General features: G+C 42.1%; 6 protein-coding genes and 1 long non-coding RNA gene across 11 annotated transcripts in view; 4 read left to right on the top strand and 3 right to left on the bottom strand.

The window, feature by feature from the left end:
- Positions 1-1,308, bottom strand: part of LOC135507679 (hypermethylated in cancer 1 protein-like) — a 16,053-nt gene extending 14,745 nt beyond the window's left edge. Inside the window, exons 1-3 of one of the 2 annotated variants that reach the window (XM_064927278.1) lie at positions 842-1,308; positions 510-640; positions 186-359 (exon numbers count right to left, since the gene is read on the bottom strand). In XM_064927278.1, the coding sequence (XP_064783350.1) occupies positions 186-359; positions 510-640; positions 842-1,100 (564 nt within the window). In that variant the 5' untranslated portion in view covers positions 1,101-1,308. Of the gene's footprint in view, positions 360-509; positions 641-841 lie in introns of both variants that reach the window. The other variant, XM_064927277.1, reaches the window with a different exon arrangement.
- A 5,858-nt stretch (positions 1,309-7,166) lies between these two features.
- LOC135508565 (zinc finger protein 347-like) lies at positions 7,167-25,463 on the top strand. Its single transcript, XM_064928842.1, has 5 exons — positions 7,167-7,633; positions 7,991-8,115; positions 10,905-12,113; positions 20,411-20,522; positions 22,618-25,463. Exons 1-5 carry the CDS (start codon positions 7,351-7,353, stop codon positions 23,481-23,483), a joined length of 2,595 nt encoding a protein of 864 aa, XP_064784914.1. The 5' UTR covers positions 7,167-7,350; the 3' UTR covers positions 23,484-25,463.
- Positions 25,464-27,311: 1,848 nt separating this feature from the next.
- Positions 27,312-32,543, bottom strand: LOC135507713 (uncharacterized). The gene is made up of 3 exons (XR_010450702.1): positions 32,495-32,543; positions 31,842-31,965; positions 27,312-27,452 (listed from the first exon to the last, which is right to left on the bottom strand). It is a non-coding gene; the product is annotated as an uncharacterized LOC135507713 (long non-coding RNA).
- Positions 32,544-32,570: 27 nt separating this feature from the next.
- LOC135507661 (uncharacterized) lies at positions 32,571-37,663 on the top strand. The gene is made up of 6 exons (XM_064927252.1): positions 32,571-32,829; positions 33,188-33,318; positions 33,532-33,723; positions 35,566-35,718; positions 36,054-36,165; positions 36,296-37,663. Exons 1-6 carry the CDS (start codon positions 32,571-32,573, stop codon positions 37,261-37,263), a joined length of 1,815 nt encoding a protein of 604 aa, XP_064783324.1. The 3' UTR covers positions 37,264-37,663.
- Positions 37,664-38,243: 580 nt separating this feature from the next.
- LOC135507648 (uncharacterized) lies at positions 38,244-50,306 on the top strand. 2 transcript variants are annotated; one of them, XM_064927232.1, is made up of 7 exons: positions 38,244-39,554; positions 40,779-40,909; positions 41,107-41,271; positions 44,239-44,400; positions 44,776-44,887; positions 45,165-45,286; positions 48,691-50,305. In XM_064927232.1, exons 2-7 carry the CDS (start codon positions 40,898-40,900, stop codon positions 49,612-49,614), a joined length of 1,497 nt encoding a protein of 498 aa, XP_064783304.1. In that variant the 5' UTR covers positions 38,244-39,554; positions 40,779-40,897; the 3' UTR covers positions 49,615-50,305. The 2 variants fall into 2 exon arrangements, with proteins under 2 accessions (XP_064783304.1, XP_064783303.1); XM_064927231.1 differs by lacking the exon at positions 38,244-39,554 and adding an exon at positions 39,575-40,440 and having other exon boundaries at positions 48,691-50,306.
- A 15,839-nt stretch (positions 50,307-66,145) lies between these two features.
- Positions 66,146-82,320, top strand: LOC135507636 (zinc finger protein 143-like). 3 transcript variants are annotated; one of them, XM_064927208.1, is made up of 8 exons: positions 66,146-66,608; positions 67,195-67,319; positions 67,482-67,655; positions 74,221-74,382; positions 74,757-74,868; positions 75,086-75,213; positions 80,754-80,865; positions 81,092-82,320. In XM_064927208.1, the coding sequence occupies exons 1-8, from the start codon at positions 66,350-66,352 to the stop codon at positions 81,979-81,981; spliced, it is 1,962 nt and encodes a 653-aa protein (XP_064783280.1). In that variant the 5' UTR covers positions 66,146-66,349; the 3' UTR covers positions 81,982-82,320. The 3 variants fall into 3 exon arrangements, with proteins under 3 accessions (XP_064783280.1, XP_064783281.1, XP_064783282.1); XM_064927210.1 differs by having other exon boundaries at positions 66,529-66,608; positions 67,200-67,319; positions 67,489-67,655; XM_064927209.1 differs by lacking the exons at positions 75,086-75,213; positions 80,754-80,865.
- Positions 82,321-91,043: 8,723 nt separating this feature from the next.
- LOC135507652 (sal-like protein 4) lies at positions 91,044-104,027 on the bottom strand. Its single transcript, XM_064927241.1, has 6 exons — positions 103,544-104,027; positions 103,049-103,179; positions 102,695-102,853; positions 100,280-100,426; positions 99,797-99,908; positions 91,044-92,364 (listed from the first exon to the last, which is right to left on the bottom strand). Exons 1-6 carry the CDS (start codon positions 103,806-103,808, stop codon positions 91,319-91,321), a joined length of 1,860 nt encoding a protein of 619 aa, XP_064783313.1. The 5' UTR covers positions 103,809-104,027; the 3' UTR covers positions 91,044-91,318.
- Positions 104,028-110,367: the final 6,340 nt, after the last annotated feature.

The following is a 110,367-nucleotide window of genomic DNA, read 5'->3' on the forward strand; positions in this document are numbered from 1 at the left end:
CTCTGGCTCTGGTTAAATACCGGTAAATACTCTGAGCTGGGAGCAGGAGGACAGTTCAGTGGCCTCAGCCCCAGTCTCTCTGGATCTGATAATTGGTCAGATCCTGTGTGTAAGAGCCTTTGTGTTACAATTAAATTCTTAGTGTCTGTCTCTGACTTGAGTACGGTGTCCAGCCTTCCACTGACCTCCGTGATGCTGCACCGGTTCCTTGGCTCGTGAGCAGCGACAGCGGGGTCCTCTGTAGCTTCATAGGGCACTCCAGCTGCTCCAGTCTGGATGTCTCTGCGGTGCCGTGGGTTCTCCTCTCCTTCAGATCTCTCCTGCTCGGCCTCAGAACCTGCAGCCTCTGCATCTCCAGACTGACACAAGAAGGAATTTGATAACAATGTCATAGGGAAGTCTCCCCTATGGCAGATACATTAGGATGTACATGTAAGCAAGTGAATAGCGAAGGGGGGCCTTTCTGAAACTGGTCACATTTGATGTACGGTAATTTTAATTACACATACCTCTATTACGATAACGTGCTGGGTTGATGTTCCACTCCCTTCATCTACAGCTACGGGTTGGTCATTTCTCCATGTATTGTGGCCCACTGGCTTCACAATGTTCCTGTGACCTCCAGTGAGATGTCCTTCACCTGAGAGAGTGATTGGGTATAAAGAGGTGGTTAGCTTGGGTGCTCAACGCTATATTGACTATTGTACACTATTGACACAGTCTAGAATTGGCAAGGATGTAAGCAACACTTCTCATAACTTCTTGCAAGATAACTAAGCAATTATTGGAATTATTGCATACTATCCAAACACATGTGGGAAGGGAACGTGGCAAAATGTACCTCTTGCCATTTCTCTGTATCGGTCGAGGACCTTTACACTACTGGGACGACTGGGGAGGGCGCGCTCCCGTGCCACCTTCAGTTCCAGTAGCTGTAGTTTCCTCCGCAATGTCCTGTTTTCTTTCTGACTTTGAGAAATTTCCAAACGAAACACTGCATAGTCGTCGTCTACGAGTTTACAGATCTCTGACACGGCTGCATTCGCTAGCACCTCCATGATGGAGGCAATTTGAGTGTGAAAAACCATACAGTTAGCCATTGTTAGCAGCTTGCTAGCGTCAGCTAGATAACGTCTATCAACCAAGTCCTGTCTCCAACGCGAACTAAAGACTACATGGGGAAAGTATCTGATGCTTAGGAGTTCAATTAGTCATATCTGTAGTTCCATTATATTAATAAATGTCTAAATAAAAACACTAACGTGAAAGTTGTTCTCGGTCACTGTTTACTTCCCTTTTACAGTGTAGAGAAAGGATTTCATTGGTTGGCGTCATGGGGCGTGATTAAATGAAAAAATGAGTGCGCTGAGCTGCACGCTTTGAAATATGCTATTGCTCGCTACGTTACAAATTAATTTAAAAAAAATCACAGCCATATTGTATTCCCCACTGAAATATACATAAATACAAATTAAACACAAATCACGACGTTTCATGATCAGTATCCGTTACACTCAGAACAGACTTGTTTAGAAAGAACAGTGTGTAAGCTATAATATCTATCTATATATATATAGTACAAGTCAAATGTGGGTTTGTGCCCATAGGTTCACACGTAGTCATTCCAGGTTCTTTATTTTTTTCTAGTTCTACATTGTAGAATATTAGTGAACACTTAAAAACTATGAAATAACACATATGGAATCATTTAGTAACCAAAGAAGTGTTGAACAAATCAAAATATATTTTACATTTGAGATTCTTCAAAGTTGCCATGCTTTGCATTGATGACAGCTTTGTTCACTATTATTCTACAATGGTAGAAAATTACAAAAAATTAAGAAAAACCCTTGAATGAGTAGGTGTGTCCAAACTTTTGACCGGTACAAATCTTAGAAAAAAAAAAACGTCCTCTCACTGCCAACTGTGTTTATTTTCAGCAAACATCAAATCAAATCAAATTTTATTTGTCACATACACATGGTTAGCAGATGTTAATGCGAGTGTAGCGAAATGCTTGTGCTTCTAGTTCCGACAATGGAGTAACCAACAAGTAATCTAACTAACAATTCCAAAACTAATTTCTTATACACAGTGTAAGGGGATAAAGAATATGTACATAAAGATATATGAATGAGTGATGGTACAGAGCAGCATAGGCAAGATACAGTAGATGGTATCGAGTACAGTATATACATATGAGATGAGTATGTAAACAAAGTGGCATAGTTAAAGTGGCTAGTGATACATGTATTACATAAGGATGCAATAGATGATATAGAGTACAGTATATACGTATACATATGAGATGAATAATGTAGGGTATGTAAACATTATATTAGGTAGCATTGTTTAAAGTGGCTCGTGATATATTTTACATCATTTCCCATCAATTCCCATTATTAAAGTGGCTGGAGTTGAGTCAGTGTGTTGGCAGCAGCCACTCAATGTTAGTGGTTGCTGTTTAACAGTCTGATGGCCTTGAGATAGAAGCTGTTTTTCAGTCTCTCGGTCCCAGCTTTGATGCACCTGTACTGACCTCGCCTTCTGGATGATAGCGGGGTGAACTGGCAGTGGCTCGGGTGGGTGTTGTTCTTGATGATCTTTATTGCCTTCCTGTAACATCGGGTGGTGTAGGTGTCCTGGAGGGCAGGTAGTTTGCCCCCTGTGATGCGTTGTGCAGACCTCACTACCCTCTGGAGAGCCTTACGGTTGTGGGCGGAGCAGTTGCCGTACCAGGAGGTGATACAGCCCGCCAAGATGCTCTCGATTGTGCATCTGTAGAAGTTTGTGAGTGCTTTTGGTGACAAGCTGAATTTCTTCAGCCTCCTGAGGTTGAAGAGGCGCTGCTGCGCCTTCTTCACGATGCTGTCTGTGTGAGTGGACCAATTCAGTTTGTCTGTGATGTGTATGCCGAGGAACTTAAAACTTACTACCCTCTCCACTACTGTTCCATCGATGTGGATAAGGGGGTGTTCCCTCTGCTGTTTCCTGAAGTCCACAATCATCTCCTTAGTTTTGTTGACGTTGAGTGTGAGGTTATTTTCCTGACACCACACTCCGAGGGCCCTCACTTCCTCCCTGTAGGCCGTCTCGTCGTTGTTGGTGATCAAGCCTACCACTGTTGTGTCGTCCGCAAACTTGATGATTGAGTTGGAGGTGTGCGTGGCCACGCAGTCGTGGGTGAACAGGGAGTACAGGAGAGGGCTCAGAACGTACCCTTGTGGGGCCCCAGTGTTGAGGATCAGCGGGGTGGAGATGTTGTTGCCTACCCTCACCACCTGGGGGCGGCCCGTCAGGAAGTCCAGTACCCAGTTGCATAGGGCGGGGTCGAGACCCAGGGTCTCGAGCTTGATGACGAGCTTGGAGGGTACTATGGTGTTAAATGCCGAGCTGTAGTCGATGAACAGCATTCTCACATAGGTATTCCTCTTGTCCAGATGGGTTAGGGCAGTGTGCAGTGTGGTTGAGATTGCATCGTCTGTGGACCTATTTGGGCGGTAAGCAAATTGGAGTGGGTCTAGGGTGTCAGGTAGGGTGGAGGTGATATGGTCCTTGACTAGTCTCTTAAAGCACTTCATGATGACGGAAGTGAGTGCTACGGGGCGGTAGTCGTTTAGCTCAGTTACCTTAGCTTTCTTGGGAACAGGAACAATGGTGGCCCTCTTGAAGCATGTGGGAACAGCAGACTGAGATAGGGATTGATTGAATATGTCCGTAAACACACCAGCCAGTTGGTCTGCGCATGCTCTGAGGGCGCGGCTGGGGATGCCGTCTGGGCCTGCAGCCTTGCGAGTGTTAACACGTTTAAATGTTTTACTCACCTCGGCTGCAGTGAAGGAGAGACCGCATTTTTCCGTTGCAGGCAGTGTCAGTGGCACTGTATTGTCCTCAAAGCGGGCAAAAAAGTTATTTAGTCTGCCTGGGAGCAAGACATCCTGGTCCGTGACTGGGCTGGTTTTCTTTTTGTAGTCCGTGATTGACTGTAGACCCTGCCACATACCTCTTGTGTCTGAGCCGTTGAATTGAGATTCTACTTTGTCTCTATACTGACGCTTAGCTTGTTTGATAGCCTTGCGGAGGGAATAGCTGCACTGTTTGTATTCGGTCATGTTACCAGTCACCTTGCCCTGATTAAAAGCAGTGGTTCGTGCTTTCAGTTTCACGCGAATGCTGCCATCAATCCACGGTTTCTGGTTTGGGAATGTTTTAATCGTTGCTATGGGAACGACATCTTCAACGCACGTTCTAATGAACTCGCACACCGAATCAGTGTATTCGTCAATGTTGTTGTCTGACGCAATACGAAACATATCCCAGTCCAGATGATGGAAGCAGTCTTGTGTGTGGAATCCGCTTGGTCGGACCAGCGTTGGACAGACCTCAGCGTGGGAGCTTCTTGTTTTAGTTTCTGTCTGTAGGCAGGGATCAACAAAATGGAGTCGTGGTCAGCTTTTCCGAAAGGAGGGCGGGGCAGGGCCTTATATGCGTCGCGGAAGTTAGAATAACAATGATCCAAGGTTTTGCCAGCCCTGGTTGCGCAATCGAAATGCTGATACAATTTAGGGAGTCTTGTTTTCAGATTAGCCTTGTTAAAATCCCCAGCTACAATGAATGCAGCCTCAGGATGTATGGATTCCAGTTTGTAAAGAGTCAAATAAAGGTCGTTCAGAGCCATCGATCTGTCTGCTTGGGGGGGAATATATACGGCTGTGATTATAATCGAAGAGAATTCTATTGGTAGATAATGCGGTCGACATTTGATTGTGAGGAATTATAAATCAGGTGAACAGAAGGATTTGAGTTCCTGTATGTTTCTGTGATCACACGACGTCTCGTTAGCCATAAGGCATACGCCCCCACCCCTCTTCTTACCAGAAAGATGTTTGTTTCTGTCGGCGCGATGCGTGTAGAAACCCGCTGGCTGCACCGACTCCGATAGCGTCTCTCCAGTGAGCCATGTTTCCGTGAAGCAAAGAACGTTACAGTCTCTGATGTCCTTCTGGAATGCTACCCTTGCTCGGATTTCATCAACCTTGTTGTCAAGAGACTGGACATTGGCGAGAAGAATGCTAGGGAGTGGTGCACGATGTGCCCGTCTCCGGAGTTTGACCAGAAGACCGCCTCGTTTCCCTCTTTTACAGAGTTGTTTTTTTGGGTCGCCGGCTGGTATCCATTCCGTTGCCCTTGGTGAAAGGCAGAACACAGGATCCGCTTCGCGAAAGTCATATTCTTGGTCGTTCTGATGGTGAGTTGACGCTGCTCTTATATTCAGTAGTTCTTCTCGACTGTATGTAATGAAACCTAAGATGACCTTGGGTATTAATGTAAGAAATAACACGTAAAAAAACAAAAAACTGCATAGTTTTCTAGGAACGCGAAGTGAGGCGGCCATCTCTGTCGGCGCCGGCAGCAACACATTTGGTTGGGGAACGCTGTCAGCATGGCAGTATGTCACTTATTGTTTCAAGCCACACCCACCAAATGGGAGCAAACGTACCTCAAAGTCTATTCAAGAACTTACAAGAATGTTTTGAGGAAATGTGTTGTTCAGTACAAACTGTTCTGCAACGTAGTAAATGTTCAAGCGAACTGAACGCACCTCAGGAGTTGCTGGAGGGAGAGACTGAACCTCTGAAACAGCTGGCCACAAATCATGGCCCCGGATCAGGACCCTGAATCAGGAGCCGTCGCTGTTCCTTCCCAAGTCGGAACCAGGAATGATCCACTAGGGACAGAGACTCCACCACAACCACCAAACAGAACACAACCAGTGGACAGGTGGACTGAACAACAGTCCTGGTGGTCATCAGAGAGACAGAGGCTCCAGTCAGGGATCCAGTCGGCAGCCCAGACCCTTCTCTTCACAGTCTCAGTGCAGGGATGGAGCAGGGCCTGGGATGATAGAGATAGACCCTGCTGTTCTTATGATACAACCACCACAGTATCCATGATCACCCTGGGCTTCAGCCTTCACAGGGAGTGACAGAAGACAACCCTGGTGGTAATATGTCTTCTCCTTCATGGCCTCATCTAGTGCCTGGTGACTGGGGTCATAGAAGGCCTGGACCCGGGTGTAGCCTTCCTCAGTTACCTCATGGTTACCCCACGAATACAGACATGGTCACAATAGGGGTTCACCATGAGAGGTACTTAGCCTATAAAAAAATAAAGGAGAGCCGCACACTCTAGTAGCTCAGATGCAAAAATATTTGTGTCCAATGTTTCGACAGGCAAGCTGTCTTCATCAGGGTATCTAGCCTTTAACACAGCACACAATCCCAACAACACCCAAACAATGGCTATAGGTCAAAGAGGGAGCTCAAAGACTAACCACCTGAGAGTTGTGGCTCCTGCTTCTACCGCCTCTGTCATTGGGTCACAATGTGGGAGGCTGAGCATTAGGGCTGACGCTGACAAGCCGTACGCCTGCCCTACATGTGGGAAGTGTTTCGCTGAAAATAACTATGTGAAGGAGCACCAGACCGTTCACACCAAGGAGAGGCCCTTCAAGTGTAAACTATGTTACAAGAGCCATTCTGCAACGTAGAACGACTCTTGTAACAAGCGGTAGATGCAGGAGCCACAACCCTCAGGTGGTTGGTCTTTGATCTCCATCCTGGACCTCTAGCCATTGTTTGGGTGTTGTTGGGATTGTGTGCTGTGTTATGGGCTTTAAAGGGTTATTTAAAAAGATATTTAATTCATATTCATGCTCCACGAGGTGAGGCCAAATGTAAGATTAGAGCAATTATGATAGATGTGCGGCAGAAGAGGTGGGACTCAGAACCCAAAGGCCAGCATTTACATGCCCGCCAAAGAAAGGTGGTGGACCAAGATTCAAGGGTCTGATTATGAAGGAAGAGGTGGTGGTTGCGTTTAGGACATTGTACGTCGAACTCGTCATTATGTCTGGTTGGCAAGTATGCAAATGGTTTGTGTACAGAGTGTATGGTTGATGAAACAGTGATGCATGTGGGCTCTTTTTATTTTCTTAGTAATACAGGATTCGATAGGAAGGTTTAGTTTCTCTTAATGTTTGTTTCTTTATTCGTTTAGTCTATTCATTTAGCTGTGCTTGACTACACACTCCAGTACAGTAGAGGCGGCATGCACCTCTAACGTTTGAGGACCGACATAATATTATAGAAGAAGAGGTAAACGGAAGTCAAGCGACCAAATACAAATTCCACGTTAGCGTTATTGTTTAGACGTGTAACAACACCATAGACTGAAAAAAAACCTAATTGAACTACACCGCATTACATACTTAGTGTTTAATTCGCGTTGGAGACGGGACTTGGTTGATGGATGTTATCTAGGTAACGCTAGCTAGCTGCTTAGCTAACAATGGCAAACTGTATGGTTTTTCACACTCAAATAGCCTCCGTCATGGAGGTGCTAGCGAATGCAGCCGTGGCAGAGATCTGTAAACTCGTAGACGACGACTATGCAGTGTTTCGTTTGGAAATAACTCAAAGCCAGAAAGAAAACGGGGCCTTGCGGAGGAAACTACAGCTATTGGAACTAAAGGTGGCACGGGAGCGCGCAGAGAGGACAATACGAGAGCGCGTCCTCGCCAGTCGTCCCAGTAGTGTCAAGGTCCTCGACCGATACAAAGGAATGACAAGAGGTATATTTTGCATAAGGCTGAGGATGCGCGGCCTGTCGACGTTTATATCTCAGTGCCTGTCGCCCTGTTCCCTTCTGCAAGTGTGTTAGAATTGGGTCTTGTTAAACAGGATAGTAACACTTGCGAAGACACTATCATATTCTAACAAGATTCTTGATTTACTGCATTTCCTATTATCTACTCAATGAAAGCAATGTGATGCATGTTACGTAATACTACATCGATCAGTAAATAGTATATCAAGAATTTGATGAGTTATCTTACATCCTTGTAAATTCTAGACCGTGTTTGATAAATATACCGTTGAGCATTGACAGTAGCTAACCTACGCCTATTTTCTCCCAATCTCACACTTAGGTGGACATCTCACTGGAGGCCACAGGAGCTTTGTGAAGCCAGCGGGTCACAATACATGGAGCGATGACCAACCAATCACTGACGAGGGCACTCGAACCTCAATTCAGAACATTATTGTGATAGAGGTTAGTGTAATAGAGAGCAATATTAAAGGCGTCTTTTTGTAGGCACTAACGGAGGCTTTCAACGCCATGGCTCGTTGGCCAAAGCTTATGGGGAATTTTTTTTTTTTTATATAAATGCCGAAAATAAGGTCTGGTAAACACAGGCTTAGATCTTATGCGTTGTGTAATATGAAAATCATTAGATAACATAACTGTGAATTTTGAAGCATTTGTGTAATCAAAACAAGTGAAAAGATGTGCTAACACAAAAAATAAAACTACATCTGCCATTGAAGTCTCGCTAACAGATTTAGCTTACCTTATCAAACGGACCCAAAGTTTCTTGATTACAACGTCGTTCTCAAAACGATAACCTTCCCGCTGTAGATATATGGTTGCAGCCGGAAGCAAAACAATATACCATCCTTGAGTTTTCGTTCGATCTGGTAAAGGCCTCCACAGACTGTATGATTTTAGCCGTCTTATGTGGGCAAATTCTTAGGTCGTAAACGATTTATAGGTAGCCTTGGCTTGTTCAGTGTGACCGCCTAGGTCGGCCGATTAAGTACCACTACGTGCGTTCGTAGACTGACTTTGTCAGGTTTAGAAATGTTTAGCCTTTATCGTAGACAGTGGCTGGTGTTAGGAGCTGATCCGGGGGACTGGCCCATAAGAACACCAATATAATAGTTTGATTTAAACGGTTACATGCTTTGCAAGAATAACTATTTCCCTAATAACCTTTTTCATGACACATCTGAAAGCAGGCGATAATGTGCATTTATCAAAATCCCCAATCAAAATAAACATTCTACCACAGCATCCATGTTATTTTGGGTAAGCCTATTTGATTCTGAGTTCAGACATATAAAGTTTGTATGTGAAAACTATTTCTAAGATACATAGTTTTCAGTTTTTCCGAACTCACTTCACTTGTACGTAAGCAAAGCGTGGGACTTGCGCTGCTGGTGCTGGCACATGCGCAGATCAGATACACCGCTGCAGTCGCAGAATGTGACGACAGAAATGATCCCTATTAGACAATCTGGCCAGGTTGATAAAGATTTTTGTAACATGTAGGTCCGTTTTTGAGTTACATTCCAAAAATTCAGCCGCACAAATGTACGTAGAGCTACGTAGAAAGCTAAAAAAAAAAAGCTAACTAGAATGTTGGCGGACTGTAGTTTAGACTAGATTACGTAGTCGGCGTAGAGATGTAAAGAAAAAAAAGTCGGATTTATGTTGTAGTTAAATTTGTACGACCGTTTGGGACTCGTTAGGAACTTACATATTTTGAGCACATAAATGCTTCATAATATCAGTCAGTTAACATTACATTTATCTCATAGAACAAAACCTATAAGATCTCCGAAGCCTTGTGTGTTAACCTCGGGACTTACTTTTGGTTTATACCCCTACCTGATGATTTCCCCCCAGAGGAATGCCCAACGAACCAGAGGTAAAAACTCATTTCATATTTTTTTTGGACTACAAGCTGGCGAGCTCAATAGTATTGCATAAAAAACAGTCTCTTCAGTCACTCTTTAAACAATAATGTTTACTCTCTTTCCCTTACTTTCATGTAGGCTATTTTTGCTTTGATTTCATCAGCAGCTCTATTTTCCCATGTGTGCTGTTATTCATTAATCTGTGTTGGATGCAGTCTCTCACTATCTGCAAATGTGAGTTGCGGTTTGTTGATTATTGTGAGTTGCTATTTGTTGATTATTAGGAGTACAGTAATACTTCTGGCATTTCTGGAAAGCTCATTCTCCCATTTTTAAGGAAAACATGTATTTATCCTCTTGACAATTATGATGGGGAGAAAAATGAGAGCTATAAATTGTTTAACCTGTAACCAAGGCTTTATAGTATATGGTTAAGTATGGCTGGCATTGGTTACAATCTGCCACAATATCAATGTTGCCAGCTAAGGTATAAGAGGGGATAGTAGAACTAGATGTACAAGGCTATCTGAATGGGCACACGATGGAAGTTAGACGTCGCCGAAATATTTTATTATTTAATAGAAAATAATGCACTGACTGACGTGACTAAAATAGCTGTGAATAAGGAAGTGGAAGCTATTATGTGCATGATGGAAGTTAAGTTGGAGGTTTGTATGAACTCTTCAGTAAAACAAAAATAACTACAATGATTAAAATGATTGTGACTATAACTAGACAAAAATTGTCCAGAGTTGTAGTCAACTGATAATAACTAAAACTAAGAAGGATGAAGTTTCTAAAATTGGTATTTTAGTCATAAAAACTCAATCTAAAATAGGTGAGAAAATGAACACTGCAGCCATCGATCTCTGTGTTCCCCAAAGAGTCACCCTCCAGGCATGTAGGTTAGCCGAGATGTTTGACGAAATCACCATTTCAGTCGTTCATCAAAGTAGATAAGCCATACTTTTAAGACTGCTAAATAAAAACATTAAATCAATTAATGTATTGTCATGTAGAGATACCTAAGCAACTGCATCTCTCTATCGCTCTTCCTCTCCATGTCTGTCTGCCAGCCCCACTGGCAAGAACCAATGAGAACAGGCAGATGAAGATGCAATTGATTCTGGTCATTGTAGTTAATAATTACCACATGTTCTGTGCTTAACTATGATGAGTTGGGCAACATATCCCAGAGAGAGATCTCTCTAGAAAAACGGTGCAAACAACGCGTTGAGAGCAACAACAAACCACAACAAACTAAATGGAATTCAAATAATTGAGGAGCTTGTGAGACTTCTCCACGGCGTTGTTATCCAATTCAAGTCATGTACCAATAATAAGCTCCTCTCTTCTTGTCAGTCTGTAGATGCAGATGCTGCAGGGCCCGGAGGATCGCCTTTGGTCAAGCAGGAGAAGTCTGAAGGAGAGGAGGACCCACGGAACAACAGAGACATCCAAACTGGAGCAGCGGCTGGTGTGCCCCCTATAGCCACGGAGGACAACACCACAGCTCCAGCGCAGCCCAGGACCCAACGCAGCATCACGGAGGTCAGTGGAACGCCGAACGCCGTCCTCAAGTCCGAGACAGACACAAAGACTTTAACTGTAACACGCAGGCTCTTACACACAGGATTTGACCACAGATCAGACCCAGAGAGACTGGGACTGGGGAGATTGGGCTGTCCTCCTGCTCCCAGCTCAGAGTACTTACCAGTATTTCACCAGACCCAGAGGACGGTTCATTCCTGTGGAGATGGTGAAGGTGACACATTAGACACTGGCAGTGATGATCTGTCTTCCTCTTACGCTACAGAGATGGAACCTGGCAACATATCCTTGGGTTTAGAGACACAGACGGATCTTTCTAGAGGGTACTGGAACCAGTACAGTAGTAGTGTATACTCTGAAGGGTGCCTAGATAAGAAAAGGGAGGGTCTGGTCGGAAATGTGAAAGTGGAGGGCGACACTCCTCCCACATGGAATGCAGATAGTCACCTAAGAGACCGACACTCACAGGGCAGAGAATTCTTAGAATACAGAGGAAGCTTAGAGACTAATCCAAATGTCGCAACCCACTCCCCTTTACACGCGTTCAGGGATCGCGACCCAGTGTCCGCGTCGATGGGGCTTTCTGATTCACAGGGCCCCGTCCTTTTCGATCAGGTCTTGAACTCAAACGACCAAAGGGCAAAGGCTCGGGGAGGTGGAGAAACATCAGGCAATACAAAAGAGAAACGGTTCCTCTGCATGTTCTGTAACAAAGGCTTCAGCTGCCCCCAGAAGGTGGAGAGGCACCAGAGGATCCACACAGGTGAGAAACCCTACAGCTGCCCCCAGTGTGAGAAAAGGTTCTCCCGCCAGGACCACTTGAAGTTGCACCAGAAGGTCCACACAGGGGAGAAACCCTACAGCTGCCCCCAGTGTCACATGCGCTTTACCCAGGCTGGCAACCTGAAGATGCACCTGAAGGTCCACACGGGAGAGAGGCCATTCGCCTGTACGCACTGCGGGAAGAAGTTCTCAGAGAGGAGATACCTCAGGATACACCAGCAGAAAAACCATTCCACTCTAACATAGAAAGTAACCATTCCACTCAATAGCTTCTGGAGTTTAGATCAAACCCTGCATTAAAGACAAAGACTAATTTACATTGTTGTCAACAGAAATTATGCATTTGGAATAACCAGAGTAGCAGATTTCAGTGTTGAATATTCCTGGGCAGAATATTGCATCCAGACATTGTGATATACACTGAATGTATAAAACATTAGGAACACCTTCTCTTTCTATGACAGACTGACCAGGTGAATCCAGGTGAAAGCTATGATCCCTTATTGATGTCACCTGTTAAACCAACTTCAGTCTGTAAATGAAGTGGAGGAGGCAGGTTAAAGAAGGATTTTAAAGCCTTGAGACATGGATAGTGTGTGTGTGCCATTTAGAGGGTGACTGGGCAAGACAGACTAAAGTGCCTTTGAATGGGGTATGATAGTAGGTGCCAGGCTTACTGGTTTGAGTGTGTCAAGAACCGCAATGCTGCTGGGTGTTTCACTCAACATTTTCCTGTGTGTATCAAGAATGGTCCACCACCCAAAGGACATCCAGCCAACTTAACACAACTTTGGAAGCATTGGAGTCAACATGGGCCAGCATCTCTGTGGAATACTTTCAACATCTTGTTGAGTCCATGTCCTGACGAATTTAGGCTGTTCTGAGGGCAAAAGGGGGTGCAACTCAGTATTCGGAAGGTGTTCCTTATGTTTTGTACACTCAGTGTATAAGGCACATTCACACCTGAGAAATCTGTTTCATATTGTGTTTGTGCTGTGTAGGATATATGATGTTCACAAATGAACCCAAAATACTTTTAATGAGAAAATTAATAGTTTATGAAGATCATGCAGATTTCTTTGATGTGTATGTGTGGTTTTCATATGGTATATTTAACACTTGTTTATGTTTAGCCCCTTCCACTTGTGGAAATTGGTCAATATGGATTGGGCCAAATTGAAATTTCTAACAGATTAACTATTAAAAGCATAAGCATTACCATGGTAGAAATTGAAGGAGAACACTTTAGAGTTGATGGGGAAATGATTTGACCAAAGGTGAAGACAACAGTTCACCTGACACAAGACTGAATCCAAACATTACACGGTTGATTTTATGTGCATTGGACATTTACTGTACTTTTCATGGCATTTGTCAATAACAAAATTTGAAAATACTCTGGAAACATTCAGTAACAAAATATGAATATTCATTGTAATTTTGGAGTGGGAGCAAGATAAGTAAAAAATGTTTTGAGTCAAATGTATTTATATAGCCCTTCTTACATCAGCTAATATATCAAAGTGCTGTACAGAAACCCAGCCTAAAACCCCAAACAGCAAGCAATGCAGGTGTAGAAGCACGGTGCCTAGGAAAAACTCGCTAGAAAGGCCAAAACCTAGGAAGAAACCTAGAGAGGAACCAGGCTATGAGGGGTGGCCAGTCCTCTTCTGGCTGTGCCGGGTGGAGATTATAACAGAACATGGCCAAGATGTTCAAATGTTCATAAATTACCAGCATGGTCAAATAATAATAATCACAGTAGTTGTTGAGGGTGCAACAAGTCAGCACCTCAGGAGTGAATGTCATTTGGCTTTTCATAGCCGATCATTAAGAGTATCTCTACCGCTCCTGCTGTCTCTAGAGAGTTGAAAACAGCAGGTCTGGGACAGGTAGCACGTCCGGTGAACAGCTCAGGGTTCCATAGCCGCAGGCAGAACAGTTGAAACTGGAGCAGCAGCACGGCCAGCTGGACTGGGGACAGCAAGGAGTCATCATTTCAGGTAGTCCTGAGGCATGGTCCTAGGGCTCAGGTCCTCGGAGAGAGAGAAAGCGGGATTTAGAGAGAGCACACTTAAATTCACACAGGACATCGAATAGGACAGGAGAAGTACTCCAGATATAACAAACTGACCCTAGCCCCCCGACACATAAACTACTGCAGCATAAATACTGGAGGCTGAGACAGGAGGGGTCAGGAGAAACTGTGGCCCCATCAACTTACCATCCTACAAGGTTGAGTATAGCCCACAAAGATCTCCGCCACGGCACAGCCCAAGGGGGGGTGCCAACCCAGTGAGAGGTCTAACTGGTTAAAGAAGTGTGCATTGTTCCAAAGTAATTTCAGTGCACTTTTATGACTTTATGGCTTATTTGAGCTCTGCTTGCATTGCCATTGAGGAACTGAAGCAGGCACACTTGCAGTTTTTTGTTTGGAACACAACCCTGCGTCCCCACCATCACACAATTCGAGATCTTGGGACTACAAGGGTTCTCACATTTTGGTCAAAAATGTGTTATTCACATAGTTGGTCCTTCACATGTGTGATGTCAGATTTGTGATATAGACAACTTACGATGATAAAAGAAAAACTGATATCGTCGCAAACATCTTTGAAACCCAGATTGACATTTCAGAGCCATAAGGTTCTATCTGTGAATGACCCCCCCCCCCCCCCCAAAAAAAACAAAAAAACAAACAACTGATTTGCAAATGTCTCAAGATTTTTATACCCTGCACTTCAGGTACCTTTTAAAGTGAGGACTTTATTGGGTTATGAAAGAAGAATTCATTACAAAACAATTCTGAGATCTGGGATGAGAACTTTGATGCTCAATATCTCAGAACTATGCTTTGCGCAGATAGAACTTTAAACTCCCAAGGTCACGAATTACTGTTGCTGTTTACGTAATCTCACATTTTTCTATTAGAAATCGCAATCTGGGTCAGGTGGGCATCATTTGACAGCGTATCCTATTGTCAACATGACTAGCTAATACAGTGGTAGGCTTTCAAAAGGTACTTCAGACGAACAGACTGTAATTTTGGTGCACATAGAGTGGAGTCATGAGTGTATTCAAGTGCGTGTTCCGCGGCTAAGGTTCTACACAATACGACAAACACAGTCTCATTGTGTTCAGGACAACCCAGGGTTCAACGCATGTCATCCTTGTAACTGAGGATCAAACATAGCGATCATAAACATTGATACTCTAAATTACATGTTTTCCAATATGGAAATGTGAAGTGCACTTTTGGACTCACAGGTGTGTGGTTTGCTTGTATGACATCAGTGGTAGTTATTATAATCCTCAACGTCTCATCTTTCAGAACGCATTGACTCAATTTCCAGCATTCCCCTCACTCAGACAACAACAAATGTGCTAAAGTAACCCAATTAACAGGTGGGATGGGGACATCTTGTTGCGCTCAAGTTTATAACGGCTGTCAGTCAAATCTCATACAGTGATGTACAGCCACTGCATTCCAATTTAGGCGCTTATCAATGACAAAATCTTGTATTTTCAACCCGTACACGGAATGACGGGGTGTGAGTGGAAAGGGTTAATATACACAAAATGGGACTTTTCATTCTAAGATGTTCATTGAGACTCTCTTTAGTATACATCACATCTGATCTCACCCTATTCTGCATACATACAACAGCACTTTATAACCAATATACACTTACTAAATATACCTACACATACCCACACACTAACAAACACCTACTGTACATGTCATTATAGTTTAGTCAGGTATGTCTGATTTAAAACATTTTTTTTTTTTTTACTTATCATAGCTGACTTGTTTTACCCACATATTTATGTCCACCATGATGGGTTAACAACAATGAAGTCATTCTGTAACTACAGTGGGGATGGGTAAACGCACCACATTGAAAGTCCATGCCTTTCAATCATCAAACCATCAATGCTGCATTATGTACCTTTTTGGGCGACCCCACCAAATTCACATAGAAATGACAGTTGAAGGTCTGTCATTCTTATTGAAAGCAAGTCCAATAAGCGGTAGATCTGTTCTATGTGCACTATTTTTATGCTTCGCGTTCGTAATTTTAATTTTTGCGTCTTTAACTTCCGGGTTTTGTACACCAGCTGGAAATACTTTTTGGTTATTGACAAGATATTTCACAGCGGTTTAGATGTACAACGATTCTCTACACTTAGGGTTGGGCGGTATCCAGATTGTCATACTGTCCTCTATAAAAGCCCATTGGGTGTCTGTTACCAGAATTCTCACAAAATTGTCACAATTAATAGCGAATTTCCATGGAGGCCGATAGCTAAATATGTTAACAAGCGCAAACGAAAATAAACAAATTGCAAAGACAGGCAATCCAGCTCATGAAGTTAAACATACAGTGGGGCAAAAAAGTATTTAGTCAGCCACCAATTGTGCAAGTTCTCCCACTTAAAAAGATGAGAGGCCTGTAATTTTCATCATAGGTACACTTCAACTATGACAGACAAAATGAGGAAAAAACATCCAGAAAATCACATTGTAGGATTTTTAATGAATTTATTTGCAAATTATGGTGGAAAATAAGTATTTGGTCACCTACAAAGAAGCAAGTTTTCTGGCTCTCACAGACCTGTAACTTCTTCTTTAAGAGGCTCCTCTGTCCTCCACTCGTTACCTGTATTAATGGCACCTGTTTGAACTTGTTATCAGTATAAAAGACACCTGTCCACAACCTCAAACAGTCACACTCCAAACTCCACTATGGCCAAGACCAAAGAGCTGTCAAAGGACACCAGAAACAAAATTGTAGACCTGCACCAGGCTGGGAAGACTGAATCTGCAATAGGTAAGCAGCTTGGTTTGAAGAAATCAACTGTGGGAGCAATTATTAGGAAATGGAAGACATACAAGACCACTGATAATCTCCCTCGATCTGGGGCTCCACGCAAGATCTCACCCCGTGGGGTCAAAATGATCACAAGAACGGTGAGCAAAAATCCCAGAACCACACGGGGGGGATCTAGTGAATGACCAGCAGAGAGCTGGGACCAAAGTAACAAAGCCTACCATCAGTAAAACACTACGCCGCCAGGGACTCAAATCCTGCAGTGCAAGACGTGTCCCCCTGCTTAAGCCAGTACATGTCCAGGCCCGTCTGATGTTTGCTCGAGAGCATTTGGATGATCCAGAAGAAGATTGGGAGAATGTCATATGGTCAGATGAAACCAAAATATAACTTTTTGGTAAAAACTCAACTCGTCGTGATTGGAGGACAAAGAATGCTGAGTTGCATCCAAAGAACACCATACCTACTGTGAAGCATGGGGTGGAAACATCATGCTTTGGGGCTTATTTTTTGCAAAGGGACCAGGACGACTGATCCGTGTAAAGGAAAGAATGGGGCCATGTCGTGAGATTTTGAGTGAAAACCTCCTTCCATCAGCAAGGGCATTGCAGATTAAACGTGGCTGGGTCTTTCAGCATGACAATGATCCCAAACACACTGACCAGGCAACGAAGGAGTGGCTTCGTCAGAAGCATTTCAAGGTCCTGGAGTGGCCTAGCCAGTCTCCAGATCTCAACCCCATAGAAAATATTTGGAGGGAGTTGAAAGTCCGTGTTGCCCAGCAACAGCCCCAAAACATCACTGCTTTAGAGGAGATCTGCATGGAGGAATGGGCCAAAATACCAGCAATAGTGTGTGAAAAGCTTGTGAAGACTTACAGAAAACGTTTGACCTCTGTCATTGCCAACAAAGGTTATATAACAAAGTATTGAAATAAACTTTTGTTATTGACCAAATACTTATTTTCCACCATAATTTGCAAATAAATTCATTAAAAATCCTACAATGTGATTTTCTGGAATTATTTCATTCTCATTTTGTCTGTCATAGTTGAAGTGTACCTATGATAATTTTCAGGCCTCTCATATTTTTAAGTGGGAGAACTTGCACAATTGGTGGCTGACTAAATACTTTTTTGCCCCACTGTATATATAGGTAGGAGCTACCGAATGTAATTTTTTTGGCGAGTTTGGACATTTACAAACAAATGTGAATGACAGACATTGTGCAAATGAACAAAGTTTTGATACATACAGTACTGGCTCTCAAGCAGCATGTCTACAACTGTGTATGTGTGGAGTCTGTAGTCGCTTGTGCAATGGGCCTGCCTGCTACGAGAAGAGAGAAAAGCAAGGAAATCAAGATAAGTGCCAGCTGTTCAAATAACTCATCCAAATGGCGTTGACTTCTCAAACACGACAGAAAGCTGACACAATATGATGCCCCACCACCTTATTAAAACAGACACTGACTTAGCAAGTTCAACTAGGGTTCGTGTTAACGCATAATTCAGTGTTTTTTTACGCAGGAAAAAAATAAATATCTTGCTGCGTTTTGTAAATGCAGATCTAAAAAGCTTCTTATTGTAAATTCTGCTCGGCATCAGAGCAATTTTGTACTTCAGTTGCAACTCATCTTGAATGAGAATTCACGAACAGGCAGACAGTACTCGTGAGTGATGTGTTGCTTTTTTTTCTCCGGTACATTTCTTGGTGTAGCCAGCCTATTTTCGATGGTAAAGTGCTAGATTCACTTTAAGCATTATATTAGGACAAGTAAGCTAGCTTCCTTCTTTCTATAATAGGTCTAAACATTAGAAAGATATTGGCCATCCATTGTTTTTGATCAAAAAAAAGACAGCTTTTTCATTGTAAGTTAATTTACTTGTGTGGCTGCCAGCCAAATTGCGTTGCACTTCTGTCATCTTATATGAAAATTAAGCTATTTTCTGCCTGTGTTGCACTAATGTATTTTCTGTGAAGAAAAACTGTAGTTGCACGTCCTTGATCACTCTATTGTTGAAAAAAAACTCCCAGTTGACTTTAAATATAAAACGCGACCCCTGTCAATACACAGCTGGATTTAACTGCTCCCGCTTTCCCCTGTAGTGCTATTTACAAACAAACACGTGACTGGCTCAACTGTGCTGGGGACCTAAGTAAGCTTTGTGTTGATGCCATGTTTCATGAGTTGAAATAAAAGATCCCTGAAATGTTCCATATGCACAACAAAACGTAATTCTCTCAAATGTTGTCCATACATTTATTTACATCCCTGTTAGTGAGCATTTCTCCTTTGCCAAGATAATCCATCCACCTAACAGTTGTGGCATATCAAGCAAATGATTAAACAGCATGCTCATTACACAGGTGCACCTTGTGCTGGGGACAAAAGGCCACTCTTAAATGTGATTGCAGGATAGTCCATTCGAGCTGTTGCCAGAGAATTTAATGTTCATTCATTTACTATCAGCCACCTCCATTTTAGAAAATGTGGCATTATTTCCAACTGGCCTCACAACCGCAGACCATGTGTAACCATGCCAGCCAAGGACCTCCACATCTGGCTTCTTCACCTGAGGGATTGTCTGAGACCAGCCACTTGGACAATTGATGAAACTGGGTTTGCATCAGTGTTTCTGCAAAAACTGTCAAACTGTTTTAGGGAAGCTCATCTGCATGCTCATCGTCCTCACCAGGGTCTTGACCTGACTGCAGTTCGGCATCATAACCAACTTCAGTGGGCAAATGCTCACCTTTGATGGCCACTGGCACGCTGGAGAAGTTTGCTCTTCATGCATGAATCCCGGTTTCCACTGTACTGGGCAGATGGCGTCGTGTGGGCGAGCAGTTTGCAGATGTCAACGTTCTGAATGGAGTGCCTCATGATGGCGATGGGGTTATGGTATGGGCAGGCATAAGCTACATACAATGAACACAATTGCATTTTATCAATGGCAATTTGAATGCACAGAGTTGCCGTGACGAGATCCTGAGGCCCATTGTCATGCCATTCATCCGCCTCCACCACCTCATGTTTCAGCATGATAATGCACAGCCCCATGTCTCAAGGATCTGTACACAGTTCCTGTTTTTTCCCAGTTCTTCCATGGCCTGCATACTTACCAGACATGTCACCCATAGAGCATGTTTGTGATGCTCTGGATCGTCGTGTACGAAAGTGTTCCAGTTCCCGCCAATATCCAACAACTTTGCACAGCCATTGAAGAAGAGTGGGACAACATTCAACAGGCCAGTCAACAGCCTGATCAACTCTATGTGAAGGAGATGTGTCGCGCTGCACGAGGCAAATGGTGGTTACCAGATACTGACTGGCTTTCTGATCCACGCCCCTACTTGTTTTTAAGGTATCTGTGACCAACAGATGCATATCTGTATTCCCAGTCATGTGAAATCCATAGATTAGGGCCAAATTTATTTATTTCAATTGACTAATTTCCTTATATGAACTGTAACAATGTAAAATCTTTGAAATTGCTCCATGTAGCGTTTTTATGTTTTTGTTCAGTGTACATTTGTTATAGTATCAAATCAACTAACATGTTTGCATAGTGTCATATCAACTAGCATGTTTGTATAGTACTCATAGCAATCCCTCATTGCCCAATCAGAAGATGCTCATAGCAGGGTGCTCATATAAGATTTCTTGATCCCACATCCTCTCCCTCTTTATTTCTTTCAGCCAGTAGACATGGAGGATGGGAAGCCTGATCTGCTGCTGGTCAAAGAGGAGACAATAGAAGATGGACCAGAGAGCATTGACCTGCTGAGTGGAGTAAAGATGGGGGAGCAAGGTAAGAGAGAAATACATATAGCCTTCATACAGTAATACATCTTCAATGGGAATAGTGATGAAGCGCCTGGCTATTATAATTTTGAAAAAACATTTTTTTCCATAAAATTAAGTTAATAGAACATGTTTACATACAAAAACACACATCATAACGTATGAACATGACCAGGGCCTGATTTCCCTATAGCGATGGAACTTAGGCATACAAGTTTTTTTTACAGATGTGTCTTTCTTACAACGTCCTAAAATGTAACATGCGTTTCCCAAAACACCAAGCAGAGAGAATGTTCGCTAAGTGCGTTGTTGAGGCATGTGTCGATACTGATAGGATCGAAAGAACGGCAGCCCTGCTCTCAGATCAGCGTTCTCCCTTTCCAATCTTACCTTTAACATTTGAATTATTCCACGATACTGACGACGGATCAGCTCCTAGAGATAGTACCTATGGCTACAAATATTGAGGTGGCTTATTCTAATGCTTACCCTATAATAATGCACTAGATCAAGGTTTGGAACATCGTTGCGCACATGTTACACATCATGACATATATTGAGGCCAAAATTACAGACAGTGGCATACAAAGAGCTAAATAAAGCTCCATTGAATGAACATTCAAAATACAGGTCTCTGTAGCCTATAGGCCTACTATATTTATTTTAAATACAGTCATCTAGGTTTTCATTTGAAGCATCTTTATATCCTTTGCTTGTTATGCAAAGAAATGAGCAACTTTGTATTTGTAGTTTTGTAGTCACTGTCACATTCGTTCTGAAGTTGTCGGCTGTCACAGAAAGACCGGTAAACATCTTGATTTTGTGTTTAGTGGACATCTTGATTGTGTGTATAAAGTGATGCGGATGGGCAAAAAAGCATCTAACGACGTACTTAGCTGTTCTACATGTGGTCTGAGGGATCAACATCAGGGGAAATTTCAGAGTGACAAGTAATGGTACTCGATAAAACTCAAACTTTCATTAAAACACACATGCAGGGTACTCAATTAAAGCTACACTCGTTGTGAATCTAGCCAACATGTCAGATTTTTAAAATGCTTTTCGGCGAAAGCATGAGAAGCTATTATCTGATAGCATGCAACCCCCCGAAATACACGAAGGGGACGTAAACAAAATAATTAGCGTAGCCGGCGCTACACAAAACGCAGAAATAAAATATAAAACATTCATTACCTTTGACGAGCTTCTTTGTTGGCACTCCTATATGTCACATAAACATCACAATTGGGTCTTTTTTTTCGATTAAATCGGTCCATGTATTCCCAAAATGTCCATTTATGAAGACCGTCTGATCCAAGAAAAAACACAGTTTCACAACGCAATGTCATTTTTTTTAATTAAAAAAGTTGCCTAAAAACTTTGACAAAACGCTTCAAACTACTTTTATAATCCAACTTTAGGTATTAGTAAACATTAATAATCGATCAAATTGATCACGGAGCGATCTGTATTCAATAGCAGCAAGTCTTGAAATCATGGTCCACATTCTCTCTTCCATAACTTCCTCCTGTGTACTCGATGACAGGAAGTGCCTATTTCTCATTTCACCAAGGATAAACTTCAACCCAATTCCCAACACTGGCGACATCGTGTGGAAGCTGTAGGAACTGTAAACTGGGCCCTATCTATTTTCTCTTGCCATAGACAATACAGAGACTGGCGGAGTGATATTTTTTGTGTTTTTTGTGAACAGTTTTCTTGGGGTTTTGCCTGCGGCAGATGTTATGTTATAGTCACAGACATGATTTAACCAGTTTTAGAAACTTCAGAGTGTTTTATATCCACACATACTAATCATATGCATATACTATATTCCTGGCATGAGTAGCAGGACGTTGAAATTTTGCAAGATTTTTAACAAAAAGCTGAAAAAATTCACAGCCTCTTTAAGAGTTAAACAACAAGCGTTTTCAAGAGCAACTTTAGTAATGATGGTTTTGGGAAACTGATTAACGATGCTCATACGAAGGTTCTAACGATGAACATAGCCTTAAGATGCTTTTGGGAAACCGGACCCAGGTAACTAACTAAAAAGTTCTCTGCCATGTTTTTAAAGTCTGTTTTCTAAACGCATCCTGCAGGTGGTTGGCTGGAGGATAACAGAGAAGACTGGTCGGCCATCTTGGATTCCCAGACCCAGACGGGTGCCAAGGGCCCAGTGGATAACATCACTGAGCAGGCCAGGACCAGAGGCGACATAGTGGAGGTCAGTGGATGGGACAGCATCTTCAACTCTGGACTGGGGAACAACACTGTTTACCACAACCAGAAACAGACAGTCGAACACAAAACAACAACTGAACATAGTCTCCATGACAACAGACTGGCTGAGACTAGGGCGAGGCGTAGATTTTGTCTGCGGGGACGGGGAGGTGTCGGTATGCAGCGGGAGAGAACAGACACAGACTCCTCAAGTGATGCTCCGGCCTGCTCCTATAGTTGTGATTCAGAGAGACTGACGGCGCCTCAGGTTAACCCCCTAACAGGTGCTGCCTTCAGCCTGCCTTCTATAGGATCTATCAACTGGAACATGGACCCTGCGACAACACAGACACTCCCTGGCCTTCATCCTCCTCACACTCTCCTAATGTTAAACCAGACCTCGGACAATGGCAAAACACTAAATGGCTACACAAGCCCATTGACAAATGATGGTAATAGAGATGGAATCAGTAAAGGTGTCAGCACCAAAGAAAAGCGCTTCCCATCTTCATTCTGTGGGAAAGTCTTCAGTTTCCCCGAACAGGTTGAGCTCCAAAAGAGGATGCACACAGGGGGGAAACCTTTCGGCTGCCACCTGTGCCGGGTCAGTTTTTCAGACTCGTCCAACCTGAAGAGGCACCTGAGGGTCCACACAGGGGAGAAACCGTACAGCTGCCCCCAGTGTGAGAAGAGGTTCTCCCGCCAGCACAATATGAAGATGCACCTGAAGGTCCACACGGGATAGATGTCGTTCTCCTGTACGCACCGCAGGAAGGGGTTCTCAGAGAGGAGCTTCCTGAGGACACAACAGAAAATGCACACAGCCCATGTATAGTAATATGTACAATGCCTTCACAAGGTTTTCACACCCCTTGATTTTTCCACATTTTGTTGTTACAGCCTGAATTTAAAATGGATTACAATTTCAAAGTGTAATTATGTTTTTAGAAATGTTTACAAATTAATAAAAAATGAAAAGCTGAAACCCCTTTGTTATGGCAAGCCTAAATAAGGTCAGGAGTAAACATGTGCTTAACAAGTCTCATAATAAGTTTCATGGACTCACTCTGTGTGCAATGGTAGTGTTTAACATATATTTTTTTATGACTACCTCATCTCTGTACCCCACACATACAATTATCTTTAAAGTCCTTCAATCGAGCGGTGAATTTCAAACAGATTCAACCACAAAGACCAGGGAGGTTTTCCAATGCTCCGCAAAGAAGGGCACCTATTTGTAGATGGGTACAAATAAAAAAAAAGCAGACATTGAATATCCTTCTGAGAATTGTGAAGTTATGAATTACACTTTGAATGAAGTATCAATACACCCAGTCACTACAAAGATACAGGTGTCCTTCCTAACTCAGTTTTCGGAGAGGAAGGAAACCACTCGGGGATTTCACCATGAGGACAATGGTGACTTGAAAATAGTTTGAGTTTAATGGTTGTGATGTGAGAACTGAGGATGGATCAACAACATTGTAGTTACTCCACAATACTAACCTAATTGACAGAGTGAAAAGAAGGAAGCCTAAACATACCAAAACATACATCCTGTTTTCCCAAAAAATTGACAAAACAATTCACTTTTTTGTCTAAACGAAGTGTTATGTTTGGGGCAAATCCAATAAAACACATTACTGAGTACCACTCTCTATATTTTCCCAGCATAGTGCTGGCTACATCATGTTATGGGTATGCTTGGAATTGTTAAGGAATGGGACGTTTTTCAGGAGCTAAGCACAGGCAAAATCCTAGAGGAAAACCTGGTTCAGTCTGCTTTCCACCAGACACTGGGAGATTAATTCACCTTTCACTAGGACAATAACCTAAAACACAAGGCCAAATCTACACTGGAGTTGCTTACCAAGAAGAAAATAAATGTACTTGAGTGGCCGAGTTACAGTTTTGACTTAAATCTGCTTAAATCTATGGCAAGACCTGAAAACGGTTGTCTAGCAATGGTCAACAATCAATTTGACAGAGCTTGAAGAATTTTGATTTAAGAATAATGGACAAATGTTGAACAATCCAGGTGTGGAAAGCTCTTAGAGACTTACCCAGAAAAACTCACTGCTGTAATCGCTGCCAAAAGTGATTCTAACATGTATTGACTCGGGGGGTTGAATACTTATATGATGTAGAAACAGTATATTAGTGTTTTCTAATTATTTACTTTTTTACTGATGTTTAGTATTTTTAGTAAGATCATTGACAAAAAAAATACAAATCCATTTTTATCCCACTTTGTAACACAACAATGTGGAAAAATTCAAGGTATGTGAATACTTTCTGAAAGCACTGTAGTACTATTTAGTTTGTTTGTAGTTAATTCTGCTGGTTTGGGTTGTAGTATGGAACTGGATGAGGTGAACTGAGGAAAGAATGAGTAGATGATATGGTGGTGATGATGTCTTTAAAAATGCTTCACTGATGAAAAGTGACAACCTGTCATGTTGTTTGACGTTGGTGTTTTATGAGGAAATTATAGTGCCTTAATTCATGTTTACTTGACATAAAGTAGTGAAGATGTGTGTAATGTTGAATCTTTTCAAAAACTATTTTAAAATGTTTTTCATCAAAGCGAGATTTACTTAAAAGGTCAAGTGTTACCATATTGAGAAAAGTTACTACTTGTTATGTATTGTTTTGTACAATAAAAGTACTGTACACCAGGTTATGTGAATGTATGACCATTTTGTTCAAATGAAATACATAATTGACTGTGCTGTCTGACTTGGTTATTTTTGTATCATTGCAGATACTGAATTTCCCTTCTCTCAGTCGAACCAAAACATTATACTTAATTCCTGAATCAACACATATGGACATTTTTTATAATAAACTCCAATGACTCCATATTGCTAGGTACTTTAATCACATTGTTAGAGATGGGCTTGACATTTTATAATATGTCATGTTCAGCAAAGACTTAGAAACCTTTATATGCTCTTCAGTACAATTAGTTTTTAGGGCAGTGACAGGATCTCTGAAGTGGCTGGTGACAAACAATGGCCCCGGATCAGGACCATGGATCAGGAGTCGTCGCTGTTCCTTCCGGAGTCGGAACCAGGACCGAACTACGAGATACAGAGACTCTCCATCACCACCACACAGAACACAACCAATGGACAGGTAGACTGAACATCTTCAGTCTTGGTCGTCATCAGAGAGACAGAGGTTCCAGTCAGGGATCCAGTCTGCAGAACAGACCCTTCTCTTCACAGTCTCAGTGCAGGGATGGAGCAGGTCCTGGAGCTGATAGTGATAGACCCTCCTGTTTCTATGATACAAACACCACCATATCCATGATGATTAGAGCAGGTCATCCTGGGAACCAGTGACGAACCTTGAAGGCCTTCTAAGTCTTCAGAGAGGATATATAGATTGATTTGAATGTTTTTGTGAATGGCCTGCTATTTCTTTGACACTATGTGATGCTGTCTATCTGCCGTGTCTGTGTTTGACCAAAACCGCTCTCTCTTTTAGCCATGGAGTGCTATGTATTACGGTCGCTGTCCTTTCAGCACCACGAGCCTCACCTTTGATGTGTCACTGTTGTCACTTTTGGTGATAGTGTGATAGTGGTGTTAGGTTACAGTAGGCTGTGTAAACAGTGGGTTTTGCTTTGCTGGTTGTATTATTTTATGCTGTGTGTTACATTTGTGTCTGTGCTGGTTCTGTCTCTGTGTAAGCGGCAGCCCGAAGCGCGGCCAGGGCTGTTTGATTCATTCATAATGTCACCAAAATGTATTGTTCCTCCTTCGCTATAACTTGAATGGTCCGGCTCCATTAGATACAATGTAGGCTTTTGGAAGATTTTTGGTTCCTCTGAAGGCTTAGGTCCTACAGTAACAGTTCGCTAGAAATAGTCCCTCCCGTTCCTATGATACGAACAAACAAACACCACAGTATCCATGACGAACAGAGCAGATCACCCTGGGCTTCAGCCTTCAGATCGTGGTGGGAGATCCCCCTGGTGGTAGTCTATCAGGGAGTCTATCTTCTCCTTCAGGGTCTTGTCTAATGCCTGGTGACTGGGTTCATAGAAGGCCTGGACCTGGGGTCTAGCCTTCCTCAGTTACCTCAGGGTTACCCCACCAATACAGATGGGTCAGGATGGGTGTCACCATAAGAAGTGGTGAACACAGTACACAATCCAAACAATGGCTAGAGGACGTAGCTCAAAGACTAACCACCTTAGTTAGGGTGTTGGCTCCTGTTTCTACCTCCTCTAGTGTCATTGGGTCACAAGTGGGAGGGTGAGCGTTAGGACGGACGCAGGCAAGCCGTACGACTGCCCCACGTGTGGAAAGCACTTTTCCCAGGTGAACTATGTGACGAAGCACCAGACCATTCACATCAAGGAGAGGCCCTTCAAGTGTAAGCTGTGTTACAAGAGCTTCTCTTTCCTGAGTAACCTTATCAGACATGTGAGTGTCCACAACAGTGAGAAATTGTGGGTTGAGATGTATGCAGGGGAACAAATCTTTAGCTGATTATTTTATTATCATCCTGTGAAGTGTCCTGGGGTAAGAGGTTTTTTTCAATGTATTACTAAGTCCCTCAGTTGTGCATCTAGGTATGCGGTATGCTCACATTCTCACATGATACAGACTTGTATTTTGGTTCCTGGGACTGGAAGACTTCTCAGCGGAGGAGTTGCAGCAAGTATTGTCACGAGCCGTACCACCCTCTCAGGCCCCAGAGCCTAAGAAGGAAGATATGGAGCTTTGAAGGACAGAAGAATTGGGAGTATTGTAAATGTATTCTTTTTAGTTGTGTGGATTACGTTTGTCGACACCACATATGAATTTACTATATAAATTGTTTCTTCAACCGTGTCCAGTTGGTGGCGGCAATACACCTTTTTGGGATGTAATCTGCCATAAAACCCACAGTAGAAGAAGAAGTTAAGATGGATGAGGAGGAGGAAACCTGACTGACAACTGTGGCAAGTTTTGGGAGTATGGAGAGGCCAGAGATAAATTGGGATAAGGAACAGAAGGTGGGTATTGGACAAAGGCCATCAGTATGTCTGCTGCAAGCAGTACAGCAGATTTAGGCGTGGCATGAGCATGGTAAACGGAAAGACTTGGTCATGGATAGCAAGGGAGAAGTAGAAGAGAGAAGTGCAATGGGAAGATGTGTATTCAAGAAGAAAAGATCTGTGAAAGGAGTGATTACTGGGTTGCTGTTAAGTGTTGAGGTTGTGATAGGTGAGATATGTCTGTTAATTGAATGATTTGAATATTCCGCCCTGGAACATATAATTGTATGGAATTGATTAGAATGTATAAAATAATAATCAATAAATGTGTAGTCCTAGTCAGAATTAGGGTAAAACAATATGTCTTGATGGTATTTTAAACACAAACTGTCTGAGCTTGGTGCCAACCTGACTAGAGCTTTGGGAGAGAACGGGGGGTACGTCTCAAGGACAAGGTCACTATCTCTGTCGGTTGGGTAGTGAGACAGACAGTGTGTACGTAGCAGGACATGTGTGTGCGTCTGTTTGTTTGTGTGTGTGTGTGCGCACGCGCGTATGCCTGTGTGAATGTGTGGGCGTGAGAAGTCAGTATAAAATGAATTGATTTGTATTCTTGACTTTAGAACGTTCCCGTGAATAAACCTTTTTGACTATTTAGCTGGGCCTCCGTCTGTTTCATTCGACCAAAATCTTACAAATTCTGGTTGGCAGACTGAGAATAATATAATTAAATTGGGTGATGTACCTGGAGAACATAATTATCTTATCAGGTTGAGAAACTAAAATAGAATATTCCCTGTGTCTGTGACGCCCGCTCTTTTGGATTCGAAGCAGACCCCGTGGCGAGCGTGGTGAAACTGATTAGAAACGGTCTGTCCTTTTTGAGATTTGAAGTAGTCTTTTCCTGATAGTGAGGTTGGGATATGTCAGTTATCCCGTGAGAGATTTTGTGCCGAACCCACTAAGGTGTTTCAGAAGCCAAGCTTATGGTCATGTTGTAGGAGGGAGAGTTCAAAATGTGAAAAGTGTGCAGGAGGGCATGGGACAAAGGAATGTGTAGTATAGGTGGAAAAAAACATTGTGTAAATTGTGGGGGTGCCCATGTTGCTGGGGATCAGAAATGCCCGGTGCAAGAGACAGGTTGAGGTTGCCAGGGAGAGCAGAGGATGATTGGTCAAGGGCCTTGGCCAATAGAGTGATACGAATGTTATATTCAGTAAGATTGGCTTCTTAGCATTCATTCCCATGGTTATCAACTGTACCGCAGAAATAGAATGTAAATCACAGAAAATATATGTTGTGGTGGCAGCTGCTACGGTAAGTACTTGGATTTACCAGGTTTTACTGGAGAGTTTAATTTTTATTTTTTTATTTCACCTTTATTTAACCAGGTAGGCAAGTTGAGAACAAGTTCTCATTTACAATTGCGACCTGGTCAAGATAAAGCAAAGCAGTTCAACACATACAACAACACAGAATTACACATGGAGTAAAACAAACATACAGTCAATAATACAGTAGAAACAAGTCTACATACGATGTGAGCAAATGAGGTGAGATAAGGGAGGTAAAGGCAAAAAAAGGCCACGGTGGCAAAGTAAATACAATATAGCAAGTAAAACACTGGAATGGTAGATTTGCAGTGGAAGAATGTGCAAAGGAAATAATGGGGTGCAAAGGAGCAAAATAAAATAAATAAATAAAATAAATACAGTAGGGAAAGAGGTAGTTGTTTGGTCTAAATTATAGATGGGCTATGTACAGGTGCAGTAATCTGTGAGCTGCTCTGACAGCTGGTGCTTAAAGCTAGTGAGGGAGATGTGTTTCCAGTTTCAGAGATTTTTGTAGTACGTTCCAGTCATTGGCAGCAGAGAACTGGAAGGAGAGGCGGCCAAAGAAAGAATTGGTTTTGGGGGTGACCAGAGAGATATACCTGCTGGAGCGCGTGCTACAGGTGGGTGATGCTATGTTGACCAGCGAGCTGAGATAAGGGGGGACTTTACCTAGCAGGGTCTTGTAGATGACCTGGAGCCAGTTGGTTTGGCGACGAGTATGAAGCGAGGGCCAGCCAACGAGAGCGTACAGGTCGCAATGGTGTGTAGTATATGGGGCTTTGGTGACAAAACGGATGGCACTGTGATAGACTGCATCCAATTTGTTGAGTAGGATATTGGAGGCTATTTTGTAAATTACATCGCCGAAGTCGCGGATTGGTAGGATAGTCAGTTTTACAAGGGTATGTTTGGCAGCATGAGTGAAGGATGCTTTGTTGCGAAATAGGAAGCCAATTCTAGATTTAACTTTGGATTGGAGATGTTTGATGTTGGTCTGGAAGGAGAGTTTACAGTCTAACCAGACACCTAGGTATTTGTAGTTGTCCACGTATTCTAAGTCAGAGCCGTCCAGAGTAGTGATGTTGGACAGGCGGGCAGGTGCAGGCAGTGATCGGTTGAAGAGCATGCATTTAGTTGTACTTGTATTTAAGAGCAATTGGAGGCCACGGAAGGAGAGTTGTATGGCATTGAAGCTTGCCTGGAGGGTTGTTAGCAGTGTCCAAAGAAGGACCAGAAGTATACAGAATGGTGTCATCTGCGTAGAGATGGATCAGAGACTCACCAGCAGCAAGAGCGACATCATTGATGTATACAGAGAAGAGTCGGTCCAAGAATTGAACCCTGTGGCACCCCCATAGAGACTGCCAGAGGTCCGGACAACAGACCCTCCGATTTGACACACTGATCTCTATCAGAGAAGTAGTTGGTGAACCAGGCGAGGCAATCATTTGAGAAACCAAGGCTGTCAAGTCTGCCGATGAGGATGTGGTGATTGACAGAGTCGAAAGCCTTGGCCAGATCAATGAATACGGCTGCACAGTAATGTTTCTTATCGATGGCGGTTAAGATATCGTTTAGGACTTTGAGCGTGGCTGAGGTGCACCAATGACCAGCTCTGAAACCAGATTGCATAGCAGAGAGGGTATGGTGAGATTCGAAATGGTCGGTAATCTGTTTGTTGACTTGGCTTTCGAAGACCTTAGAAAGGCAGGGTAGGATAGATATAGGTCTGTAGCAGTTTGGGTCAAGAGTGTCCCCACCTTTGAAGAGGGGGATGACCGCAGCTGCTTTCCAATCTTTGGGAATCTCAGACGACAAGAAAGGGAGGTTGAACAGGCTAGTAATAGGGGTGGCAACCATTTCGGCAGATAATTTTAGAAAGAAAGGGTCCAGATTTTCTAGCCCGGCTGATTTGTAGGGGTCCAGATTTTGCAGCTTTTTCAGAACATCAGCTAACTGGATTTGGGAGAAGGAGAAATGGGGAAGGCTTGGGCGAGTTCCTGGTTCAACATTTCTTGAATGAGGCATGCTTATTTAAGATGGTTAGGAAGGCAATTAAAAAAAATAACCAGGCATCCTCTACTGACGGGATGAAATCAATATCCTTCCAGGATACCCCGGCCAGGTCGATTAGAAAGGCCTGCTCGCTGAAGTGTTTCAGGGAGTGTTTGACAGTGATGAGTGGAGGTCGTTTGACCGCTGACCCATTACGGATGCAGGCAATGAGGCAGTGATCGCTGAGATCTTGGTTGAAGACAGCAGAAGTGTATTTAGAGGGCAAGTTGGTTAGGATGATATCTATGAGGATGCCCGTGTTTACGGCTTTGGGGAGGTACCTGGTAGGTTCATTGATAATTTGTGTGAGATTGAGTTCACATATGGTGTCCAGAGCATAGCTGGGGGCAGAGGGTGGTCTATAGCAGGCGACAACGGTGAGAGACTTGTTTTTAGAGAGGTGGATTTTTAAATGTAGAAGTACAAATTGTTTGGGTACAGACCTGGATAGTAGGACAGAACTCTGCAGGCTATCTTTGCAGTAGATTGCAACACCGACCCTTTTGGCAGTTCTATCTTGTCTGAAAATCTTGTAGTTAGGGATGAAAATTTCTGAATTTTTGGTGGTCTTCCTAAGCTAGGATTCAGACACAGCTAGAACATCCGGGTTGGCAGAGTGTGATAAAGCAATGAATAAAACAAATTTAGGGAGGAGGCTTCTAATGTTAACATGCATGAAACCAAGGCTATTACGGTTACAGAAGTAATCAAAAGAGAGCACCTGGGGAATAGGAGTGGAGCTCGGCACTGCAGGGCCTGGATTCACCTCTACATCACCAGAGGAAACGAGGAGGAGTAGGATAAGGGTACGGCTAAAAGCAATGAGAATTGGTCGTCTAGAGCATCTGGAACATAGAGTAAAAGGAGGTTTCTGGGGGCGATGAAATAGCTTCAAGGTATAATGTACAGACAAAGGCATGGTAGGATGTAAATACAGTGGAGGTAAACCTAGGTATTGAGTGATGATGAGGGATATATTGTTATATAGAGATATGGAAGAGTTACAAGGTCTGGTGAACGAAAGAGCCCCATCAACCCAAACAGTTAGTAGTGGAATTGGGTGGTGATTTTTATTTGTGTTATGAAATCGTGTTCTATAGGTGTTGGGTTAGTTGGTGGTGTTTTTTTCTCCCTTTTGCCCGTTTTTTATTTTTGTAAATGTAACGTGGCCGATCACACAGTAGGTGGCGGCATGCACGAACAAAATGTACGTACACCATGATACCAGAGAAGAAGTAGAAAACGGAAGTGAACAGGAATCGTGCATTTTTTTCAATTTCAACGTTAGCGGTTTTATTGTTGTAATTTAGACGTTTATTAACACCATGGAACTCAAAATATGACGAATTTAACTGTACATCATCACATACTTACCGCAGGTGGTCTTTAATTCACGTTGGAGAAAGGACTTGGTTGATAGAGCTACGTAAACGCTAGCTAATTGCTAACAATGACTAACTGTATGGTTTTCCACACACAAATAGCCTCCATTATGGAGGTGCTAGCGAATGCAGCCGTGGCAGAGATTTGTAAAGTCGTCGACAACGACTATGCAGTGTTTCGTTTGGAAATGTCTCAAAGCCAGAAAGAAAACAGGGGGTTGCGAAGGAAACTACAACTAATGGACTTGAAGGTGGCACGGGAGCGCGTCCCCGCCAGTCGTCCCAGTAGTGTCAAGATCCTCGACCGATACAGAGGAATGGCAAGAGGTACATTTTGCAGAAGGCTGAGGCTGCACGAACTGTCGCGGTTAATTCAATAGCTCCGTTACCTTCTGCACATGTCTTCAGATGTGTTAACCAGAATTGGGTCTTGATCAATTTTAGGATAGCAAGCACTTGTGCAAAGACACTATCATATTCTAACCAGATTCTTTATTAACTGAATTTCCTATTATCTACTCAATGAAAACAATGTGAATACAAGACATTGATCAATAAATGGTATATCTAGAATTTAATAAGTGTTACCTTACATCTTGCCAATTGTAGACAGTGTCAATAGTGTACAATATAGCATTGATCATAACTTACTTAACCACCACTTTTTCCCCAATCACTCTCTCAGGTGAAGGACATTTCACTGGAGGCCACAGGAACTTTGTGAAGCCAGCGGGACACAATGCGTGGAGAGATGACCAACCCATAGCTGTAGATGAGGGGAGTGGAACCTCAACCCAGCATGTTATTGTGATAGAGGTTAGTGTCATAGTGTAACATTCAAAATGAAAGTATGTAGAATGTGGCTCATTTATTTCAGAAAGGCTCCCCTTAGCCATTAATTTGCTTACATGGTCATCCTTAATTATCTGCCATATGAGAGCTCGTGAGACTTCACTACGACATTGTTATTATATTCCCTGATTGTTATCCAATTAAACTAATGATAATAACCTAGTGTCTTCTTGTCAGTCTGCAGATGCAGAGGGAGCAGGTCCTGGAGGATCGTCTCTGGTCAAGCAGGAGAGGACTGAAGGAGACGACCCACAACACAGCAGAAACATCCAGACTGGAGCAGCGGCTGGAGTGGCACTCCCTGTAGCCACAGCAGACCTCGTCAACGCCACGGCGCCCCAGCACAGGACCCGACGCAGCATCACGGAGGTCAGTGGAATGTCGAACGCCGTCCTCAAGTCAGAGACTTTAACTGTAACACAAAGGCTCTTACACACAGGATCTGACCATAGGTCAGACCCAGAGAGACTGGGCTGTCCTCCTGCTCCCGGCTCAGAGTATTTTCTTTATGGTAGCCCGAGGACGGTTCATTCCCATCGGGACTCAGGTGACGTGTTAGAGACAGTCAATTTTCCGTCTTGTTCTTACACTACAGAGATGGACCCTGGCAACATTCCATTGGATTTAGAGACGCAGACTGATCTGTCTAGAGGGGACTGGAACCAGTACAGTAGTAGTCTATACGCTGAAGGGTGCCTAGATAAGAAAGGAGAGGTTATTGTCGTAGATGAGGTGACTGTGAAAATAGAGGGCGATGCTCCTCTGATATGGAATGAAACTCACTTAGGAGAAGGACACTCACAAGGGGGAGATTTCTTAGATTACAGGGAAAGCTTAGAGACTAATCCAGATGTCATGACCCACTCCCCTTTTCACACGCTCAGGGATCACGAACCAGTGAACACGTCGATTGGGCCTACCGATCAGGTATTGAACTCAAACGACCAAAGGACAAAGGATCAGGGAGGGGGACCAAAATCAGGCGGTAGTAAAGTGAAACGGTTCCTCTGCATGTTCTGTAACAAAGGCTTCAGCTGCATCCAGAAGGTGGAGATCCACCAGAGGGTCCACACAGGGGAGAAACCATTCAGCTGCTCCCAGTGTCACATGCGATTCGCTGAGGCTGGCAACCTGAAGAGGCACCAGAGGGTCCACACAGGTGAGAAACCCTACAGCTGCCCACAGTGTCACATGCGTTTCGCCCAGTCTGGCAACCTGAAGATGCACATGAAGGTCCACACAGGAGAGAGGCCGTTCACCTGTACACACTGCAGGAAGAAGTTCTCAGAAAGGAGCTACCTCAGGATACACCTTCAGAAAAACCATTCCACTCTATAACAAAGGAAGTAAACATTCCACTCAATCGCTTCTGACGTTTAGTCAAATCCTGCATTAAAGACAAAGATTCATTTTCATTGTTGTCAGTAGAAAATATCCACAGATGAATTTGGAATAATGAGAGTAACAGATTTCTGTGTTGAATATTCCTGGGTAAAAGAAATTCCATCCAGAAGTGTGATATATAAGGCATATATAAGCCTAAAGTCTGTTACATATTGTGTTTGTACTGTGTAGGATATATGATGTTCACAAATTCCTATTTCATTACTTCCATTAAACTACTTAATTTTTTTCCCCCCCAAGACATTTTTCCAGAGAATATTATTGCAGTTTATCAAGTTTATGCTGATTTTTAGTTGACGTGGATGTGTGGTTTTCATATGGAGTATTTAAAACTTGTTTATGTTCAATAAACACCACCATTTTACTTTTCATTCTAAGACTTTGACTTTTCATTCTAAGACTTTCATTGAGACTCTCTTTAGTATACAGCATCTGATTTCACCCTATTCTGCATACACCTTACAGCACGTTATAACCATTATACACTTACTATATATACGTACACAAACCCGCACACTAACAAACACCTACTGTACACGTCATTATAGTTTACGTCAAACTAATTTAGTCAGGTTTGTCTGATGACTTGATTTTTCATAGCTGACACATATTTTACCCACAAGTTTTATGTCCGCCATGATGGGTTTAACAACAATGAAGTCATTCTGTAACTACAGTATAGGACTCAAACGGAATGGGGATGGGTAAAGACTCACTTCGTTTGAAGACTTTGAAAGTGTGTTTATCTGTGTGTACATACCTGAGGGAGTATATGTCTGTGGAATCTGTAACATCTCTCTTTTCAAGGAGGAGGAGGGTCTGGAGGTGCTGCTGGTGAAGGAGGAGGAGGGTCTGGGGAACCGTAAGGGGACCATGGTCATGGAGAACAACCAGACTACACCTCCTGAACCCACAGAGGGACCATCTGAGCAGCACAGGACGATACACAGTCTCACTGAGGTGAGCCCACTGTAAACTATTGGTTGAATGGTATTCGGTCAGAGCCCCTATCCACAAAGTCTCTCCTAAGTAGGAGTGCTGATCTAAGATTTATATAATAATGAGACCATGTAGATGGGTGGGGACCTGATCCTCTATCAGCACTTCTACTCTTTGTGGATACGGGCCCAGGTCTTGATGAAATTTGTCACAAGTGTGGGACCATGCCTATCAATTATCACACCATTAAATAGTGTATAGTACTCATAGCAATCTCTCATTGCCCAATCAGAAGATTCTCCATAGAAGGGTGCTCATATCAGATCCAACATCCTCTCACTCTGTATCTCTTACAGTCAGTAGACATGGAGGATGGGAAGCCTGATCTGCTGCTAGTCAAAGAGGAGACAATAGAAGATGGACCAGAGAGCATTGATCTGCTGAGTGGACTAAAGATGGGGGAGCAAGGTAAGGGAGCAATACATATAGCCTACAGCAACTTATGTTTACATACAAAAACTTCAGCAGGTAATGGACAACAGAAACTCCATATGTAGAGTTTTCTGTCGTGTTTTAAAATTCTAAAGTCTTTCTGCAGGTTGTTGGCTGGAGGCTAACAGTGGAGACTGGGTGGCCATCTTGGATTCCCAATCCCAGATGGGTGCAGACAAGGGCCCAGGGGACAACATCACTGAGCAGGTCAGGACCAGAGGTGACAGAGTGGAGGTCAGTGGATGGGACAGCGTCCTCAACTCTGGGCTGGGGAACAACAATGTTAACCACAACCAGAAACAGACAGTGGAACACAAAACAACAACTGAATTTAGTCTCCAAGACAACAGAATGGCTGAGACCAGGGTGAGGTGTAGATTTGGTCTGCGGGGACGGGGAGGCCAGGTTCGTATGCAGCAGGAACGAACAGGCATAGTCTCGGCTAGCGAGGCTCCATCCTGCTCCTATAGTTGTGATTCAGAGAGACTGATGGCGCCTCAGGTTAACCCCCTAACAGATGCTTCCTTCAGCCTGCCTTCTATTGGATCTATCAACTGGAACATGGACCCTGCGACAACACAGACTCTCCCTGGCCTTCATCCCCCTCACACTCTCTTAATGTTAAACCAGACATCAGACAATGCCAGTGCCTCAACACTAAATGGCTACACAAGCCCATTGACAAATGACAGTAGTAGTAATGCTGTCAGTAGCTCCGGTGGCAAAGAGAAGCACTTCCTGTGTTCATTCTGTGGGAAAGCCTTCAGTTTCCCCAAACAGGTGGAGATCCACCAGAGGATACACACAGAGGAGAAACTATTCGGCTGCCACCTGTGCCGGGCCAGTTTCTCACACTCGTCCAAGCTGAAGAGGCACCAGAGGGTCCACACAGGAGAGAAACCCTACAACTGCCCCCAGTGTGAGAAGAGGTTCTCCCACAAGCACCAGCTGAAGATGCACCTGAAGATGCACACGGGAGAGAGGCCATTCGCCTGTACACACTGTGGGAAGAGGTTCTCAGAGAGGAGCTACCTCAGGATACACCTGCAGAAAATGCACACTGCCCATGCATAGAGTATAGTGACGTGTAATGTAGTACTAGTTAGTTTGTAGTTAATTCTGTTGGTTTTGGGTGTAAAGGAAACTGACAAAAGAATAAGTATGATGTGGCAGAGTAGATGATATGGTGATGGTTGGTGTGACGGTGTCTGTAAACATGCTTCACTGATGAAGAGTGACCAACTTAGTCCCTTTAGGTTGATGCTGGTGTTTTATAGTGAGGTAAGGATAGTGCCTTGATTCATGTTTACTTGATATAAAACAGTGAAGCTGTTTTAATGTAATTAACCTTTTCCAAAGTATTCTAAAATAATTTATAAAAGTAAGGGTGTCAGATGTACAGAAAAGGTCAAGTGTTACCAAAGTTATTCTACTTGTCATGTATCATTTTGTGCAATAAAAGTTCAGTACTTCACTATGAGTGTTTGACCATTTTATTAAAATTAAATATAAAATTGAGTCTGTGCTGACTGACTTGGTTATTGTTGTTGCAAGGGACTGAGTTTACCTTATCTCAGTCAAACCAAAACATTATACTTAATTCTTGAATCAACCAACATGGATTTTTTTAAATAATAAACTCCAATGGCTCCATATTGTTAGGTACTTGCATCACAGTGTTAGAGATGGTCTTGACTGGTTAACATTTTATAAAGTCATGTTTTTGTGTGAACAGCAAAGCGTTTCTTAAATAAACCTTTATGCTTTTCTGTACAATCTTTGTTTGCAGTCTGCAGTCCATCAAGGCCTGCTGATATCCAGTGTTACTGGTGGGAGAGACGACCTCTGAGATGGCTGGTCACATATCCTGTCCCGGATCAGGACCATGGATCAGTAGCCATCACTTTTCCTTCCCGAATCGGAACCTGGACTCCACCACCACACAGAACACAACCAGTGGACTGAAAAACCTCAGTCCTGGTGGTCATCAGAGAGACAGAGGCTCCAGTCAGTGATCCAGTCTGCAGCCCAGACCCTTCTCTTCACAGTCTCAGTGCAGGGATGAAGCAGGGCCTGGAGCTAATAGAGATAGACCCTCCTATTCCTATGATACAAACACCACAGTATCCATGATGAACAGTGCAGGTCACACTGGGCTTCAACCTTCACAGAGAGTAGTGGGAGACCCCCCTGGTGGGAGTCTAACAGGACGTCTGTCTTCTCCCTCAGGGTCTCGTCTAATGCCTGGTGACTGGGTTCATAGAAGGCCTGGACCTGGTTCTAGCCTTCCTCAGTTACCTCATGGTTACCCCACCAATACAGATGGGTCAGGATGGGCTTTCACCACGGGAGGTGCCTAGCCTATAACACAGCACACAATCCCAACAACGGCTATAGGTCAAGGAGGGAGCTCAAAGACTAACCACCTGAGGCTGGTGGCTGCTGCTTCTACCTCCTCTAGTGTCATTCGGTCACAACGTGGGAGGGCGAGTGTTAGGACGGATGGCGACAAGTCTTACTCTTGCCCTACGTGTGGGAACCGGTTCGCCAACACAAACAATTTGAAGGAACACCAGACCGTTCATACCAAGGAAAGGCCATTTAAGTCCAAACTATGTTACAAGCTTTTCCTTCCTGAGTAGCCTTAGACATAGGAGTGTCCACAACAGGGAGATATACAAGTTGTCTGTTTCTCTCTTTTAAAAGGTTTGTAATCAGGTCACTTTTCCGCCAATCAGGTTTGGCGGCGCTTCCGTGAGCGTTCTGACAAGTTGGCACAGTCACCCATCTAGGCTTCAAGAGAGGCTGCTGGGCGGCCGGCGGCACTGTTGCGGCGACCGGGGCTTCCACAGGGGAGCTAGGAGCTTCTTGGACCTGCTCGCCACGCTTTCGGCCACGAGCTGCTGCTCCCAGCCGGCATGAAGAAGGCGGAGGTCGGCTGTTTGGGAGCCGACGCTACACAGGAAAGAGGCAGCTGCTTCTTTTCCTCCCCTAACTTCACGAGATGCCCCGCTGTCTTTCTCATGGTGTCTCCGAATAGAGGCCCTTTTCAGAGATGGGTGCATTGAGCAAAGGTGTCTTGTTTGTCTCCTTGATGGAAGTCATGGAGAGCCAGAGGTGTGTCTGCGTCATGACCAACACAGCCATCACTTGGCCGGTGCAGACTGACAACACTTGAGTGATGTGGAGAGCAGCGCTGGTGAAACATGCCTCCTCTTCAATGCCAGTTATCCAAGCAGGCCCAGTTATTCAAACTTAATGGGCGCTCTGCCTTCTCTCTGATCTGAGCGGCTAATCGTTGCGCACCTAGAACCCAAGACGCTTCAATAGCCCGCGGGTGAGGGATTCGACTGGGAGCCCCTCAAGTGAGTAGGCCTGAAGAGAGAGATCCAGAGAGGATGAGTTTTAATAAGGTTGGATTTCTTGCGTTTATGGCCATGGTGTTCAACTGCACCGATGGAGCAGAAATCACATTAGATAGATGTGATAGTCGCAGCAGCAGATAAATATTTGTGTGTGAGAGATTTTAGTGCTGTAGATCTCTGGGGAGTTTTGAGAGAAGGGGTTCAAGCCTCCCAGGCCTGGTGTAGGATCGTTCAGGGCCAAAGTAGTGGGATGGGGTGGTGGTTTTGGGGGATAGTATATAGGTCCCGGGGTTGGTCCATTACTATTTCTCTTTTTTTTAAACAAAATGTGCAATCCGCATTCCGACCTGTGAAAGGCAGCAATGGGCAACACATCGTCTCGTCTGCCGGAAATTCACAAAGTAGTAAACGGAAGTGAACCGTGACCAATAACAGTTACAACGTTTGCGTTTTTTATTTAGACGTAAATTAAAACCCCGGAACTCACATACTTCCTCCATGTAGTGTTTAATTCGCGTTGGAGACAAAACTTAGTTGGTGGATGTTATCTAGGTAATGCTAACTCGCGTTGGAGACAAGACTTGGTTGATAGATGTTATCTAGGTAATGCTAACTAGCTAGCCGCTAAGAATGGCTAACTGTAACGTAATGGTTTCTCACACTCAAATAGCCTCCATAATGGAGGTGCTAGCGAATACAGCCGTGGAAGAGATCTGTAAACTCGTAGACGACGACTATGCAGTGTTTCGTTTGGAAATTTCTCAAAGACAGAAAGAAAACAGGGGATTGCGAAGGAAACTACAGCTACTGGAACTGAAGGTATCACGGGAGCGCGCACTCGCCAGTAGTGTCAAGATCCTCGACCGATACAGAGGAATGGCAAGAGGTACATTTTGCAGAAGGCCCGTTCCCCTCTGCGCATGTGTTAAGCACATATTGTATGGTTAACCAGAGTTGGGTCTTGGTCAGTTTTTGGATTGTATGCAATAATTCCCCTGATTACTTAGCAGTCTTGCACAAAGACACTATCATATTCTTGACTCACTACATTTCCTATTACTTACTCATTGAAAACAATCTATTCATGAATATTTGTGTGATATGTTACCTTATATCCTTGCCAATTGAAGACAGTGTCAAATACTTTACTTGCCAATATAGTGTTGAGCATTGACAACACAGTACCTAACCTAACCACCTATTTTCCCCCAACCACTCTCTCAGGTGAAGGACATCTCACTGGAGGCCACAGAGGTTTTGTGAAGCCAGTGGGACACAATACATGGAGAGATGACCAACCAATCACGGTTGTTGAGGGAAGTGGAACCTCATCCCAGCATGTTATGGTGATAGAGGTTAGTGTCATAGTGTAACATATGAATTACAGTACATCTAATGTGGCTTGTTTATAACAGGAAGTCTCCCCTCAGCTATTTACTTGCTTACTTGTACATCCTTGTGTATCTGCCATAGTGGAACTTGTGAGACTTCCATACAACATTGTTATCCAATTCAACTCATGTACTGATAATAACCTCTCTTCTTGTGTCAGTCTGCAGATGCAGAGGCTGCAGGTCCTGGGGTCAAGCAGGAGAAGTCTGCTGGAGAGGAGGACCCAAGGTACTGCAGAGATATCCAGACTGGAGTGCCCCTTGTATCCACAGAAGACACTGTCACCATCCCAGCACTGCCCAGAACTCGACACAGCATCACGGAGGTCAGTGGAACGCTGAACGCCGTCCTCAAGACAGAGACTATAACGGGGCTGAGGCAACTGGGCTATCCTCCCTTCTCAGAGTATTTACTTTACAGTAGCCCGAGCGCGGTTCTGTCCCATTGGGATTTAGGTGACTCATTACTGATTGTAAATGATCCGTCCTGTTGATGTGCTACAAAGACCGAGATGATACATGGTGACCTACCTGTGGGTTTAGATACACAGACTAATCCAATGAGAGGGGACTGGAACCGGTACAGTACTAGTGTATATTCTGAATGGTGCCTAGATAAGAAAGGAGAGGGCCTGGTTGTCGATAAGGTGACTGTGAAAGTGGAGGGCCACGCTCCTCGGACATGGAATGCAGAGTTTAATTTAGGACACTCGCAGGTCAACACCAGGGACTTCTGGGATTACAGTGAAAGCTTAGAGACAAATACAAATGTCGCTTTACACATGCTTAGGGATCGCGACACAGTGTCCATGACTATGGCACCTTCCGATTCACACGGCTATATGATGTTCAGAAATGCCTATTTCATTACTTCCATTCGACTACTTAATTTTGTTCCTCAAAACACTTTTTATGAGAAAAGCATTGTACACTGAATAAAAATATAAACGCAACATGCAGTCAGGTCCAGACCCTGGTGAGGACGACGAGCACGCAGATGAGCTTCCCGGAGACAGTTTGTGCAGAAATTCTTCAGTTGTGCAAACCCAATGTTTCATTAGCTGTCCGGTTGGCTGGTCTTAGATGGTGCTGAAGGTGAAGAAGCCGGATGTGGAGGTCCTGGGCTGGCATGGTTACATGTGGTCTGCGGTTATGATGCCGGTTGGACGTACTTCCAAATTCTCTAAAGCGACGTTGAAGGCGGCTTATGGTAGAGAAATTAACATTAAATTATCTGGCAACAGCTCTGGTGGACATGCTTGCAGTCAGCATGCCAATTGCATGCTCCCACAAAACGTGTGGCATTGTGTTGTCTGACAACTGCACATTTTAGAGTGGCCTTTTATTGTCACCAGCACAAGGTGCACTTATACGATATGCCACACCTGTCAGTTGGATGGATTATCTTGGCAATGGAGAAATGCTCACTAACAGGGAAGAAAACAAATTTGTGCTCAAAATATTTGGGAAATAAGCTGTTTGTGCGTATGGGGGATCCTTTATTTCAGCTGATGAAAAATGGGACCAACACGTTACATGTTGCTTTTATATTTTTGTACAGTGTAGTTTATCATGCAGATATTTAGTTGAGACTTACTTTTGGCCATGCAGTGTATGTGGACACCTGCTCATCGAACATCTCATTCCACAATCATGGGCATTAATATGGAGTTAGTCCCCACTTTGCGGCTATTCATCTTCCGCTATTCTGGGAATGCTTTCCACTAGATGTTAGAACATTGCTGCAGGGACTTGCTTCCATTCAGCCACGAGCGTTAGTGAGGTCTTGCACTGATGTTGGTGCGATTCGGCTTGGCTTGCATTGGGCATTCCTATTAATCCCACAGGTGTTCAGTGAGGTTGAGGTCAGGGCTCTGTGCAGGCCAGTCAAGTTCTTCCACACCAATCTCGACAAACCATTTCTGTATGGACCTCGCTTTGTGCACTGGGGCATTGTCATGCTGAAACAGGAAAAGTCCTTCGTCAAACTGTTGCCACAAAGTTGGAAGCAAAGAATGTCTATGCTGTAGGGTTTAGATTTCCCTTCACTGGAACTAAGGGGCCTAGCCAAAACCATGAAAAACTGCCCTAGACCATTTCCGCTGCTCCAGAGTCCAATGGCTGCAAGCTTTACACCACTCCAGCTGACGCTTGGCATTGCACATAGTGATCTTTTTATTTATTTTTTATTTTACCTTTATTTTACTAGGCAAGTCAGTTAAGAACAAATTCTTATTTTCAATGACGGCCTAGGAACAGTGGGTTAACTGCCTGTTCAGGGGCAGAACGACAGATTTGTACCTTGTCAGCTCGGGGATTTGAACTTGCAACCTTTCGGTTACTAGTCCAACGCTCTAACCACTAGGCTACCCTGCTCTAACCACTAGGCTTGTGTGCGGCTGCTCAGCCATGGAACCCAACCATTGAAGGTCCCCAAGAACAGGCCTGAATGCCAAGCGTTACGTCTGGAGGAAACTTGGCTCCGTCCCTACGGTGAAGCATGGTGGTGGCAACATGCTGTGAAGATGTTGTTCAGCGGCAAGGATTGGGAAACTTGTCAGGATCGAGGGAAAGATGAACGGAGCAAAGTACAGAGAGATCCTTGATGAAAACCTCCAGATGGCTCAGGACCTCAGACTGGGGTTCACCTTCTAACAGGACAATGGTCAAAAGCACAGAGCCAAGACAACGCAGGAGTGGCTTTGGGACAGGTCTCTGAATGTCCTTGGGTGGCCCAGCCAGAGCCCGGACTTGAACCTGATCGGACATGAAAATAGCTGTGCAGCGATGCTCCCCATCCAACCTGACAGAGCTTGAGAGGATCTGCAGAGAAAATAGGAGAAACTCCCCACATACAGGTGTGCCAAGCTTGTAGCGCCAAGAAGACTCCAGGCTGTAATCGCTGCCAAAGGTGCTTTGACTGCGTAAAGGGTCTGAATACTGAAGTAAATGTGATATTTCCGAGAAAAAAAATAATAAACCAAAATCTGTTTAATTTCTATTTTTATTTATACATATACAGTGGGGAGAACAAGTATTTGATACACTGCCGATTTTGCAGGTTTTCCTACTCACAAAGCATGTAGAGGTCTGTCATTTTTATCATAGGTACACTTTAACTGTGAGAGACGGAATCTAAAACGAAAATCACATTGTATGATTTTTAAGTAATTAATTTGCATTTGCAACGATTAAATCATTCTGTAACTACAGTATAGGACTCAAATGTAGTGAGGATGGGTAAACACTGAGTGTATGTCTGTGTGATCTGTATCACCTGTCTCTTCCAAGAGGAGGAGGGTCCAGAGGTGCTGCTGGTGAAGGAGGAGGGGTGTGAGGAGAGTCTGGGAAACCCTGAGGGGCCCATGGACATGGAGGACAACCAGACTACACCTCCTCCTGAACTCACAGAAGAACCAGCTGAGCAGCACAGGACCACACACAGTCTCAATGAGGTGAGCCCAATGTAAACTACTGTGGTATTAGGGGCCGTATCCACAAAGCCTCTCTGAGTAGGAGTGCTGATCTAGGATTAGTTTTGCCTTTTAGATCATAATGAATAAGACTATATAGCGATCAGCACTTTTACTCGGAGACTCTTCATGGATACGGGCCCAGGTCTTGGTACATTTTGTATTAAGTGTGGGACCATGCCTTTAAATTATCAAACCATTAAAGTGTCAAGTGTCAATCAAATCAACTAACGTGTGCATAGTATCAAATAACATGTTTGCATAGTACTTATAGCAATACATCAGAAGGTGCGCCATTGCAGGGTGCTCATATCAGATTTCTTGATCCAACATCCTCTCACTGTGTATCTCTTACAGTCAGTAGACATGGAGGATGGGAAGCCTGATCTGCTGCTGGTCAAAGAGGAGACGATAGAAGACAAACCAGAGAGCATTGACCTGCTGAGTGGTCTAAAGATGGGGGAGCAAGGTAAGAGAGAAATACATATAGCCTACATACAGTAATACATCTTCAATGGGAATAGTAATACATATAGCCTCCATACAGTAATACATCTTTAGTGGTAATAGTGATATTCCTGGCTTTTGTTTTTTCTTCATTCATAAAATTAAAACATTACTACTTGTGTTTACATACAAAAACACACAATGTATGAACTTCACCAGGTAAATAGACAAAAAAATAACTCAGTATGGAGAGTTCTCTGCCATGTTTGGAAAGTCTATTTTGTAACCTCTTCCTGCAGGTGGTTGGCTAGAGGCTAATAGAGGAGACTGGGCGACCATCTTGGATTCCCAGACGGATGCAGCCAAGGCACCAGGGGACATCATCACTGAGCAGGCCACAACCAGAGGTGACTTGGTGGAGGTCAGTGGATGGGAAAGTGTCCTCAACTCTGGGGGGGAGGCTCTAGTTAGTCGCTCTAGCGACTCCTGTGGCGGGCTGGGAGCAATGCACGTTGATATGGTCGCCAGGTGTATGGTGTTTCCTCCAATACATTGGTGCTTCTGGGTTAAGCAAGCATTGTGTCAAGAAGCAGTGCAGCTTGGTGGGGTCGTGTTTTGGAGGACGCACGGCTCTCGACCTTCGCCAGATATGGAACAAGACTGTAACTACCAATTTGGATATCACAAAGAAGGGAAAAAAAAAAATATATATATATATATAAAAAAAAGGTAAAACTCTGGGCTGGGGAACAACACTGTTAACCACAACCAGAAACAGACAGTCAAAACAACATCTCCATGACAACAGACTGGCTGAGACCAGGGCGAGGTGTAGATTTGGTCTACGGGGATGGAAAGAATAGACACAGACTTTTGGCTAGTGATGCTCCTATAGTTGTGATTCACAGAGACTGATGGCGCATCAGGTTAACCCCCTAACAGGTGCTGCCTTTAGCCTGCGTTCTATTAGCCTGATGATTAGCCTGATCTATTGGCCTGATGATTTTGATTCTTTGTCATTCGCTACATACTTTAGTCTGAGACTGCTATAGTTGAAGTCGTGTGTGGTGACGAGGGGCATTGTACAACACAAAGTCATCGGCGATTGTATCGACTCTAACCAATCAAAGTATTTTGTATTTGTATTTATGAAGGAAATCGTTGTGGAAATCTGTTGCCGCTCAAGTCGGCTACGCAATGCAATGCTCTTTCTATTGGCTGGCTGGCTAGCTTGCAAACATAGCTGCACACAATAATACCAAATACAATATCAGTATGTAAAGTAGCTAGTTAGCTGTAAAATCACCGAAACAAACTGCAATATCAATCTCACCATGTTCAACCTGCAGATTAATGTGCCTCATAGTGGATTACTGTGCGCCTCCCATAGTCTGTTCTTGATTTGGGGATTGTGATGAGACCTGGTGGCATGTCTTGTGGGGTATGAATGGGTGTCCGAGCTGTTTGCTATTGGTTGAAACAGACAGCTCGGTGCGTTCCACATGTCAACACTTCTTACAAAAACAAGTAGTGATGAAGTCAATCCCTGCTCTACTTTGAGCCATGAGAGATTGACATGCATATTATTAATGTTAGCTCTCCATGTACATTTAAGGGCCAGCCGTGCTACCCTGTTGTGAGCCAATTGCAGTTTTCCTATTTGTGGCACCTGGAACGTAGTCCAGGTGTGACAAAACTATGGCCTGTAGGACCTGCCTTGTTGATAGTGTTGTTAAGAAGGCAGAGCAGCGTTTTATTATGGACAGACTTCTCCCCATCTTAGCTACTGTTGCATCAACATGTTTTGACCATGGCAGTATACAATCCAGTGTTACTCCAAGCAGTTTATTCACCTCAACTTTCCACATTATTTATTACAATATTTAGTTGAAGTTTAGGGTTGAGAGTATCAAAGCTAATGAATAATTGTCAAACCTCTGCTTTACCCACGTGTGTTCTGGCTCTGGATTACTTAATTGGCAAAGTGGTCTAACAACGAACAAACAGTGAGCCATTGTTTTCATGCATCAAATCAAAAAACGAATAATAAAAAAAGCATTGCAAGTTTGAATGTTGTATAGATAGTGTGGGAGAGGTGGAAAAAATATTGTTATCGATCACTAATGACAAACCTCCTGGGATTGACAACTTAGATGTAAAGCTACTGAGGATGGTAGGAGTGGCTATTGAGTCAGTTATCTGTCATATCTTTAAGCGTAGAGGAAAGTCTTTGTCCTCAGGCCTGGAGGGAAGCCAAAGTAATTCCGCTACCCAAGAGTGGTAAAGCGGCCTTTACTGGTTCTAACAGCAGACCTATAAGCTTTCTGCCAGCTCTTAGAAAACTGTTGGATGACATGTTTGACCAAATACAATGCTATTTATCTTTAAACAAATTAAAAACAGACTTTCAGCATGCTTATAGAGGAGGGAACTCAACATGTCCTGCACTGACACAAATGACTGATGATTGGTTAAAAGAAATTAATTAGAAGAAGATTGTGGGAACTGTACTGTTAGATTTCAGTGCAGCCTTTGATATTATTGACCAAAAGCTATTGTTAAAAAATGTATGTGTTATGGCTTTTCAACCGCTGCCATATTGTGGATTCAAAGCTATCTATCTAATAGAAATCGAAGGTTTTTCTTTAATGAAAGCTTCTCTAATGTCAAACATGTAAAGTGTGGTGTACCGCAGGTCAGCTCTCTAGGCCCTCTACTCTTTTTTATTTTCACCAATGATCTGCCACTGGCATTAAACAAAGCATGTGTGTCCATGTATTCTGATGATTCAACCATATACGGATCAGCAACCACAGCTAATGAAACCCATAACAAAGAGATGCAGTCTGTTTTGGATGGGTGGTCAGTAATAAACTGGTCCTGAACATCTCTAAAACTAAGAGCATTGTATTTGGTACACATTCCATAAGTTATGGTCCTCAGCTGAATCTGGTAATGAATGGTATGACTGTTAAACAAGTTCAGGAGACTAAATTACTTGGCGCCACCTTAGATTTGTAAACTGTCATGATTCAATTGTTGTAAAGATGGGGAGAGGTCTGTCTGTAATAAAGAGATGCTCTGCTTTTTTGACACAATTCAAAAGCAAGTCCTGCAGGCTCGAGTTATGTCTTATCTTGATTATTGTCCATTTGTGTGGTCGTGTACTGCAAGGAAAGACCACGTTAAGCTGCAGCTGACCCAGAACAGAGTGGCACTTCTTGCTCTTCATTGTAATCAGAGGACTGATATAACTACTATGCATGTCAGTGGTTAAGAGTTGAGGAGAGACTGACTGCATCAATTTTTTTTAATAAGAAACAATGTGTTAAATCCCAAATAGTTTGCATAGTCAACTTACACACAACTCTGACACACACCCATACCACACATGCCAAAAGGGGCTTTTCACAGTCCCCAAATCCAGAACAAATTCCAGAAAGTGTACAGTATTATATAGAGCCATTATTTCATGGAACTCCGTTCCATCTCATATTGCTCAAGTGAACAGCAAACCTGGTTTCAAAAAACAGATAAAGCAACACCTCGTGGCACAACGCCTCTCCTGTAATGATATGTAGGCTTATATGTGCCTTTTGTAAAAAAAAAAGAGTAGCTGCTGCTTTTGCAACAGCTAATGGGGATCCTAATAAAATACCAAATACCAAATCAACACATAATAAACTCCATTTTGTTAGGTACTTCAATCACAGTGTTAAAGATGGGCTTGACTGTGGTTAGCATATTATAGATGTCATGTTTCTGTGTGTACAGCAAGGAGTTTATTTATCTTTATATGCTATTCTGTTCAATTTGTGTTTACAGTCTGCAGTCCATGAGGACCTGCTGATGTCTGGTGTTGCTGGAAGGAGAGACTGGATCTCTGAGGTGGCTGGTCACAAACCCTGGCCGCGGATCAGGCCACTGGATCAGGAGCCGTCACGGTTTCTTCTTGAATCGAAACCAGGTCCCAACCGCGAGGGACAGAGACTCCACCATCACACAGAACACAACCAGTGGACAGGTGGACTGAACAGCCTCAATCCTGGTGGTCATCAGAGAGATAGAGGCTCCAGTCAGCAGCCCAGACCCTTCCCTTCACAGTCTCAGTGCAGGGATGGAGCAGGACCTGGGCCTGATAGAGATGGACCCTCCTGTTCCTATGAAACAAACACCACTGTATCCATGATGAACAGAGCAGGCTACCCTGGGCTTCAGCCTTCACAGAGAGTGGTGGGAGACCCCCCTGGTGGTAGTCTATCAGCAAGTCTGTCTTCTCCTTCAGGGTCTCGACTAATGCCTGGTGACTGGGTTCATAGACAGCCTGGACCTGGGTCTAGCCTTCCTGGTGATGGTTACCCCACAAATACAGACAGGGTCAGGATGGGCGTACCTCACAAGAGGTACCTAGCCTATAACATGGCAAACAATCCCAACAACACCCAAACAATGGCTAGAGGTCAAGGAGGGCGCTCAAAGACTAACCACCTGAGGACGGTGGCTCCTGCTTCTATCTCCTCTGGTGTCATTGGGTCACAAAGTGAGAGGCCGAGCATTAGTACCGACGCCGACAAGCCCTACTCTTGCCCCACGTGTGGGAAGTGCTTCGCTAGGGCAAACTATTTGAAGGAGCACCAGACCGTTCACACCAAGGAGAAGCCCTTCAAGTGCAAACTCTGTTACAAGAGCTTCTCCTTCCTGACTAACCTTACCAGACATAAGAGTGTCCACAACGGGAAAAATTTGTAGCAGTGTGGTTTGAAATGTACACAGGGGATGTCTGGGAATTATTCTTCACATGACATATTATAGTTATCATGTGAAGTGTCTTGGGATAAGAAGGTAATTAACCACATACCCCTCATTAACCCTTTATTAACATGTCATGTTCTGGAGCAACGTGTTGAAGGTGCCTGAAGTCAACTCTGAAAGACTAGCAGGAAGTGTTAGTTGCATGCATGAGAGGACCAATGGGCAGGCTCGGGAGGAGATCGTTGATGTCACTCGCTCTCGGAGCTGGAGCTGCGGGGTCTTTTCCTCTGCCGAGGGGGAGACGGGGGCCAGCTGAGGGGGACCTATTGGATTGGTGCTCACCCCTGCCCCTCCGTGTCCAGCGTCTCTGTTCTTAGGGGGACGGTCCAGCCTCTTGGGGTTCTTCTTGGAACATAGGACATATCCAGGCTGTTTCACATCCGTCTGTGATTGGGAGTCCCATAGGGCGGTGCACAATTGGCCCAGCGTTGGCTGGGGTAGGCCGTCATTGTAAATAATAATTTGTTCTTAACTGACTTGCCGAGTTCAATAAATTATAATTTTAAAAATATGAAACGTGCTTGTGTAAATACCTGTTTTTAGTGACTGTAAACCTGTAAATAAATAGAACAAAATAGAACAAGGACAGTTACATATTTACCTTAGTGAAGTGATGTAGATGGAATAGTCATTCTACTCTATTCTTGCTAACACACTTTGTTCTAAACAAATCTGCTCTCAGCTTCAAAGATACTGATCATAGGAGATTTTGTGTGTAATCAGTGGTGGAAAAAGTACCCAAAAATCATACTTGAGTAAAAGTAAAGATACCTTAATAGAAAATGACTCAAGTAAAAGGCACACAGTAAAATCCTACTTGAGTTAAAGTATAAAGGTATTTGGTTTAAAATATACTTAAGTATAAATCATTTAAAATTCCTTATATTAAGCTAAACAGATGGCACAATTTTCTTGCTTTTTTAATTTACAAAAGCCACGGGAACACTAGTTTACAAACGAACCATGTGTGTTTAGTGAGTTCGCCATATCAGAGGCAGTAGGGATGTTCAGTTGATAAGTGCGTGAATTTGACCGACTGTTCCTGTCCTGCAAAGCATTCAAAAGGTAACGAGTACTTTTGGGTGTCAAGGAAAATGTATGGAGTAAAAAGTGCCTTTGTTGCATTTAATCACAATTTTATTTCAGTGGGCTATCTCTTTGAAGTAACTTCTCAGCCTATTCACAATAATATTGGGCTGAATGCTGATAGGGGAAACTTGCTGAATGATCAGAGAAAGGATAGTCAAAGCTTTTCTTTTAAGACTATTTACAGAAAAATAAGTCCTGGATGCTTTGCTGGCAATTGACAACAAGAAATCCACAGGGGCCAACCAATTGGATCCAGGTCTACTTAGGTTTGCAGCACCCATCCTTGTTGGCTCAATAACCCACCGTTTTTATTTATCGTTTATCAGGAAATATTACACAATTATGGAAATCAGCTCTTGTGCTGCCTCTCCATAAGGCCAGGATAGTAGTTATCTTAATATCACCCCATTTCAAGCTTCTTGAATTGTTGGTAAATGTACAACTTTGCTATTTTCTATCTGAGAAATGTATTTTGAATGTAAACCAATCAGGTTTTAGGCCTGGGCAGAGCACTATTACAGCAACCACTTTAGTTATGGATCTTGTCAATGCTTTAGACACTAAAATGAATGTGCTGCTTTGTGGGCCTGTCAAACGCTTTTGATACTGTTGATTGTTGATCATGTCATTTTACTGAATAAGTTGTCATCGATAGGCCTGATTTCTGACGCCTGGTTATCTTGGTGACAGAACTCAGGCCATCGTGATTGATGGGGTTAAGTCTGAATTTCTTGAGGTACATAAGGTGTACCACAGGAGTTGATTTTGGGACCTGTATTCTTCACTATTTATATAAACGCCATTGGTTAATCTGTTAAAAATGGTCAACTTCATCTACATGCAGATGATACTGTTTATGCTATTGCCCAAACTGTCGATCTGGCCGTGTCAAAACTACGGTCAAACTTTATAGCTATGCAGGAATCCCTTGCTGATTTTAAAATATGTGCTTAAAATGGGCAAATTCAGTGCATTTGGAAAGTATTCAGACCCTTGGACTTTTTCCACATTTTGTTACGTTACAGCCTTATTCTAAAATGGATTAAATAAAACAAATTCCTTAGCAATCTACACACAATACCCAATAATGACGAAGCGAAAACAGGTATTTGGACATTTTTGCTAATTTATTACAAATAAAAACCAACTTATTTACATAATTATTCAGACCCTTTCCTATGGGACTAGAAATTGAGCTCAGATAAATCCTGTTTCAATTGATCATCCTTGATGTTTCTACAAAGGCACCTAAAGACTCTCAGACCATGAGAAACAAGATGGTCTCTGGTCTGATGAAACCAAGATTGAACTCTTTAGCCTGAATACCACGTTGCACATCTGGATGAAACTTCACCGACAGTGAAGCATGGTGGCAGCAGCATGCTGCTGCTGTTTTTCAGTGGCAGGGACTGGGAGACTCGTCAGGATCGAGGTAAAGATGAACGAAGCAAAGTACGGTGAGATCCTTGATGAAATCCTGCTCCAGATGGCTCAGGACCTCAGACTGGGGTGAAGATTCACCTTCCAACAGGACAATGACCCTAAGCACGGAGCCAATACAACGTCGGAGTGGCTCGGGACAAGTCTCCGAATGTCCTTGAGTGGTCCAGCCAAAGCCCAGACTTGAACCCGATCAAACATCTCTGGAGAGACCTAAAAATAGCTGTGCAGTGACGCTCCCGATCCAACCTGACAGTGCTTGAGAAGAATGGGAGAAATCTCCCAAATACAGGTGTGCCAAGCTTGTAGCGTTACAGTATACCCAATAAGACTCAAGGCTGTAATTGCTGCCAAAGGTGCTTCAACAAAGTACTGAGTTAAGGGTCTGAATACTTATGTAAATGTGATATTTTATTTTTTTATTTTTAAGAAATTAGCAAACTTTTCAAATACATTTTAGAATCATGCTGTAACCTAACAAAATGTGGAAAAAGGCATATCCTCAGATATATACCTCAGACAAACTTCCTTTTTATTTATTTTTTCACAGCTTTTATGCATGAACCAGCTTAGACTCTTAAGGATTTTAGAACCTCATCCGTAGACCCTGTTTGACCTTGAGACGTGGTATGTAGGTGTCTTTCCTGATGCTGAACAAATTTGCCTCAAGGATCCATAAGATCTGTCAGGATAGATTTTCCTCCATCTTGGACATTTTGGAAAACGTCTTCTCATGAACCATAACAACACATTTCATATGTAGGGCCCATCCCTTGACTTAGTTTAAGAAAAGCTAAAAGATATGTTAAAAAATGGCAGAATTATTAATAAATCAGGAAATCAGATTTTACATGTCTCTTTTTAAATTATTTGTAAATCTACTACACAATAGCTTATTAACTTTCAACTTTTTACCATGATGAACCATGTTAAGTTTGGCATTGATATTTTTTTTTCTCATGGACTTTTTTTTTCTCATGGACGAGAAGCCAGATTCATTCCAAATTTGGTTCCTATAGAGTTTGAGAAAATGTTGGCGCATTCAAAGATGGCCACACTATACCAGTAGATGCACATATGCTAATCTGATTTTACGTGTCTATTTAAACAACTGTAAATCCACTCCACAATGGCCTAATAACTTGAATTGTAATCACTATCATGGACGTCCCTAAGATAAACCATACTGAACTTAGTATTGATGAAAACATTTAAACTAGGAAAATATTACCTAATCTTTGCATACAGTGGGGCAAAAAAGTATTTAGTCAGCCACCAATTGTGCAAGTTCTCCCACTTAAAAGGATGAGAGGCCTGTAATTTTCATCATAGGTACACTTCAACTAAGACAGACACAATGAGAAATCACATTGTAGGATTTTTATTGAATTTATTTGCAAATTATGGTGGAAAATAAGTATTTGGTCAATAACAAAAGTTTATCTCAATACTTTGTTATATACCCTTTGTTGACAATGACAGAGGTCAAACGTTTTCTGTAAGTCTTCACAAGGTTTTCACACACTGTTGATGGTATTTTGGCCCATTCCTCCATGCAGATCTCCTCTAGAGCAGTGATGTTTTGGGGCTGTTGCTGGGCAACACAGACTTTCAACTCCCTCCAAAGATTTTCTATGGGGTTGAGATCTGGAGACTTGCTAGGCCACTCCAGGACCTTGAAATGCTTCTTACGAAGCCACTCCTTCGTTGCCCGGGCGGTGTGTTTGGGATCATTGTCATGCTGAAAGACCCAGCCATGTTTCATCTTCAATGCCCTTGCTGATGGTAGGCTTTGTTACTTTGGTCCCAGCTCTCTGCAGGTTATTCAGTAGGTCCCCCCGTGTGGTTCTGGGATTTTTGCTCACCGTTCTTGTGATCATTTTGACCCCACGGGGTGAGATCTTGCGTGGAGCCCCAGATCATCAGTGGTCTTGTATGTCTTCCATTTCCTAATAATTTCTCCCACAGTTGATTTCTTCAAACCAAGCTGCTTACCTATTGCAGATTCAGACTTCCCAGCCTGGTGCAGGTCTATAATTTTGTTTCTGGTGTCCTTTGACAGCTCTTTGGTCTTGGCCATAGTGGAGTTTGGAGTGTAACTGTTTGAGGTTGTGGACAGGTGTCTTTTATACTGATAACAAGTTCAAACAGGTGCCATTAATGCAGGTAACGAGTGGAGGACAGAGGAGCCTCTTTAAGAAGTTGTTACAGGTCTGTGAGAGACAGAAATCTTGCTTGTTTGTAGGTGACCAAATAATTATTTTCCACCATAATTTGCAAATAAATTCATTAAAATTCCTACAATGTGATTTTCTGGATGTTTTTTCCTCATTTTGTCTGTCATAGTTGAAGTGTACCTATGATGAAAATTACAGGCCTCTCATCTTTTTAAGTGGGATTACTTGCACAATTGGTGGCTGACTAAATACTTTTTTTGCCCCACTGTATGTAATGCTAATGCTCAATATCCCTCCCATTACCTTATATCAACATAGGATTGCAGCCTACAAAATAAATAACCAATACTGATAACCATCTAGATGTCACCGTGATACATACATACGTACAGTCCAGTGGGGGCTCCTCAGGGGAGGACCATCCTACTCAGTCAATTTCATAAAAAAATAGGGAAACAATTCAAAAGTTGTCCTTTTTAGATAAAACTATGCTAAATATATTAACGTCACCAAATAACTGATTAAAACACTTTTGTAGTGAAGGTCTACGGTAACCTCAACAGCACACTCTGGGGTAGCACCATGGTGTAGCCGGAGGACAACTATTTTTCGCCCTCCTCTGGGTGCATTGACTTCAATATAAAACCTTGGAGCCTCATGGTTCTCACCCCTTTCCATAGACTTACACAGTAATTATGACTACCTCTGGAGGACGTCCTCCAATCAGAGATTTTGCATGTTGTCGACCCAATCAAAGGATCAGAGAATTAATCTAGTGCTGCACTGCATAAAATGTGGTGAGTAGTTGAACAGTTTTGAACAAATACATTAAATTAAATTAAGGAGAAGCAGCAGAGCGAGAGCTGGCTATAATTCGTTTTTTTTTCACTTTCACTAACTTAGCCTGCTAATGCAGCTAGCTAATTTAGCCTACTCAAACACCTGACTCAAACAGAGAAGAATGCTATTATGTTAGCTAGCTGGCTAAGGCTATCCAACAGAACTCTTCCAAGTCAAGGTAAGCTTCGGTTTAAGTAATTTATTGCCACGCGGCCCGCCTGTGAAACTGCTAAACTGCTTGCTGTACACTGTACTGCGGGATTGTTGCGGGTTTACATACGCGTTAGTTCTAGTAGCTATGTTGACTATGACGTTAACTAATATTGTGACATTGACAACGATGTGGGCTGTGTGTAGCGGTTATGGTATGATTGTTTGGCTTGGAAAGGTTTTTTAATCTGGTCACAGACAGCTGTTGTGTTGTGCACTGAAGTCCACAAGTGAAGGGAAAAGGTGAGAGGAGGAGAGCATGTTTGTATGTGGCTGCTATGAAGGTGAACTGTGTGCAAGTGATCAGGGGTGTATTCATTCTGTCGATTTTGTTAACATTTCTTAAACAGAACGAAACAGGGATAAACCTACCTGAATTTGTCCAATAGAAACTCTTGTTTGCAACTGTTTGGACTAATGAAGAAAAGAAGAAAAAAATGGTTGGACTACCTAGATCAGCTAGATGCAGGCAAGAGTGTGCAAGGTGGTATTGAATGTGGCACTGTGTCACCTTGATTACTCCAATTTGTCTCTCGACCTGTGCAACTACGTTATCAACTTTTATTTGTAGGCTAGGTTGTAGCAACCTCCATGATGGGTATAGGGAATATTTCTAGTTTCATGTAGTAGCCTAAACCTATCGATGTTGGATTGAGCTGGGTGAATGGAAGATGAATGACAGTCATCCAATATGCTGTAATAGAAATAAGGCCACGGTCATAAAAGAAAATTGTCCTCCCTAATCTTGAACTTCAACAACACCGGGACACAATGCCCTTCTCTCCTGCTTGACAAGCACTACTGTCCGGAAACAGTGTGGGAAGTAGCTACCTAGTAGTACACGCGTACAACGCATGAAGCAACAGTACACCCATCAATCGTCAGTTTTATAACTTAACATTTAAAAATTATTTATGTAAAACAGTGAAATACAACTCATTCCCTGGCTTCAAAACAGAAGACCAAACTCTTGTGGTACAGTAGCTCATTGTACGGTCGTTGCATGGTAAGAAACAGAAGGAGAAAAAAACACTGCTCAATCAAAGCTCAGGCTTTGCTGAGATAGAATTCACTTGGCTATCTTTGTGTGTTCCGTACTGATAGTATAAATATGCTGAGTGGAAAGAACCCCCTCAGAGCTTCTGACAAACTTGTACTGTGAAGTGCTGTTAGTCTGTAATTGCTTCGCTGGCGTGAATAAACAAATTAATTTAAGCTTGACTTTGTCGTGGAAATTACCACTAAGGACCCCAATCTCAACACACCCACTCGCCCATACCCCAGTCGCCATATTGGGATGCAGCTACCCCCTTCTTCATCCATCTACACACAATAACCCATAACGACAGTGAAAACATGTTTTTAGAAATGTTTGCAAATTTATTGAAAATTAAATACACAAAATCTAAATAACGTCAATACTTAGTAGCAGCACCTTTGGCAGCAATTACAGCTGTGAGTCTTTCTGGGTAAGCCTGTAAGAGCTTTTCACACCTGTATTGTTCAACATTTGTCCATTGTTATTTTCAAAATTCTTCAAGTTCTGTCAAATTGGTTGTTGATCATTGCTAGACAACCATTTTCAGGTCTTGCCGTAGATTTAAGTCAAAACTGAAACTCGGGCACTCAGAAGCATTCACTGTTATCTTATTCAACAACTCCGGTGTAGATTTGGCCTTGTTTTTCAGGTTATTGACCTGCTGAAAGGTGAATTAATCTCCCAGTGTCTGGTGAAAAGCAGTCTAAACCAGGTTTTCATCTAGGATTTTGCTTGTGCTTAGCTCCATTCCATTTCTTTTTTATTCTGAAAAACTCCACAGTCCTTAGCAAATACAAGCATACCTATAATATGATGCAGCCACCACTATGTTTTAAAATGTGGAGAGTGGTACTCAGTGACGTTTTGTGTTGGGTTTTCAGGACAAAACTGTACTCAAGTTTGCCAAAAAGCTCCTGAATAATCATCAAGACTTTTGGAAGAATGTTTAATAGACAGATGATTCAAAATTATTATTTTTTGGACTAAATAGGTCCCATTATGCCTTGCAAAAACCAAACACTGCATTCCACAGTAAGAACCTCATACCAACGGTCAAGCATGGTGGTGGGGATGGGGATGCTTTGCTGCCTCAGGAACTGGACGACTTGCCATAATAGAAGGAACCATGAATTCTGCTCTGTATCAGATAATTCTACAGAAGAATGTCAGGGCATCTGTCTGTGAGCTGAAGCGTAGCAGAGACATGCAGCAAGACAATGATCCCAAAACACCCAATCAAGTCTATATGAAAATGGTTAAAAAGCAACAAATGTGAAGTTTTGGAATGGCCAAGTCAATGTCCTGACCTAATCCCAACTGAGATGTTGAGGCAGGACTTGAAACGAGCAGTTCATGCTTGAAAACCCACAAATGTTGCTGAGGTACAGTAGTTCTGCATGCAAGAATGAGACAACATTCCTCTACAGCGACATGAGAGACGGATCAACAACTACACGAAGCGTTTGGTTGGAGTCTTTGCAGCTAAAGGTGCCACAACCAGTTATTGAGTGTATGGGGGCAATGACGTTTTTACACAGAAGCATTGTATGTTGCATAACTTTGTTTATGAAATACAGTTGAAGTCAGAAGTTTACATACATCTTAGCCAAATACATTTAAACTCAGTTTTTCCACAAATCTTGACATTTAATCCTAGTAAAAATGTCCTGTTTTAGGTCAGTTAGGATCACCACTTTATTTTAAGAATGTGAAATGTCAGAATAGTAGTAGAGGGAATTATTTATTTCAGCTTTTATGTCTTTCATCACATTCCCAGTGGGTCAAAAGTTTACATACACTCAATTAGTATTTGGTAGCATTGCCTTTAAATTGTTTAATCTGGGTCAAATGTTTTGGGTAGCCTTCCACAAGCTTCCCACAATAAGTTGGGTGAATTTTGGCCCATTCCCTCTGTCAGAGCTGGTGTAACTGAGTCAGGTTTGTAGGCCTCCCTACTCGCACACGCTTTTTCAGTTCTGTCCACAAATCTCTATAGGCTTGAGGTCAGGGCTTTGTGATGGCCATTCCAATACCTTGACTTTGTTGTCCTTAAGCTATTTTGCCACAACTTTGGAAGTATGCTTGGGGTCATTGTCCATTTGGGAGACCCATTTGCGCCCAGACTGATGTCTATCCACATAATTTTCCTTCTTCATCTCCATCTATATTGTGAAGTGCACCAATTCCTCCGGCAGCAAAGCACCCCCACAACATGATGCTGCCACCCCCGTGCTTCACTGTTGGGATGTTATTCTTTGGCTTGCAAGCCTCCCCCTTTTTCCTCCAAACATAACGATGGTCATTATGGCCAAACAGTTCTATTTTTGTTTCATCAGACCAGAGGACATTTCTCCAAAAAGTACAATCTTTGTCCCCGTGTGCAGTTGCAAACCGTAGTCTGACTTTGTTATAGAGGTTTTGGAGCAGTAGCTTCTTCCTTGCTGAGCATCCTTTCAGGTTATGTCAATATAGAACTAGTTTTACTGTGGATATAGATACTTTTGCACCTGTTTCCTCCAGCATTGTCACAAGGCCCTTTGCTGTTGTTCTGGGATTGATTTTCACTTTTCGCACCAAAGTAGGTTCATCTCTAGGAGTCAGAACGCGTCTCCTTCCTGAGCAGTATGACGGCTGTGTGGTCCCATGGTGTTTATACTTGCGGACTATTGTTTGTATAGATGAACGTGGTACCTTCAGGCGTTTGGAAATTGCTCCCAAGGATGAACCAGACTTGTGGAGGTCTTGGCTGATTTCTTTTGACTTTCCCATGATGTCAAGCAAAGAGGCACTGAGTTTGAAGGTAGGCCTTGAAATACATCCACAAGTATACCTCCAATTGACTCATGATGTCAATTAGCCTATCAGAAGCTTCTAAAGCCATGACTGTTTAAAGGCACAGTCAACTTAGTGTATGTAAACTTCTGACCCACTGGAATTCTGATACAGTAAAATAGAAAAAAGTGAAATAATCTGAAAACAATTGTTGGAAAAATGACTTGTCATGCACAAAGTAGATGTCCTAACCGACTTGCCAAAATTGTAGTTTGTTAACAAGAAATTTGTGGAGTGGATGAAAAACAAGTTTTAATGACTCCAACCTAAGTGTATGTAAACCTCCGACTTCAACTGTACCCCTCATTGACCCTTTAACATGTAATTTGAAAAAGTCTTGTAATTACCTTTTTAGAGAGACAGTAAACCTAGGGTAGGACCAGGGGTGCAACTTTCACTGGGGACCCCCCACATTCTGACATTGCATTTTTGTCCCGTCCCCCCCCAGTTTTATAATCGCACTGTTATACAAAACGCAGCACCAGTATGTTTTAGGACCATGTGGACACCTCAGAGCGGTCGTGCAGGATGTTTTTCAGTTTCAGCTGGCTGGATTTAGGGAGCACGGACACCTCAGAGCATGAGAACTGGACCAGGATGGGAGAGATGATCAGAGGCAGCTGCTGTCTGTTGTAAAAGCAAGCAGAGCAAAAACTGGTTACTCTTTAGTTGACGGACCTAGCTGGCAAGGTATGCTGTTTGACAGGGGGAAAGTATTTACTCAGTGCTGAGCTAGTAATGTAACTGACATGTTACACTTTCCATCCCCACTCGACTGAAATAAATGAACTTCTAGCACCTAGTTAGCTAGCTAATAGCCAGTTCAGCTCTAGCTAGCCTCTACAGTAGCTATCTGTCAGGTAGCAATATTTAATGGCTGTTGTGTGTATGGAAATGTTTTCAAGCTGTTGTTTTGTCCCATTTCAAAATAAGTACATTTGATGTACCACTGTACCATAAGCTAGAGCTAGCCAAAAGTTGGCTAACGTTAACTATTATTTTTGCCTCAATCACACTAGACCTGAATCAAATGATTAAAGACCGATATATTCTGACGTTTCTCAAGTGTAATGGGTTTTTATTAGTCAGTATTGCAATGTAACATTATTGATCTGTCAGTTTCCCTAACTAATTCCATACTTTTCACACGGACACAGTATAAACAGCTCTACAGGCTTCACTGTCATAGTGCACAGTCAGTACACAATACTATGCTCATCATGTCTCTTAGCAGGATAAGTTGGTGACAGGCATCCCAGCAGGGTCAGAGAGCCAGTGAAGAACAGTCTGTGATGGTACTAAGGTGAACTTTTGCTGATGCAAAACTATTCTCTCTGTGCAGCAAACACTAGACAAGCCAGAAGCTTCAAAGATTGAAACTATACTGAACAAAAATATAAACACAACATGTACAGTGTTGGCTTCATGAGCTGAAATAAAATATCCCAGAAATGTTCCATATGCACAAAAATCCCTATTAGTGAGCATTTCTCCTTTGGCAATAATCCATCCACCTGACAGGTGTGGCATATCAAGAAGCTGATTAAACAGCATGATCATTACACAGGTAAACCTTGTGCTGGTGGCAATAAACAGCCACTCTAAAATGTGCTGTTTTGTCACAACACAATGCCACAGATGTCTCAAGTTTTTATTTTTTAGGGAGCGTGCAAGTGGCATGCTGACTGCAGGAATGCCTACCAGACCTGTTCAAATCAAATCAAATGTTATTTGTCACATGCGCCAAATACAACAACCTTTCCTTGAAATACTTACATACAAACCCTTAACCAACAATGCAGTTCAGGAAATAGAGCTAAGAAAAGGCTACTGAGGCTATATATGGGGGGTAACGGTACCGTGTCAATGTGCGGGGGTACAGGTTAGTCGAGGTAATTTGTACATGTAGGTGGGGGTAAAGTGACTATGCACTATGCCAGGTCTCTGACCTCCTACCTACAGCGGTCTCATTCTTGTCGGTGATCAGGCCTACTGTTGTGTCGTCAGAAAACTTAACAAGGGTGTTGGAGTCGTGCTTGGCGACGCAGTTATGGGTGAACAGGGAGTACAGGAGGGGACTAAGCACAAACCCCTGTGGGGCCCCCATGTTGAGGATCAGCGTGGCAGATATGTTGTTGCCTACCCTTACCACCCGGGGGCGGCCTGTCAGGAAGTCCAGGATCCAGTTGCAGAGGGAGGTGTTTAGTCTCATGGTCCTTAGCTTAGTGATGAGCTTTGTGGGTGCTATGGTGTTGAACGCTAAGATATAGTCAATGAACAGCATTCTTACATAGGGGATCCTTATTTTCAGGTGGAAGGCAGTGTGGAATGCGATTGAGATTGCTTCATCTGTGGGTGGCTGGAGTCCGCCTGGTATAGAGGTCCTGGATGTACTGGGCCATTTGCACTACCCTCTGTAGTGCCTTGCGGTCGGAGGCTGAGTAGTTGCCATTCCAGACAATGATGCAATCAGTTAGGATGCTCTCAATGGTGCAGCTGTAGAACCTTTTGAGGATCTGAGGACCCATGCCAAATATTTTCAGTCTCCTGAGGGGGAATAGGTTTCGTCGTGCCCTCTTCACAACTGTCTTGGTGTGCTTGGACCATGTTAGTTTGTTGGTGATGTGGATACCAAGGAACTTGAAGCTCTCAACCTGCTCCACTGCAGTAGAGGTCGACCAATTAATCGGCATGTTTTCATAACAATTGGTAATTGGACGCCGCTTATGGCCGATTACATTGAAATCCACGAGGAGACTGCGTTGCAAGCTTGACCACCTGTTACGCGAGTGCAGCATCAAAAGGACCTGTGGCTGCAAGGAGCCAAGGTTAGTTGCTAGCTAGCATTAAACTTATAAAAAACAAATCTTAACATAATCACTAGTTAACTACACATGGTTGATGATATTACTAGGTAAACTAGCTTGTCCTGCATTGCATATAGTCAATGCGGTGCCTGTTAATTTATCAACAAATCACAGCTTACTTCAACTTTGCCATGATGATTTAACAAAAGCGCAAAAATTTGCAAAAAAAGAACAATCGTTGCACAAATGTAGCTAACCTTAAAAATCATTACACAGAAGTATATATATTTTTTTTACCTCCCTATTTAGTTAAAAGAAATGCATGTTAGCAGGCTATATTAACTCGAGAAATTGTCACTTCTCTTGCATTAAATGCAAACAGAGTCAGGATATATACAGCAGTTTGGCCAACTGGGTTGTTGCGAACTGTGTGAAGACCATTTCTTCTTAACAAAGACTGTAATTAATTTTCCAGAATTTCACATAATTATGACATAACATTGAAGGTTGTGCAATGTAACAGCAATATTTAGACTTTGGGTTGCCACCCGTTAGGTAAAATACGGAACGGTTCGTTTCCGGAATGCTAGTTTCCGGATTTGACCAGTGGGGAGAACAAGTATTTGATACACTGATGATTTTGCAAATCATGCAAAGCATGTAGAGGTCTGTCATTTTTATCATAGGTACACTTCAACTGTGAGAGACGGAATCTGAAACAAAAATCCAGAAAATCACATTGTATGATTTTTAAGTAATTAATTTGCATTTTATTGCATGACATAAGTATTTGATCACCTAACAACCAGTAAGAATTCTGTCTCTCACAGACCTGTTAGTTTTTCTTTAAGAAGCCCTCCTGTTCTCCACTCATTACCTGTATTAACTGCACCTGTTTTGAACTCGTTACCTGTATAAAAGACACCTGTCCACACACTCAATCAAACAGACTCCAACCTCTCCACAATGGCCAAGACCAGAGAGCTGTGTAAGGACATCAGGGATAACATTGTAGACCTGCACAAGGCTGGGATGGGCTACAGAACAATAGGCAAGCAGCTTGGTGAGAAGGCAACAACTGTTGGCACAATTATTAGAAAATGGAAGAAGTTCAAGATGTCAGTCAATCACCCTCGGTCTGGGGCTCCATGCAAGATCTCACCTCGTGGGGCATCAATGATCATGAGGAAGGTGAGGGATCAGCCCAGAACTACACGGCAGGACCTGGTCAATGACCTGAAGAGAGCTGGGACCACAGTCTCAAAGAAAACCATTAGTAACACACTACGCCGTCATGGATTAAAATCCTGCAGCGCACGCAAGGTTTCAATGCTAAAGCCAGCGCATGTCCAGGCCCGTCTGAAGTTTGCCAATGACCATCTGGATAATCCAGAGGAATGGGAGAAGGTCATGTGGTCTGATAAGACAAAAATAAAGCTTTTGGTCTAAACTCCACTCGCCATGTTTGGAGGAAGAAGAAGGATGAGTACAACCCCAAGAACACCATCCCAACCGTGAAGCATGGAGGTGGAAACATCATTCTTTGGGGATACTTTTCTGCAAAGGGGACAGGACGACTGCACCGTATTGAGGGGAGGATGGGTGGGGCCATGTATCGCGGGATCTTGGCCAACAAACTCCTTCCCTCAGTAAGCGCATTGAAGATGGGTCGTGGCTGGGTCTTCCAGCATGACAACGACCCAAAACACACAGCCAGGGCAACTAAGGACCGGCTCTGTAAGAAGCATCTCAAGGTCCTAGCCAGTCTCCAGACCTGAACTCAATGGAAATCTTTGGAGGGAGCTGAAAGTCCATATTGCCCAGCGACAGCCCTGAAACCTGAAGGCTCTGGAGAAGGTCTGTATGGAGGAGTGGGCCAAAATCCCTGCTGCAGTGTGTGCAAACCTGGTCAAGAACTCCAGAAAACGTATGATCTCTGTAACTGCAAACAAAGGTTTCTGTACCAAATATTAAGTTCTGCTTTTCTGATGTATCAAATACTTATGTCATGCAATAAAATGCAAATTAATTACTTAAAAATCATACAATGTGATTTTCTGGAGTTTTGTTTTAGATTCTGTCTCTCACAGTTGAAGTGTACCTATGATAAAAATGACAGACCTCTACATGCTTTGTAAGTAGGAAAACCTGCATAATCGGCAGTGTATTAAATACTTGTTCTCCCCACGGTAAATGACCAAAGGCTCGTATTTCTGTGTGTTTATTATAATTAAGTCTATGATTTAATATTTGATAGAGCAGTCTGACTGAGCAGTGGTAGGCTGTTTGCCAACAGCTCTTAGCAATGCTTGAAGCACAGCGCTGTTTATGACTTCAAGCCTATCAACTCCCGAGATTAGGCTGGCAATACTAAAGTGCCTATAAGAACACCCATTCATATCCAAGGTATGTGAAATACAAATAGTATAGAGCAAAATAGTTGACGCGTCATAATGCCGATAATAATGACAACCTAAAACTTGTTAACTGGGAATATTGAAGACTCATGTTAAAAGGAACCAGCAGCTTTCATATGTTCTCTTGTTCTGAGCAAGGAACTTAAACGTTAGCTTTTTTACATGGCACATATTGCACTTTTACTTTTGTTCACTATATTTTAAGGCAGACTGACAAACCTTAGTTGATTTCCATACTGTATCAAGGGTTGATATTGGCTTTTCCCGATGACACAAAACATGTAAACAACAATGTGAGGAAGACCTGGGAGACTATTGAGGATGAGTGGATACAGATACGTTAGAATGCCCAGTCATGTTCAGATAATCCCAGACAAACTTCTGCAGTTTAAGACCTTCCATAGAATGTTCTATATGCCAGAGAAACTGAATATCATGCACTCAGACATGTACAACACAAAAGGGGACATATTTGCATATGTTATGATCTTGTGAAGGCCGGCTGAATTCTGGCAAGGAGTATGTTCTTTTATCTCAGCATGCCTACAGATTCTCCCTTTTCCCTGTTTTGTAGATACTAGAGACTTATCATAAGAAACTGTGGAACCTAGCATTTATGGCGGCTAAGAAATCCATTGCCATTATTTGGAAGGTTGGTTATCCTCACACAATGTCACAATGATGGCAGAAATGTCAAGTTATGCATCACTTGATTTGATTTATTAGAAGTTTAATGGTATACTGCAACTTGTATAATGTCTGGATGCCTTATATGGAATACTGCACGATAAAAGGAGTCTGTTTTGAAAACATGCACAAGTCAGGGGAGATACATATTTATGCAATCCCTAGATGCTGGGCTGCTCAGTCCTGGCCCTGGGGGTCTGCCTTACTGTTGTTAGTCACTCTGGCGTTTGCCTAACACACCTGAAACCAATAATGAATGTTTCACTAAGATCCTAAAGCTGAGTGGGGTGTGTTTGGTTCTGGACCCTTAGGGGCAGGATGGGGAGATCCAGCCTTATTGCGTGCAAGTAAAGAGAGGTCTACAGTACTATTATGCCTATGATATGAATTACAGTGACCTCCATAATTATTTGGACAGTGAAGCATTTTTTCTTCTTTTGGCTCTGTACTCAGTGTGGATTTGAAATCAAACAATGATTGATAAAGTCAAAGTGCAGACTGTCAGCTTTAATTTGAGTGTATTTTCATTCATACTGGGTAAACCATTTAGAAATGACAGCACTTTTTGTACATAGTCGATTCATTCAGGATTATCCGTAATCATGGTAGCATCCACATTCATATAGAAGTGTTTAGAAACAGTCTTCTTATTTACAATAAGTGGCACCAAAAGGGTCATATTAGATTGTGTAGGAATGTAGCAATTTTGGGGTAATCTAAAGCTAAGACCGTTGACTATTTACCTTACTGAGGTGATGTAGATGGAATTGTATTGTATTTGATTCTACTCTGTTCTTGCTCATTTCTAAACAATTCTGCTATCAGATTTTAAAAATACTGACTGATAGTACCGTATTTAAAAAAAACAGCGCACATACAGTTTTTTTATTTAGCCACAACCTATGACTCCACCCAATAACATCCTTTCTCTTCAGTGTTAACGGAAATGAAAAGTGACCAAGAACAATTACCACGTTAGCGTTGTTATTTAGACGTTTATTAAAACCCTGAAACTCAAACTATGACTAATTTAACTGCACAGCATCACATACTTACAAGGTAGTGTTTAATTCGCGTTGATGACAGGGCATGTTTGATAGATGTTATCTAGGTAGCGCTAGCTAGTTGCTAACAATGGCTAACTGTATGGTTTTTCACACTCAAATAGCCTCCATTATGGAGGTGCTAGCGAATGCAGCCGTGGCAGACATCTGTAAACTCGTAGACGACGACTATGCAGTGTTTCGTTTGGAAATTTCTCAAAGCCAGAAAGAAAACAGGGCATTGCGAAGGAAACTACAGCTATTCGAACTGAAGATGGCACGGGAGCGCGTCCTCACCAGTCGTCCCAGTAGTGTCAAGATCCTCGACCGATACAGAGGAATGGCAAGAGGTACATTTAGCCGAGGCTGAGCGGCCTGTGGCTGTTCATATATAGCTAAGTGCCTGTCACCCCTTCTGCACATGTGTTCTGATGTATTACCCAGAATTGGGTCATGGTCAGTTTTTGGATAATATTCAAAATTTCCCCTAATTACTTAGCTATATTGCACAATGACACTATCATATTCTAGGTTTACTGCATGATCTATTATTTACTCAGTAGAAACAACGTGATGCCCGGAACATAATCAATCAGTAAATAGTATACCTTTATTTAACTAGGCAAGTCATTTAAGAACAAATTCTTATTTTCAATGACAGCCTAGGAACAGTGGGTTAACTGCCTGTTCAGGGGCAGAACGACAGATTTGTACCTTGTCAGGTCAGGGGTTTGAACTTGCAACCTTCCGGTTACTAGTCCAACACTCTAACCACTAGGCTACCCTGCTGCCCCAAGAAGTTATGCAAATTTTTACCTTACATCCTTGTCAATTCTATACTTTTTTCCAACTGTCAATTGTGTACAGTATAGCTTTGAGCATTCGCAATAGCTAACATAAACACCTCTTTTACCCCAATTACTCTCTCGGGTGAAGGACAGCTCACTGGAGGCAATAGGAGCTTTGTGAAGCCAGTGGGACACAATACATGGAGAGATGACCAACCAGATACTGTTGATGAGGGGAGTGGAACCTCAACCCAGCCCGTTATCGTGATAGAGGTTTGTGTAATAGTGTTACGTTAAAATTACAGTACATCAAATGTGACCAGTTTATTTCAGAAAGGCTCCCCTCCGCTATTAATTTGCTTAAATCCTAATTGATCTGCCGTAGGGGAGCTTGTGAGACTTCCCTACAACATTGTTATCCAATGCTTGTGTCAGTCTGCAGATGCAGAGGCTGCAGGTCTTGGGGTCAAGCAGCACAGGTCTGAAGGAGAGGAGGGCCCGAGGCAAAGCGGAGACATCCAGACTGGAGTGGCTGGAGCGCCCTATGAAGCCATGGAGGACCCCACCACCCCTGCGCCCCAGCCAAGGACCCGACGTAGCATCACGGAGGTCAGTGGAAGGCCCGACTCCGTCCTCAAGTCAGAGACAGACACCAAGATTTTAACTTTAACACACAGGCTCTTACACACAGGATCAGACCCCAGATCAGATCCAGAGAGACTAGTGCTGGGAAGACTGGTCTGTTCTCCTGCTCCTGGCTCAGAGTATTTACCGGTTTTTCACCAGAGCCAGAGGATGGTTCATTCCGGTGGGGATTGCTATGGTGACGCGTTAGACGCTGGCGGTGATGAGCCGTCTTGCTCTTACACTACAGAGATGGACCCTGGCGACATGCCCTTGGGTTTAGAGACACAGACTGATCTGTCTAAAGGGGATTGGAACCAGTACAGTAGTAGTCTATACGCTGAAGGGTCCCTAGATAAGAAAGGGGAGGTTATAGTCGTAGATGAGGTGACTGTGAAAGTGGAGAGCGACGATCCTCTGACATGGGATGCAGACGAGACTCACGTAGGGGAAGGACACTCTCAGGGCAACACCAGTGACTTTTTAGACTACAGGGAAAGCATAGAGACAAATGTAAATGTTGCGACCCACTCCCCTTTGCACGTGTTCAGGGATCTTGACCCAGTGTCCAAATCTATGGCACCTTCCGATTCACACGGCCACGTCCTTTTCAGTCAGGTATTGAATTCAAACGACAGGGCTAGAGCCCAGTCTCAGGGAGGGGGAGCCACATCAGGTGGTAGTAAAGATAAATGGTTCTTCTGCATGTTCTGTAACAAAGGCTTCAGCTGCCCACAGAAGGTGGAGATCCACCAGAGGGTCCACACAGGGGGAAAACCCTTCAGCTGTACCCAGTGTCATATGCGCTTTGCTCAGGCTCGTGACCTGAAGAGGCACCAGAGGGTCCACACAGGGGTGAAACCCTACAGCTGCCCCCAGTGTGAGAAGAGGTTCTCCCGCCAGGACCATCTGAAAATGCACCTGAAGGTCCACACAGGAGAGAGGCCGTTCGCCTGTACGCACTGCGGGAAGAGGTTCTCAGAGAGGAGATACCTCAGGATACACCAGCAGAAAAACCATTCCACTCTATAACATAGAAATGAACCATTCCACTCGATAGCTTATAGAACAAAACCCTGCATTAAAGACAAAGATTGTTTTTGTATTGTTGTTAGCAGAAAAGATCCACAGATGCATTTGGAATAACGAGAGTTAAGCCCAATTCAGATACAACAGCCGACATGAGACAAGATAAAACTCTAGTTTTAGAATGTTATGTTGTACAACAGCTGACCAAAGACAGGGTATTCAGATCAAGAAGACGAGACGTGCAGTTGAGACCATTTCCACGTGGCAGCATCATTTTGTGGGGGTGCTTTGCTGCAGGAGGGACTGGTGCACTTCACAAAATAGATGGCATCATGAGGCTGGAAAATTGTGGATATATTGAAGCAACATCTCAAGACATCAGTCAGGAAGTTAATGCTTGATTGCAAATGGGTCTTCCAAATGGACAATGACCCCAAGCATACTTCCAAAGCTGTGGCAAAATGGCTTAAGGACAACAGAGTCAAGGTATTGGAGTGGTCATCACAAAGCCCTGACCTCAATCCTATCGAACATTTGTGGGCAGAACTGAAAGTGTGTGTGAGCAAGGAGGCCTACAAACCTGACTCAGTTACACCAGCTCTGTCAGGAGGAATGGACCAAAAATCACCCAACTTATTGTGGGAAGCTTGTGGAAGGCAACCTGAAATGTTTGACCCAGGTTAAACAATTTAAAGGCAATGCTACCAAATACTAATTGAGTGTATGTAAAAATCTGACCCACTGGGAATGTGATGAAAGAAATAAAAGCTGAAATAAATAATTCCCTCTACTATTATTCTGACATTTCACATTCTTAAAATAAAGTGGTGATCCTAACTGACCTCCTTTTTACTAGGATTAAATGGCAGGAATTGTGAAAAACTGAGTTTAAATGTATTTGGATAAGGTGCATGTAAACTTCAGACTTCAACTGTACATGCACCAGAAACAGGGTACACTTTGGGCCTGATGCCGACTTAGGAATTTATGCCTTTCCTATGCACTTCTCAGTATTTGGTATTCAGACGTACCTTATTCAGTCGCATAATGCTCTCTGCAGGCATGGCTACCTTGCACGCTCTGAATAAATTTAATTCAACTGCTTCAACCTTCCCACTTGCTGCCCAACAAATTTTCTCGTGGAGTTTTCATTCAATGGTGTTTTCAGCACATTCATCTTACATGTCATTTAGCAGACACTCTTACCCAGAGTAGTGAGTGCATACATTTTGATACTTTTTCTTACTGGTCCCCCACGGGAATCGAATTCACAACCCTGGCGTTGCAAGTGCTATGCTCTACCAACTGAGCCACACAGGACTTTATTCAGCGTAAACCATCCATTTAAATACGGTGCACCTTTTGAATTATTATTACGTCGACAGCCTCAATAGAATACACGAGAGAACGGGGTCAGAATATAGGGATCATTGAAAGAGAGCCATCTATGCCTATTAGTTTCTGTTTGAGCAACAACTGGCAGATTTAAAAATACTCTTGTAGATTATTTAGGCACATTTTTGGGTTAGGAAAGTATGTATAAATAAAATATAAAAAAACGTTTTGGACAGCCTTTACGCACAAAATATATTGATAAATATAAAATGGTGGTTCGATTCATCCTGAAAGTTGTCATATTCAGGTTCAATCTATAAAATATTGGAAGGTGGGGTAAAAAGTGTACAATAGGGATTGAACAGTAATCCTATAAATGTACCCACATGTCTTACTAATCGTGGAGCTGTATGACAACAGTCCAGTCATCGTGAACCCTGCTCCAAGTTTAAACTGCTACGTGGGGCCTGAGTTCCATAATGATTCAATTAGGCTACATGTCCCAAATTATTGCACCACCTTAGGCTGTTATGAGCCACTAATGCTAGCGACCCTCAGGAACAATTTACAAATCAAATCAACATTTATTTGTCACATGCGCCGAATACAACAAGTGTGTGACAGATCTGAGAGGAAAGAAAGGTAAACAGAATGGAATGATGCAAAATAAATGTATGTGGGTATTACTGACGTTGGCTCTCGATATTGATTAATATTTAACATTATAAAAATCGTAAAATAAAATGTAGAAAAGCCCGGGCATATAATAAAAACATTCTAAAGTACATACATCAACTCGGCAGGTTCAGCCCCACAGAAGCCTATAGTTTGGGTCTCCAAATTTCATCCACGCAAATTACGAGGGCACACAAAATTCGGAATAACGGCAGAGCTATTTACATCTTATTTCACTGTGGAAAAGGGGCCGCAATACGACATGTATTGCGGCCCCTTTTCCACAGTGAAATAAGATGTTGATATAATTTTCAGTTTGCTTCCATATGGCTGGTTTCACATTCGCCTCCAGGTATCCTAAGGGAAAAATAATCTAAAACAATTGCCATGTGTATTTACAATCCTCTTTTCCAAACGGATGACTAATTTACATAGCTCTTATCAATTTATAAATCACAGTGCAGGGAGAATGCTGTGATTTCGATCAGTAAAAATAAAGTAGATCCTTTTTCCACTTGGAATATGGCAGGTTGGCTCGACCTTGTGCATGGTTTCCTCGACCTTGTGCATGGTTTCCTCGCGCGTAATGGTGTTGGAATTATGATGGGAATTAAGTCCAGGTTAGATTACGGCGTGTCTGGACACCGCTCCGCCACACCTTCATTTATTCTAGTTCAACCTCAAACAAATAGTGGGTGAATAGTATGCTATTCAAATGCTTAAGTTCAAGGTCAGAATACGAATAGAGAGAAAATCGCATCAAAAGTGAATTACGTTCCATTTACGCACGCTTAAATCGCGGCCTTAGAAACTTGTCAGATAAATATCAGCAAAATAGCTGATATGGCCGTCATGTCTCATTTTATGTATCTGAACTGAGTTTAACAGATTTCATTGTTGAATATTCCTGGGTGGAATATTGCATCCAGACATTGTGAGATATGCAGTCTCTAATGAAAGTCTACACACCCCTTGCACAGTCTTCACATTTTGCTGCCTTCAAATTAAATCTAAAAAGGGATTAAATTCGTTTATTTCCTACCAATCTACACAACCTACTCCACAGTGAAAGGAAAATTATAGATCAAAAAATGTCTTGATTGCCTATGTCTTCACAAACCAGAGTTAATTTTTATTTATTTAACTAGGCAAGTCAGATAAGAACAAACTCTTATTTTCAATCATGGCCTAGGAACAGTGGGTTAACTGTCTGTTCAGGGGCAGAACGACAGATTTGTAACTTGTCAGCTGGGGGGTCTGAACTTGCAAACTTCCAGTTACTAGTCCAACACTCTAACCACTAGGCCACACCATACTTGGCAGCAGCACTTTTGGCAGCCAGTAACTCTGTGAATAATTTTGAATAAGATTCTACCAACTTTGTACAACTCTTAGGGCAACATATATCCATTGTTTTTGTCAAAATTGCTCTAGCTCAGTAAATTTGGTTGGGAATCATTGATGGTGAGCAATATTCAAACCTTGTCTCTGATTTTCAAGACTGGACTACTCAAATACTCAACACCTCTTGGAAACCTATTCTGGTGTGTCTTTGGCATTACATGTGTTTAATTGTAATGCTGAAAAATAAAACACTATCCCAGCATTTTTAGAAGACTGAGGGGAGATTTCCTTTAACTTTTTAGCTGGGCTTTACTCCTTTCATATCTATTTTGATCCTGACAAAGTCCCTGCCAGTGACAAGCATACCCATAACATAACGCTGTCACACTATGATCTATAATCTTTCATTCACTTTGAAAATGTGAAGTAGCTTGTGTAGATCGCTAGGGAAAACGTTCAATTTAATACTGTGTGTATACACTGTGCAAGAGGTGTGGAGACTTTCAGCAGGCACTTTATATAGAAGCCTAATAATACTGTTGCCTATTGTGTTTGTACTGTGTAAGCTATATGATGTTCCCAAATGCCTATTTTCATTACTTCCGTTCAACTGCTTAACATTTTTTTAAGACACTTTTAAAAATAAAGTTCATGCAGTTGATCAAGTTCATGCAGATTTTTGTATGTGTGGTTTTCATATGGTGTATTTTAAAGATGCAATATGCAGAAATCACTGCCATTTCCTGTTTGCTAAAATTATATTTTAAAAGCCTATTTTCAGTTTGTGACAAAACAAGCAGTCATTGTGTAGAGAATCATTGTACCATCTAAACCGCTGTGAAATATGTTTTACAAATGTTGTATTTTCAGCTGTTTAAAGCTAGTGTACAAAACCGAAAGTAAAAGATGCAAAAATTAAACTTAAGAAGGAAGCATGGAACAGATCTAACACACATAGAACAGATCTACCACTTTTTAGACTTATAGACAGACCTATAACTCACATTTCTATGGGTATTTGGTCAGGTTGCCCAAAAAGTTACATATTGCAGCTTTAAAACTTGTTTATGTTTAATAGAACAAAAAGTCCCCTTTTTGTTTTTAAGACTTTCATTGAGACTTTCTTTAGTTCACATCACATCTGATCTCACCCTGTTCTGCAGACAAACAACAGTGCTTTATAACCATTATAGACTTACTAAATATACCTACACAAACCCACACACTTATAAACACCTACTGTACAAGTCAAAACAAACTGAACAAAAATATAATATAAAGTGTTGGTCCCATGTTTCATGAGCTGAAAAAAAATCCCAGATGTTTTCCATATGCACAAATTTGTTTACATCCCTGTGTGTGAACATTTCTCATTTGCCAAGATAATCCATCCACCTGAAAGGTGTGGCATATCAAGAAGGTGAATAAACAGCATGGCCATTACACAGGTGCACCTTGTGCTGGGGACAATAAAAGGCCACTATAAAATGTGCTGTTTTGTCACAACACAATGCCACAGATGTCTCAAGTTTTGAGGGAGTGCACAATTGGCATGCTGACTGCAGGAATGTCCACCATAGCTGTTGCTAGAGAAGCTAATGTTAATTTCTTTAACATAAACCGACTCCAACTTCGTTTTAGAGAACTTGGTAGTATGTCCAATTGGCCTTACAACTATAGACCACGTCCGCCCAGGAGTGTTTCTGTCTGTAATAAAGCCCTTTTGTGGGGAAAAAAACCTCATTATGATTGGATGGGCCTGGCTGCCAAGTGGGTGGGCCTATGCCCTCCAAGGCCCACCCATGGCTCCACCCCTGTCCAGTCATTTGAAATCTGTAGATTAGGGCCTAATGAATTTATTTTAATTGATTGATTTCCTTAAATGAACTGTAGCTCTGTGAAATCTTTGAAAATGTTGCGTGTTGCGTTTATTTTTGTTTAGCTGGGTTTGGCTGATGACGACTTTTGAATTATAATTGGCGACTCATATTTACCAACAACATATTTATGTCCACCATGATGGGCTTAACAACAACAGTAATTCTGTAACTACAGTATAGGCCTCAAATGTAGTGGAGATGGGTAAACACTCCATGTTGAAAGTGTGTTTATTATCTGTGTGTACGTACCTGACGGAGTGTATGTCTGTATCACCTGTCTCTTCCAGGAGGAGGGTCTAGAGGTGCTGCTGGTGAAGGAGGAGGGGTGTGAGGAGGGTTTAGGGAAACCGGAGGGGACCATATTCATGGAGGACAACCAGACTACACCTCCTCCTGAATCCACAGAGGAACCAGCTGAGCAGCACAGGACCACACACAGTCTCACTGAGGTGAGCCCACTGTAAACTACTGTCTGTATGGTATTAGATCATGGTCTATATCCACAAAGCCTCAGAGTAGGAGTGCTGATTTAGGATCCGTTTTCCTTTTAGATAATAATGAATGACTATGCAGACATATGGGGACCTGATCTTTGAGCAGCACTTCAACTCTAATACTCTTTGTGGATACAGGCCCAGGTCTTGATTAATTTTGTGTGGGACCATGCCTTTGAATTATCAAACCATTAAATAGTATGAAGTGATCAAATCAACTAACATGTACTCATAGCAATCCCTCATTGCCCAATCAGAAGATGCTCCATAGCAGGATGCTCATATCAGATTTCTTGATCTAACATCCTCTCACTCTGTATCTCTTACAGTCAGTAGACATGGAGGATGGGAAGCCTGATCTGCTGCTGGTCAAAGAGGAGACAATAGAAGACGGTCCAGAGAGCATTGACCTGCTGAGTGGACTAAAGATGGGGGAGCAAGGTAACGTAGAAATACATATAGCCTCCATACAGTAATAGATCTTCAATGAGAATAGTAATACATACAGCACATTGAAGTGATGTGCCTATTTTTTTCTTCATTCAATACATCAAATGAAATCAATAGAACTTATGTTTGCATAGAAAAACAGACATTATAATGTCTGAACTTGACTCAAAAATGTTTTTAACGTTTATTTTCTAACCTCTTCCTGCAGTTAGTTGGCTGGAGGCTAACAGAGAAGACTGGGCGACCATCTTGGATTACCAGACCCAGACGGGTGCAGCCAAGGGCCTAAGGGACAACATCACTGAGCAGGCCAGGACCAGAGGTGACATAGTGGAGGTCAGTGGATGGGACAGCGTCCTCAACTCTGGGCCGGGGAACAACAATGTTAACCACAACCAGAAACAGACAGTTGAACCCAAAACAACATCTGAACATAGTCTCCATGACAACAGACTGGCTACGACCAGGGCGAGGCATAGCTTTGGTCTGCGGGGACGGGGAGGTGTCGGTATGCCGCGGGAGAGAACACACACAGACTCGGCTATTGATGCTCCGTCCTGCTCCTATAGTTGTGATTCAGAGAGACTGATGGCGCCTCAGGTTACCCCCCTAACAGATGCTGCCTTCAGCTTGCCTTCTATAGGATCTATCAACTGGAACATTGACCCTGTGACATCACAGACCCTCCCTGGCCTTCGTCCTCCTCACAATCTCCTTATGTTAAACCAAACCTCAGACAATGCCAGTTCATCAACACAAAATGGCTACACAAGACCATTGACAAATGACAGAATCAGTAAAGGTGGCAGCGCCATAGAGAAGCGCTTCACGTGTTCGTTCTGTGGGAAAGCCTTCAGTTTCCCCCAACAGGTGGAGATCCACCAGAGGATGCACACGGGGGAGAAACCATACGGCTGCCACCTGTGCCGGGCCACTTTCTCCCAATCGTCCAGCCTGAATAGGCACCAAAGAGTCCACACAGGGGAGAAACCCTTCAGCTGTACCCAGTGTAACATGCGCTTTGCCCATGCTGGCAACCTGAAGAGACACCAGAGGGTCCACACAGGGGAGAAACAATACAGCTGACCCCAGAGTGAGAAAAGATTCTCCTGCTAGAAACAGCTGAAGGTCCACACTGGAGAGAGGTGGTTCGCAATGCAGGAGGTGGTTCTCAGAAAGGAGCTACCTCAGGATACACCTGCAGAAAAAACATTCCACTCTATAACATAGAAAGTAACCATTCCACTTAATAGCCTCTGCGGTTTAGATTAAACCCTGCATTAAAGACAAACATGAATGGTCATTATTGTCAGCAGAAAATATATTTTTGATTTGACTTTTATTTAAACAGGGAGTTAACAATGAGACCAGGGTCTCTTTCACAAGGAGCTCTGTATATACAATGAATAGGACAATGTAAAACAAATGAATACAGCACAACACAAATATCCAAGATAAACAGTAACATTCCTCAGTAAGAATTGCACGAACGGCACCAGACCATTCAATTGTAATGTATTATGTAGTTGATTCCAGCAATGAGGTGCATTTATAACTAAAAGTGGATTTACCTAGTTTGGTGGAGACCCGAGGAACCTTGAGTTAACCAACAAAGTTAGGTAAGTTGGAAACTTGTGTAGTAAAGCTTTGTAAACAAAAAGGGACGTTAATGAGCATTTGGAATTACGAGAGTAACAGATGTGTTGAATATTCCTGAATAGTCTATATTGTATCCAGACAATAATATGTCAGGCATATACAGTGCCTTCAGAAAGTATTCACACCTCTTGACTTTTTCCTAATTTTGTTGTGTTCCTGACTGAATTTAAAATGTCTTTTTTTTGTCACTGGCCTACACACAATGCCCCATAATGTCAAAATGGAATAATGTTTTTAGAATGTTTTCAAAAAAATTAAAAGCAGTCAATAGGCCCTAAAGCCCTAAATACATTCCGGAGTAAAAATGAGCTTAACAAGTCACATAATAAGTTGCATGGACACACTCTGTGTGCAACAATAGTGTTTAACATGATTTATGAATGAATACCCCACACAAACAATTATCTGTAAGAGTCCTGCATGTGAGCGATGAATTTCAACCACAAAGACCAAGGAGGTTTTCCAATGCCTCGTAAAGAAGGGCACCTGTTGGTAGATGGGTAAAAAAAAGCAGACATTGAATATCTCTTTGAGCATGGTGAAGTTATTAAATTACACTTTGGATGGTGTATCAATACACTAAAGTAATACTGCAAGAAATGTAGCAACGCAATTAACTTTTTGTCCAGAATATAAAGTGTTATGTTTGGAGCAAAAACAATACAAGACATTACTGAGTACAACTCTCCACATTTTCAAGCATAGTGGTGGCTGCATCATGTTATGGGTATGCTTGTAATCGTTAAGGATTGCAGTGTTTTTTAGGATAAAAAAGAAACGGAATGGAGCTAAGCAAAATCCTAGCATAAAACCTGGTTCAGTCTGCTTTCCACCAGACACTGGGAGATGAATTCACCTTTGCAGGACAGTAACCTAAAACACAAGGCCAAATCTACACTAGAGTTCCTTACCAAGAAGACAGTGAATTTTCCTGAGTGGCTGAGTTACAGTTTTGACCTACATCTACTTGAGAATCTATGGCAAGACCTGAAAATGGTTATCTAGCATTGATTAACAAACAATTTGACCAAGCTTGATGCAGTTTACATGCAGGTTTAGAAAGCTCTTGGGAGACTTACCTAGAAACATTCACAGGTTTAATCACTGCCAAAAGTGTTTCTACAAAGTATTGTCTCGGGTGTGAATACTTTTGTAAATAAGACAGTTCTGTACTTTATTTTCAATAAAAAAATATAAAAAACATGTTTTCACTTTGTCATTATGGGGTATTGCGTGTGGATGGGTAAGCATTTATGTTTTATACATTTTGAATTCAGGTAGTAACACAACAACATGTGGAATAAGTCAATGAGTATGAATACTTTCTGAAGGCACTGTAGTCTAATCCATTGAGAGGGGACTGGAACCGGTACAGTAGTAGTGTATACTCTGAAGGGGAAAGAAAGGGCCCTGGTCGTAGGGAGGGTCTGGTCGTAGATGAGGTGACTGTGAAAGTGGAGGGTGACGCTTCTCTGACATGGAATTCAGACGAGACTCACTTAGGAAAAGGACACTCGCAGGGCAACACGAGTGACTTCTTAGACTACAGGGAAGCTTAGAGACATCCAAATGTCGCAACCCATTCCCATTTACATGGCTCTTTCCATTAAATAGACTAACCAGGTGAATTCTAAGATCCCTTATTGATGTCACTTATTAAATCCACTTCAATCAGTGTAGATGAAGGGGAGGAGACAGGTTAAAGAAGGATTTTTAAGCCTTGAGAAAAATGAGACATGAATACTGTATGTGTGCCATTTGGAGGGTGACTGGGCAAGACAAAATATTTAAGTGCCTTTGAAAGGGGTATGGTAGTAGGTGCCAGGCGCACAGGTTTGTGTGTATCAAGAACTGCAATGCTGCTGGGTTTTTCACGCTCAACATTTTCCTGTGTGTATGAAGAATGGTCCACCACCCAAATTACATCCAGCCAACTTGACACAACTGTGGGAAGCCTTGGAGTCAACATGGGCCAGCATCCCTGTGGAACGCTTTCGAAACCCTGTAGAGTCCATGCCCCGACGAATTGAGGCTGTTCTTTTTATGTTTTTTATTTTTTACATTTATTTAACTAGGCAAGTCAGTTAAGAACACATTCTTATTTTCAATGACGGCCTAGGAACAGTGGGTTAACTGCCTGTTCAGGGGCAGAATGACAGATTTGTACCTTGTCAGCTCGGGGATATGTTGGTCACAGATACCTTTAAAAAAAAAAGTATGCACGTGGATGAGAACCACCATTTGCCTCATGCAGTACGACACATCTCCTTCGTACAGAGTTGATCAGGCTGTTGATTGTGGCCTGTGGAATGTTGTCCCACTCCTCTTCAATGGCTGTGCAAAGTTTCTGGATATTGGCGGGAACTGTAACACGCGGTCTTACACATCAATCCAGAGCATCCCAAACATGCTCAATGGTGTCTGGTGAGTATGCAAGACATGGAAGAAGTGGGAATTGTTCAGCTTCCAGGAATCGTGTACAGATCCTTGTGATATGGGGCTATGCATTATCATGCTGAAACATGAGGTGATGGTGGCGGATGAATGGCACAACAATGGGCCTAAGGATCTCGTCACGGTATCTTTGTGCATTCAAATTGCCATCAATAAAATGCAATTGTGTTCGTTATCTATAGCTTATGCCTGCCCATACCTTAACTCCACAACGTTGACGTCAGCAAACCGCTTGCAGACAAGACGCCATACACACTGTCTGCCATCTGCCCGGTACAGTTGAAACTGGAATTCATTTGTGAAGAGCACACTTCCCAAGCGGGCCAGTGGCCATCCAAGGTGAGCATTTGCACACTGAAGTCGGTTACAACGACAAACTGCCGTCAGGTCAAGACCCTGTTGAGGGCGACAAGGTGGTTTCTGACAGTTTGTGCAGAAATTCTTTGGTTGTGCAAACCCCCAGTTTCATCAGCTGTCTGTGTGGCTCAGACGATCCGGCAGGTGAAGAAGCAGGGATGTGGAGGTCCTGGGCTGGCGTGGTTACACATGGTCTGCATTTGTGAGGCCGGTTGGACGTTGTGTGACAAAACTGCACATTTTAGAGAAATAAACATTTTGTGTGTATGGAGCATTTCTGGGAACTTTTATAACAGCTCATGAAACAAGGGACATTCTGATAGGCTCGTTCTGATATATATATATATATATATATATATATATATATTTTTTATATCTTTTCATAAAAATAAAAATAAATGTTTTACATATTTTTGTGCCATGAAAAAGTATGTGCCCCTTTTTGGATTTTCTATTTCCACATATGTTTGATACTTAATGTCATCAGATCTTCAACCAAAACTAATATTAGATAAAGGGAACCTGAGTTTACAAATAACCCCCCAAAATATATATTTTATTTAATGAACAAAGTTATGCAACACCCAATTCCACTGTGTGAAAAAGTAATTGCCCCCTTACACACAATAACTGGTTGTGCCACCTTTAGCTGCAATGACTGCAACCAAATGGTTCCTGTAGTTGTTGATCAGTCTTTCATGTCGCTGTGGAGGAATTTTTGCACACTCTTGCATGCAGAACTGCTTTTACTCAGCAACATTTGTGGGTTTTCAAACATGTATTGCTCGTTTCAAGTCCAACCACAACATCTCAATTGGGATTAGGTCTGGACTTTGACTAGGCCATTCCAAAACTTCATATTTGTTGCTTTTTAAACATTTTCATCGAGGCTTGATTGTGTGTTTTGGATCACTGTCTTGCTGCATGACCCAGCTGTTCTTCAGCTTCAGCCCACAGACGGATAGCCTGACATTCTCCTGTAGAATTCTCTGATACAGAGCAGAATTCATGGTTCCTTTCTATTAAGGCAAGCCGTCCAGGTCCTGATGCGGCAAAACATCCCCAAACCATCACACTGTTTTCCGGATTCTGACATTACACGTTCTGATCCTTCTTAATTATTATTATTTTTCTTCTTGTGTGTATTGTTAGGTATTGTTGGAGCTAGAAACATAAGCATTTCGCTGCACCTGCGATAACATCTGCAAAATATGTGTACTCAACCAATAAAATTTGATTCGAAGGTATTGATTGATTTTTTAAGTGTGGGAACATGTCTTTGAATGATGAAATCAACTAATACTACTCATAGCAATCCTTCAATGCCCAATCAGAAGATGCTCCATAGCAGGGTGCTCATATCAGATTTCTTGATCCAACATCCTCTCACTCTGTATCTCTTACAGTCAGTAGACATGGAGGATGGGAAGCCTGATCTGCTGCTGGTAAAAGAGGAGACAGTAGAAGACGGACCAGAAAGCATTAATCTGCTGAGTGGACTAAAGATGGGGGAGCCAAGTAAGGGAGAAATACATATAGCCTACATACAGTAATAGATCTCCAATGGGAATAGTGATGCGCCTGGCTATACTTTTTTCTTCATTCATAAAATGAAACAACTTGTGTTTACATTTTTGAAAAACACACAAACAATGTATTAACCTCAGCAGGTAATTGACCAAATGCTTCATATGTCTAGTTCTCTGCCATGTTTGTAAAGTATTTTTCTAAACTCTTCCTGCAGGTGGTTGGCTGGAGGCTAACAGAGGAGACTGGGGAGCCATCTTGGATTCCCAGACCCAGACTGGTGCAGCCAAGGGCCCAGTGGACAACATCACTGTGCAGGCAAGGACCAGAGGTGACATAGTGGAGGTCAGCGGATGGGACAGGGTCCTCAACTCTGGGCTGGGGAACAACATTGTTGACCACTACCAGAAACAGACAGTTGAACACAAAACAACATCCAAACTCAGTCTCCATGACAACAGACTGGCTGAGACGAGGGCGAGACTTAGATTTGGTCTGCGGGGAAGTGTTCGTATGCAGCTGGAGAGAACAGACACTGACTCGGCTAGCGACGCTCAGTCCTGCTCCTATAGTTGTGATTCAGAGAGACTGATGGCACCTCAGGTTAACCCCCTAACAGATGCTGCCTTCAGCCTGCCTTCTATAGGATCTATCAATTGGAACATGGAGCCTGCAACAACACAGACACTCCCTGGTCTTCATCCTCCTCACACTCTCCTAATGTTAAACCAAACCTCAGACAATGCCAGTGCCTCAACACTAAATGGCTACACAAGCCTATTGACAAATGACAGTAGTAGTAACGCTATCAACAGATCTTGTGGCAAAGAGAAACGCTTCCTGTGTTCCTTCTGTGGGAAAGCCTTCAGTTTCCCCCAACAGGTGGAGATCCACCAGATGATGCACACAGGGGAGAAACCTTTCGGCTGCCACCTATGTCGGGCTAGTTTCTCCCACTCCTCCAAGCTGAAGAGGCACCAGAGAGTCCACACAGGGGAGAAACCATACAGCTGCCCCCAGTGTGATAAGAGGTTCTCCCACCAGCACCACCTGAAGAGGCACCAGAAGGTCCACATGAGAGAAAGGCCGTTTGCCTGTACGCACTGAAAATGCAGAAAATACACACTGCGCGTGTATAATGTAGAACTAGTTAGATTTTAATGAATTCTGTTGGATTTGGATGTATAGGAAAGTGGATGAGATGAACTGAGGATGATGAGGCAGAGTAGATGATTATGGTGATGGTTGGTGTGATGGTGTCTGTAAAAATGCTTTGTCCCTTTAGGTTGATACTGTTTTATAGTGAGATAATGACAGTGTCTTAATTAATGTTTACTTGACGTGAAGTCTTGAAGCTGTGTGTAATGTAATGTTGAACCTTTTCCAAAGTATTCTAAAATGAATGTTTTCATTTATCGTTTTGTGCAATAAAAGTAATGTAGTTGACTCTTTGACCATTTTGTTTAAATTAAATACAAAATTGACTGTACTAACTGACTAGTTTTTTGTTTGTCTTTGCAGGGACTGAGTTTGACTTATTACAGTCGAAACAAAACATTATACTTAATTCTTGAATCAAAACTTAAAAATAGGTCTCCTGAGTGGCGCAGTGGTCTAAGAGATCCTGGTTATGGCGCAGTGTGCCACTAGAGATCCTGGTTCAAGTCCAGGCTCTGTCGCAGCCGTCCGCGACCGGGAGACCCGTGGGGCGGCGCACAATTGGCCCAGCGTCGTCCATGTTAGGGGAGGGTTTGGCCGGCAGGGACGTTCTTGTCCCATCGCACACTAGTGACTCCAGTGGCGGGCCGGGTGCATGCACGCTGACATGCGCCCGGCCCACAGGTGCGCCCGGCCCGCCAGGTGTACGGTGTTTCCTCTGACACATTGGTGCGACTGGTTAAGCGGGCATTGTGTCAAGAAGCAGTGCGGCTTGGCTGGGTTGTGTTTCAGAGGACGAATGACCTTCGCCTCTCCCGAGTTTAAAAATACTAACTTGAAAATAAACTCCAATGGCTCCATAATGTTAGGTACTTAAATCACTGTGATAGATAGGCTTGACTGTGGTTATAATATCATGTTTCTGTGTGTACAGCAGTAATATTGTAGCTGGAAACGGCAGATTTTTACTGGAATATCTACATAGGCGTACAGAGGCCCATTATCAGCAACCATCACTCCTGTGTTCCAATGGAACGTTGTGTTAGCTAATCCAAGTTATGATCAATTTGATGTTATTTTAATGTTCAATTTTAATTCCAGCTACAATATTATTTTACCACATTAACAATGTCTACACTGTATTTCAGATCAATTTGGTGTTATTTTAATGGACAGAAATGTGCTTTTCTTTCAATAACAAGGACATTTCTAAGTGACCCCAAACTTTTGAACAGTAGTGTATTTTTAATAAATTAGCAAAAAAAAATTAAAACCTGTTTTTGCTTTGTCATTATGGGGTATTGTGTGTAGATTGAGGGGAAAAAACATTTAATCAATTTTAGAATAAGGCTGTAACGTAACAGAATGTGGAAAATTCAACCCAGAGACTATACGTTACGACCACCTTTGGCAGTGATTACAGCTGTGAGTCTTTCTGGGTAAGTCTCTAAGAGTTTCCCACACCTGGATTGTGCAACATTTGTCCATTCTTCTTCTCAAAATTCTTCAAGCTCTGTCAAATCAGTTGTTGATCATTGCTTGACAACCATTTTCAGGTCTTGCCATAGATTTTCAAGCAAAAATTAAAACTGTAACTCGGCCACTCAGGAACATTCAGTCTTCTTGGTAAGTAACTCCAGTGTAGATTTGGCCTTGTGTTTCAGGTTATTGTCCTGCTGAAAGGTGGGATGGGGGTCTCCCAGTCTCCCATCTCCCAGTGTCTGGTGGAAAGCAGATTGAACCAGGTTTTTCCATCTAGAATTTTGCCTGTGCTTAGCTCCATTCCACTCCCCAGTCCTTAACGATTACAAGCATACCCATAACATGATGAAGTTACCACGATGACTAAAAATATGGAAAGTGGTACTCAGTAATGTGTTGTATTTGCCCCAAACATGACACTTTGTATTTAGGACAAAAAGTGTTTTTGCCACATTTTTGTAGAATTACTATAGTGCCTTATTGCAAACAGGATGAATGTTTTAGGATATTTGTATTCCAGTGTTAAATTCTGTCTTTTCACTCTGTCAATTAGGTTAGTATTGTGGAATAACTACAATGGTGTTGATCCATCCTCAGTTTTATTCGATCACAGCCATTAAACTCTTTCAAAGTCATCATTGGCCTCATGGTGAAATCCCGAGCGTTTCCTTCCTCTCTGGCAACTGAGTTAAGAAGGTTGACTGGGTGTATTGATACACCATCAAAAGTATAATGAATAACTTTACCATGCTAAAAGGGATATTTAATGTCAGGTAATCATATAAATTAAAGCGATCTACCAATAGATGGGTAAAATAGGTGCCCTTCTTTGCGAGGCATTGGAAAACCTCCCTGGTTTTTATGGTTGAATCTGTGTTTGAAAATTGAGGGAACTTACAGATAATTGTATGTGTGGGGTACAGAGATGAGGCAGTCATAAAAAAACACGTTAAATAGTATCATTGCACACAGAGTCCATGCAATGTATTGTTACTTAAGCACATTTTTACTCCAGAACTTATTTAGGCTTGGCATAAAGGGTTTGAATACATATTGACTCAACATTTTAGCTTTTCATATTTTATTAATTTGTAACATTTAAAAAAACATAACATTATGGCATATTGTGTGTGTAGGCCAGTGACAAAAACATCTCAATGTAATCCATTTTTAATTCATGCTTTAACACAATACAAATGTGGAAAAAGTCAAGGGGTGTGAATACTTGGAGGGTACTGTATATTTGTGTATTTTCCCCAACACCAAATACAAACATACACATATTAACAACAACTTACAGACGCACCCAAAAATGACTACAGCTCATCTGCCGAGACACACATGCTCACACCCCCATCCCTCGTGCCTGCATTGTTGTTTGCTACATTGGCCTTAAATTGTACCAATTTGTTTTTCTCGGTCACTCATGCTATTTCAATGTGTAATGATGGCAGATTGATTTCCAGGTTTTTTCGTATATATTTTTTCAAGATGAGTAATGAGAGGAGAATCGTCCAGCCCATTGGGTATCTCACTACACCCCCATATCCCATGTCTTGAAATTTGACAGATAAAAATTAAATTACCATTGTAATACTTCTGACAGCCAACTTTCTAACTCAGCCCATAACTTTTGGACGTCATAGCATTCTCAGAAAGCATGGATTTTTGAGTCATTGCAATACATTTTGTCCATTAGTTTATACTGGATTAAGTGTACATTTGTTAACTGTAATTTCATTAGTTATGCACCAACATTCCCTCCATCTTGTGCCAACATCAGTTATTTTTAAGTCTTGGTTCCCATAGTTTATATTTGTTTCCAAGAGATTGTCAGCTGGATATGCTCTCTGCAAGGTTTTGTGTATCTTGAACACCCTTTTCTGACTCAAATAAGATTCCCCCAAGGTTTCTCTGATGTCCTAAACATTATTGTGATATGTAACTTAAGTTTATTTTTAATTCCGTCAACAGGATGGGGGAGATATAGTGCCTTTTCTTTTTAAAAATATTTTAATATATTTTATTTTTGCATTTTCCAATTAAGAACATTCAAAATAAAAGTGAAAAGATATTAGACAACGATAGGACAAAGTGACAGTTATATATACAAACATACAATAAGAAAAAAATGAGACATTGGTTCACCGGCCGTAGGCTACATATTATACATTACGTGTGAAACATTGTGAGGATTATATAGAGATTCAATCAATGAGATGTGGGGGGAGATTCTCCATATAGTCAATAAAAGGTTGCCAAATTCTGTAAAATGTCTAACTTATTCCTCAAGCAGTAAGTGATTTTCTCCAAAGGCATACAACTATTAACTTCAGATAGCCACATTGCAACTGCCTGGGAGAAATCCAATTTCCATTTCTTGGCAATACATTTCTTGGCAATCGCTAGCAATATTTATGTTTGCTTTATAGTATGGCTTTGCCTAAGATTGGTGTTAGTAAAGTTACCCAGTAGACAGACCTCCGGGTCTAAAGGGAATGCAACCCCGTGATTTGAGGATATGGTATCGCATACCCCCTGCCAGAAACCGTGTAGTTTTGAACACTGCCAAGTGGAATGGAGGAATGTTCCTTCATCTGAGCCACATCTAAAACATAGGGAGATATCTGGGTTGAACTTGTGCAGTCTAGATGGGGTGATATAGAGCTTATGGAGGAAATTAAACTGGATCAGTCTGTATCTGGAGTTCAATGTGGATGTAACCCCATCCCTGCATAGGTCACTCCATAGATCCTCCTCAAGATCAATACCCAGATCTTTTTCCCATCTAAATCGGGGTTTATCTAGCCCAGGCAGTGTTAGTCCTGACATAAGAGCATCGTATACACGGGAAATCGTCTTGAACAGTGGTTGGTCTGCGTGGCAGATTTGTTCAATAGGTGACATCTTAGGTAGGTTCCATTGTCCCTTGAGAGTCATCCTAATAAAGTTTCGTAGTTGTAGGTAGCTAAAGAAGTCCCTGTTAGGCAAGTGGTATTTCTGTTTCAGCTGATCAAAAGACATAAGAACTCCCTCCTCGTAACAATGTTCCAGAAAGAGTAATCCCCTTAACAGACCATGGTCTAAAGTTACTATTCTGGAAAAACATAGGAATCAATCTATTGTTCCATAAAGGGGTTTTAGGGGAAAGGAATCCCCCTCGTCCGAACAGCTCATGCAGTTTGCACCATGCCAGGACAGAATGTATGATTAAAGGGTTGTCTGTGATGGTTTTTATAGATTTTCTGTCCCATTAGTAAAACAATTCTGCCCCAGTGTCATCATTTACCTCAATCTTTTCAATGTTCACCCATGAGGGAGAGGGACCATTGTCAAACCTCTGAGCCAGAAACCTAGACTGTGAAGCCCAGTAGTACATTCTAAAATTGGGTAGGTTTAAGCCCCCTTGACTGTAATTAAGGGTCAGTTTATCCAGGCCAACCCTAGGGGTTTTGCCGTGCCAGATAAACCGTCTGGTCAGCTTGTCGAGAGAGGAAAAAAATGTTGCGGGAACAGGGATAGGGAGAGATTGAAACAGATATAGAAATCTGGGCAGGACATTAATTTTAATTACATTGATTCTACCCAGTAGAGTGAGAGGTAAGTCCATCCATTTACAAAGGTCACCCTCCACCTTTTGCAACAAACAGGCCAGATTTAGTTTATAGAGGTTGTTCAGATTACCATCCACCATTATGCCCAAATATGTGAAGCCCATAGGCGACCATCTAAAAGGAAACTTGTGCTTGATGGTATGATGGTCAAAGACGGACAATGGTAAAATTTCGCTTTTATCAAAATTGACCTTATATCCAGAGAAAGAACTATAACACTGTAGTAGGATCTGCAAGTGAGACAGTGAGTGTTCTGGGTTTGTTAGAAATAAGATAAGGTCGTCTGCAAAGAGTGATAATTTATGGGTATGGGGGCCCACCTCAAAGCCATGTATATCAGGGCATGTTCTAATAGCCTCAGCCAACGGTTCGATGGCGAGGGCAAAGAGGTGGGGGCTAATTGGGCAACCTTGTCTGTTCCCCCTATAAAGAGGGAAAGAGGAGGAAGTAATCCCATTGGTAGCAATCCTAGCTTTAGGAGATTTGTAGAGTGATTTTATCAAATTTACAAACACGGTACCTGAACCAAACTTTTCCAAGACGCGAAAAAGTTATGGCCATTCAACCCTATCAAAGGCATTTTCAGCGTCGAGGGAGACTGTGACACTAGGTATTTTGTTTTTGTTAGCAAGGTGAGTTATATCAAAGAACCTTCTGAGATTATTGGAGGACAATCTATTAATTATGAAGCCAGTCTGATCTGGGTATTGTGCCCCTTTCTAAAGCAATTTCATCAGGTAATGTATTTTTGATTAATGACATTGATATAATTTATTTAAATGTATTATCTCAGCTGGAAAATTGAAAGCTTCCAAAGTTTTGAATAGAATATGCAATTTAAGACGGTCGAAAGCCTTTTCGGCTTCAACAGCCAATATTGATAAATACAGTGCCTTGCGAAAGTATTCGGCCCCCTTGAACTTTGCGACCTTTTGCCACATTTCAGGCTTCAAACATAAAGATATAAAACTCTATTTTTTTGTGAAGAATCAACAACAAGTGGGACACAATCATGAAGTGGAACGACATTTATTGGATATTTCAAACTTTTTTAACAAATCAAAAACTGAAATATTGGGCGTGCAAAATTATTCAGCCCCCTTAAGTTAATACTTTGTAGCGCCACCTTTTGCTGCGATTACAGCTGTAAGTCGCTTGGGGTATGTCTCTATCAGTTTTGCACATCGAGACTGAATTTTTTCCCATTCCTCCTTGCAAAACAGCTCGAGCTCAGTGAGGTTGGATGGAGAGCATTTGTGAACAGCAGTTTTCAGTTCTTTCCACAGATTCTCGATTGGATTCAGGTCTGGACTTTGACTTGGCCATTCTACACCTGGATATGTTTATTTTTGAACCATTCCATTGTAGATTTTGCTTTATGTTTTGGATCTTTGTCTTGTTGGAAGACAAATCTCCGTCCCAGTCTCAGGTCTTTTGCAGACTCCATCAGGTTTTCTTCCAGAATGGTCCTGTATTTGGCTCCATCCATCTTCCCATTTTAACCATCTTCCCTGTCCCTGCTGAAGAAAAGCAGGCCCAAACCATGATGCTGCCACCACCATGTTTGACAGTAGGTATGGTGTGTTCAGGGTGATGAGCTGTGTTGCTTTTACGCCAAACATAATGTTTTGCATTGTTGCCAAAAAGTTCAATTTTGGTTTCATCTGACCAGAGCACCTTCTTCCACATGCTTGGTGTGTCTCCCAGGTGGCTTGTGGCAAACTTTAAACAACACTTTTTATGGATATCTTTAAGAAATGGCTTTCTTCTTGCCACTCTTCCATAAAGGCCAGATTTGTGCAATATACGACTGATTGTTGTCCTATGGACAGAGTCTCCCACCTCAGCTGTAGATCTCTGCAGTTCATCCAGAGTGATCATGGGCCTCTTGGCTGCATCTCTGATCAGTCTTCTCCTTGTATGAGCTGAAAGTTTAGAGGGACGGCCAGGTCTTGGTAGATTTGCAGTGGTCTGATACTCCTTCCATTTCAATATTATCGCTTGCACAGTGCTCCTTGGGATGTTTAAAGCTTGGGAAATCTTTTTGTATCCAAATCCGGCTTTAAACTTCTTCACAACAGTATCTCGGACCTGCCTGGTGTGTTCCTTGTTCTTCATGTGCTTTTAACGGACCTCTGAGACTATCACAGTGCGGGTGCATTTATACGGAGACTTGATTACACACAGGTGGATTGTATTTATCATCATTAGTCATTTAGGTCAACATTGGATCATTCAGAGATCCTCACTGAACTTCTGGAGAGAGTTTGCTGCACTGAAAGTAAAGGGGCTGAATAATTTTGCATGCCCAATTTTTCAGTTTTTGAGTTGTTAAAAAAAGTTTGGAATTTCCAATAAATGTCGTTCCACTTCATGATTGTGTCCCACTTGTTGTTGATTCTTCACAAAAAATACAGTTTCATATCTTTATGTTTGAAGCCTGAAATGTGGCAAAAGGTCGCAAAGTTCAAGGGGGCCGAATACTTTCGCAAGGCACTGTATTTATCTAGTTTTTTTGCGTATTGCATTAAACATGTCCTTGTATTTGTTTGTCTATTTTTAATAAACCCTGTTTGATATGTATCAAGTCTGGTAAGACTTTTGCCATGCTCATGCTTATAAGCATTTATTAAGCTTTTGGGTCTATAATCAGCAGGGGACTCTCCAGATTTTCCTGGTTTTAATATAACTGAAATAACAGTTTGATACATGGAACTAGGACGTACTGTGCGACGAGTGTTGTCATTTGTGTAAATAGGTGTACTTTGCCCTAAATTTGTGCTTTTCTCCATGCTAATGTTTTAATAGTATCCAATATTTATTTTTGGGTGATCTGTTTTTAGTGATTGTTTTGACTGCTGATAATTGCTTCAGGGTTCTTGAGTCTAAGGCTAGAGGATCCGTCCAACTATTTTTTAATTTGGATTTATATACATTTTCATAGAAGCTTTTAAAATTGTCATTAATCACACTGTTTCTAATTACCGCATTTGTATCTTTTAAAACATAAATGTAGTGTTTTGTGAGAGCTGCCAGATAGTTACCATATTTATTTGCCATTAAGTAGTATGCTTTATTTGAGTTTAACCTGTAGTTGTTGGCTCTCTTCAAAAGTAAAAGATCGTATTCCTAATTAAGTTCAGAAATGTCTTTCTTGTTTACCTTGTAAAGACTTCTATGGGCTTTTTCTAAGATAGAAATTAAAATGAAAGAAAAATAAGTCACTAAATCATATTTAACTTTTGCCGAGTATGAGATTATCATTCCCCTAATGTACGCCTTAAAGGCATCCCAAATTATATTGGGGGTCGGCTTTTCTTTGTCTGCTATTTCTAAATTTGTAATGTTTTTTTTATGGTTTCATTTAGGTATTTAATACATTCCGGGTCCAGAAGATGCACTCTGTTCATTCTACAGATTCTGTCGCTAAGTGTATTTTCTGTTGGTGTAATTAGGCATGATACCGGACAACGATCAGATATCACTATATCGTGCATTTTTGCGAATAAAAATGGTCAATTGAACAGCTTTTCTTACTTTAAGAGAGAAAAAAGTAAGTCTTAGTTGGGAATAGTAATCTCTAGGTGTACTGTAAATTATTTGTAGCAAAGACTCATTCCAGCCTCTTTATTACTATGTCTGTCAATCTTATCGAACTTGTAATGTGGGTCACCTGCCCTAAAAAAAGTTCCTGGCTGGATTTGATCTGATATAGCTTGCATTCTATCTAAAAGCACCAGATTTGCCCCGGATACGAACAAAATCACGAGCTTTGGTTCTATCTGAATGTTTTTTCAAAATTGTGTTATTGATATAGCCTTGTTCTGTTCTCTACCTATTTAGTACTCTTAATAACCCAATTCATGTTTAGTTAAAAAGAATACAAGATAAAAATAGATGACACCATTCAAACCAATGAGGGTTCAGAAATATAATGCCAATTATCTCAGAATCATCATTTTGCAGATAGAACCTTATAGTCCTAAACTCTCAATATGTAACATACTTTTTAGACTTAAGGCATATATGTCACACAATGTCTGGATGAAATATTCTACCCAGGAATATTAAACACTGAAATCTGTGGGTCATCTGTGGGTCTTTTCTACTGACAACAATGAAAATGTATATTTGTCTTTAATGCTGGGTTTGATCTAAATGTCAGAAGCTATCCAGGGGAATTGTTACTATTATGTTAGAGTGGAATGTTTTTTCTGCTGGTGCATCCTGAGGTAGCTTCTCTCTGATAACCTCTTCCCGCAGTGAGTACTGGCGAATGGCCGCTCGCCTGTGTGGACCTTCAGGTGCATCTTCAGCTGGTCCTGGCGGGAGAACCTCTTCTCACACTGCGTACAGCTGTAGGGTTTCTCCCCTGTGTGGACCCTCTGGTGCCTCTTCAGGTGACCAGCCTGGGCGAAGCGCATGTGACACTGGGTACAGCTGAAGGGTTTCACCCCTGTGTGGACTCTCAGGTGCCTCTTCAGGCTGAAGGAGTGAGAGAAACTGGCCTGGCACAGGTGGCAGCTGAATTGTTTCTCCCCCGTGTGCATCCTCTGGTGAATCTCCACCTGTTGGGGGAAACTGAAGGCTTTCCCACAGAACGAACACGGGAAGCGCTTCTCTTTGGCGCCACCACCTTTACTGATTCTATCTCCGCTACTGTCATTTGTCAATGGGCTTGTGTAGCTATTTAGTGTTGAGGCATTGGCATTGTCTGAGGTCTGGTTTAACATAAGAAGAGTGTGAGGAGGATTAAGGCCAGGGAGTGTCTGTGTTATCGCAGGATCCATATTACAGTTGATAGATCCTATAGAAGGCAGACTGAAGGAAGCACCTGTTAGGGAGTCAACATGAGGCGCGATCAGTCTCTCTGAATCACAATTATAGGAGCAGGACGGAGCATCGTAAGCCAAGTCTGTACTCTCCCGCCGCATACGTTCCCTTTCCTGTCCCCGCAGACCAAATCTACGCCTCGCTCTGGTCTCAGCGAGTCTGTTGTCATGGAGACTATGTTCAGATGTTGTTTTGGGTTCGACTGTCTGTTTCTGGTTGTGGTTAACAGTGTTGTTCCCCAGCCCAGAGTTGAGGACGCTGTCCCATCCCCTGACCTCCACTATGTCACCTCTGGGCCAGGCCTGCTCGGTGATGTTGTTCACTGGGCCCTTGGCTGCACCCGTCTGGGTCTGGGAATCCAAAATGGCCACCCATTCTCCTCTGTTAGCCTCCAGCCAACCACCTACAGGAAGAGTTTAGAAAATAGACTTTTCAAACACGGCAGAGAGAACTCTGCATATGGAGTTTTTGTTGTTGTCAATTACAATGTGTTTTTGCATGTAAACATAAGTTATATTGATTTCATTAAAGAAAAAACAATAGCCACAATTCCCATTGAAGATCTAATACTGTATGTAGGCTATATGTGGGTCTTTCTATTAACTACTTGTTACAGCTGTTGATAAGTCCCTTATATTAATCAGATCATGTCATGACATTAAGATAAGGGGGAACATAGCTCTATATTCAATACAATTCACAAGTTAATTTAAAACCTGTTTAACCATTCTCATGGTGGGTGTCTTAATGGATTTGTCCAAAATCGGGTGACATTGTTTTCTGTCCTTGCATTTATGGCTGTGTAAGTTGTTGTATCATATAATAAGCATTAATCAGTTCAAGTATACTTTAAACTTGAACCTTGTAAAATCTACCTTGATCGAGCTGTCGGACAGTTTTTTTGTACAGAGATCTCAGAAATTCAATGTAACTACGTAACATTTTGTGCCTCCTTACACTGAGTATAGTGTTAGGAACATTGCTCTTTCCATGACAGACTGACCAGGTGAAAGACCTATGATCCCTTGTTGATGTCACTTGCTAAATCCACTTCAATCAGTTTAGATGAAAGAGAGGAGACAGGTTAAACACAGATTTTTAAACCTCGAGACAATTGGGACATGGATTGTGTACGTGTGTAATTCAGATGGTGAATGAGCAAGTCAAAAGATTTAAGTGCCTTTGAACAGGGTATAGTAGTAGGTGCCAGGCCTAGGGCTGTGTCGGTCATGAAATTTTGTCAGCCGGCGATTGTCATGCAAATAACTGCCGGTCTCACAGCAATTTACCGTTAATTAACAAACACCTTTAGCATCTCCTGGCTTCCACTGATCCATTTAATATAGCCCACAACACAATACATCCATTATTTATTTTAGTCGGATCTAAATAAACATGTGAAGAAAATGTAGCCTATTTCAGAACAGAAGAGCATATTCTGAGTTGTCTTTATGTTAGGTCTATGCCATATGGCTGTGGGCTACACTAGTTAATTTAGCAGACAAGATTTGCTTAGAATTCCATGGCATTATTTCATATCATTTAATAGTATGAAGAATACAATTGAACATAGCTGAATAAAATAGAAAGGATATTTTCCCCAAACGATTTCCGAGGGAGTGCGCACATGCGGCTTCTGTGTTGAGTGGTTAACAAAGAAATAGGTCCTCCCATCTGCTTAATTTATAGACATGTATGCAACTTTAGTTGTGATACAAAAATTGGGCTATACGTTAACATATTTTATACATTTCTAGCTGCATGATGTGACTAATGACGATTTGAAAAAAGTTGCATGAAAAGGCATGAGCTCTGCTCCGTTTCTTGCGCAGGCTGTACACTTCATCATCTCTCATTCACTATTTGACAAGCACTTGATCCTATTCTCACCCATCAGACTATTCTTAATTTAATCTGGTCTTTACATATATTGTCGAGTCTGTGAAGAGTAGAGGCCACGCCAGGCATATCTCAATATTTCAAAATACAATTGCGGGAAAACATTGTTTGGAAAGCAAATGGTTATTGCTGTAAAGAGAAGACAATGAAAAGAGTAATCTGTCTTTTAGTTATCAAAATTCTAAATTTGAACGAACAACAGTATATCTTATTGGCACCAACCGATAGAATCGGCAATATCCCTGGTGAGTGCTCACTGCGCATATTCACTATTTATCATTGTTGCGTCAGTGCTACTTAAGTTTGTTTTTGGACAATAATTTCCTAATTTGAGTCTCCCCTTCTCGTATGCTTATTATATGGACAATTCTTTGTTTTTTGATCTGTTTGTCAGTATCAAGCTTTATGTTTCCCGTGCAAAGAAAGAAACGTATCTGATATAGCGTATAGTCTAGTCTTACTCTACGCGCTCAGCCATGCATTGAGCGGTCTTTTTTTGAGAACAGTGGTTGAGTTATATTGTTAACCTAAATTATGACTATCCAATCTACTCATCACATAACGAATAGTAGGCTCTCTCACATAAGTCCGCAAATGCGATGATGCATGGATTGCATTTTAATGGTGAAAATTAGCTTTCCCAAACTTGACACTCACGCACCGCCTTTGTGTGCTAGGTAGGCTACACCAGTTGTAAAGAGGATTAATGTGCTTAACTTTAAGAATTTAGCAATACATCTAGCAGCACAAGAAAGCTGGGATCCTCTTTTGAATAGTTGCCAGTCAAAACTCTGTTTTCACAAGTGATTGCGCAATGACTAGTCCTCCCGGAACAGGCCCAAATCCCATTATTTACATGAAGAAAAGACGGAGATACAGGGGGGAGCAGATCCGGGTGCCTTGTGAGAATTTGTCGGCGAGTGGGTAATCCGCCTCTAACATCCATTCTATTGGCCAACGTGCAATCACTGGAGAATAAACTGGATGAGCTCCGTTTGAGACTATCCTACCAACGGGACATTAAAAACTGTAATATCTTATGATTCACAGAGTCGTGGCTGAACGACCACACGGATAATATACAGTTGGCTGGGTTTTCCGTGCATCGGTAGGACAGAACAGCTGCATCCGGTAAGAGGAGGGGTTTTGGTGTGTGTCTATTTGTCAATAACAGCTAGCTCGTGCATGATGTCTAATATTAAGGAAGTCTCTCGATATTGCTCACCTGAGGTAGCCATCTATTTTCCAACCACAAACCGATTTTGGCATGAAGACTGCACTCAAGGAGCTGTATGTCCATAAGCAAACAAGAAAATGCTCATCCAGAAGTGGCGCTCCTAGTGGCTGGGGACTTTGATGCAGGTAAACTTAAATCCGTTTTTATTTCTAACAGCATGTGCAACCAGAGGGGAAAAAAACTGTAGACCACATTTACTCTACACACAGAGATGCATACAAAGCTCTCTCATGCCCTCCTTTTGGCAAACTTGACCATAATGCTATCCTCCTGATTCCTGCTTACAAGAAAAAACTAAAGCAGGAAGTACCAGTGACTCACTCAATACGTGAGAGCACCAGCAGTTCCCACTCCACACTGCCCTTTCCCACCTGGACAAAAAGAAAACCTACAGTTGAAGTCGGAAGTTTACATACACCTTAGCCAAATACATTTAAACTCGGTTTTTCACAATTCCTGACATTTAATCCTAGTAAAGATTCACTGTCTTAGGTCAGTTAGGATCACCACTTTGTTTTAAGAATGTGAAATGTCAGAATAATAGTAGAGAGAATGATTCATTTCAGCTTTTATTTCTTTCATCACATTCCCAGTTTGACAGAAGTTTACATACAATCAATTAATATTTGGTAGCATAGCCTTTAAATTGTTTAACTTGGGTCAAACGTTTCAGGTAGCCTTCAACAAGTTCCCCACAATGAGTTGGGTGAATTTTGGCCCATTCCTCCTGACAGAGCTGGTGTAACTGAGTCAGGTTTGTAGGCCTCCTTGCTCGCACACGCTTTTTAAGTTCTGCCCACACATTTTCTATAGGATTGAGATCAGGGCTTTGTGATGGCCATTCCAATACCTTGACTTTGTTGTCCTTAAGCCATTTTAGCACAACTTTGGAAGTATGCTTGAGGTCATTGTCCATTTGGAAGACCCATTTGCGACCACGCTTTAACTTCCTTACCAATGTCTTGAGATGTTGCTTCAATATATTCACATATTTTTCCTCCCTCATGATGCCATCTATTTTGTAAAGTGCACCAGTCCCTCCTGCAGCAAAGCACCCCCACAACATGATGCTTCCACCCCCATGCTTCACGGTTGGGATGGTGTTCTTTGGCTTGCAAGCCTTCCTCTTTTTCCTCCAAACATAACGATGGTCATTATGGCCAAACAGTTCTATTTTTGTTTCATCAGGCCAGAGGACATTTACGATCGTTGTCCCCATGTGCAGTTGCAAACCGTAGTCTGGCTTTTTTATGGCAGTTTTGGAGCAGTGGCTTCTTCTTTGTTGAGCAGCCTTTCAGGTTACGTCGATATAGGACTCGTTTTACTGTCGATAGAGATACTTTTGTACCTGTTTCCTCCAGCATCTTCACAAGGTCCTTTGCTGTTGTTCTGGGATTGATTTGCATTTTTCGCATCAAAGTACGTTAATCTCTAGGAGACAGAACGCGTCTCCTTCCTGAGCGGTATGACGGCTGCATGGTCCCATGGTGTTTATACGTGCATACTATTGTTTGTACAGATGAATGTGGTACCTTCAGGCATTTGAAAACTGCTCCCAAGGATGAACCAGACTTGGAGGTCTACATTTTTTTTCTGAGGTCTTGGCTGATTTCTTTTGATGTTCCCATAATGTCAAGCAAAGAGGTACTGAGTTTTAAGGTAGGCCTTGAAATTAATCCACAGGTACACCTCCAATTGACTCAAATGATTAGTCAAGTAGCCTATCAGAAGCCATGACATCATTTTCTGGAATTTTCCAAGCTGTATAAAGGCACTGTCAACTTAGTGTATGTAAACTTCTGACCCACTGGAATTGTGATACAGTGAGTTAAGTGAAATAATCTGTCTGTAAACAATTGTGGGAAAAATGACTTGTGTCATGCACAAAGTAGATGTTCTAACCAACTTGCCAAAACTGTAGTTTGTTAACAAAATTTGTGGAGTTGCTGAAAAACTAGTTTTAATGACTCCAACCTACGTATATGTAAACTTCCGACTTCAACTGTATGTTAACTCTATTTTCTTAAAACGGCATTGTGGGTTAAGGGCTTGTAAGAAAGCAGTTCACGGTAAGGCCTATATCTGTTGTATTTGGCACACGTGACAAAAATGTATTTTGATTTTGAAGCACATCTGTCACTAGGCTCTGTAGGCTATGTGCTCTCCAACTGTGTTCCAGGGGCCCTAGGTGTATAGGCTACATTTGGAGTTATTTGGCCAGTTTACCATATCAAAACATGGCCTAGGCTATGGGCTAGGCTTCATGAGGTGTACGACTTTGAGACTGCACACATTGAGCCTCATTCACAAGTGATAATATTTTTTTTATTTTACCTTTATTTTACTAGGCAAGTCAGTTAGGAACAAATTCTTATTTTCAATGACGGCCTAGGAACAGTGGGTTAACTGCCTGTTCAGGGGCAGAACGACAGATTCAGCTCGGGGATTTGAACTTGCAACCTTTCGGTTACTAGTCCAGTGCTCTAACCACTAGGCTACACTGTCGCAAGTTATAATATTGTAACCCATTGGACTATTCTCAATTTAATCTTGTCTTTACATATACGTGAAATTTGTTTTTATTTAGAATGGACCACTATCATGCACCTGTTGGAACAAGGGGAGAAAGAAATACATGTCATTGTATTCACATAAATAGAAAATGTAAGACGTTTTTCCTGTGGTTCATTTTCATGCCAGCCAGGTAGGCTACTCCTGTTGTAAAACAAAGTAATGTGCTTAATATTATGAAAGTTGACAAATAAATATGGTAGGTCAAGCCTACAGAAAAGCTCATGGGATCCTCTTGTTAATAGAGGCCATCAAAACTCTTGATTTTTGATTGCATTGATGTCAGAGTGATTAGAGCAGGCAGTTAGCAAGTTTGGTATGCTACTAATGACCATCAGCGACAAAGCACAGTTTTGGAGAAGCCTAGTTACCGTCAAATGGAATTTGACTGTGGTCATGAATCGGTAATACGGTCACCGTAACAGCCCTAGCCAGGCACACTGGTTTGAGTGTGTCAAGAACTGCAAGTTTCCCGTGTGTATCAACAATGATCCCACAACCCAAAGGTAATCCAGCCAACTTGACACAACTGTGGGAAGCATTGGAGTCAACATGGGCCAGCATCCCTGTGTAACGCTTTCAACACCTTGTAGAGTCCATGCCCTCCCGAATTGAGGCAAAAGGGGGTGCAACTCAATATTAGGAAGGTGTTCCTAATGTTTTGTACACTCAGTGTATGTTACGGGGTGAAACCCGTTTTCATGGGCACATAAATCCCCCAAAACGTATGCTATTGCAAAATCAAATGCTTCCTACCGAATGAGTCACCTTGATACTTAAAACCTAAGTCGATACTGTCATTAACGTGGTTCTTCAATAATTACATAATACTTGTTGGATGTGCCTTTGGTGTCGAGTTGTTTAATTACACTGTGATATTTTCACACATTATCATCTGATCCAGGGAGAAATTTTCTGAATGACAGTCGAGTGAGAAACAGCTGTTGTAATAGCACATGCGATGCAACAACAAAACAAGTGCTGGAAAAAAGGTGTTTGGGAAGAATGTCTCATTCAATACGCCGGTGAAAACAGTTGTGCCTGGATCCAAGTTGGATCCAATATCCTTGGCAAATTGATGTTGATCATAAGTTGTTTTCTGATTTATTTACAGCAAGGTCAAGTTAGATTTAACAGAGAAACCATCAAGGTAATGAGTTTATGTTTTCATGCCTCGGATTTGACACCGAGTCTACTGTGCACAATTGTGAAGGATAGACTATTGCACAACACCCAATGCTATTCCTATGAATTATTCTGGATATAATGACAACACATTACAACATGATCTGATAATGAAAAATACATTTTAGTTTACATGTATTGTTTAAAACTGCAGGAGTAACAACAGGCTTAAAGTTTAGCCTACTTGGAATTGGCCTACCTTGAAAATCTGACATTTCCTGAATTTGGTGCTACATCTTGGCACTAATGTCCTTGTAATTATTGTAACCAATCTATAAGTTCACCTGCTCCCTTATATTTATCCCTGATTTCTTTTTTGATCTGTTTTTGTGAGTGGCCACTTGCGTTTGTTTCCCGCTGCTTCAATTGAAGGGTGTTGTGCTACTCTGTTTCTGTAAAACCACGTGTGGTTATTATGAGGACGACAACATCTAATGCTGGCTTCAACCTGTCTTTCCATACAAATCCTTCCAGTACAAAAGGAACCTGGTTTTTGGTGGCTTTCTCTTCATAAAAACAGAGCTGGTGAGATACAAATGGTGAGATTAATGCTACTGCTATTTATTGCTTTATTATGTGTGGCTGCGTCAGAAGGTAATAATAATTTGTATATCAATGCATTGACAAGGCCTAAAAATCCATTATTCTTAAAGTGGTAATGGGGTCCTTGAAAATTACAATTACGTGCATGAAAATATCCCTGAAAGTCCTTCAATTTGGCTTGGCAATGTCTGTATGAACCCTTATTAAAGGATGTATAGTCTTGGGCCTATGTTGTATAGGTGGTGTTAGAGGAGTATATGCAAATTGTCCCTTAAGTACAGGTATGTGGAACTGCATGAAAATCAATTTTTATTTAGCATCAAACCATTTAGAAATGTTGATCCTAATGTCACACATTGGCCCCATTATTTATAGAAAGACCCATGTATTTCTTCCTTACCTTGCTCCCCCATCTTTAGTCCACTCAGCAGATCAATGCTCTCTGGTTCATCTTCTAATGTTTCCTCTTTGACTAGCAGCAGATCAGGCTTCCCATCCTCCATGTCTACTGACTGTGAGAGATACAGAGTGAGAGGATGTTGGATCAAGAAATCTGATATGAGCACCCTGCTATGGAGCATCTTCTGATTGAGCAATGAGGGAATGCTATGAGTACTATGCAAACATATTAGTTGATTTGATTACTTACACTCTTTAATAGTTTTATAATTCAAATGCATGGTCAAGACCTGGGCCCGTATCCACAAAGCGTAAAATAGTAAGATTGCTGATCATGTATCAGGTCCCCACCTGTCTATATAGTCTTATTCATTATTATCTAAAAGGCAAAACTGATCTTAGATAAGCACTCCTACTCTGAGGGGATTTGTGGATACAGGCCCTGACCTAATACCATTCAGACAGCAGTTCATAGTGGGTTTACCTCAGTGAGATTGTGTGTGGTCCTGTGCTGCTCAGCTGGTTCCTCTGTGGGTTCAGGTTCAGGAGTCTGGTTGTCCTCCATGACCATGTTCTCCTCAGGGTTCCCCAGACCCTCCTCCTTCCCCAGCAGCACCCCTGGACCCTCCTCCTGGAAGAGAGAGGTGATACAGTTTGCACAGACATACACTCCCTCATTTACGTACACACAGATAATAAACACACTTTAAACATGGAGTGTTTACCCATCCCCACTATTTTTGAGTGCTATACTGTAGATACAGAATGACTTCATTGTTGTTAAACCCATCATGGTGGACATTAATAGGATGTGGGTAAAGACAAGTCAGCTATCATAAGTCAAAAGTCAGACAAACCTGACTAAACTATTTTGACGTATACAGTAGGTGTTTGTTAGTGTGTGGGTATGTGTAGATATATTTAGTAAGTGTAAATTGGTTATAAAGCCTCATTGTGTGTATGCAGAATAGGGTGAGATCAGATATTAAAGAGTGTCTCCGTAGCCATGTTTCCATCCAACTACGAATAAAAAATACAAGTTAAATGGGTTTCCATCACATTTTCAACTCTATTGATGTTTTTCTCAAAAAAATAATTTAGGCAGTATGCCCACTCTGGTATTGGCAGTGTGCTCTAGCCAACAGTGCTATCTGCACAGTGTTGGCTAGATCGCACATATAGCCTACATGATGAGATTAATATTATGGACAAAAGAGCGATATTATTTGTATTTGTCAAACGGCAGCCAAGCATCCATCATCATGTCACCAGAATAAGACTCTCAATATTTATCGGAAAGGACCATCTAGTTCATCACCATGCACTTTCACCACCCTGTGAAATCCATCATTATTTATTTCATATTTTGCCTAAACTGTTTCTGACAGGTTGTAGCGGGAGGACCACACAACATAAATGTTTCCACCGACATTTCTCGCATAATTGACTTTAATCAGTCACAAAAAGATCCCATCTTGTCTAGCGTACTTTGTTTTGTCGACATTTGGAAACTTTACCGAAAATGTTTCTGTTTCCATCAGGCCTGTCGTTACATTTTTTATCCGACATGTACTTTTCTCACATAAAAAGATTGGATTGAAACCTTGTTAATTACAGTCTTGGAATGAAAAGTCCCATTTTATGTTTATTAAACATAAACAAGTGTTAAATAAACCATAGGAAAACATAATATATCCTACACAGTACAAACACAATATGTAACAGACTTTTTAGGCTTATATATGCCTTATATATCACACAATGTCTGGATGCAATTTCTACCCAGGAATATTCAACACTGAAATTTGTTACTCTCGTTATTCCAAATGCATATGCGGATCTTCCCTACTGACAATGAAAATTAATCTTTGTCTCAGGGTTAGATCTAAGCTGTCGAGTGGAATGGTTACTTTCGATGTTATAGAGTGGAATGGTTTTTCTGCTGGTGTATCCTGAGATATCTCCTCTCAGAGTACCTTTTTTCCGCAGTGCGTACAGGCGAACGGCCTTTCTCCTGTGTGGACCTTCATGTGGTCCTGGCGGGAGAACCTCTTCTCACACTGTGTACAGCTGTGTGGTTTCTCCCCTGTGTGGACCCTCTGGTACTTTTTCATGTCGCCAGCCTGGGCAAAGCACATATGCCACTGGGTACAGCTAAAGGGTTTCACCCCTGTGGGAACCCTCTGGTGAATCTCCACCTTTTTGTGGCAGCTGAAGCCTTTGTTACAGAACATGCAGATAAACTTTTTCCCTTTACTATAGCCTGATGTGGCTCCCCCTCCCTGAGCCTGAGCTCTAGCCATGTTGTTTGAGTTCAATACCTGATCGAAAAGGACGCGGCCGTGTGAATCGGAAGTCCCTATCGACGTAGACACTGGGTCGTGATCTCTGAGCGTGTATAAAGTGAAGAGGGTAGTGACATTTGGATTTGTCTCTAAGCTTCCCCTGTAATCTAAGAAATCTGTGCCCTGTGACTGTCTGTCTTCTAGGTGACTATCTGCATTCCATGCAGGAGGAGCATCACCCTCCACTTTCACAGTCACCTCATCATTATAACCTCCCCTTTCTCATCAAGGCACCCTTCAGTGTATACACAACTACTGTACTGGTTCCAGTCCCCTCTAGACAGGTCAGTCTGTGTGTCTAAACCAAAGGGCATGTTGCCAGGGTCCATCTCTGTAGTGTAAGAACAAGGTGGATTATCACCTTCAGTGTCTAACGCGTCACCATCACCATCCACACAAGAATTAACCGTCCCCTGTCTCTGGTGAAAGCACATATGCCTCTCTGGGTCTGATCTGTGGTCAGATCCTGTGTGTAAGAGTATGTGTCTGTGTGTTACAGTTAATGTCTTGGTGTCTGTCTGTGACTTGAGGATGGCATTCAGCGTTCCACTGACCTCCGTGATACTGCGCCGGGTCCTGGGCTGCGCTGGGGCGGTGTCCTCCATGGCTACAGCCGCCTCTCCAGTCTGGATGTCTCTGCTGTGCCGTAGGTCATCCTCTCCTTCAGACCTCTCCTGCTTAACCCCAGGACCTGCAGCCTCTGCATCTGTAGACTGACACAAGAAGAGAAGAGGTTATTACTGGTACAGGAGTTTAATTGGATAACAATGTTGTCAGGAAGTCTCACAAGCTCCCATGGCATATAAATAAAGATGTTCATGAATAGCTGAGGGGAGCCATTGTGAAATAAAGAGGCTACATTGGATGTACATTTGATGTAATTTTGATCTAAATACTATTATACTAACCTCTATCACGATAACATGCTGGGTTGTGGTTCCACTCCCCTCATCAACAGTGATTGGTTGGTCATCTCCCCGTGTATTGTGTCCCGCTGGCTTCACAAAGCTCCTGTGGCCTCCAGTGAAATGTCCTTCACCTGTGAGAGTAAATTGGGGGGGGGGGGGGGGAGAAGTGTTTAGGGACTGTCAATGCTTAACTATATATTGTACACTATTGACACGTCTGGAATTGGCAAGGATGTAAAGTAACTTCACATAACTTCATATATCATGCCTCATTGTATTAAATTATTAAATCATAGGAAATGCATTAAATATGAATCTAGTTAGAATATGATCGTGTCTTTGTGCAAGAAATTATTGCATACTATCCAAAAACTGACCAAGACCATATGTGGTAAACACATCTACAGTCACACATGTGCAGAGGGGAATGGGGCGAGAGGCACTGAGCCATCAACCGCGGCAGGCCGCGCACCTCGGGCCTACTGCAAAATGTACCTCTTGCCATTCCTCTGTATCGGTCGAGGATCTTGACACTACTGGGACGACTGGCAACGACGCGCTCCCGTGCCACCTTCAGTTCCAGTAGTTGTAGTTTCCTCCGCAATCCCCTGTTTTCTTTCTGGCTTTGAGTGATTTCCAATCGAAACACTGCATAGTCGTCGTCTACGAGTTTACAGATTTCTGCCACGGCTGCATTCGCTAGCACCTCCATGATGGAGGCTATTTGAGTGTGAAAAACCATACAGTTAGAGTTAGCCATTGTAGCTAACGTTAGCAGCTAACTAGCATTACCTAGATAACGTATATCAACCAAGACTGGTATCCAACGCGAATTAAATACTACGTGGGGTAAATATGTGATGCTGTGCTGTTAAATTAGTCATAATCTTAGATCCATGGTGTTAATAAACGTCTAAATAAAAACGCTAACGTGAAAATTGTTCTTGGTCGTTTACTTCCGCTTACATGGATGATTGGCGTCATAGTTCAAAGGTTATGGCTAAATTAAAAGGGGTTGCGCTGGTGATGCTCATGAAACCAGAGGAGCGTACAGTTTGCTGCACGTTTGCTACGTTGCGGAAGGGATTGTACTGAACAACACGTTTCCCCAAAACGTTCTTGAACAGACTTTGAGATACGTTTGCTCCGGTTTGGTGGGTGTGACGAGGTGTGCCTTTAAGCAATAAGCGTGTTACTGTATTTAAAGGGCAGTGGCCATGCTGACAGTGTTCACCAAACCATAACCTCACCCCCTCCACGTTTTCAATTGGTCATTCAGTACAGCAATTATCCATCAAAAATACTGAACGCAGCCCAGTTTTAATCATGGTAACAAATTGAGTTACAAAACCATGATGCATCTGCAAAAATCAACTGTCATTCTGAAGTCTAAGATGCCTAGTTTATGGCACTGTGTCTACATTTTAACCAGAATGTTGTACATTTTCACCGAAATGCGTTCAAATTTTATACAAAAAAACATGGGGCATCATACAAACTGCGACAGTTTAACCTTTCAGTACCTAGATCCAGTTTCCTTGCAACAAAAAACACCAAGAGTGATAGGAATGCTCAAGGAGACCCCAAATAACATATTTCTGTGGGGTTTGGTTTGCATCACTTAAACCGCGATGTAACATATAGGTAACACACTTTCAAGTGGCTTTACTTACCTAAAAATTAACATTATTCTTAGAAAATGTACTCAGCCGTCTCTGGACATTGTATAAGCATTTTGCATGCATTGAATTTCAGAAACTCAACTTTTTGACAAGGTCCGAGACTATTCGGAGGCGGATTTGGGATTTTCAGCGCAAATCTCTGATAGTGTAATTACAACGATTGGCCACCAGCGGGTGCCAAAGGTGTTTATGGGGATGTCTTGAAGATAGTGGTTTCCTTTTATGTATTGATCATGTACAGACGCGTAACCAGGTGTTTAAAGACAATGTTACAGATATATAACATTGGGCTTTAAAGGGTTAATCCTGAATAATATTTATTGTTCTGACAAGTGAAAATCAAAACTAATGTGCACGTTTGAGCAGATCCCTTTGGTCAAGTCAGGTATCTTCTAGCATGCTAGCAGATACCCATAGTCTTCCAGTCGTTGCACTAATGCTAGTTGGCTTGTGAAACTACTTTCAACTTCCTTCATACTGGACACAGAGAGATACAAATGGCATCCACGAGTTCACCTGACTCTGGGGAAATAGATTAAGGGTCTCAGTGCCAAAATCCTGAAGTATCCCTTTGAGGTTATAAAACTGTCATAAATAATGCACTGTGCAAAATCATGTAATCACCGTGCATACTATGTACTGGTACATCAAAATAAATAAAAGTTGCAATATTATATTTCAATTGAGTGATTCAGTCAATTTTTTAGTTGTCCTGCTTTACCAACTGAAGCTAGCTAAAGTTGTACAGCAAGGAGTAGTTAAAGTGGGACAGTCTTTATAGGCTTTTCCAATGGAGGAAAGACATCCGGTTTACATTGGAACCTGTACTTTGGTTAGGCAGGGCTCTGGTTCTTGTAGTACTTGTTGTACTGTTATCCTGTTCATTTTTGGCACCAAGTAGAACTATCGGTGGGTAAATTCTGAAAAAGCGGGACACTTTTTTCATACCCGGCTTCTGTCACCTCTTTCGATAGATTTCTGAAATCCTCAAGATGTTTCCTATTCACACAAAATTGAAATTAATTGTCATTGGGGTACAATTACAACTATCCCAGTTTATCTAACCTGCTGTCCTAGTTTACCAAATGCAAACTGAAAATATGGTTTTGGCTCATTGTACACAAATGGGTGTGTCATGCCTCCTGTGAATATGATATCAACATTTGTCATTTTTGTGTGATTAGAAAACATCTTGAGGATTTCAGAAATGTATCATGTATTGGGCTAATATGTTGGATAGATGTCGAAAGAGGTTACAGAAGATGGAAATGCAAAAAGTGTCCCACTTAATTACGAATTGACCCTAAATCATAAAAATGATATATTATATGAAGTTGACATAAAACCATTATATTTATCACGGAAAACACATTTGTCATTACTGTAAAAACGTTTCAAGTTCCTGTAAAATCTCCAATCAGTTTTTAAATGAAGTTTATTCACCCATGATGCATCAGTAGTTCCTATGGGGTCCAATCTGTCAAAATGTGGTTCACACTTTGTGATTTATGGGGGGGGGGGGGGGGATACAATTAAGTTATTAAATTAGATAACCACATGGTTTCATCCATGGTTGTAAAAAATGATGTAATGGCTCAATTTAGTTCTTTAACACTTAGATAAACTTAAGTGGAATTTAATTCCTGGTTTAATGTTGGTAGATATATATAAGTTAGAGATGCACAACATATCGGTGAGCATATCAGAATCAGACGATATTAGCTAAAAATGCCAACATCGGGCCCGATATCTCGTTTAAAGCCGATGTGCAAAACCGATGTCAAAGCTGACTTGCATACCTAGATGATGTAATGACGCCGCGAAAAATACAGCGCTACACAGAACAAAAGCAGAAAAATACTAAGCGCACACTTCCAACAACTAAACAAGTTCAAGTCGAGCAGTCATTTGAAAGAGTAAGAACATTTCAGCGAGACAACTCAAAGGCAAAATCCATTAACGTCAAGATAATGGAATTCATTGCCCTTGACAATCAACCGTTCTGTCGTGGATGAAGTTGGCTTTCGCCGACTGGTCGAGCCCCGGTACACACTATTTTTCAGATGTTGCCCTACTGGAGTTACACAGTATTGTTGAAACGTACATCTATGAGCTACTTGCTATGAGCGTTACTGCTATTAGCTTCACGACTGACATTTGGACCAGTAATGTCAGCCCCATAGGCATGAGGAGTCTGACAGCACAGTGGGTCAACAAGGATTTCGTACTGAGGAAAGCTGTATTGCATGCTCAAGAATGTGCCAGTTCACATACCGCTGCTGCCATTTCAATGAATTTGAGAACATGTTTGAAACACACTAGCTATCTCCATTCGAACAACTGACTCAAGAAATAAGCTCATCAACTGCGTCTGCAGCAGACATGATACCCTCTGTCATGGCACTGAAACACCTGCTCAACAAAACTGCCGACACAGACCGTGGGGTTAAAACTTACAAAAGTACTCGAGGCTGTGAACAAGTGATTTGGTGGCATTATCTCTGAGCCTCTTTACGGTGTCACCACCATGCTCGATGCTAGGTACAAAGACCGCTACTTCGATGCAGACAAGAAACAGGGTTTACGTGAAATGTTACATACACAGCTGGCCAAGATGGAAACGGACACAGTGACAGTGTGCACCGAAGAAGAGATGCCACGGACAGACAGAGCTGAAACATCACTGCTTGACATGTATGATGAAATACTGGTTGAGAATGAAACGACTGAACAAATGAACAACAAAACAGCACAGCAAGTAAGTGAAAGAAATAGGTTTTGATTGTGTTTTACTGGTAATGGGGACACGTAAATTAGAGGTCGACCGATTATGATTTTTCAATGCCGATACAGATTATTGGAGGACCAAAAAAAAGCCGATACCGATTAATCGGCTGATTTGTTTTCTTTATTTGTAACAATTACAACAATACTGAATGAACACTTATTTTAACTTAATATAATACATCAATAAAATCAATTTAGCCTCAAATAAATAATGAAACATGTTCAATTTGGTTTAAATAATGCAAAAACAAAGTGTTGGAGAAGAAAGTAAAAGTGCAATATGTGCCATGTAAGAAAGCTAACATTTAAGTTCCTTGCTCTGTGTGTGGTTCCTTTTAACATGAGTCTTCAATATTCCCAGGTAAGAAGTTTTAGGTTGTAGTCATTATAGGACTATTTCTCTCTATACGATTTGTATTTCATATACCTTTGACTATTGGATGTTCTTATAGGCACTTTAGTATTGCCAGTGTAACAGTATTGTAACAGTATTAATCTCGGGGGTTGATAGGCTTGAAGTCACAAACAGCGCAATGCTTGAATCATTGCGGAGAGCTGCTGGCAAAACGCACGAAAGTGCTGTTTGAATGAATGCTTACAAGCCTGCTGGTGCCTACCATCGCTCAGTCAGACTGCTCTCTCGAATCATAGACTTAATTATAACATAATAACACACAGAAATACGAGCCTTAGGTCATTAATATGGTCGAATCGCAAAACTATCATCTCGAAAACAATTTTTTTATTTTTTCAGTGAAATACAGAATTGTTCCGTAATTTATCTAATGGGTGGCATCCGTAAATCTAAATATTCCTGATACATTGCACAACTTTCAATGTTATGTCATGTCATAATTACTTAAAATTCTGGCAAATTAGTTCGCAGAGCCAGGCGGCCCAAACTGTTGCATATACCCTGACTCTGCGTGCAATGAACGCAAGAGAAGTGACACAATTTCACCTGGTTAATATTGCCTGCTAACCTGGATTTCTTGTAGCTAAATATGCAGGTTTAAAAATATATACTTCTGTGTATTGATTTTAAGAAGGGCATTGATGTTTATGGTTAGGTACACGTTGGAGCAACGACAGTCCTTTTTCACGAATGCGCACCGCATCGATTATTTGCAACGCAGGACACGCTAGATAAACTAGTAATATCATCCACCATGTGTAGTTATAACTAGTGATTATGAATGATTGATTGTTTTTTATAAGATAAGTTTAATGCTAGCTAGCAACTTAACTTGGCTTCTTACTGCATTCGTGTAACAGGCAGGCTTCTCATGAGGCAGGTGGTTAAGAGCGTTGGACTAGTTAACTGTAAGGTGGCAAGATTGAATCCCCGAGCTGACAAGGTAAAAATCTGTCGTTCTGCCCCTGAACAAGGCGGTTAAACCACCGTTCCTAGGCCGTCACTGAAAATAAGAATGTGTTCTTAACTGACTTGCCTAGTTAAATAAAGGTGTAAAAATATATTTTTATTTTTAAAAATTAAATACAAAAATAATTGGCTAAAATCGGCATCCAAAAATACCGATTTCTGATTGGTATGAAAACTTGAAATCGTCCCTAATTGAATCGGCCATTTCGATTAATCGGTGGACCTCTAATGTAAATACAAACAAAATAACTTTTTGGTCAGAGTGGTTGTGTGTGTGTGTGTGTATCCTTTACTTAACTAGGCCAATATCCAGCTATATCCCTCTTATTACAAATGAGACTCATTATAAATGGGAGTTGAGTGGCACAGAATGAAAGTGCAATTTAGCTGACAAATGCATGTCGTAAGGGATAATAATATTGGCTCCTGGCTGTCAGTCGGGTGGTAAGGGTAGGCAACAACATATCTGCCACACTGAGGTACTAGGTACTACAGAGGGTAGTGCGTACAGCCCAGTACATCACTGGGCCAAGCTTCCTGCCATCCAGAACATATATACCAGGCGGTGTCAGAGGAAGGCCCAAAAAAAATTGTCAAATACTCCAGTTATCCAAGTCATAGACTGTCCTCTCTGCCACCGTACAGCAAGCGGTACAGGAGCGCCAAGTCTCGGTCCAAAAGGCTCCTTAACAGCTTCTACCCTCAAGCCATAAGACTGCTGAACAATTCATCAAATGGCCACCTGGACTATTTGCATTGACACCCCCGCCCCCTTTTTGTTTTTACACTGCTGCTACTCGCTGTTTATTATCTATGCATAGTCACTTGACCCCTACCTACATGTACAAATTACCTTGACTAACCTGTAACCCGCACATTGACTCTGGTACCCCCTGTATATAGCCTCATTATTGTTATTTTATTGTGTTATTTTAAACACAAATGTTAGTTTATTTAGTAAATATTTTCTTAACTCTATTTACTTAAAACGGCATTGTTGTTTAAGGGCTTGGAAATAAGCATGTGACATTTTATTTTATTTGATAACATCAGATAGATAGATGCATGTGCACACACGTGTAGCATGTGACAACAGCAGGATCATATCAAGGATAGCGTCACAAATGAATACATAAATACCCATTGAAGCTTGACGATGAGTTGCTCATTTGAATCAGCTGTATAATATTAAGGCAAAAACTAAAATGTTGCACCCCTTTGAGTCTCCAGGACCAGGACTGAGAACCACTGTTCTTCATCTGCAGACAGGCACTGCTCTCTGTGTCTGAGGGTAGAAAACATCACAAGAAACAGACTTCAATATGCTCAAACTAGACAGAACTGAATATTATGTTACTATTATCTCTGTCCTCCCTTCTAGGGACTGGAACTAAACAAAAGTACCTGCCCTATCCAGAATAGCCTACTCTCTCACTTTGACAGTTGGGGCTGCTATCCTTTCACCC

The sequence above is a fragment of the Oncorhynchus masou genome, chromosome 21 (genome assembly GCF_036934945.1).
Source record: "Oncorhynchus masou masou isolate Uvic2021 chromosome 21, UVic_Omas_1.1, whole genome shotgun sequence".
In the NCBI taxonomy this organism is placed as follows: Eukaryota; Metazoa; Chordata; class Actinopteri; order Salmoniformes; family Salmonidae; genus Oncorhynchus; species Oncorhynchus masou.

What these genes read in the sequence shown, in the direction of transcription:
- LOC135508565 (XM_064928842.1), top strand. Translation starts at nt 7,351, where the DNA reads ATGGCAAACTGTATGGTTTTTCACACTCAAATAGCCTCCGTCATGGAG. An exon ending in AGCAGAAAAACCATTCCACT is followed by an intron (nt 12,114 to 20,410) that starts CTAACATAGAAA and finishes TATTTCTTTCAG; the next exon opens with CCAGTAGACATGGAGGATGG. An exon ending in AGTAAAGATGGGGGAGCAAG is followed by an intron (nt 20,523 to 22,617) that starts GTAAGAGAGAAA and finishes CGCATCCTGCAG; the next exon opens with GTGGTTGGCTGGAGGATAAC.
- LOC135507661 (XM_064927252.1), top strand. Translation starts at nt 32,571, where the DNA reads ATGACTAACTGTATGGTTTTCCACACACAAATAGCCTCCATTATGGAG. An exon ending in ATACAGAGGAATGGCAAGAG is followed by an intron (nt 32,830 to 33,187) that starts GTACATTTTGCA and finishes TCACTCTCTCAG; the next exon opens with GTGAAGGACATTTCACTGGA. An exon ending in CGATACACAGTCTCACTGAG is followed by an intron (nt 35,719 to 36,053) that starts GTGAGCCCACTG and finishes TATCTCTTACAG; the next exon opens with TCAGTAGACATGGAGGATGG.
- LOC135507648 (XM_064927231.1), top strand. Translation starts at nt 40,185, where the DNA reads ATGGCTAACTGTAACGTAATGGTTTCTCACACTCAAATAGCCTCCATA. An exon ending in ATACAGAGGAATGGCAAGAG is followed by an intron (nt 40,441 to 40,778) that starts GTACATTTTGCA and finishes CCACTCTCTCAG; the next exon opens with GTGAAGGACATCTCACTGGA. An exon ending in CCACACACAGTCTCAATGAG is followed by an intron (nt 44,401 to 44,775) that starts GTGAGCCCAATG and finishes TATCTCTTACAG; the next exon opens with TCAGTAGACATGGAGGATGG.
- LOC135507636 (XM_064927208.1), top strand. Translation starts at nt 66,350, where the DNA reads ATGGCTAACTGTATGGTTTTTCACACTCAAATAGCCTCCATTATGGAG. An exon ending in ACTAAAGATGGGGGAGCAAG is followed by an intron (nt 74,869 to 75,085) that starts GTAACGTAGAAA and finishes CTCTTCCTGCAG; the next exon opens with TTAGTTGGCTGGAGGCTAAC. An exon ending in ACTAAAGATGGGGGAGCCAA is followed by an intron (nt 80,866 to 81,091) that starts GTAAGGGAGAAA and finishes CTCTTCCTGCAG; the next exon opens with GTGGTTGGCTGGAGGCTAAC.
- LOC135507652 (XM_064927241.1), bottom strand. Translation starts at nt 103,808, where the DNA reads ATGGCTAACTCTAACTGTATGGTTTTTCACACTCAAATAGCCTCCATC. An exon ending in ATACAGAGGAATGGCAAGAG is followed by an intron (nt 103,180 to 103,543) that starts GTACATTTTGCA and finishes TTACTCTCACAG; the next exon opens with GTGAAGGACATTTCACTGGA. An exon ending in AGCATGTTATCGTGATAGAG is followed by an intron (nt 102,854 to 103,048) that starts GTTAGTATAATA and finishes TTCTTGTGTCAG; the next exon opens with TCTACAGATGCAGAGGCTGC.